Source organism: Dendrobates tinctorius, unplaced genomic scaffold, assembly GCF_039654945.1.
Source record: "Dendrobates tinctorius isolate UK_male_01 unplaced genomic scaffold, ASM3965494v1 ptg000069l, whole genome shotgun sequence".
Lineage (NCBI taxonomy): Eukaryota > Metazoa > Chordata > Amphibia > Anura > Dendrobatidae > Dendrobates > Dendrobates tinctorius.
In genome coordinates this window covers 26,640,486-26,784,664 of record NW_027361737.1, presented here as the reverse complement: position 1 = coordinate 26,784,664, position 144,179 = coordinate 26,640,486, and the positions used below count along the sequence as shown (strand labels likewise).

The 144,179-nt window shown below is 46.0% G+C and overlaps 2 protein-coding genes across 4 annotated transcripts in view; one reads left to right on the top strand and one right to left on the bottom strand.

The window, feature by feature from the left end:
- The window catches only part of YEATS2 (YEATS domain containing 2), a 112,221-nt gene extending 73,655 nt beyond the window's left edge, over window positions 1-38,566 (top strand). For all 3 annotated transcript variants that reach the window (XM_073581258.1, XM_073581257.1, XM_073581256.1), the window contains 12 exons: window positions 1,950-2,059; window positions 4,789-4,938; window positions 6,703-6,876; window positions 19,661-19,856; window positions 21,140-21,239; window positions 21,680-21,753; window positions 26,258-26,340; window positions 26,794-26,995; window positions 28,313-28,536; window positions 28,790-28,864; window positions 28,961-29,034; window positions 38,262-38,566. In XM_073581258.1, the coding sequence (XP_073437359.1) occupies window positions 1,950-2,059; window positions 4,789-4,938; window positions 6,703-6,876; window positions 19,661-19,856; window positions 21,140-21,239; window positions 21,680-21,753; window positions 26,258-26,340; window positions 26,794-26,995; window positions 28,313-28,536; window positions 28,790-28,864; window positions 28,961-29,034; window positions 38,262-38,385 (1,586 nt within the window). In that variant the 3' untranslated portion in view covers window positions 38,386-38,566. The remainder of the gene's footprint in view (window positions 1-1,949; window positions 2,060-4,788; window positions 4,939-6,702; window positions 6,877-19,660; window positions 19,857-21,139; window positions 21,240-21,679; window positions 21,754-26,257; window positions 26,341-26,793; window positions 26,996-28,312; window positions 28,537-28,789; window positions 28,865-28,960; window positions 29,035-38,261) is intronic.
- Window positions 38,567-57,962: 19,396 nt separating this feature from the next.
- SAG (S-antigen visual arrestin) lies at window positions 57,963-143,816 on the bottom strand. Its single transcript, XM_073581255.1, has 15 exons — window positions 143,757-143,816; window positions 127,357-127,417; window positions 111,241-111,285; window positions 107,563-107,756; window positions 107,358-107,417; window positions 101,314-101,381; window positions 87,065-87,200; window positions 86,036-86,120; window positions 84,991-85,063; window positions 84,606-84,743; window positions 74,450-74,527; window positions 73,085-73,108; window positions 67,096-67,151; window positions 63,416-63,425; window positions 57,963-58,363 (listed from the first exon to the last, which is right to left on the bottom strand). The coding sequence occupies exons 1-15, from the start codon at window positions 143,814-143,816 to the stop codon at window positions 58,261-58,263; spliced, it is 1,191 nt and encodes a 396-aa protein (XP_073437356.1). The 3' UTR covers window positions 57,963-58,260.
- Window positions 143,817-144,179: the final 363 nt, after the last annotated feature.

Below are 144,179 nucleotides of genomic sequence, written 5' to 3'. Positions count from 1 at the left end.
CCTCCGGTTGTAGATCTGATGGCGTCCAGACTGAATGCCAAAGTACTCGAGGTCCTAGCTTGTTCTTGAGATCCAAAAGCCATCGCAGTGCATGCTCTGGTTCTGGTTCCGTGGTACCAGTTCCTTTTCTTGTATGTTCTTTTTCATCTTCTGCTACTTCCGAGAGTCTTTAGGAAGCGGAAAGATTCCCAGTGATCCTGATCGATCTGGGCTGACCAGGCGTGGTTTGCGGAGCTAGTACAACTCGTCGCCGACGTTCTATGGCGATTGTCGGATCGTCTAGCTCTGCTCTTCAAGACCGATTTTCCACCAGAACCCAGGGGTCCCATGTTTCTCAACTTAGCCGTTGAATCCTGGGTTCTGACCCAGGCGGGATTCTCACAACAAGTTGTCAGTGACTAGTGCTTCTAAGTCTGCTTCAGTACGCATCTATTATCAGACCTGGATAATCTTTTTCAATTGGGGCAGGAATCATGGTCGCCTTGCCCATTTTAGACTTCCTTCAAAATGATCTGGACTCAGGCCAGCCACCCAGCTCTCTGAAAGTCCAGTTTTTTGGCCTTATCGGTCTTATTCCAGCGTAGCATTGCAACAAAACTGCAAGTAATTACTTTCATGCAGGGAGTTTCACGTGGTATTTCCATATCACATACCGTTAGATCCTTGGGACCTTAATTTGGTTCTGGGGGTCTTACAGGAGACTCCTTTTAATCTGCTTCATGATGTAGCTGACTTTACTGTCTTGGAAGGTCGCCTTGTTCTCTGCGGTCTTGTCAATCAGGCGAGTTTTCGGAGTTAGCTGCTCTGCACTTTCAGACGTCTTTCCTTATTTTCATCAAGGCAAGGTTGTCCTCAGGCCGTCCCCGTCCTCTTTGCCGAGGTGTTCTCTTACTCCCATCGTTAAGAGGACATCATCCTTTCCTCATCCTGTTCGACTCCAAAGTGGAATGGGTTCTCCACACTCTGGACAAAGTGAAAGCTCTGAGAAGGTACGTCTCGAGGACGGTGTCCTTCCGAAGGTCGGACGTTTTATTCCTGATTGTCACAGAAAGGGTTTAGCCGCTTCTTCTGCCACAATAGCCAGGTGGATTCGTTCCACCATCCAGAAGTCCTTCCACTTCAGGGGTCAGCCTATCCCAGCGGGGATCAGGGCACACTCCATTCGGTCAATAGAGGCTTCTTGGGCCTTTCGGCTCCAGGCGTCGGCAGAGCAGGCCTGCAAGGCTGCAGTTTCATCCAGTCCACACACATTCTTGAAGCACTATAATATTCAGTTCCGCTGGTGCGAGTCTGGGCAGGCGGATTCGACCGGCCACGGTAGCGCACTTTTAGGCAGCGGTTATGCAGGGCCTGATCTGTTGTGTTGTCCCCACCCAGGGACTGCTTTGGGACGTCCCATGGTCTGTGTCCCCCAATAAGGCGAAGGAGAAATAGGGATTTTTGTGTACACGCCGTAAAATCCTTTTCTCCAAGCCAATCATTGGGGGGGGGGGACAGCACCCTCCCTGTTAATGGCTTTGTGCTTATTCTGTAATTTCACATGTTCTACTGGTTCTCTGGGAGCCAGCATGAGGGTGTATACTGCAGAGGAGGAGCTAACTTTCTTTGTATTACTTAGTGTCAGCCTTTTGGTGTCCCCCAATGATTGGCTCAGAGAAAAGGATTTTACAGTGAGTATACAAAAATCCCTATTTCCACACTGTATATGCAAATTGTAGGTTATGGAGGATGTCAGCAGATACGATCTAAGGTCCTGGGCGTCTTTTTCTATTTAGTCATTATCTAATGTCATCGTTGATTAGACCATAATCATGTTTTCATGATGACACTGGTTAGTAATGGGGGTTCTTGCATGACTACCTAGTATTCTAAGAAGCAGAGTCTTCTCTGCAGGATTCTCCTATGTAGGTCTTGGCCCAGTGTCTTCAATTTCATAACCTGTTTTCCAGATCTCCAGTCGGGGGCATCTACAAGTGGCGGCTCGGGCACAGGAAATGCTACTTCTGGATTACCACAGCACCTCACATACACGTCCTACATCCTAAAACAAACTCCTCAGGTAGGTGTAAGACTGACCATTCTTAGAAAGAAGTCTTCTCAGCAGTGTGTTCCCCCGCACAATGACCCCCGCTGTGCAACGAGCAATAACAGTGCTCTATTAAGTTTTATTAGCTGGTGCTGCTGCTTCCTGCACATCAACTGGCCGGCATTGCCACTGTGTCAGGTCTAAGGGTATGGTGACAGTGAGGTGTTTTCAGGAGTTTGGGAACAGAAACTCTGCAGAATCCATGAGTTTTGTTTGGAGCGCGAGTTCTTGCTCCAAAGACTCAGTGTGAACACACCTTAAAATATATTGTTTACATTTTTATGCCATAAAGCTATAGTACACATGAAAAAAGTTATCTGATTAGAGAATATTTTTTTTTTTTTTTTTAATCCTCCAAGACTGATCATTAATTTTCAAAATTCTCAACTGACTGTACAATTTGTATTCAGTGAAGACAGACTTGGCCTCAGGTTGTCTACCGGGGTGCTAAAGACACTGTGGTCAACAGCTACTACTGCAAACAAGGTCCCATCCTCACACACTATACACACACGTGTGTTCTCTATCCGCAGGCAGTGCTTTATCCCATTGAGACTTGATAAGACCTTTACATGCCCAATTGTTCCTTTCCCCTTCACTTGCCGGGCAGAGTCAGGACACCTGTTTACACATTAATCGCCAAATCATCAGTTTCTCTAATGTGTGTGGCAGATGTTTGAAAGGACGGTGAACTGAAAAACGTTGGATTTGTTAAAGGGATTTTTCAAGATAATACATAATTTGGGAAATGGTATTAATGAAAGAATTTGTATTGACCAGTTAGGGTATGTGCACACGATCAGGAACGGCTCAGTATTTGCTTAGGATTTGACAAAGATGAAATCTGCACCAAATCTGCATCTGAGGTCACTGGCAGGTCACCTGTGTTTTTGATGCTTTTTTTTCCGCATGCGTTTTTGATGCATTTTTTCATTGCATGCATTTCTTATGTCACTTGAAATAAGCGAATTGAAAGTTGGCTTCTGAGAAGGAAAAAACAAGTGATTTCCTGTTCACAGATATATTGGGGTATGTTCCCATGGTCAGTAAACGCTGTGGGTTGGATGCTGAGTACATCCGCAATCTCCAACCTGCAGCGTCCAGCTGCTGCAGCATAGTGGATGGGATTTCTAGAAATGTCATGCCCACTATGTGTGCACTGATGCCCGCGACTCACCCGTAGAGACGGACATGCAGGCATCTTTCCAGACCACAGCATGTCAATTTATGTAGTAGAAACGCTCAGTCTCCGCTGCGTAAATTACCCATAGACTTTCATTAGCTGCTGTGAAACCACATTATCTTCCTAGTCACATGCGTATTAAGTGCGGGAACGCAGCTTACTACATGTGTACTAATTTAAATAATGGTAAATCTTGTGACACAGGCAGATGTACATGACACAGGAAGTGGAAGAAAGCACAGAGAGGTCCCCTCTTTTTTTAAATAATTTAAAAATAAATGGTGATGGGTCCCCCTATATTTGTTAACCAGCCAGAGTAAAGCAGACTACTGGGACTGGTATTTCAGGCTGGTAAGGAACAAATTTCTATGAACCTTACCAGCCTCATAATACTAGGCCACAGGAGTCTGTTTACTTTGGATGGTTAGCAAAAATAGTTGGATCCCCTCCAAAAAAATAGTGTGAGGTCCCCCTATTTTTGTTAACCAGCCAAGGAAAAAGCATACAGCTGTGACCTGATATTATCAGGCTGGTAAGGTCCAGGGATTTTGGCCCTCACCAACCTAAAAATAGCAACCCACAGCAGCCCACAATTGGCGCATCCAAAGATGCGGCGGTCACGTGCACGCAGTTTTCGCCGTCAGCTGACTGAGAGATCTTGGCTAGTGACCGGAGATATCCCCGTCCATGGTGGTCATGTGCAAGGCAGTTCTCGCGATCAGCTTAGCTCATCACGAGAACTGCAATGTATGCGAACTTCCAGCTGAAACAAGGTACATCTTTATTTAAATTAGCACACATGCGTAGTAAGCTGCGTTCCCGCACTGAGTACGCATGTGACTAGGAAGATAATGCGGTTTTACCGCATCTAATGATAATGAATGGGTAATTTGTGCAGCGGAGACGGAGCTACATAAATTGACATGCTGTGGTCTGGAAAGATGTCCGTCTCCACAGGGAAGCTGGAGGCGTCTCAGGATGCATAGTGGAGATGGGATTTCATGAAATCCCATCCACTATGCTGGAACATCTGGACGCTGCAGGTTTGACGCTGCGGATGTATGGAGCGTCCAATATGCAGCATTTACTGACCGTGGGAACAGACCCTTATACCCCTGCCACTCCAGCACTTCTGTGGTGCTTCCTGCCAGTGTTTGTTTACTTAGCTGCTGAGATAAAGTACTGTACACCCGTGACCGCTGCAGCCAGTCACTGGCCTCAGTGGTCTTGTGCCATACGCTGTTGGGGAAAGTGGTAGGCTTCAGCTCTCACATGAGAGCACTTTATTGCTGCAGGAAAGTACACAAACACTGGTGGGAGATAGAACCGGGGAGTATACATTCTTTTGTCTTGTACCAGTTTTTGGTAACTCAAAAATTACATTTAAAAACACTGCTATTATGTTTGATGTGTGACACCCTTGTATTTTAGAGGAATAAATGTTAGATGCAAAGTGAAAAATGTAATATATGTTTTAGCATCAATAATTGTTGGATATTTTATAATGTGTGTTTGGTAGGGAACATTTTTAGTTGGTCAGCCATCTGCACAGGCATCCGGAAAGCAAGCTGCCTCCAATGTGGCTGCTCAAGGAAGTGCCGGAGCCTCTGCACAGGGACAGCAAGCTCTAAAAATAACCTCCGGACAGAAAGGCACCATTATTACACAGGTAAGAAGTGCCTTTATTTAGCTTCTAGCCTCGTTCTACCTATGTATGGTCTGGTTCTTTAAAGATGATATATTATTTTCTATTTTAACTACTTCATGTCCTTTTGGATTTTTCTTTTTTGTGTTTCCATTTTTTGTTCCCCTTCTGCCCAGAGCCATGACTTTTTTTTTTAAATTTTTCTGTCAATATGGCCGTGTGAGGTCTTGTTTTTTGTGGGACGAGTTGTTCTTTTGAACGACACCATTGATTTTACCATATAATGTACTGGAGAATGGGAAAAAAATTCAAAGTGCTGTGAATTTGCAAAAAAGTGCAATTCCACAATTGTTTTTATTTACCATATTCACTAAATACTCAAGCTGACCTCCCAATATGATTCTCCAGGTCATTACAAGTTCACAGACACCAAACATGTCTAGGTTCTTTTTATTTAAATGGTGAAACAAAATTCCAAAGTTTGTGTACAGGATCTGGGGCTGGGTGAGGGTTTTTTTTTTTTTTGTTACGCCGATTATCAATTTGATTCTTTTTATAGGTTGATCGGGTATTTCCAAATACACGTGTATTTTTGGGGGTTTTATTTCGAATGGGGCAAAAGATGGTGATTTGAACTTTTTTTTATTTTTTTTGGGCGGAGTTTGACAGGCTTCTGGTAAGCATGGGTTTAAATGCTGCTGTCAGAGATTGACAGCTGCATTTAACTAGCTAACAGCCGCTGGAGAATATGATTATTTTCTAAAAATGCTCTAAAAAGAAATGCAAAAATCTGGAAACTTGCCCTTTAACACTTATACAATTTGCCCTTTAAATAGTTTCAAACATCTTTAAAAATGTTGGAGGCGTCCAAATCAAACGTCAGACATAATTATCTCCAAATCTCATTCTTGGCATTGAACTTTTATAATTGAGTAAGCCAACAATCAGTGAGAATCACTCACTATATACACAGATAGCATATATGAATATTCATAAAAGACAATAGAAACCTTCTTAATTAGATATGAATAAACCAAAATAAAGTCCAAATTGATAAAGACTTAAAAAGTTTTTATTTAATTACACAATAAAAGGAAAACCAAACAAGTTGGACATAACACAATACCATAAAATGTCATAGTACCTTGGATACCACATCCCAGCGTCTGCTTACAGCTCTGGGAGCTCGCTGATCATTGGTCTCCCGCTGCCACACGCAGCGATGCGCGCTGGCCAGCGGGAGGCCAACGATCAAAAAATGGCCCAGGACATTCCTGCACGATCAGCGATACCCGGCGGGGGGGCCGGTCGCTGATGCATGCCACACACAGCGAGATCGCTGATGCGTCACAAAATCAGCGATCTCGCTAGCGATCTCCGTGTGTGACGGGGCAGAGATGGGAAAAATTACTGCTGTAAAGCGCACGGCAATGATAAAGGTTTAGTCGAAACGCGTCTTGCCGTGCGCTTTACAGCAGTAATTTTTCCCATCTCTGCCTATATTCATAATATGCTGCTATGGATAAATATTTTTAATCTACGTTTGAAATAAAGAAAAAGATTTTTTTACGTACTTCAAACCTGGCTCGCTGGATTCATCTCCTTTTCGCATCTATTGTTGGCAAGAGCTCCTGTCATTTATCCGTTGCTGAGAGCCTATACAGTATAGCAGCTTATGGTTTGAACCAACTGGGTAAGCTGGCATTTTTTCCTTTTTAAGACATAAGGAGAGCCGTGATATGTGGCTACTTGTTTGTTGTCTTCTTATCTTTTTCAATCCCGTTTCAGACAAACAGTAACGCACCTGGATTGGTAAAAATATCTGAAAATGTCTTAAAGTCATTGCCAGTGACGTCTCAGACACAGAAGCCGGGCACTACACTGTTGAGGGTAGCAGGAGGTGTTATAACTGCAAGTGGCACATCATTGCCATCCGTGTCTGCAAATGGACCCACACTACAGGTAGGCTAGAGCCACGCGAGGGCTGGAACTAGCCGCTGCCGTCCTCTATGTACAGATATGGCACATCTGTGGCTGCTCGTCTCTAAGAAATGATTTCTCCTTCATTACAATTACTCAGTGCAAAATAACTGAATTCCAGGCAGAAAGCAAAGCTGAGAAACACATTTTTTTTTTTACATTTTATTAATGCTCGTAGCCTAGGTTATCGACCACCTCTGCATTCTAGCAGTGTGTCTGAGCAGGCACGTTGCTTAGTCTCTTTTCTATGGATCTCGTCAAGCACTGGCGGGAGTGAATGATGCAGCCAGCTTTAGTGTCCCTGCACTCCTCTGATTCTGCTGCGGCATCGGAGAGTGCACTTTTCGGGCCAGTGCTCAACTATGACACTGTTCCGTACTGTCAATCTTCAGGAGCGCACCGATCCCGGCAAATAGGGAGCTGCACGCTCCAGAAGATTAAATCTTCCAACATCCCTTTAACATGAAAACTCAGATGGTGCAGTAGGTTGTTTTTAGATGATACATTCCTTGTCAAATGTATTCTGGCGTGAAGGGCAGAAGTAAATAATTATTCATTAAAAGATATGGATACCTTCAGGGATTTTTTTTTTCTCCTTTTTAGATAATTGTTTTTTGGGAGGGCTAAACATAATTTTTGCAAATGTGGTTTAGTTGAATTATGACCACAGACCACATCAGACTTGAGCTGTACTTTGATGTGGTCATTAATTAGAAGAAAGGAGGTAAAAGGCAGATAAAATGATTACAGTCTCCTCATCAGACTGAGCTCCCTAAAGGATTCCCAATTAACTCCTTCTGCAGCCGGCAATGTGCAGAGAAAGAAAATGGAAAAGTCCAGGGTAAATGAGATTTTCTTTCAACCAAATCTTATAAGGGAACAGTAAAATAACTGGATGAGACAGCCACCAGCTGGGTACTCTGTACGTCTGCGCAGGGTTGTAGAAATCTCTTCCACTTAGATCCCCAATTGTCAGTCCAAACCCCGAGCAGAAAGCTATCGGCAGTTGTGTCTTTAGATCTTTAGATTTGTTTCTTTAGATCTTTAGAACTTTGTATTCCTCTGTTGTTACTCTTATAAATCTATTAATAAATTGACAACTGTACGTTATCCTTCCCCATTGCATATAGAGTGTGCCCCTACACAATGCACGACAGTCAGCAATGGTTTAACAATATCCGATTGTAGACACAGCCTTTTGCCAAGGGAAATGGTAACATCCAGTTTTTAATATAGTCATTAATTTCCAAGAAGAATGTTGTTGTAGGGGCACACTGTATAGGCAATGGAAATGATGATGTTGAATTGTCAGGTTTTTTTTTTTAAATATCTTCCCAGGAGGGGGAACAGAGCAAAGATTCAATGCAAAGATCAGAATTGTTGATATTTTTTTTATTTATTTATTTTTTTAGCTACATTGTAGCCTTCAAACTGGTATACAGCTAGGGATGACGTAAAATCCTTGAATTCTCCTTCGTCTCATTGGGGGACACAGAGACTGTGGGTGTATGCGACTGCCGTCTGGAGGCTGTCACTAGGTATACAAAAAACAAGTTAGCTCCTCCTCCGCCGCATACACCCTCGCCCTGATAGCGGGCGGAAACCAGTTTTTTTGCTTAGTGTCTTATGGAGGCACATGCAGTCTGGATTTCTCCAGGCTATTTTTTCTCTAGTTTACCATGAAGATGAGACAGGGGCGACGGATCCTATAGAAAGGGTCCGATCTCCCCAAACCAACAGGCGAGGACGCGTTGAGTATCGCCTCCGCGTATCCTTTCCCTCACCGAGGGACATCTCTGGGACTTTTCCCCAGACATCTATTTTTTCTTTGTTTTTTATTTTATGAAGATGAGGGGCAACGCATCCTATTGAAAGGATCCGATTTGCCCAAACCAGCAACGGGCGACCACGTGCGAGTGTCCCTCCATGTTTCCTTTCCCGCGACGTGGGACATTATGCCAGACTTAGCCCTGTCCACCCCTAGGTATTGAAACCATGGGCTTGCACAGAGGCACAAGACTAGTCTGTGCGGCCCCCACTGCTCCACCAACGCATGACAGCGGTGCTGCATGGCGGCGGACGGTCCCTCTCCTCGCCCCTGCAAGGCGGTCGGAGCTAGGGTGCCTGCACCGTCCTAAGCGGAAATACTTCAGGTATGAGCTGGAGAGGGCCCTGGGCAGCGTTTTTCGGAGGATAGTGGTCAGGCTTACCCCCGCGTGGAGAGGCCGCTGCTGGAGTCAGGCGGCCATCCGACAGGGGGGGGGACAGATTTACAATAGCCCGAGTAAATCCCCCCTTCCTTCCACTATTCCTCCCTCCCTCCGCTCCTCTAACCTTCCTCGCGCCGTCACTTCCCTCCCTCCTGGTACCGGTGCGGTCCGGGAGACTAAGTGGGCCGGGGAACCGCCAGCAGACGGAGGGCATGGCGGGGTAGCGCAAGCGGGCGGACCGTCTCTAATTTAGCCCGCGGCTTCGGCCTGGGCCGCGGGCGGAAGTTCCGCCCAGGCGCGACATCATATCTGGCGCCGCCCCCCATGACCAGGGCAGGCATGGGGAGTCGGATGGCCGGGGTAGCAGTCCGCCAGCAGACCAAGCGGGCGGACCATCTCCAATTTAGCCCGCGGCTTCGGCCTGGGCCGCGGGCGGAAGTTCCACCCTGGGCGCGACGTCATATCCGGCGCCGCCCCCCATGACCAGGGCGGGCGCCGGATAAAATTGAGGCCCCGGCTGCAAAGCAGGGTAGGCCACGATCAGGAGAAGATTCGCAGCTTACCCAGGAGAGAGGCAGCAGGCGGATTGCAGGACCACAGGGAGAGAGACGCAGGAGTGGGTAAGTGCGACCCCGTCCCGGAGCCGCCACACTAGGGCGCTACAGAATTACCCTCCTCCTCTCCCCTCGAACCTTAAAAGGATTTTTTTTAATTTTTTTTCCGGCCTACGCCAGCAGTATGTCTGGAAAAGGAAAAACGCACACGTTCCTTTATGCCGCATGCGTTTCCTGTGGGGTTATGTTCCCACGAGCGCAGACTGTTAAGTTATGTGAAGCCTGCGACTCCGAACGCGCCCAGGAGCCCTCCCCTGCGACAGAGCCCAGGGGTCTGGATCCCCCAGAATGGGCGTTATCACTCTCTCGGTCCATGGTTTCGCTCACGAAGGCGATTGAGACCCTTCAGGCCCCGGATAGGGGTAGAGACGACGGCTCGCCTGTTTGGGAGGGGTCATCCACCTCACAAGAGCCTCCGGCCTGCAGGGGCCGCACTCTCTCTAGGCAGACACATAGGAAAAGAGCCCATACTGCGTCTCCAGGCCCCTCTGGTGCCTCAGCATCCGCGAGTGCGGTGTCTCGCTCACATCACCATTTTCTGGGAGCGAGCAGAGTTCAGGTGATGACTGGGAGGAATCCTTGGACCTGGATACCCCGGGGTATCGGGAGACGGTAGACAGTCTTATTGAAGCGGTCAATCAGACTCTGGGTATTGAGGATGATGTCTCCCTAACCGCAGGTCATAAGGTATCCTTTAAGAAGGCCAGGAGACCACATAGAGTGTTTAGCACTCATCCTGAGTTCGAGGACATAGTGCAGCGGCACAGGGAACGTCCAGATAAACGTTTTTCAGGACAAAAAATGCTAGAAACGAGATATCCGTTCGCATCAGAGCTCTGTAAGAAATGGGCGGAATCTCTGGTAGTGGATCCCCCAGTGTCACGCCTGGCCTCAAGATCCTTGTTGTCAGTACCTAGTGGTTCTTCCATTAAGGACCCCACGGATCGACTCATAGAAGGTTTAGCTCGCTCGGTGTATGAGGCATCGGGATCAGTGCGCTTTCCTTCTTTTGCGGCAACGTGGGTAGCCAAAGCCATGATGTCATGGTCAGATTCTTTGAATAAGGTCCTACAGGATAGAGAATTGCCGACGGAAGTGGCTGAGGTAGCAAGTCAGATCGCGATGGCGGGTGAGTATTTAATTAATGCATCTTTGGATGCGGCTAATGGTGCGGCACTAGCGGCAGCAAATGCAATCGCCATTAGGAGAGCCTTGTCGGTCATATCGTCCATGGAGCACGGAGAATATTTGGCCTCGATCGATGTCCAGGATGCCTACCTGCACATCCCGATTTTTTTTTTTTTTTTTTTCCCCCGCATCAAAGGTTCCTTCGGTTTGCAATCGATGGTCGGCATTTCCAATTTGTGGCCCTACCTTTCGGGTTGGCCATGGCCCCCAGGATATTCACAAAGGTGATGGCTGTCGTCATGGCCATTCTACATTCTCGGGGCATAGTGGTTTTGCCGTACTTAGACGACCTCTTAGTAAAGGGGCCGTCCTTTCGGGCATGCGAGGAGAATGTCAGCATCACACTGGATACCCTATCTCGCCTAGAATGGTTGGTCAACGGAAAGAAGTCATCCCTTACCCCAGCTCAGAGGATCTTCTTCCTAGGGATGATTTTCGACACTTCCCGAGGGTTGGTAATTCTCCCTCAGGACAAGGCTCGGGCGCTCCGGCAGGGAGTTCGAAGCCTTCAACAACCGGGCCCTCACACTATCCGGTTCGGGATGAGGGTTCTAGGAAGGATGGTGGCGGCGATGGAAGCAATTCCGTTTGCTCAATTTCATCTCCGTCCCCTGCAGCATGCTCTCTTAGCAGCTTGGGACAGGAGTCCGTTCTCCCTCGATCATCAGTGCAGGTTGTCCTCTCAGGTTCGACGGGCACTTCAATGGTGGACGCGCGACTCCTCTCTTCGTCAGGGGAAGCCCTTTCCCTCAGATCAATGGTTGGTGATCACGACCAATGCGAGTCTTTTCGGTTGGGTGGCAATCTTCCGCCATCACATGGCCCAGGGGCAATGGTCGCCTCAGGAGGCTCGTCTCCCCATCAACCTGTTGGAGATTCGAGCGGTGCGGTTGGCACTGCAGCATTTTCAGCACTTGCTAGCAGGACGCCCAGTCCGGGTTCAGTCAGACAACGCCACGGCAGTGGCGTACGTGAATCACCAGGGTGGTACGCGCAGCAGGGCAACCATGCGCGAGATAGAGCATGTACTCCGTTGGGCCGAGAGGCACCACTCGGTAATCTCAGCAGTTCACATACCAGGCGTGGAAAATTGGGCAGCAGATTTCCTAAGCCGGCAAGGCGTCGCGGCCGGGGAATGGTCCCTTCACCCCGAGGTCTTCCAGCAGATTTGCCAACGGTGGGGGACTCCAGACGTTGATCTGATGGCGTCCAGGGAGAACGCCAAGGTGGGCACGTTTGTCGCTCGGTCTCAGGACCCGCGAGCAATCGCAGTGCATGCGTTGGTCCTACCGTGGAACCAGTTTCGCCTCCCATACCTGTTTCCCCCACTGCCACTTCTCCCGAGGGTCATCAGAAGGATCAAGACAGAGGGGGTCCCGGCAATTCTGCTGGCCTCAGACTGGCCCCGTCGAGTATGGTACGCGGATCTAGTGCAGCTCCTCGCAGACGTGCCTTGGCGTCTACCGGAACGACCAGACTTACTGTCTCACGGGCCGATCTGCCACCCGAACTTAGGGGCCCTGGCTTTGACGGCATGGCCATTGAATCTTGAATTCTGACCCAGTCGGGGTTTGGGCGTGAAGTGGTTGCTACAATGGTTAGCGCCCGGAAGCCGGCCTCGGCGAGAATTTATCATAACACTTGGAAAGTTTTCTTTCATTGGTGTCGAGAACACGGGGTGGCGCCATTATCCTTTTCGGTCCCCAACATCCTGGCTTTTCTGCAGTCCGGACTAGACGCAGGGTTGGCGCCGAGTTCCCTTAGGAGGCAGATATCGGCCTTGTCTGTCCTTTTTCAGCGAAAGATCGCTACCAATATGCAGGTCAAGACGTTCATTCAAGGGGTCTGTCATTTAGTTCCCCCCTATAGAGCACCCATAGACGCCTGGGACCTTAACCTGGTCCTGAGTGTCCTGCAGGAAGCTCCGTTTGAACCGTTACAGGAAATTTCATTGTCATATCTCTCCAGGAAGGTTGTATTCTTGGTAGCCATAACTTCCATTAGGCGGGTCTCGGAGTTAGGAGCATTATCTTGCAGCGCTCCTTTTCTGACTTTTTTTTTTTTTTTAAGGATAAAGTAGTCCTTAGACCACCGCCGCCTTTTCTGCCGAAGGTCGTGTCCTCTTTCCATATTAATGAGGACATTGTTCTGCCTTCGTTTTGTCAAGCGCCAGTACACAGAGTGGAAAGGGCGCTCCACTCTTTAGATCTGGTAAGAGCTCTCAGAAGGTACGTGTCAAGGGCAACACCTTTTCGCCAGACGGACTCGTTTGTGATTCCCGAAGGGCGCAGGAAGGGGCTCGCAGCCTCACGATCGACCATAGCCAGATGGATTCGCCTAACTATTCAGGAGGCTTGGGGGGCGTGGCCTAGCGCACGATGTGAGAGGGTGTGCAGAGGAGCTCTCCTGCCACAATCTCCCTGATTATGGTTATTTGCAGCGCCGCCGAACGCTGAAATTCCCCCACGGAGTGTGCAGAAACCTGGGGAGTAGCAGGGAGTAGAGTGCGGTCGGGTGGAGAAGAGCCCCGCAGCAGGATGACGCGCAGGAGACAGAAGGAGCTGGCAGCGTCTGGAAATGCTCAGGCCCAAGATGGCGCCGAGGCTGCAGAGGAGGCGGCAAGGGCGAGCGCGGCATATCAGAGGAAGATGGAGGTGATCGCTCGGCTGGAACGCTTTGCAAGGTCAGAGGAGGCTGCTAATGAGCGGTCAGAGGCTGAAGGGGAGAGACCTGACCCAGAACATGTCCCTGGGACACAGCAGGAAGGAGGGGGCCAGCCACAGAGTGGTGGGGAGGAATGGAGATCCCCTGAGGTGGCTGCATGTACTGGCCAGCTTGAGCAGCCGGACACACTGGATGTAGCAGAGCCGACGCTCAAGGACATATTCTCTGTGGTAATGTACAACAAATCTGCCCTTGCAGCTCTGAATGGTCGTGTGGATGATTTAAAGGGGGAGATGGCTGCGATTAACGCTGCAGTGCGCAAAGTTGAACAGAGAGTGGAGGTGGTGGAAGAACGTGTGGGAAGTGCGGAGGACCAGGTTAATGAACTGTTGAAAAGGGAAAAGAAGTATATGCAACGTATCAACGTATAGCTGAGCTGGAATTTAAAACTGATGATTTGGAGAACCGCTCCCGCAGGAGTAACTTGAGGATTGTGGGGGTGCCAGAAAAAGCAGAGGGCAATAATCCCACTGAGTACATTGAGTCATGGTTGAAGAATACTGTGGGAGGGGACAGCCTTACCAAAATGTTTTCTGTTGAAAGAGCGCATCAGGTGCCCACCAGACCCCGGATGACGTTTGGAGAAGTTAAAAGAAGACTACGAGACATAGATGTGCGCTACTCGATGATCTACCCAGCTAAACTGAGAGTCGCAGCTTTGGACCGGGTGCACTTTTTTCAGAACCCAGAGGAGGCGACACTCTGGCTTGACTCTAATATACAAAATATCAGAGCAGGACGGACCCGTTGAAGCATACTCTGAGTGATGTTGAAACAGTGACTAACTGTGATTTAGTTTGAAATTACTAAGTTAATGGTCATCTTTGAGATGAAGCAATGCCATGTTGGTTTAAGAAGGTTGTGTTCGGCGGCGCAACGCTTATTGCAGTTGGATTAATGTGGACGGGAGGGTAGTTGGAATACAGAGCTTGTATCGTTAGGCTGTTAAAACGCCCTACTGGTTCTCAAATAGAGAGGGAGAGAGAATTCTTATCAGCTTAAAGGCTGTGGGAGACAACTAATTTTTTGGGAGGGGGAGGAGGGAGGGGAGTTTATTCCAGTTGGGAAGTTGAGAAAGGGGGTAGAGGTGGGGAGGTGGGGGGGAGGATCGAGATTCTACCTATAACGTGTCTAATGTTTGGGATTGCAACATATTATGGGGGATAGAATTAAGATTCTAAGCTGGAACGTTAGGGGTCTCGCTAACGCTTCAAAACGGGTTGCAATTTTACAATATCTGCTGAAGCTGAGGCCCTCAGTGATTTGCCTCCAAGAGACACACCTGGTAGAGGATAAAGTCGCAATGCTACAAAAAAGATGGGTGAGGAAGGCTTATCACTCGACGTATTCGGCCTATGCAAGGGGAGTGTCGGTGTTAATCCACAATTCTACTCCATACGAAGAAGTGGAGGCTATAATAGATAGGGACGGGCAATACGTGTTTATTGTATGCAGAATTTTGAATAGATTATTATGTATTGTGTCCTTGTATATCCCTCCACCATTCTCTAGAAAAAAGATACAGGAAATTCTGGACTTATCTGGGAAATGGATGGGAGTCCCGCTGCTTGTAATCGGTGATGTAAATAATATTGCAAATGATCATTGGGATAAAGGTAAACATACGGGGGGTGGGAAGGGGGGGAAGGTGACACCTTTTGGAAACTACATGAGGGAGATTGGTTGGATAGATTTGTGGAGAGTTCGGAATATGGAGAAATATACTTATTCATGTTATTTGGTGACATACGGATCTTTATCTCGTATTGATGTGGCTTTAGGAAATGAGGGAATGGATGACTTGGTACAGGAAGTGGAATATCTGCCCAGGGTCCTATCGGATGATTGTCCACTGGAGGTGTCTCTACAATTGGGAGGGCAAGGGAGGTTGACAGGAATGGGATGGAAAATTCACCCCTTTTGGTTACGGTTGCTGGATATGGGAAAGGTGGGAGAAGAATTGGGAGAATTTTTTAGGATAAATGAAGGCAGTGCTGAGGGCCATATAGTCTGGGATACTATGAAGGCCTTTTTGAGAGGGATTTTATTCAGAGAAGTATCTCGATATAAGACTAAGTCTCAAAATCAAGACAAAGCAATGATGGAGGAACTAAGGGCAGCGGAGGAGGCATTGGGTGCGCAGTGTAATACAGATACGCAGACCCACATGAAAGTGGCCCAATAGGAAGTTAATAAACTTCATATCCGTAAGGCGGAGAGACGGCGGGCGTTTCAGAATGAGGCATTCTACGCGGAGGGTGAAAAAGTGGGGCACCTGCTCTCAGTGGTGGCGTCGGCACAACGGGAATCTTCCCATGTGTATGCAATTAAAAATAAGGAAGGTACCGTGGTTTCACAGGGGGATCAAATTTTGGAAGTATTTAAACAGTTTTACAGTGAGTTATACTCCTCACAGACACATAAAGGTCAAGAGGAGATGGACAGTTATTTGGGGACGATTGTGCTTCCTAGATTGGGGGATGAAGATAGAGAGTGGATGGATAGGCCGCTTACGGCAGAGGAGTTGAGGGTGGCATTGGCGGACATGGCGGGTAATAAGGCCCCGGGGGCAGATGGTATTCCAACGGAGGTCTATAAAATACTAAATGAAGAAGTAATAACTAAATTGGTGAAGGTATTTGATGAGTATTTGGAGAGGGGACAGCTGCCTACTTCTATGAGAGAGGCCATTGTTGTGGTCATTCCTAAAGCCGATAGAGACCCTTTGGATCCGGAGTCCTACAGACCGATTTCACTTCTTACGACAGATATTAAGATATTGGCAAAGGCCTTGGCCAACAGGTTGACCCGTGTGGTGGCTAAAATAATTCACCCAGATCAATCGGGTTTTATGCCCAATAAATCTACAGCAATCAATCTAAGAAGATTATATTTAAATATGCAAATTCTGGCCGATAATGCTGGAAAAAGAGTGGTAGTGTCTTTGGATGCCCATAAGGCTTTTGACTGTGTAGAATGGAAGTACTTGTGGTCGGTCCTGTTGGGCTTTGGGTTCGGGCCTAGGTTTATGTCTTGGGTGGGGTTGCTGTATTCCTCTCCGACGGCAAAAATCAGAGTAAACAATAAATTATCTGATAGTTTCTCACTACATAGGGGTACGAGACAGGGATGCCCATTATCTCCGTTGCTGTTTGCCCTCGCCGTGGAACCCCTAGCTATTAAAATAAGGGATACACAGGAGATAAAGGGATTTGTTTATGGAAGGAAGGAGGAGAAGTTGTCTCTGTACGCTGATGATATTCTGCTATACCTGGGGGACTCGGGGGAGAACTTGGATAATGCGATGGCATTAATTGAGGAATTCGGAGAATTTTCTGGACTCAAAATTAACTGGGATAAATCGTGCATCATGCCTATTGATACAGTAGATGGAGAGATTGGGGAGGTTGGAATATCACCGAAATTGAGAGTAGTTTCGAGATTTAAATATCTGGGGATACAGATCGCCCTCCCTTTGAGTAGTTTTGAAGAACTTAATTTAAGCCCTCTGCTACAAAAAGTTTGTTCCAAGATTTCGGCGTGGAATAAATTACATCTATCGGTGATTGGAAGGGTAAATCTTTTAAAAATGATTGTGATGCCGCAGCTGCTGTATGTACTGCATAATTCTCCAATTTGGATCCCACAGAGTAGGTTCTGTAAAATTAAATCGCTGTTCGGCGACCTAATATGGGGGGGGAAGCCCACGGTTTAAACAAGAAACGTTGCAGAGGCCGAAAGAGGACGGGGGGGTGGCGCTTCCTAATCCCTGGGTATATTTTTTAGCAGCACAATGTCAACATATGGGAGGATGGGGGGAGGAGACGGGACAGGAACAATCGCCCAGTAGTTTGAGAAAGCTGTTTGGGAAATGGCCTTTGGGAGAGAGCCTGGAAGGGGGGCAGTTTTTAAAATTTGGCTCTAGGTTTCCTACGGTTCTCCTTATTCATAAGGTATGGGAGAAAGTTAAACAGATTAGGGGTGTCACGGGCCTTACTAAATACTCTCCAGTGTGGGATAACATAAATTTACAAGAATTCCAGCGAATGGAGGGATTTGGGCTTTGGAGAGAGGCAGGAATCAGACGGATGGGTCAGCTTGTGGGTCAGGGGAGACTTAAATCATTCATGGAGCTACAATCAGAGTTCCAGCTTCCACACTCATATATGTATCATTATAAAAGAATTCAGCATGCGTATCGGTCGCAATGTCGGAGGAGGCCTGTTGAGGTCCAGATTGATGTCACGCTGGCCTCCATTTTGGGGAACAGTGAGACGAAGGGGGCAATCTCAGAAGTGTATAGAGATTTATTATTTACATTTCTAGTCAGTCATCCCATCAAGGCTAGAGTGAAATGGGAGGCTGAATTGGGAGAAATAAGTGATGATAGATGGGAATCTATTTTAGAATATGTGCCTAAGATTTCTATGAGCGAACCTGGGAGGATGTCTCAGCTGTACGTAATTCATAGAGCTTACAGAACTCCTGATAGATTGTTCAAGATGGGTTTGAGGTCTGATTCCGATTGTCCACGGTGTTCGCAGGAACGGGCAGATATGATGCACATGTTGTGGTGTTGCCCTAGATTGTCTACATACTGGACAGTTGTACTGAATCGGATCGAATGGATATATAAATGTGTAATCCCCAGAGACCCTTTGATCTGTATTTTAGGCTTTGTGGAAGAATTGGCAGCGGCGGCTATGGTCAAACTGGCGATTGCTAGACTGTTGTTCATAGCAAGGAAATTGATTGCCCGGTTTTGGATCAGAGAGGAGCCTCCGACTAGACGGGACTTTCTTGCGCAGGCGGAGCCTATAATTTCATTAGAAAAAAGTATTTACACTAAGAGAAATAAACTTGAGGTGTTTCACAAGATATGGCAGCCATGGGTAGAATGGAGTTAGAGGGGTGGGAGGGACGTATTGGGATATGGAAGATATTCACATTACATAACTATATATGGATGTTGGAAAGAGTACTGGACGAGGAACGGGGAAGGCACTGAAGGGATCTCGGAGGGGGGATAGGGGGGGAAAAGGGAGGGAGGAGTTTTGTTTTTGTTTATAAAAACATGTTTATATGTGAACAATTGCTTGATGTCATGTATATGATGTAATTGTTATCATAAATAAAAATTTATCTGATTAAAAAAAAACTATTCAGGAGGCTTACCGTATTAGAGGCGCACCAATTCCAACAGGGATAGGGGCGCACTCTACTCGGGCAGTGGGCGCCTCTTGGGCGCTTCGGCACCAGGCTTCGGCAGAGCAGGTAAGCAAAGCAGCAACCTGGTCCAGCCTGCACACTTTTTGTAAGCATTACAATGTGCATACTCGGGCCTCGTCGGATGCGAGCCTGGGTAGAAAAATTCTCCAAGCAGCAGTGGCACACCTTTAGACAGGAGGGCATGCGGCTTGGATCGGTGAGTTGTCCTCCCACCCAGGGACTGCTTTAGGACGTCCCACAGTCTCTGTGTCCCCCAATGAGACGAAGGAGAAACATGGATTTTTGTGAGTACTCACCGTAAAATCCTTTTCTCTGAGACGCTCATTGGGGGACACAGCACCCACCCTATTGGCCAGCTGGCTCTTGTTTATTTAATTACTATAAATTCCTTTTTTAATGTAGGGTGGTCCTTCTTCAGACATATGATTTTCCACGTTAAGGCTAATTTATTGTTATGTTCTCCTACTGCTTTTGCACTAAACTGGTTTCCGCCCGCTATCGGGGCGAGGGTGTATGCGGCGGCGGAGGAGCTAACTTGTTTTTTGTATACCTAGTGTCAGCCTCCAGACGGCAGTAGCATACACCCACAGTGTCTGTGTCCCCCAATGAGCGTCTCGGAGAAAAGGATTTTACGGTGAGTACTCACAAAAATCCATGTTTCCAGAAACCTTTAATGAGGAAGAACTAATTTGCACAGCTTAAACAACTACAGATATCTGCGGGGGGTGTTCATTGGCATGTCTTATTTATAAACTTTGTCTATTTCCTTGCTTCTTGATTTTGTCAACTTGTTTTCTTTAGATTACCGAAGGGTCAAGCAGCGCTGTGTCATCTGCAACGTCATCCAGTAAAACCCATGTACAGCAACCCACTGCAGCGCCAAACGCCGCCAGCCAAGTGAAGATAGTGGGGAGCAGTAGATCTGGTACATTATCGGTCCCTGTCCTCACATCGAGAGCTGCGCTTAGCCCAGTCCCCAACACTTCTCTACTTACAGGTATTTTATCTAGTGCATGCTCTGATCACTGCTCCGTATACCTTGAGCTGTATACTGTGTGTATATAAAATGTGTGTGTATGTGTTGTAGGGGGTTCACGCTCTAGGGTAGCCTCTTGGATACATGTGGCATGGAGTCTTTTATATTAAAACAGCATCTAGTTTATTGTCAGTCATGACATTCACAGCTCCAAAGCGAGAACAACCTTCCTTCATTATCAGTGGATAACATAAACAGTCCTTTTCTTCAGGCAGAATGAAATAACGTAAATGTAGCAGCCTCACAAATCTCGGTATTCCCAGCAGCAGCTCACTTAGATTAAAGGCGTTCACCAAACAAACATCTCTGTTTGGCTTCAGCACATTTCTCTTTGCTGAGCAAACTAAGCAGCAGCTCTGTCTTTCTCCAGTCTCCACACCCTCCACACTGCTGAGCTAACTCAGCTGCTGTTAATAGGCCTGTAAACCCAGGACTAGATCTTAGTATCAACTTTCCACAGCCAGGTCATAAAACTATATTATAATAATACATGGGAAACTAACGCCTTCACTTCCCCCACTGTCATGTCTATTTGTCAAGACTTGATTTGTGGTGAAAGTCTGGTGACCCTTTGGTCTGATCTTGGATCCGGCTTTATTTATGTTGTGATTTTTGTTATGACTAAAACTATGGCGCAAGTGGCGAATCTGTCACATATCGGAGCCCTGTGGTGCTGGACAAATGTATATTGGGATTTTTTTTGTGTATTGTTTTGATCAGAAGAATATTGATGCTTGTTGCTTGATTCTTCCCTGAAATCTGACGTAGCTGCTGACTGTGCCTTTGAACACCAATATAACCCCGTAGTGTGAATCTTTTTACCCTTTATCATGTTGTGTATCGCGTATCTTAAAGTGGCTGTCCAAGTTACACACAAAGTTGCTAAAATGATGAAACCATATATACTCTCCCACTGTTCCATCAATGCCCTTCTACTGCGCCCTGCCCATGTACCGCAACTAACCTTGGTGGTATACGGCAAGATAGCGCGAAGGCCAGTCAAAATAAACAGTAGTCCTAAAGGAATCGGTAAGGATGCAGTGCTGTAACAGAGGGTATATTGTTTTAACGTTTTGAGTAGTATTGCTGCCAGTCTGCATTTTTTTTTTTGTATAACTTGGACAAACCACTTTAATAACTGTGGGATTTATTTGTTTGCTCTCTTTAATTCCCTATGCTACCTTATAAATGAAGTTAAAATACTTTTTAGTCTCGTTACTAAACTGCAGTTTCTTGTTTTCCAGTAAAATCAGATCCAGACTCCAGTAACACGTTATCGTATCACACTACTGCTACGTCAGTGAAATTAGAAGACAACATGGAATCGGAATCCAGCTCCGTAAAGTAATTATCGTGATGCGCCCTCCTGCTATCATATTTTTCATTTGATTGTGTTCATGTTTGCACTTCGCATGATGCAAAATCTGAGTGTCCATGTTGTCTTCGGTTTACCGCCATAGGTTGAACATACTTAAAAAAAAAAAAAATCCATGTACCCATGACCATTGGTCGTACTCACAGGGGCCGTAAAAAACAAAATGTAAACTTCTCAAATATATTTTTCTTAATAGTTATGCTCTTCCACCACTGCCCGGGTTTTCTGCCACTCCTGCTTTACACGCTCATGACCTGACTGCAAGGACCCATTAATTCTGTGCCATCTGGCCCCATTTTTTTTTTTATTTTGTAAAGCTTTTTTTATTATTGGTTTACAGTACTCACATTTGATTAAACATTTTATAAAGTTTTGCTCTTCAAATCCATGTTTAATACTTTTTTTTCAGGACGGAGCATCTCCAGAATTTCAAGCAACTGCTAACGGCCATGGTAAAGAAGATTCCACTTATAGGGGAAAGAGGTAGGATTTGTCTTTTCCCTTCTATATTGTCTTTTAGTTCCTCTGTGACATTGACACATGTCCTTCAGAGAACATCATCACATTCATTGTGCCCTAGCTATGTAATGGTAAACTACACACAGCCTTCCTTATTACAAAGAGTCAGGCATCGGATCTGACACCTGGCTACTACCTGCCTGGCCGGCGACCTGTCTGGCTTTCCCCTATTTGCGGCTTCCCTTTTGAAAAATTTGTGAATTTGGTAGTATATGTGAACAGTGGACTGTTCATGACACTACAGAATTTCCAGAAGGTTGGGTCTTCGTGTGAAATGGAGAGGGCATATGATTTGTTGCATTCTGTATTGATGATTTATGTTTGGAGGACAGATATCTTAATTTTTTCATAAATCTCCCCAATAGTGATTCTTTTGCTCCAATATAAAGGCCCAAATCAACTGTATCCGTTACTACATCTGAGCCCTTGACAACACACAATATGTAATAATTGCTCCCTCCTGCTGATAGTCCTTCTGTAGCCGAGCAGTCTCTGATTTGTATTCAGAGCACATTGTTTTATTGTCGCTACAAAAGGCCTGGTGTCTTCAGATGTCTGTACATAATGATACTATATTGTCAAATGGTTTATGACCACAAAAGCAATGGCTGCTCCGGGCATGTGAAGAGCGCGACTTTGTGACTGGAGAATGGCGCAGAAAAAGAACTTTGATTGCTCAAATAAATGAGCTTGCACGTGTCCTGTGGGAGGTCCCAGGTCTGTAGGTGATGCATAGACCCTGCTGAAATGGTGAGCCAAGGGAAGTTTAGTATTTTTTAGAGTACTATTGTACAGGGTGGGCCATTTATATGGATTCACCTAAATAAAATGGGAATGGTTGGTGACATCCACTTCCTGTGTGTGACACATTACTATATGGGAGGGGGGAAACTTTTCAAGATGGGTGGTAAGTGACCATGACGGACATTTTGAAGTCTCATCTTTGGGGTCATCTGAAAGCAATTGCCTATGCTGTGAAGATAGGAGATGTGCAGCATCTGAACCAGATACTGGAAGCCTGTGCTAGTATTTCTTCTGCGGTGTTGCTATCAGTGTGTCAAGAGTGGGAGAAGAACATTGACAATCCAACACAATGGGCAGTACTTTGAACACATTTTATAAGTGGTCATTAATCTTGTAAATAACTAATGTAAGAATAAAGTTACATTAAAACCAAGCACACCATTGTTTTTCTTGTAAAATTCTCAATAAGTTTGATGTGACCCTCTTCCCGTTGGAAAAAATAAAGTTGGATCCAAAATGGCCGACTTCAAAATGGCTGCCATGGTCACCACCCATCTTGAAAAGTTTCCCTCCTCCCATATACTAATGTGCCAAAAACAGGAAGTTGATATCACCAGCCATTCCCATTTTATTTAGGTGTATCCATGTAAATGTCCCACCCTGTATCTATGGTGCTGTACATGAGAAGGGGATACATATTAAATATGTATATAAATTAAAATGAACAAGTTCACAAGTACAAACTGATACAGGGATGGAGAGGACCCTGCCCTCACTGGCTTACAATCTAGAGGTTAATGGGGAAGATTCCTTCACATGCAGTGAAATAGAACTGACCTGGGTTAACTACGGTTGCACGTCGCGGCCGCCCTCCCAACCTCCGTACCAATTTCACTGGTTTCTGCATGCAGATACAAGTGAATAATAATGGTGAGTAAGGGAGCCTTTGACGCCGTCTTCTACCATTCAGCCTGTGCAGACAAATTCTTCACCTGTTGTTGATTTGTTCTTTCTGCCTCTCAAAGGTTGCAGTAAGGCTCATCTCACATTTATCCTGCGCTCTGCCCTGAGCGCTTACACTTGGGTTTTCATGTAAATCTCTGAAATACGCAATTTAGACAGAACCCCAAGAGGAAGATTCCCTATAATGAGGCAAATGGAGGCACTGTTTATGCTGTTTAGCCTATGATCCGACAGTGTCCGTCTTTTTAAGTGTTCATAAACGTGCCTTCAGCCACAGTTTTGTGCACTGCTGAAAAGAGACCAAACTGAGTCCAGAGTAACTCTGCTGTCTCATTATAGTGAAAAGATCCCTCAGGGAGTTCATCTGAATCTTGTCACTCGGCAATTTAGATGGAAACCCTGATGTAAGTTCTCAGCAAAGAGCGCAGGATAAATGTGATCCCAAATGTTATGTTATGGATCATACTTTTGGAGGCTGTGGGGCGCTTTCATACTGTGGAGATTGTGTGAGCTAGTACTGTGGAGCTAATCATTATGTTTTTGGGGGTTGCGAGGGATCATACTGTGTTTGGGGTTCTGTTGGGGATTATCATTTTGTGTCTGAAGGACTGGTGGAGGAGTCATCATTTTGTTATTGGGGGAATGTGGGGGATCATACTGTGTTTGAGGGAATTGTGGGTGCCATCATGTTGTGTTGGGGAGCTGTAGCGGTCCTTCATTCCTTCATACTGTGTTTGAGGACTGTGGGGAATCATTCTGTGTGAGGGACCATGGGTTCCATAACTGTGTATAAGGGGTTGTGGTGGCCATCATAATGTCATCATAAGCTATGGATGATCATAATTTGAGGATCTTCATTCTGTATAGGTAGCTGTAAGGGATCATACCGCATGTGTGGGATCATACTTTATAGGGGGGCTGTAGGGGCATCATACTATGTAGTGGGGCTGTGGTGTCCAGTGTACTGAGAGGGGAACTGTGAACCATCATACTGTTTGGGTGTGTGGGAACATCATACTGTTTTGGGGGGAGCACTTGATGAAAGTGCAAGTGCTGAATAATAGATGCAGTATGATTTACTGTTCTTATAAACTATAAAAAAATCAGTAAATTATGGTTGTGATCTGTTCAATAATAAGCAATAAAATGATTATAAAATGTTAATTATAGTATTGAACAGAATCAACATATTGGTCATGTCATCCTCCAAAGTTCAGGTCTCTCATGCGGCCCCGTCGGGAAACTTAATTGCCCACCCGTGAAATAGATGATGACTTCCCACTTGTTTCTCCACTATAGATACTTATGTGAGGGTGATTTCTTAAAGTGAGATCTCAGCGATTGCCTGTCCCTGACCTAATAAATATGAGCCAAGTGCATGCTTACAGAAATTACATCGGACACAGAAGTCAGATATTTTCTCCTCTCTCAGCCAGAGCTGGCACAGAACTGACTTTATTTTTACAGATAAAAGATCATGTAACACAGGAAGAGGGCATCCCACATCTCCTGAGCAACCATGGTGTCAGTCTGTGATTGGTCCAAGTTAGGTCTGCTCTATATATGGTATTCAGTGTAACCACTTTAACATTCCAAGGATTCCTTCCTGGGCATTGTTCCAGGATGGAGACGCCATCTTGTCGCACCACATCTGAACTAGCTTATGTACGGTTAATAATTGATTTCGTTAGCTATTCTCTCCTTCACGCTTATGTCAGGAGCCGATTTTCCAGTGACCACTAGATAATGTTCCACAAACTAGTAAAAGATTATTCTGCACATACGCAGAAATTATATGAAATTTCTGCTTTATTTCTTAATCACAAAAAAACACACTTTTATAAACTCTCAAGATGACATAATAAATATTTTAAAGGGGTTCCAGTCTTCTGATGAAAGTCTGCAGTCACACTTTGTAACTGCAGACTTCTGAAACCTTTCAGTGCGCGCATTGCATGCGTTCAGGATTCTCTGGTGATGTCAGTGAGAGCAGGCGGTCACGTGACTGCAGGTATGCGATTTGCATTCTTCTGGCCACATTCCAACTCAATGTGCTTGCCTTGCTTTATTGACTTTTGAGCAAGAGAATGTTTGTCTAATCGGCACATTCCGGCATGTATGACGAGCTATTGTTTCACAGTTGGAAGACGCGTAGGCGGAAGTTGAAGCAGCATGCCAGCGCTGCACTCTCCTTTCCCACAGCTATTCTCACCATAGATCCAGGTCGTTTTCGGAGGGCGGTGATGTATGTACCTGCAGCACTGACACATGATTACATCCTGTTCCAGGAAGGGCAATAGACGCTGCAGGAAAGCGAGTGCAGCCCCAGCTTCCGGTGATGTCACGTTTGGAACTCCTCTCAAACGAAACGTCACAGGAAGTGAGGTAAAGAAAAAAACACATCTGGGAATCGGACAGGAAGAAATGTAGTGTATTTTGTAATAAAGTTAATTGCAAAAGTGGTTATGATGTAAAGATACATATTTAGAAAGGACATTTTAGGTATTGGATCACCCACTTCAATATTTTCATGTATAAATAGCGAGTTATTAACATTATGTATGCATACAATTTCTATTACAACTTTGGGCTATTGCAAGTTACATACTCCTCCTCTGGTAAGCAATACGTCTCAAAAATACTAAATTATTGTGATCAAGAATTAAGAAGCAATTTAAAATCTGGCGGAAGACTCCTTCTCCAAAGTAGTTCTTTAATTACAAACAATTATTAAAAGGTCTGCTGTGCTTTCTTTCCATAGATGAAGATGGAAGCAACACATTTTGTGCAAGGTCACTGGATCAATATTATAGTTGGAACATTGGAAAAAGGAGAGCGTCCGAGGTATTGTCTCAAGCTATTTTGCTTTTATCACTTAATTTCGTGAAGGTGGACCCTATTATCATTCATTCACATGGAGTCCTTGCAGTACCATACTGTGGACCGGTAGACCGTACTTGCCAAACCAAGGAATTTGTATGTTCCTCTCATGTTTGCATGGGTTTCCTCCCACTCTCCAAAGACATTCTGACAGGGAACGTAGATTGTGAGCCCCAATGGGGACAGTGATGTCTGTAAAGTGTGTAGACATTAATGGTGCTATATATGTAAGTAAAATAAATAAACCACATGGTGCTTTTTATGATGTATTCTCTTGTATGGTGCAGCTGATTTTACAGAAATATTACTCTGTGCTTCATTCGCTATCTGATTAAACATCGGAACATAGAAAAATGAAGTTCAGAAGTGAATTTCTGTCCTCTTATTTATTTCACACATTTATATCCTTGATTTTAGTGGCAACGAGCGATAGCTATGAAAAAAAAGCTACTTGAAATCATAGAAAAACAAGCAAAATTTGGTAATTTTGCCCCACTGAAGACAAAAGAAATTGTGCATTGGTGTCGAAATCATGGTTACACTCCGCCAGACCCTGAGACTGCCACTGATGAAAGGGAATCGTTTGAAGATGTGCTGACTCGTATAGATAATGAGGCAGGCAAGTGGGGCTTTTGTTAGCAGGGGCTGGGTTGTGTGGCTGTACATGTGATGCTAGAGCAGTGCCTGCCCAACTTCTCCATCATATAGAGCAGGGTTCCCCAACTCCAGTCCTCAAGGCCCACGAACAGGTCATGTTTTCAGGATTTCCTTAGTATTGCCCAGGTGATAATTGCATCACCCGTGCAATACAAAGGAAATCCTGAAAACATGACCTGTTGGTGAGCCTTGAGGACTGGAGTTGGGGAATCCTGATATAGAGAATGGTATAACTTGCTTACAAGTGTCGGAGTCCGATGGACAGGTCTGGTCACCTTCTCCTTCACAAGCAGCCTTTGTAGGCAGAGGTCCTGGTCAGTGTCAAGCTTCACTAATAAGTGTAGGTGGTCGACCTCGAAGTACATCTCCGTCAGGAAGTTCATTATGACAGTCTAATAGGAAAGGGTTTTTTTATCTGCCTTTGGGTGCATTCAGACATCCATTAAAATTGGTCAAAGACGGGACAGCGATTCACAGACTGGCCGCAGGCCTACTGACCCGAGCTTGACCGCTTCATAGAAGTATATGGAGCTGCCACGCTCTGGTCAGTAGACCTGTGGCCAGTCAGTGCATTGCGGTCTCATCTGACTAATTTGTGTGGACGTCTGAATGTGCCCTTTCTCTGGGCTCCTCTCGGGTGATTTATGACCTAATGCCACATTTAAGTTGAATGTACAGGGAAATAAAAGAGCATGTAAAAGCCAAAAGGGGCAAAATTTTAAATGAAACCCAATAGTAAAAGTAATTTTTAACCCAAAATGCATGCATTTAAATAAATTAAAAAAAAAAAAAAAATTCACAAAGGTGGCCAACCTTTTTCATTTTCAGTATTCATATATAGCCCCCCCTTTCCCTTAGGAAACTTGAGCCTGCAGTCATTTGATTGCCTTTGTGACGCTTTGCATATCTTCAGTACCTCGGAATAATGGGAATGTACAGATTTGTGACTGCTTCATAGGAGTGCAAAGAGTCGCACATCTGCCACCGTAACCTATTGGCACACTGCAGTCACTTCACAGGGGCAGTAGTGGGTAATTGCACCCGCCGCTCCTGTACCTATTTCATACTCATCCAACACCCATGTGACATATTTAGAAGTTAGAAAACATTTAGCTAAACTTGTACAGTGTGTTATACCAAGTGCAGCGCATGCAGAGACAACACTTCCTTTCTTGGAATCCCTGTGTCATTCGTGCCCCATATGGCCCTGCACTAGGCAGAGAATATAGGTTCATATATCTAGAATTCCAAGTATTTATGCCTGAACTTTACCTTTCAGCTTTACCCTCCTCCTACTCCTCTCCCAGCGCTCTCTGTAGAAAAATGGAGGAACTAGAGAAGGTTCTTCAAAAGGAGAAAGAAGTGGAAGAAGATGTTGATATCCTCAGCACAGAGGTAGAGCACAAACCTCAGATTAAGAAGGAAAAGGAGGAAGGAGAAGATATCAAATTTTACTTGACCCCCAGCCTATCGTGCGAGTTTATAAGGGACACCGCTCAAGAGGTACAGATTTATTGCTGCTGATTTAGGGAATTCAGAAACTGCTGTGATTATTCCCATGTTATACAGCATTTCAGCGAGAAAAAAATGTATAGAAATCACAGTGATGTCTGTTAAAGGGGTTATCTTACTCAAAATGGCTGTATTAGGGCATCATGCTGTTGGAGGCAGGATATATTGTTGATGCTAAACACACTATATCCGTGTATATCCAAGAAACTATTCAGCTGCAAAAGCTTCGTTCTTTTCATTTTAGATTGGGATTTCATTACAACCGGTGGAAGTCCACAAAAACATGTATGCCTCTCCAGTAGAAGAAATGATGTTGAAGGTAATTTTTATTCCAATTTTATGTTATGGTCGTCTTTTATACCTTTTTGGTCATTCTTGAATTTCTTAATTTATTTTTGTTACTTCATTCCCTCAGGCCACTCAGCAGTTTGTCAGCGACTTGCTAAGAGACGCTTTAGCTATGGGCTATCAGATGACCTCTCGCAAAAGGTACATTAGAAAATTTCTACAAACTGTGCCTTATCAACAAAGACATTGTCTTCATACATGACCGCTGTTCAAAAGTCTAAAAATCCCAACACCTTAAATTCCCATACCACCCCCCACAAACCAACCTCCCACCCTGCTTTTCTTGGTGGACGTCACATATATAAACCACAATGTATAACAATACTAACACTACTTATAGAAGAGCTTAAATCAATATCCTAGTATGTAGTTTAGGCTCATTCATTCCAACACTAATAAGTTGATGAACACATCCATCGCTAGCACCTCAGACACTACAGCAGGGAATCTTATCTAATCTACCCATTGTTTTCTGAATTTACCGGTTGCTCCCATTTTAATATGTACCTTTTTCTCCATTAGGATTGTATTATTTTAGCACTGAACTACTTCATCTATTGAGGGAGGACTACTTGCCAACCAGTGTTTGGTGATGGTCTTCCTGGTGTGATATAGTACTTTGGCTATAGCCAGGAGAGTTGGAGAAGAATCTCCACTATCTCCCACGAGACACAAGACACAGGTCGTGGAGCTGAGGAGAACCTGAATGTTAAGAACCTCCATAATTAGTCTGCCCACATTCTTCTACAGCCCACCCAGTTGAGAACATGACCAAAACATGTGGAGCAAATCCACTTCTTCCCTGCAATAGGGGCCGCGATTGCCCATTCTGACCCATCCTAAATAATGCATAGACTATTGATTTAAAAACAGTTGTGATCTCCTCCTATTAATCGATACCTGTCTTGTAGATTCCAAGATATCCCATTCTTTCATGGAAATACGACCCACATCTCACACCTTGTTTTGACTACAGCCATAGGAACATCAAGGATTCTTGTTAACAGAGCGCTATATAACAAGGCGATAATACCTTTAGTTGTTTTACCCCGCACCACATTGTCTAAGATCCCATTATCTGAGATGGAGAAGTCAGAAATGGTCTTTTTGGCTCTTACAGCTTATCTTGGTTGTAGATATCTGCAGAGTTCAGAATTACCCACGTTAAATTCCTGTTTTAGGTGGTCAAAGGAACAGAAGTGACATCTAAAAACCATTAATACACATGCCTCCCTCCCTGAATATTCCACTCCCCAAACCCTCCAGAAGTTGCTTTTCCCTCAAACAAGGGTTATTCCAAATAGGAGTATATTTCAAGCAATCCCTCCTTCTTTATGGTCTCTGAGTCCTGTAACTTTGTCCCTTCCCTCCTTAGGCCAAACCACAATTTTTGCCTCATTATTGCCTCTGAGGAGGTAATTTGTATGTTATTTTCCCAGAGGAGCATTGCACGGCAAATAAGCCTCCTTATCTTGACAGGCCAGAGCTGGTATGTCACTCTGCACAAGGAGAAACCTTACCCCTTAGACATCTAGCCAAATCAGTTCTTATACTTTGCACTGACGAGAGCCAATAGCTCGAAACACCGTGTCTGCAAATTGAGATTCTGATTTGGCTTTTATCCTAAGTCCTATTACAAGACTCGTTAAAGGGTTGATTGTGACTTGTAGGATCGCTACTACCAACAGGTGGCGCTATAGAGTTCAAGTCATCTTCCTCTCTGAGAGGCAATTTGCATATTGCCTCATACATAGACTTTGGCAGCTCTGTACAAGAAATCATTAATCCTTTCCTAGTAATGCTGCTTTAATTCCCCCTTGAACAGGTTATATATTTCTATTGGGAGACCATCTGACCCTTTGTCATTAGGCATTTTCCCGATTGCTTCTTGAATTTCCTCTACTGTGATCGGCATATCAAAAAAAAAATCCTTAGACAAGGGAGGCAAATCCCAGTTAAATGTTCCACTAACTGCTCTTGAGTGTATTTAACCCTGAATGAATAAAGGCCCGAATAAAAGCCATGTAAAATCTGTAATATTTTACTGCTTTGAGAACGGACATTCCCCTTATTGCCTCTCAACTTATATATAAATGCATTATCTCGTTGAGCCTGTGCGGCTAAGTTGTTTTCCCATATTCGTAAAGCTGTTTTTTGGAAGCTACTCTTTTTATCCACCTGTTTCCCATTGGAAAGCTCACAGTTGCTGCTAGGCCTCCTTCCACTCCTCCCAATTTTCTGAGTATATGGAGCTTCTTTCACTTGCACCCTAAGTCCTCTCCCTTCTTTCGCAATTTATCCTTCACCATCTTTTTTTCTCTTATTAGGATCCCCCCTCAGGAACGCCTTTTTGGCGTCATAAGCTATAATACTACATACTGAGCCTACAGTATGCTTAAAAAATTCTTACTGTTTCCCATTGACGTTATCATTGTTAATAAGTTTAAGCCAGAATGTGTTAAGTTTCAATCTCAAAGAAAATCTTGTCAAGAATAGGTCCACCTGTACCTGAAATAGGAGGGGAGAGTGATCTGATATCTGGAATATTCAATGTTGCTTAGAAAGTGTGCCATAAGGGAATTTGGACAACCATATCACTTTGTGAGAGGGACTGGTATGTTGCTAAAGCACAAGGGAAAACCTTTAAATTGGGAACCCTCCAAATATCTATCAGACGCAATTCATTAATCAGGCAACGAAAGGGAGATTCATTCCCTGACGGACACCTATTAGAAGGATTACACGTATTGAACTCACCCATAATTATATATCGTCACTCTGCAAACTAGTATTTTAAGTGAAACATTAGAGTATGAAGGGGGTACATATACCACAACAAAGGTGCATTCAAAGTGGAATATTGTGCATTGAACTCCGAAAAACCTGCCCTCATCACCTCTAAGGCTACTTTCACACATCCGTTTTTTTAAATCCGGCACGATGCGGCGAAAATTGTGAAATCCAGAATTGGATCTGGTTTTTTCACATAGAATGTAATGATCGCCGCATCGTGCCGGATGGACATGCGGCGCCTCTGGGTTTTGCCGGATACGGCAAACATGCGCCATCTGGCGTCTGCAAAAAATGTTGGCTGCAACTTTTTTTTGCAGCGCCGGACCGGCTTTTTCAACAGCGCATGCCCAGGCACTGAGAGTTTTAACCCCACAAGTGCCCAGCGCGCATCTCTCTCTCCCCCTCCCCTTCTCTCTCTCTCTCTCTCTCTCTTTCCATACCTTTCTTTGGCTGGCTCTCTCGTCCCCCGCTGTCTCTCTGGCTGCTCTCTCATCCCCCGCTGTCTCTCTGGCTGCTCTCTCGTCCCCCGCTCTCTTTGGCTGCTCTCTCGTCCCCCGCTGTCTCTATGGCTGCTCTCTCGCCTCCCGATCTCTCTCCGGCTGGCTCTCTCGACCCCCGATGCTGCGGCTCCTTTAAATGTCCTCCAAGCCGCATCAGGCGCCGCATGTACATCCGGTGCCGCACGCCGCCGGACCCCTGACACCGGATGTGTGAAGGAGGCCTAAAGGAAGCTTTGCTTTTAAAGGGGATACTATTATCTACTGAAAGGCTGACTCGTTTGGCATAGTTGGAGTACACAGAGTGGAAGCTAAATCCCAACCAGGACTTATTTAGCATCCTAGTGGATTCCATGGTCATGTGCGTTTCGTAAAATTGCTTGCCTTTTGGAGCTGTCTTTGCGGACACGAATATTCCATGATATGAACATCACTGTTAGACCCATATTTTGAGGACAGAGAGAACTTTTAGAATCCCATACAGTATACTATATTTCAGAATTATTTTCCTTACCAAGAACCAATAACTGATACATGTGCTTACCAAGAGAAACCCCATTTCCGTGTCCCCGCCCTAAACCCAATCCCTATCACTGACCAACATAAACCTACCCTTAAAGATAAGGGATGGGGTCCAGAAACATAGAGCCATCTGTTATGATTTCTTTCTGTAAGAACACAAGGAACTACTTTACAGTTGTAAGTCACTCCAGAGCAGAACCCTCTCCTCTACTGCAAAAAAAGAAACCTGCTCAAAACCTAGGCCACGGAACTAACACAAATGCTTGGGCTGTCCATGTAACCCGGGTTCCAGGCCGAATGTCTCCATAAACCTAAGTCTGCAGGCAAAATACATAGGATTCCTTCCTCCAAAAGCCTCTCCTCTTCACTCTCTTTCACCTCTCATTTCCTGTTGGATCTGTTGCTCATGATTGTTCAACCATCTGAGGGCATCCTTATTCTCAAAAAATGTGGTGGTATCAAGGGCAACCACTCTCAGCTTGGCAGGGTAAATAATAGATTATTGTAGGCCCAATTCTCTAATTCTCGTTTTGATGTCCAGTAACATGGATAGCAACTGAAAAGTGCCGGAAGAATGAGACTTTCTGCCCACCAAGCCTGATAGAACTATGTCCCAATCTTTTATAATGTAGGATTTTAATCAGAACTGGCAGAGGAGGTCTACTCACTGGTCCTGGCCTTCTAGGGATCCTATGAGCTCTTTGTACTGCAAGTAAATGGGTTAGGACTTCTTTGCCAAAAGTGTCAAGGAGCCATTTTTCAAAGAAGCTGTTCGGGTCCCTCCCCTCCACCTTCTCTGGAACCCCCACTTTTCTGATATTGTCTGGCAATTTTCTAGGTCTTCCTACCTTTGCCAACAGGTCTGCCATCGCTTGTGCATGACTTTGGATATCACTACAGACAGGGAGAAGGGCATTCTCCAGCTTGCTTACTCTGCCCTTGACAGCCACGGTGCGCTCCGCCTACTTCTACTGTGAGTGTATCAAGAGTGGTATTATACTTATTGACTGCATGAAGAACATTCAGTAAAGATAGAGAGTCTCCCAAGGCTGTCTTTGCAGAGGCACCCATTTTATTTTTCCCAGCCTCTGGTGACCCCCATGAAGTGGAGGCCATTTCCATCCTCTTCCTCCTCCATATTTAAGCCGGCATATTGGAACCCTGTTGGTGACTTAGTTGAGGAACCCTGCATGCTCCACTCCAGATTTTGACTCCTTGATGTTGTATTTTGCGCCTATTCCCTGCAAAAGCGAGTATGACTGCTCTAGGACCCGGGAACGTCACCTTTCCCGCCCGCACAGAAGACTGGAGAGCTTAGTATGCCGCTGCCGATTCAGAGACCGCAAGTGCTTCGGATCTCCTGGACACTCAGTAATGCGGATATTTGGTGGCGGAGTGACTTCTTGCGCATCACCACTAGGTCCTTGTCCTAAGATGGCTTCTGTCTTCGCCTCAGCAAGCGGTGAGCTGGAAGTTTTCAGCTGGCACCAAGACGGTCATCTTGCCCCATGCGCCGTTTCCCGGCTGATTATTGCAAATTTGCCTCCAGTATTAGCTGATAACGTGCTGCATCCATCTTTCCTTCAACTTTGACCAAGTATGCTGTGCCTTTGTAGCTCACACATCCCCAAAACATCAGCAATCCACCTCCGTGCTTTACAGCAGGAATGGTGTTCCTTTCATCATAGGCCTTGTTGACGTCTCTCCAAATGTAATGTTTATGGTTGTGGCCAAAAAGTTCAATTTTGGTCTTTGTCACTCCAAATTACCTTGTTAAAGAAGTTTTGAGGCTTGTCTTTGTGCTATTTTGCATATTGTAGGCGAGATTGTGGCATTTGTTCAGTAATGGCTTTCTTCTGGCAACTCGACCATGCTGCCCATTTTTCTTCAAGTGCCTCATTGTGCATCTTGAAATGGCCATACCGCTAGTTTACAGAGAGTCCAGTATTTCAGCTGATGTTGTTTGTGGGTTTTTCTTTGCATTCCGAACAATTTTCCTGGCAGTTGTATACGACATTTTTGTTGGTCTACCTGACCGTGGTTTAGCTTTTACGGAGCCCCTGATTTTCCATTTGTTAATCACAGTTTGAACGCTGCTGACTAGCATTATCAATTCCTTGGATATCTTTTTGTATCCCTTTCCTGTTTTATACAGTTCAACTACCTTTTCCGGAAGATCCGTTGACAGTTCTTTTGCTTTCCTCATGACTCACAATCCAGAAACGTCAGTTGCTGTATGAAAGATGCAAGAGTCTGTCTGGATCCCAGAAACTCACTCCGCTTTTATGCACACACACTGATTAGAAGCAAACAGGTCACAGGAGAGGATGTTACCTTCAGTAGCCATTCAAACCCATTTGTGTCAACTTCTGTGCATGTTATCAGTCCAAAATCACCAGGGTATGTGAACTTTTGATCAGGGTCATTTGGATGATTTGGGTTGTCATTATGATTTTAAAAAAAGAAAACACAGTAGTTTGACAATAAATGGCTTCACCCAACCACTAACCATGAGTGGGAAAAAAGGCTTTGGTGTTATCATTCATATTCTCCGGAAAAAAAAAGCAGAGAAAGCTAAAATTGTGGCGGGGTATGTAAACGTATGAGCACAACTGTATATGGCATTAAAAACAGCAAAGCTGCAGCCCAAAAACACCAAGGTTACTTACCGGTAGCCGGTGCCCATGACGGCACACCTGAGGGGATCCGCCCAGTCAGGACAGGAACCCTACTGAAGATAAAAGGGCGGTACCTCTCCCTCGCTTCAGTTGGTTTACAGAGCATGAGAGGCCCCCCAGGTTAGTACACATGGTAAAAACTCTCACCACATTATATTTAACAAAGCAAGCACCCAAACTATAGTGCACACCAAAGGAGTGATAAGTGGGGGAAAATACAGGTGCCGTCATGGGCTCCGGTAAACCGCCTACCGGTAAGTAACCTTGGTGGTCTCCCATGACGGCACACCTGAGAGACTTTTGTAGAATAAGACACCTTAGGGAGGGACCACCACTTGTAGCACTCTTCTACCAAAGGATAGGTCAGTAGAGGAAGATAGATCAAGTCGGTAGTGCTTAAAAAAGGTCGAAGGTGAGGACCAAGTAGCGGCTTTACAAATCTGCTCAATCGATACCTGAGCCTTCACTGCCCAGGAGGTAGCCACGGCTCTGGTGGAGTGAGCCTTGATGCCTTCTGGAACCGGAGCGCCACTTGCAGAGTAGGATAACATAATGGCCTCCCTGATCCATCTGACAATGGTACTCTTAGCTACCCCGTACCCTTTCCTACTACCCTGAAAGGCTACAAACAGGGACTGATCTTTCCTCCACTGACTAGTTATTGACATATATTGTAATATGGCCCTCCTTACATCCAGTGTATGGAACTTTTGCTCCCCCCCCCGGGTTTCTAGGATTATTACAGAATGATGGCAAGGAGATCTCCTGAGTCCATGAAACTTTTGGACCACCTTGGGGAGGTAAGCCGGGTCTGGTCTTAGAATCACTCAGTCATCCAAGATCTGCGTATATGGAGGTTATATAGATAGAGCTTGTAGGTCGCTCACTCTACGGGCCGATGTTAAGGCTACCAGTAATACAGTTTTAAGTGTGAATAGTTTTGGTGACAGCTCTTGCAGTGGTTCAAAGGGATCTTTGGTTAAAGCCTCTAAGACTAGATTCAGGTCCCAGGGTGGTATCTTTGGGATAATGACCGGCCTTGACCTACCACAGGACTTTATGAACCGGGACACCCACCTATTGGATGCTAGGTTGCAGTTTTATAGGGCCCCCAGAGCTGAGACTTGGACTTTTAGGGTGTTAGTGGCTAACCCGAGTTGCAGCCCCGACTGTAGGAATTCTAGGATAGGTCCCACTGGAGCATCCCCTAAAGGTTCCCCCCAGGAATTCTAGGAACTTTTTCCACTTTCTAACATAGATTTGAGATGTTATAGGTTTCCTACTCTTCAACAGGGTGGAGACTAACCCTGGTGAGAATCCCTGGCGACTGACAGAAGTTCCCACTGCAGTTGTCTTAAGTGGTACAGTGCCCACGCTACCGCGGGTATGCATGATGTCAATGAGCCTAAAAGGGACATTGCGTTCCTCAGTGTCATAGCTGGCCTTTGTATTGCTGTGCGAGCTAGGCCCCTTATCTTGGTCACTTTGTTCTCTGGTAGGAGGCAGCGCTGTCGCTCGGAGTCCAGTATTAACCCTAGGAAGGTTTGCACCTTTACTGGTGTTAATCTTTACTTGGGGACGTTTACTATCCATCCTAGCCCTATTAAAGTTGATATCACTTCCTTCATTTGCGCGTGACGTCAGAGGGGTGCGACCCGGAAGCGGACGCCCCTCCTGGAGCTCCTGGACATCGGCAGAGGGGGGAGGGTGGCGCAGCAGCCACGGAAGAGCCCCTGGACCCCTGACCGTGCTGCGATGACGCCCGCTCGGACGCTGAGCCCCCGGGGGACCCGCGGACGGCGCTTGCACCCGGGGGCTCAGCGTGGGCAGGTACTGACATCTTGACACACAGTCTTCAGCACACGGGTCCCTGTCAGGACAGGAAACCCAACTGAAGCGAGGGAGAGGTACTGCCTTTTTATCTTCAGTAGGGTTCCTGTCCTGACTGGGCGGATCCCCTCTCAGGTGTGCCATCATGGGAGACGGGAAAACATTAGTAAACAATCAGAGAAAACCCCACTCGTGATTTCTGGAAGCATCTTCTTACTCAAAAACAATGTAGGTACGCCATCTTATCAAAGACCCCATGTGCATTTATCCTAATTATATGGACATCATAAAGAGATGCCCATTTTCATTCATGCAAACTCCAGTCAGGTCCCAGATATGTCTCATCTGTAGAGTAAATGTCTAGCTGATCGCTTTCACTGGGTAAATTTAACGTTTTGTCTTTGGTTTGAAGAAGACAAGCCTGTGGCTATGGCTGCTACAGCTTAACTTTGAACGTAGCTCATTGTCAAGGTGTTGTCCATGAAAGGACATTTATCACCTATATGATACAACATCTAAGCAAAGGATTGATTGGTGGGAACTTCACAATCACTAAAACTTCACCACAAATTACTTTCTTTTGCATAACCACGGTGAGTAGAAGTGTGAGTGGTGCTTAGTAAGTAGTCACTGGCTCTCTATTTAATTGTTTTGGGGCTAGCAGACAGTCAGGATATGTCCCACACTGCCTCCACGCTGTGACCTCTGTTTCTGCGCTGTACCTCCCTGACATCGTGCTTTACCATGCGATCCCCACTAGTCGTTAGACTTTATAGCAGCACCGCACATGGCTGACCACCACTCTAGTCAATCTCCTCATTACTGTCGTTATGCAGGCGGACGGAGGAGGGCTCATTATTCCATTTTAGTGATCACTTGTCTTCCAGCAATCAGACGTTTATCTACAGATGATAAATGTTCTTTGTGGTAAACTCCGTCAGTCTATCTCTAAGCAATAATCGTGTACTGTTAAAATTAATTTTCTTCATTGTCTCGTGTCATTTGTCGATTGTGCTAATTGTTATTTTTTTGTTCTTGTCCTGAACAGAGCACCAAGAGAAATCAGCGTTGCCAATATTCATCAAGCAATTTGCAATATTCCTTTATTTGACTTCCTCACAAACCGTCACTTGGGGGCTTTTCATGCGGACGATGCATTGCCATTGAAATAGAGAATCACACAGTAACAAGCAATATTTTTCTATGGTAGAGGTATATGTTCCTATTTTTCGGTTTTGTGCTGTTGTGTTGCACAACATAACTGTGTACAACTCCTGTTTACATATGTATATATCTGAGCGCATCTAATCAAGAGGTAAAATAACGAATAAACTCCCTTCTCTGGTTTCATGACTACTGTTTGCTCTGATTGTGGTTTCCTCTGAGTGTCCTATGTAGACGTTTTCAGGGTATGTCATGGGTGTCTCTGAAACTATATCATTATGTGTAGGAGTCGCCCATGTAAGTATTTTGGAAAAACTAAAACAGTTAAAGCACCACTCTAGCGTTTCTTTTTATTTTTTCTCTGGAGTGGCGCCACTAATCTGAGTTTTCTGCACGTAGTCTAATACTTGCCAGGCGTCGCCATATTCTGTTATCGGCACTGTGACGAACAGCCCACCGCCGTTCGTCCACTTACGGAGGCGACTAACGGGGGTCCCGCTGCCACCAAAACGCGACGGACAGCGGACCCTGTGTCACCACTATGTCACAGTCCCACCACTGACACGGGTGTATCAGCGGACGGAGGGACGAGACACAATGCCGGCACACGGCTATCACAGGCACCGTTGGGGCTTATCTTAGTTATCCCACCACTGGCACCATGTGACAAAAATATCCAGCAAGCTAATCTCGCTCTACAATTTGCCGCAGGGGGAGTTTAATTTGGATGCCTCACCACTGCTATCAATCTTCCAAGTACTGCGGGGATTTATGTATATCCCACTTTCTCAGTTCCACTTTGGAACTCGCAGCTCTCCGGCGCCCCCCTTACCCTCAGGTCAGTCAGGGAACTGCACCTAGGATAATTGGTCGCCGGACGGGCTGCCTGTTGTGAACCGGCAATCAGGCTTCTGCAGAAAGGGAATTATTAATGCTGTGGCCGCAGCCCATCATTCAGCAATATAAGACCCTTCTAGACTGCCAGCAAGCCGCAATAGCCATACACAACGTGCTGCCACCAGTCACGGTTACTTAATTCACAGTGTTAAATTAAGAGGGTCCGTGGCAAACCCCTTGAATTAGTAGCGATTATCTAACAAAGGCGTATAGTTTGATTCTTAGAGCATGGAGACAGATCTAAATAATTTCATTTATTTTCCGAAAGAGGACAGTGATTACAGATAAAAGTTGCTATAAAATTGAGACATAAAATATGTACAGTACAGGTATAAAATAAAAGTGGAGAAAACAAAGAGATTACACTCACAGTTCCATATTGTTGTTAGGCATCCCATGTGGTTTTAAGGGGGGTGGAGGCGGAGCTGCACTTCTCCGCTCATCTGAGTTCTTGTCAGCCCGGACCCTGCAGCTTTTCTGAGCTGGTTTTGTCCAGGAAATGCTTTATAGACTTGCTATGTGACATCACGGAGAGATGCATGCTGGGTTAATCCCACCTCTCCCTTTTGGATTTAGAATTACACTAGAAAACTTATACTAATCATAACTCCGTGGGGGCAGCCCGCACAGACACATATAGGGCATCATTGGTTGTGATTTGTTGAGTACAATAATTCAAGACCAAATATGCAGTAGTTCTGATACACCGTTTAGCTGGAACACATATCTCAGGTTCTGAAAGGATTAGGCTTCGCAAGAACCACGGCAGCGACGCTGTGACCGCCCGGATTACAAAAATGTGATTTTCATATCTCTAGGGTATTTGGTTCTTATGGTATAGTCTCTCATAGTTTTATTCGTTTCAAACAAAGAAGTTTTTCCCGCTCTGAAGAGGAGAGAAGGAAACAAATGGTTGTAACAGCAGGGGGGTCTCCTATTACTAGTGCGAACACAGGCTGTAGAGGAGGGGGGGTGGCACTGCTCTGTGTGTGTGTGAAGGGAGGAGGGATGAAGCTGCAGAGCTAGCAGCCTGGATTGTCATATCTGCCGGATCTTTCTGGAAAGTTACAACAGAAAACATCATATTTTGTGGACAAAACCCCATACCTCACAGACATTGTACATCACACCTCCCCCCTTAAGAGGGCGCTAAGGAGGCATTACCTCTCGGTAATCGGCCATGCGCACCTCAGCGGGTTCGCCCCGGCGGGACAACCCATCGGCATTGCCGTTTTCACTGCCCTTCCTGTGTTTTACAGTGAAGTCGTACTGTTGAAGGGCAAGGCTCCAGCGGAGCAACCTTCCATTGGTTCCGGACACTGTGTGCAACCAGCTCAGAGGGTTGTGGTCAGTTACCACCGTGAAGGCGCGCCCGTACAGGTAGGGCTGCAAACGTTGCAGTGCCCACACCATGGCCAGACACTCCTTCTCGATGGTCGAGTATGCCACTTCCCTCGGCAAAAGTTTCCAGCTCAGGTACAACACGGGGTGTTCTTGGTCCCCCGAGTCGACCTGGCTAAGCACAGCACCGAGGCCAAACTCGCTGGCGTCGGTCTGTACCAGAAACGGGCGACTGCTGTCGACTGCTCTCAACACTGGAGAGTTGCACAGGGCTGCTTTCAAAGCTTGGAAAGCCACCTCACAGTCATCTGTCCAGTTGACTGTTTGGGGTAGCCTCTGCTTGGTGAGGTCAGTCAAGGGTTTGGCAAGGGCACTATAGTCCTGTACGAACCGCCTATAGTACCCTGCAGTGCCCAAGAAGGACTTCACCTGTTTCTTGGTCCTGGGGGTGGGCCAGGACACGATTGCGTCCACTTTTTCTGGCTCCGGACTCATGGAACCCCCGCCTACCCGGTGCCCCAGGTAGTGGACCTTGCACATGCCTATCTGGCACTTCCCTGGCTTGATGGTCAGGCCTGCCTGGTGAAGACGCTTGAGGACCTCCTGGAGGTGCTGAAGGTGTTCCTCCCAGGTGGAACTGAAGACGGCAATATCGTCTAAGTACGCCACAGCGTACTCCTCCAGTCCCCGAAGCAGGTGGTTGACCATCCGCTGGAAAGTGGCAGGGGCATTCTTCATGCCGAAGGGCATGACCGTGGACTCGTACAGTCCAAAGGGGGTGATAAAGGCGGATTTCTCCTGCGCCTCAGGGCTCAGGGGAATCTGCCAGTATCCCCGACTCAAATCCATGATGGATATGTAGTTGGCGTTTGTCAACCGCTCGAGCAGATCCTCGATGCGCGGCATCGGGTGGGCATCAGAGGTTGTGATGGCGTTGAGCCCCCTGTAGTCCACGCAGAACCTGGTGGTTCGATCCTTTTTTGGCACGAGGACTACAGGTGAAGCCCACGCGCTTTTTGACCGTCGAATCACCCCCAGCCTTAACATCTCATCGATCTCTTGGCGCATGACTTGTTGCACCGTTTCAGAGATCCGATAAGGTGTTCGCCGTAATGGGGCGTGATTCCCGGTGTCCACCTCATGAACCGCTAACTCCGTCCTCCCAGGACGGTTGGTGAACACGGGCCGGAAGAGTTCCAGGGTGGCCATCAGCTGCAACCGCTGGGACACGGTGAGCGAACCACTTATCTCCATGTCCTCAATGGACCCATTGGCCTTGGCCTGGTCCAGCATGTCCAGGAGGGGATCTTCCTCCCCATCCTCTGGCAGATTGCAGACCGGTAGGACGCAAGCTTCACGTTCGTAGTGCGCCTTCAGCATGTTGACGTGAAAGGCCTTGCGCCTACCCCGAGCATGGTCAAGCGTGACCACGTAGGTGACCGGGTTGAGCTGTTGGTGGACGACGTATGGGCCTTCCCAGGCTGCCTGAAGCTTATACGTTGGTACAGGGACCAGCGCCCACACCTTTTGACCCACCTGGTAGGTCCGCTCCCGGGCGTTCTGGTCGTACCAGCGCTTCTGGTCAGCCTGAGCCTGCGTCATGTTGTCATGCACCAACTGCGTCAAGGTCTGCATCTTGTCACGGAAGCGCATGACATAATCCACGATGGACACTTCTGTGGGGTTTGGCTCATCTTCCCAGGATTCTCTTATCAACCCAAGGGGTCCCCGGACTCGCCTGCCATACAGGAGCTCGAAGGGGGAGAACCCGGTCGAGGCCTGCGGAACTTCTCTGTAAGCGAACAGCAGGTGTGGGAGGTACCGCTCCCAGTCGCGCCCTTGGGTCTCAACCAGTATGCGGAGCATCTGTTTGAGGGTACCGTTGAAGCGTTCACACAAACCATTAGTCTGTGGGTGATACGGACTCGATACCAGGTGCGTCGCCTGCATTTTCTCACAGAGAGCCTCCATTAGACGAGACATGAATTGGGGCCCTTGATCGGTAAGCATCTCCCTGGGAAATCCTACCCTTGAAAAGATGGTCACCAGTGCGTCAGCCACCTTATCTGCCCTGGTTGAAGACAGAGCTACTGCCTCTGGGTACCGGGTAGCGTAGTCTACCACGGTGAGAATGTATCGCTTTCCGGAGCTGCTGGGGACGGACAGCGGTCCTACAATGTCCACCGCGATTCTCTGGAAAGGCTCCTCTATCACCGGCAAAGGAATAAGGGGAGCCTTAAGAGCAGGCCCCGCCTTACCCACTTTTTGACAGGTGGCGCAGGAGCGGCAGTAGTGTGTTACATCTGTCCCCATCTTGGGCCAATAGAAGTGTTGAGACAGCCGTGCCTTTGTTTTGCTGATCCCCAAGTGTCCAGCGAGTGGAATCTCATGGGCAATCCGCAACAACTCGGTTCTGAACTGATAGGGGACGACCAGCTGTCTTTCCCTCAACCACTCCTTTTTAGGATCTCCGGGTACTGTCTCCCGGTACAACCTTCCTCGTTCCCAGAACACCCTCTCCTTATCAGACTTGGAGGTGGGCGCCTCGGCGAGACCTCTCAATTTCTCCAGGCTGGCATCTGAGTGCAGAGCAGCCTGGAACTCCATGCTGGAGGCTGCCAGAAGTGACGTCAGGGACCCCTCTTTACTGGGACCCTCTGGAACCGGCTCTGGGTTCACCTCTGGTTCAGTGTCCTGTAGCAGCAGAGGGTCCAGAAGACAGTGCGTTACCTGCGATCTGGGCACTCTGACTGCGTGTGACAGCTGCTATGTATGCTGTCTCCCTGGGGATTTCTACAGACCCACCAGCCGGTGCTGGCTTGGGCTCTACCTCCCCATCCACCCCCAACACTTCAGGAGCAGTGCTACTTATGGGCCAGTTACCTTCCTCGGTGGCACTGGTCAGCTGCATGGCATTACCTTCCTCATGGTCCCCATGCACCTCCCCATTTCCTTGAGCACCGTTGCTTACTCCTGCCAGGGGTTCCTCAGCCGTCTCACTCCGCAGAGTGACGGGGCTGAGCACTTCGGTACCTGTGGACACATCTACCGCTTCAAAGAAAGGGTTAACGGGTTCAGTCGGCACAGATACATCAACATCATCATCATCCTTCCTAGGAGAAGAATGGTTATCAGTTTGCTTTGGTACATTCACATCATCAGCATCAGCATCATACCTGGGGAAGGAATGGTTGTTAGTTGCATCATTACTCATCAAGGCATTAGCAGGTAACACATTCAATTTCCCCTCAACAAACTCTTCATCAGGGTTAACGTTACCCTTATTATCAGTTTGGGGAAGGGTGTCAGGGACGTAGTATGCAACCATCCGCCCCAAGTCAGTCCCCAATAAAACATCAGTGGGCAGGTTTTCAGACACTCCCACCTCCCTCAACCCGCTCCCGGCACCCCAGTCAAGAAAAACTCGTGCCACTGGCAAGGGACAACGGGTGCCTCCAATCCCGGTGACAGTCAGGGTTTTCCCCTCAACAAACTCTTCAGGGGCCGCCAGTCCAGGACGGATGAGGGTTCGTTCAGCCCCGGTGTCCTTGAGGCCTGTAGCAAGACGGGCCCCCACCTGAACAGGTTGAACGTTGTCGTCAGCCCTCCCAACCACACCTCCCACCAAAAGAACAGAGGCGTTGGGCCCGGGGGCCTTGGCTGGGGGGTTCTTCGGCCTATTCGGACAGGCGTAAAAGAAGTGACCAGGCCGCTGGCAGTGGTGACACAGGCGACTGTCAGTAGCCGGCCTGTTGTTGGCAACAGGGACAGGGCCTCCGGAGGGACGGCTAGCTGGGGCATTGGGGTTGGTTGCTGGCTTACCCCCTTTCCAGCTGGTGGCGACTGGCCTCCGCGTCTCGGGCTTCCGGTTGGCCTCGTGGTTGTCGGCGATCTGCGCCGCTTTGTCCGCGTTCATTGGTTCGCGGTCCAGGATGAACTGTCGGACCTCAGCTGGGCAGAGATGCAGGAACTGGTCTTTGATCATCAGGTCCCGTAGCTGCTCAAAGGTTTCAACGGACAGTCCATGGATCCACTGGTCAAAGTGGGTCCTGAGTCCTTGCACCACATCACTGTAGCTATCATGTGGGCCACGTTGGAGGTGCCGGAACTTCTTTCGGTATACCTCAGGTGTCAGCCGGTATTTGGCGATCAGCGCCTGTTTTATGGCGACATAGTCGTCATCGGCTTCTGGCGGAAGAGAAGCAAATGCCTCCAGGGCTTTGCCTTTTAGCCCTGGGGTCAAGTACCTTGCCCATTGGTCTCTAGGCAGCTGGTACTGTCTGCAGGCTTTCTCAAAGGCTCGCAGGAACGTGTCCAAGTCCCCGTCCTTTTCCATCACTGGAAAATGCTCTGGCCGGGGTTTAGGAGTCTGGATGCTGCTGGGCTCACGGCTTCGGGCTGTGGGGGTATTCCCACCCCGCTGGAGTACCTCCAGTTCATGGGCCCTCTGCGCCTGGCGCTCGGCTCTCTCAGCCTCAGCTTGGTGCTCAGCTCTCTCCGCCTGGCGCTCGGCTCGCTGCTCTGCTCTCTCTCGAGCTTGCTGGATCAGCCTCACCCGCCCATCACTGTCTTCGGCGGGGAGTTCGTCCAAGGCCATTTGCAGATAGGGGTCCACCCCGTTCTGGTTGAATGTGGGGCCAGCGCTCAGGAGTGGAGCCTCTGCTGCAGCCCCATTGCCACTTGGGCCAACTTCTGCGCTCGCTGGATTCTGGTCGTTGTCCAGCTGCAGTAGAGCCACGATCATTTGATCTTTGGTTCCGCCTGCGGCGTCTATGCCTCGGTACGTGCATAACCCAGCAAGGGTGTCCTTTTTCTGCTTCTGATACCACTCCACTGTCATCGCCGCCATGGTTGCCAAATAAAAGATAGAAAAAGAAAAACGTAGAAACGGGAGGGGGATACTTGCATGTACACACTAATGTCTCAGGACTAGTAACCACTGAGTCTGTTCTCCAAAACCTATGATGCAGGATTCCCGCAGGAACCGTGCAGGTCTTTAGTGAGAGGAATGATTGCTCAAACCAAATCACTAATGCTCTAGGATGATCCCACCACTCTGCCACCAATATGTGACGAACAGCCCACCTCCGTTCGTCCACTTACGGAGGCGACTAACGGGGGTCCCGCTGCCACCAAAACGCGACGGACAGCGGACCCTGTGTCACCACTATGTCACAGTCCCACCACTGACACGGGTGTATCAGCGGACGGAGGGACGAGACACAATGCCGGCACACGGCTATCACTGGCACCGTTGGGGCTTATCTTAGTTATCCCACCACTGGCACCATGTGACAAAAATATCCAGCAAGCTAATCTCGCTCTACAATTTGCCGCAGGGGGAGTTTAATTTGGATGCCTCACCACTGCTATCAATCTTCCAAGTACTGCGGGGATTTATGTATATCCCACTTTCTCAGTTCCACTTTGGAACTCGCAGCTCTCCGGCGCCCCCCTTACCCTCAGGTCAGTCAGGGAACTGCACCTAGGATAATTGGTCGCCGGACGGGCTGCCTGTTGTGAACCGGCAATCAGGCTTCTGCAGAAAGGGAATTATTAATGCTGTGGCCGCAGCCCCTCATTCAGCAATATAAGACCCTTCTAGACTGCCAGCAAGCCGCAATAGCCATACACAACGTGCTGCCACCAGTCACGGTTACTTAATTCACAGTGTTAAATTAAGAGGGTCCGTGGCAAACCCCTTGAATTAGTAGCGATTATCTAACAAAGGCGTATAGTTCAATTCTTAGAGCATGGAGACAGATCTAAATAATTTCATTTATTTTCCGAAAGAGGACAGTGATTACAGATAAAAGTTGCTATAAAATTGAGACATAAAATATGTACAGTACAGGTATAAAATAAAAGTGGAGAAAACAAAGAGATTACACTCACAGTTCCATATTGTTGTTAGGCATCCCATGTGGTTTCAAGGGGGATGGAGGCGGAGCTGCACTTCTCCGCTCATCTGAGTTCTTGTCAGCCCGGACCCTGCAGCTGTTCTGAGCTGGTTTTGTCCAGGAAATGCTTTATAGACTTGCTATGTGACATCACGGAGAGATGCATGCTGGGTTAATCCCACCTCTCCCTTTTGGATTTAGAATTACACTAGAAAACTTATACTAATCATAACTCCGTGAGGGCAGCCCGCACAGACACATATAGGGCATCATTGGTTGTGATTTGTTGAGTGCAGTAGTTCTGATACACCGTTTAGCTGGAACACATATCTCAGGTTCTGAAAGGATTAGGCTTCGCAAGAACCACGGCAGCGACGCTGTGACCGCCCGGATTACAAAAATGTGATTTTCATATCTCTAGGGTATTTGGTTCTTATGGTATAGTCTCTCATAGTTTTATTCGTTTCAAACAAAGAAGTTTTTCCCGCTCTGAAGAGGAGAGAAGGAAACAAATGGTTGTAACAGCAGGGGGGTCTCCTATTACTAGTGCGAACACAGGCTGTAGAGGAGGGGGGGTGGCACTGCTCTGTGTGTGTGTGAAGGGAGGAGGGATGAAGCTGCAGAGCTAGCAGCCTGGATTGTCATATCTGCCGGATCTTTCTGGAAAGTTACAACAGAAAACATCATATTTTGTGGAGAAAACCCCATACCTCACAGACATTGTACATCACAGGCACCGCTGTGGTCATCTTCAGCAGATTGTGCCCTGCAGAACGCTCCAGTAATTGCTTGGGATCCGGAAGACACTACTTTGTGTAAGTCAATGTAAGCAAGTATGAGCCGTCAGAAGTTGTGGTCACAGGATGGCCGCTCTGGACTGTAGCAGTGGCACCACTCCAGCTCGGGTGTGTTTCTTTAACCCCTTGGTGACAGAGCCAATTTTGTCCTTAATGACCAAGCCAATTTTTACAATTGTGCCTACTGTCACGTTATGAGGTTATAGCTCTGGAACGCTTCAACATATCCCACTGATATTGAGAGAGTTTTTTTTTTTCATGACATATTATACTTCATGTTAGTGGTAAAATTTATTCTATATGACTTGCGTTTATTTATGGAAAAAAAGGGAACTTTGGAAAAAATTTAGAAAATTTTACAATTTTTTTTAAATTTTAATATTTGTGCCCTTAAATCAGAGAGTTATGTCACGCAAAATAGTTAATAAAGTTTCCCACATGTCTACTTTACATCAGCACAATTTTTGAAACTTTTTTTTTTGTTAAAAAGTTATAAGGATTAAAAGTTGACCAGCGATTTCTCATTTTTCCAACAAAATTTACAAAACCATTTTTGTAAGGACCACATTACATTTGAAGTGAGTTTCTATGACAGAAAATACCCAAAACGGCACCCCTCAAGGTGCTCAAAAACATATTCAAGAAGTTTATTAACCCTTCAGGGGCCTCACGAGAACTAAAGCAATGTGGAAGGAAAAATGAACATTTTTACTTTTTTCAGAAAAAATTTGCTTTACACCCAAACTTTTTATTTAAAGGGTACTAGGAGAAAATGGACCATATAGTTTTTTTGTGCAATTTCTCCTGAGTACGCCGATATCTCGTATGTGAGGGAAAGCCACTGTTTGTCCGCATGGCAGGGCTCAGAAGGGAGGGAGCACCGTTTGACTTTTTGAACACAAAATTGGCTGGAATCAATGGCTTGTAGTGTTGGAGACCCCCTGATGTACCTAAACAGTGAAAACTCCCCAATTCTAACTCCAACCCTAACACAACCTAACCCCAACCATAGCCCCAACCTTAGACTCAACCCTAACGGAAAAAAATATGTTTTTTCTTCTGTTATTTTTACCTAACTAAGGGGGTGATAAAGGGTGGTTTGATTTACTCTTTTTTTTTTTATGTTGATCACTGTGATAGGGTCTATCACAGTGATCTAAATGAACCAATAGGAAAAATCTATTGGTGCTGGCCAGCAGATCTCGGCGGGTGCACTGTGCATGCGCATGCCTGCCCTTTTCTTCCAGGAAGATGATGTGGAGGGCCAGAGGGTCTGGGGAAGGTGAAGATACCGGGGTGAGGGGGGCTCAGTGGACCCCCATTTCTCTCTCTTCTGGTATACTAATATACACGAATACAACAACTGCTGTATGATACCCAAACACTTGCAGGATTCAGATCTTTGACAAGTCATGATCCCATTGGTTGGAGTGTGGTACTCTTTATTTTTTGCTCATCATTATATAGCATAAAACATGACTTTATACATATATGCAATCTGTTGCGTACATACATGTAAAGCCCTGTTGTCACTGGAGTTAGGCGTCTCTCAGGGATTCACACAGAACCTCTGACAGCCAGAGACTGCACTTTGGCATAAATACGTAAAGGCCCCGTCACACTAAGCGACTCACCAGCGATCCCGACACCGATATGAAGGTGTCAGGATCGCTGGTAAGTTGCTATGTGATCGCTGGTGAGCTGTCACACAGACAGCTTCACCAGCGATCAGCACAGCGATGCCGAGCGCCCGGCATCGCTGGCTTTCTCTGTAGAAAATAGTATCAAAATAAAAAATATAGTTATTCTCACCTTCCGACGTCCCGTTCAGCCATCCTGCCTCTCTCCACGCTCCGGTCCCAGTGATCCTTTGCATGAATGACCGCGAGATGTCACGGTCTCGAGGGATAACAAAGTCTCGCGGTAATTCGTGCAAAGGATCACTGGGACCGGAGCGTGGAGAGAGGCGGGATGGCTGAACGGGACATCGGAAGGTGAGAATAACTATATTTTTTATTTTTTTTTATTATTTTTTTACACCTGAGCGCTGGTCTCCCGCCTGTCACACACAGCGATGCGTGCTGGCCAGCGGGAGACCAGCGACCAAAGAAATGTCCAGAGGTTTCTTCCAGCGATCAGCGATACCGGCAGGGGGGCCGCTCGCTGATCGCTGTCACACACAGCGATCTCGCTGGTGAGATCGCTGTTACGTCACAAAAGTTGTGACTCAGCAGCGATCTCGCTACCGAGATCGCTTAGGCTACTTTCACACATCAGGTTTTCGGCGTCAGGCGCGATCCGGCGTCGTGCCGGAACGCCGGATCCGGCAAATGTTTAGTAAAACCGGATGTGACGGATCCGGTTTTCTGCCGGATCCGTCTTTTTCTTGACAGACAAAACCGGATCCGTCTCATCCGGTTCATCCGTTTTTCTATCCGTTTTTCGACGGATTACGCCGGATCCGGTTTTTAAAATTGACCCTTGTGGCCTTCCGAACGGGATTGGCTACTGGAAAACTATATATAGCATGTTCCTACAGCCCTTCTTTGACAGGTTGTAGAGGAGAAAGTGCAGGTTGGAGAGAAGAGCAAGTTTACTGGCGAAGATGGATGTTGTCATTGGAAATATTTTGAAGAATTTGGCGGATTTTACAGCGGAGGCAAATCGTTTGAGGGTGATTGTTCTGGAGAAGGAGAGAGCGAGACAGCAGCGCATCAGGCATCGTAGACGACGTTTGTGGATCCACCCCATCACAGCCAAGAGAATGACGCGTGGGGTCTATTCTACACTATGCATGGACCTTCGACGAAACCCGGATAAATTTTTTGGATATGTTAGGATGAAAATGGAGAATTTTGATTACTTGGTGGAGCGCATTGCACACCTCATAAGAAAAGCGGACACCTATTGCCGCTTCTCCGTTTCACCCGCAGAGCGTCTGATGGTGACTTTAAGGTAAGCCACATTTATTGGATATGATCGCATCAGAGCACACTTTCACTGCAATCTTGTTGGTGGTAATTTGTGTCTCCAAGTGTTAGGTCAGTTTTGGTATGTAATGCTGTGATTTAAAACTAATTTATTGTTTGTTAATTCCCCACAGATTTCTTGCAACTGGAGAATCCCTTTCGTCACTGCATTTCCAGTACAGACTCGGGATTTCCACCATATCTGGAATTGTGAAGTACACATGCCGTGCACTGTGGGACTCCTTAGCTGAAGAGTTTTTACCAGAGCCCACAACAGAGAGGTGGATTGAAATTGCTGACAAGTTTCAACAGATATGTCAGTTTCCAAACTGCTTGGGCGCTGTGGACGGGAAACATATCCGCATTGTAAAGCCAGCTGGATCTGGATCGGAATATTTCAATTACAAGAAATATTTTTCAATTGTCCTCATGGCCATCGCTGACGCGGAATACAAATTTATTGCGGTTGATATTGGGGCCTATGGCCGCTCCAATGACTCTCAAGTTTTCAAACTGTCTGCCATGGGGCGTAAACTGTATGGAAACACCTTCCAGTTCCCACCACCTAGACCGCTGCCGCAAACATCTGGTCCACCTATGCCATTTGTCTGTGTAGGGGATGAAGCCTTCCAGCTGTCAGAACACCTTTTGAAACCGTACTCTAGCAGAGGATTGACAAGACCAAAACGCATTTTTAATTACCGCCTCACAAGAGCAAGAAGAATGGTTGAATGTACCTTTGGTATTCTGACAGCCAAATGGCGGGTCCTATTGACTGCGATCAACCTCAAGACAGAAACTGTGGACGAGGTGATCAAAGCGTGCGTGGTACTCCACAATTTTGTTATATGCAAGGAACCCATTTCCATTGAGGACACCTCTGAAGAAACCACCTTGCAAGATTACCATGACATTACCACTAGAAGTTCTGTGACGGTTTCAGTAATGAGGGACAATTTTGCACTATACTTTATGTCACCTCAAGGCAGAGTACACTGGCAGGATGACAGAGTGTGAAAGATTTGTGCCCTAACCAAACTTGTGTACTTTCTGTACCAACAGTATATACCTTTGCCAACCAAAGTTGGCTATCTTGTCATGGTCTCTATTTTTAGCTTTAGGCCACAGGTGTGTACCTGGTTGTGTTTTATGCAAAGTATTTCACCTTTTAACAAAAGTTGTGTACATTGTTCGGAAATCACCAACAATAAACACAACTTTTTAGGTGAAATACTTTGCTTCAAACACAACCAGGAACACAACTGTGGCAAAAAGCTAAAATTTACCCACAGTTATATACCTAGTTTTGAATACCATTTCACCTTTTAAATACCCTGTATTTAACCTTTTTCGCCGCAGAAAGAAATGACAGACAACCAGTGTAAAATAATTTAACTTTTATTGAAAAATGTTTTTTTTAGTAAACTTTTTTAAAATTTTAATAAACATGTTTAATAAAAATTTGAAACTATAAAACTGAAACCATAAAACTGGTCATTTTTATTTAAATACACACATTATAATTCTGTGTAGTGTGTGGTGGAAATACTGCTGTAGGGGCTGCGGGACACTTCGACACTAGGAGTGTGGAGAGAGGACTGGGATCGTTGTGGGGAAGGAACAGTTAGAGGTGAAGGTGTGGAAAAAACTACTGAATGGGTGGACATGTGGGAAGCAGAAGAGGTGGTGGGTGGTGGAGTGGAGGGTTGGGCAGGGACTGTAGGAGCAGATGATGTTGATGGCAAGTTGTATGGGGAAGGAGTTTGGTACGGGGCAGGTTGCTGGAAGTGGGGAGATGTCTGGTACGGGACAGGTTGCTGGAAGTGGGGAGATGTCTGGTACGGGGCAGGTTGCTGGAAGTGGGGAGTTTGCAGGTACTGGGGAGGTTGCTGGTACTGGGGAGTTTGCAGGTACTGGGGAGGTTGCTGGTACTGGGGAGGTTGCTGGTACTGGGGAGGTTGCTGGTGCTGGGGAGGTGGCTGGTGCTGGGGAGGTGGATGGTGCTGGGGAGGTGGATGGTGCTGGGGAGGTGGATGGTGCTGGGGAGGTGGATGGTATGTAATAGGAGGGGGAGGATGGAAAGTGGCTGGAGGTGGATGGTATGTAATAGGAGGGGGAGGATGGAAAGTGGCTGGAGGGGGTGTAGATGTAATAGGAGGGGGAGGATGGAAAGTGGCTGGAGGGGGTGCAGGTGGAGGAACTACTGTGGTGGGAGGAGGAGGAGGAGGTTGGGAGGTAACTTGCTGGAGAGCAGCGTGGCATGAATGCATTACATGCATCTGCTGGGCAGGAGAGAGCGTTTCCATGCGCTCCACAACAGACCTGAAAAAGGTGTGGTTTGGCGAAGATCTTGCTTCTGAATGCATGGTTTGCAGAAGTGTCTTCACCTCAAGAATGCTGGAGTTGATCTGCTGATAGCCTGCGGAGATTTGCTCTGACAAGACTTTTAGACAGTTCTGGAAAGATGCATTCAGATGCAAGAACTCTGGCGCATAAGTCTTTTCCTGACCCCTCTGCCGCTGCCGCCCAGTACCCGCAGGTGTACTAGAGGTGGCAGGGGCAGAAGGGTGGGGTAAAGGGAAAGCGATCTCCTCACCAGCAGCTTCATGTAATGTAGGCGGCCACGATGCTCCTGTGCTGGTGGATGGGACAGATGGGTCGAATGTGTTGGAAGGCTGGGAAGGTGCAGATGTACCAGGGCGGTCGAAGTGTCCCTCGGTGCCGGTCTCCTCAGGGATCGCCTCAGAAGGGTCCAATCGTGCCGGCTCCCGAGTGCTGCTCACCGTGCTGTGGAATAAAGAGAAAAAAAAACAATTAAAATACTGACATGGTATGGCCCTGGCTGAAAAAAAAATTTACATCTAACATTTTTTTTCACATGTGGTGTGTAATATTTACCTTCTGGTGACCATTGTTTCCCGGAGGAACGACAGGGCTTCTGCGTACTTGTACTTGCTCCTGCGTCCTCCAGATCCACTCGGGGCCCGCATCTCTTTATTGAACTCCTTCTTGAAACGATCTCTCACAGACCGCCACCGATTCACAATTCTGTTCCCTGAAACGAGAAAGGAGTGGTTAGTATACAACATCAGTGTTTCCCAAACTCCAGTCCTCATGGTCCCCAGGGGTCATGTTTTCAGGATTTCCATAGTAAATAGAAATCCTGAACACATGATCCGTGGGGACCACGAGGACTGGAGTTCGGGAAACACTGGTTTAAATCAAGCAACCGGTACTGTATATACTTACGCTCTGTAATCTGGGCCCGAACATCGAGGTCCTCCCAGCGGCCCACAAGGAGCGAACAGATTTCCTCCCAGAGTCGTCGGGTAACGATCAGGTCAGCGTGGCGGCGGTCAGCCATATTCCAGAGCGGCTCCCTTTCTCTGACGAGATCGATGAGGCGGTCCACATCAATCCCTCCATCCTCAACGTCAGAGTCGGGAGCACGCTGTGAAGGCTGTTAAAGAAAAAGACAAAAATAACATAATTAGCCTCCACAAAAGAAATGAAATAAAAAGTGCAAAAAAACAAAGCAAAAATATTTATACTTACACGCTGGTGACCGCCGCGTTGCTGTCGCCGACGACCCTGGGAGGCACTGCGAGCACCTCTTGGCCAAGCACCAGATTGGGAAGACTAGAGAAGAAAACAAAAAAAGTTATGTCTTTGGATGTAGGCATTTGTTTGCTGTGTGTGGTCTGCAGAACATTGTTTTCTATGTGTTGTGTGTAGTGTGATGTTGTGTTTCTGCGTTTGATGCAAAAAACTTACCAATTGTGAGCCCACTCCAGGTGTCTGTCCACCCCTTCCTTCTTCTTCTGGGAGCTCCTCTTCATCTTGTGATTCCTGTTTTGAAATAAAAGGCCATGAATAGACATATATTACAGAGAAGATGGATTTTGGAAATAAAAACTTACCGTCAAACGCTGACGATGCGAGGGAGGGCTCCCAGAAGATGATGTGCTGTCTTCCTGGTGGCCACACTCCATGCCTGTGGGTGGTGTTACAGCTGCTGCCATTGCTGCTGCTGCTGCTGCTGCATCTATTGGGCGGCTGTTGAATAAAGAGAAACAAAGGGCCAATGAATATCTTGATATTCAATAGCCCTAGTTTGGAGGAATGGGTGATTTGATAATTACCGTCTCTCATCTGCTGCTGGACTCCCCTCCCGTTGTTCAGCATGCTGCTCCAATTGGGGTGGTGCTGATGGTGCTGCTGCAGATGTCTCCTGCCTTCTCCTGCGCCTGGTTGCTGTCTTGGGTGGCATGTTGAGTGTGGCTGTAGGTCCCACTGTCTTGCTTTTATATATGTCTTGTGGGCAGAGCTACTGAGCATGCTCAGACCAAAAAACCGGATCCGGCCGCCGGATCTGGCTTTCGCCGGATCCGGCGCATTGCGGCGCTCATAGGCTTTCATTGTGTGAAAAAGCCGGACGCGCCGGATCCGGCGTGTCCGGCTTTTTCGCCGGAGACAAAAAACATTACAATAGACGTTTTTTCCAGACGCCGGATCGCGACACATTGCGACACATTGCCGGATCCGGCGAAAACCGGATGAAACGCATGGCCATCCGGCGCGATCCGGCGCAAATGCAAGTCAATGGGGGGGAAACCGGATCCGGCATTGCATTTCGCCGGATCCGGTTTCTGTCAAAAGCGCCGGATCGCGCCTGAAGGCGAAAACCTGATGTGTGAAAGAGGCCTTAGTGAGACGGGGCCTTACATGCCATGTTTACAGGGCTTAATTAAATTCAAAAAGTTTGAGGCAGTAAAGTCCTCCTATATCTATAAACTAAACATTAACCCCTTAGTGACGGAGCAAAATTTTAAAAATCTGACCAGTGTCACTTTATGTGGTAATAACTCTGCAATGCTTCAACAAATTCCAGTGATTTTGAGAATGTTTTTTCGTGGCACATTATACTTTGATAATGGTAAATTTAGGTTGATATGTTTTGTGTTTATTTATAAAAAATATCAGAAATTTGACAAAATGTAAAAAAATAGCAATTTTCAAACTTTGGATGATTATCCCTTTAATTCAGACAGTCATACTATAGCAAAAAATTAATAAATAATAATTCCCACATGTCTGCTCTACATCAGCGCCATTTGTAAAATTGTATTTTATTTTGTTAGCATTTTAGGAGGTTTAAAAATGTAGCAGCAATTTTTCATTTTTTCAAGGAAATTAACAAAATTATTTTTTTAGGGACCTATCCAGGTTTGAAGTGACTTTAGGGGTCCTATATATTGGGAATCACCCCAAAGTTATACCATTTTAAAAACAACACCTCGTAACATACTGAAAACTGCTATCAGACAGTTTATTAACCCTTCAGGTGCTTTTCATGAATTAATACAAAGTGGCATGATAGGAATGAAAAAGTTGATTTTCACCACCTAATTTTCACTGACTTTTGAACATGTTACTATAGCCGGCAGACTCTAAGGCAGCTATTTGCTAGTGAATTGCCATGGCAAGCATCAGGACCACACAGTCATGATCTCAGGGTGCCAATAGGGATAAAGAGGGAGAAGCCACACACTTTTAAACATTTATATGAAGCAGTCAGTATTGGCAGCAGCATCTAAGGGGTTAAACAGATATGGACGGTGACAACACTGATCGTGGCTGATGCAGCAAGTTGACAGCTATAGTGTACAGCCGACAGCTGCTGGATTGTTACTTGTATGTGGATGCTAGTCTCTTATATCTCAGGTCAGTTAAAAGACGTATTGGCAGTCATTAAGGGGTTAAAATATGCTCTACAAAATCCCTGGTGAGAGGTGCAGTCGTGTCAGACCCTCGTTGGTATTTAGCTTCTTTTTATTCTACAGGTTTGATTAATGCAAATAAAAATTTATTAGGTGACGCAATGTGAGAATGAATAAAAACAATGCATTAGACTAGAAGCAATGGTGTCCCTGCTTATCCTTGTGCTCCTGAGTAATGGGATTGCTATATAGTGACCATGCAACTGCTATGAGACTTGTGGAAAACCACCCACCCATATATCCTATCGTATCTGTTTCTACCCATCAGAGACCCTTTCTTGCTATTCTGTGTAGATGCAAAAGTTAGATAGTTTTAGAGCAAGGCATAGCTCCTTACAAGTTGTTCTTGGCACTTTTCTTTTGTGAAATTAAAGGAGTTGTCCACTAGGACAACCCCTATATCTAAATGTTTGGCCCTGATAAAATAAAAGTTTCTTCTCCTCTCCCCTGCAGACGCCGTTTCAGCGGTGTCGGCACTCGAGGTCCCTGGGCTCTCGTGTGGCCGGTGTGACGCCAGTACTGATTGGGCGTCGGGCTCACATCCCACACCAACCGAACGAGAGCTCTGGGACTGCGAGTGCCGACAGCGATGGAACAGCGTCTGCAGGGGAGGTGAGTATAAGCTAAGGGCACACTAATCGCGCCAGAAACGCGTCAGGTGTGTTTAAATCACTGTTTTAAACATTTCTTAATCATGCCCGAATGAAGGGGCTTTTTTTTCATATTACCCAGTTGGTGTGCCGGCAAGAATCCTTTTCCTTTGATTGTTACAGCTGCACTCACCAGCGGGATCAGCACCCACATGTGGTTTCACCAGGTTCAGCCTCAGTTGGACGCAATCATTGCTACGTGGACGCTCCCTGATCCTTTTTTTTGTTTTATCAGGGTCAAACATTTAGATCAAGAAGGGGTTGTTTTAGTAGTGGACAACCCTTTTAATAAATGTTGATAGTTCGGAAGTAACAGAAGGTCAGATCATTACATAAAGATTAGCTCATTCTACAGGAAGATTGTTAAAGGTGTATTCACATCTCCAATGTGTAGTAAGTAGTGATGAGCGAGTATACTCATTGCTCGGGTTTTCCTGAGCATGCACGGGTGGCCTCCGAGTATTGTAGCGTGCTCGGAGAGTTAGTTCTGTCGATGCAGCTGCATGACTTGTGGCTGCTGGACAGGCTGAATACATGTGGGAATTCCCTAACAAACAGGCATTCCTCACAGGTATTCAGGCTGTCCAGCAGCTGCAAATTATGCAGCTACGGTGACAGAAACTAACTCTCCGAGCACGCTACAATACTCGGAGGCCACCCGTGCATGCTCAGGAAAACCCGAACGAGTATACTCGCTCATCACTAGTAGTAAGTGTAGTAATAATAATCATAGCAAATACCTACATTACAAATGTAGTAAAGTTCTTCTGATTTACTGCGTTACTTAACCCATGTGCAGGGCATTGCAGTAGCTTTGATATCCATGGTTATGACCACTCATAGTGACAGTTAATTAGTTGTTAATGGCAGTAACCTTGGATGCCTTGCAAATGGGGTGAGCGTCATAGTGAATCAGGAGAACTATACTACATTTCTAACTGGAGTTATTTGCTAATATTATTTTTACAGCTTTGGGAATAACCTTTAGAATGAAGTCATGTCCAGAAACTTTTGATTTGTTGGGTTGTAACTAGTGTTTAGCGAATGTGCTTGGATAAGGTGTTATCCGAGCATGCTCTTGTGCTGAGTGTCTTCGGCGTGCTCGAATACTATGTTTGCGTCAGCATGTCACTCAGGTTGTTCGACAGCCACAACACATGCAGGGATTGCTTATCAGACAGGCAATCCCTGCATGTGTTGTGGCTGTTGAACAACCTGAGACATGCAGCCACGGGGACTCGGACATTTTATTCGAGCACGTCGAAGACACTCAGCACAAGAGCATGCCACCTTATCCAAGCACATTCGCTTAACACTAGTTCAAACATATCAATGTGCCTTTTCACTGTATTCTGTGAATCCAATTTCTGCATATTTGGATGAAAATCGGGTGGACTTCTGTCCCATAACCACAGATACAAATGTAGGTTGATCTGGTTCTATAAATATAATTTAAGTGCGCCTGTTCCTAATCCTCTAGAACATCACAGCACCTAATGTTCTTCTCTTATTTGCAGGGCATGATCTCAAACAATAATCCCGATAGACTTTATTTCTCATCGTCCTCTTCTTCCTCCTTCTCTTCAGGTTGCAGTTCATCTTTAAGCTGGTCTCGTGCAAAATCTTCAAATACCATATCCTCGTCTTGCTCTCTGTATAACAATAGTAAAAGGAATATTAAGTGACCTGCAATTGCTTTTCATATATATGCAGTATATTATTCATTTAAAGGGTAACGCCACTAGAATCTTACTTGTGATCTTCCAAAACTGGGAGTCGGTGAGCTGTCATTAACACGATTTGTGAAATTGGAGGGATCTGCAGTGTTCTTTGATTTTTTTTTTCCCAATGTTTTAATTGGATGATTCACTTTACAGACTAAAGTGGTCAAATGTATTAAACTGGGACAATGAGGAGGGAAAAGCAGAACTATCGGAGGATGGCAGTCCCTCTCTGACAATAGAGGCCCCTGATTTCTGGGTAAACAATGGATGTCACAATCGCTGCAGCCATATGATAAAGATAGATGTGGTCATGTGAATATACCCAAGGCTGTGGAGTCGGTAACCCAAACCTCTGACTCCTCAATTTCCATGACACCAACTCCACCAAAATGGGCTCCAACTCCACTGCCCTGAATATACCCCATATTGACCTCCTCACCTGCCTCTACTTACGAGCAAGTTCCAGCCATGCATTGTGCCTGATTAGAAATGGGACTAGCAGAGGGGGAAACGGTCACATGGTATAATCATGTAACTGCTGCTATCTTCAGCTTATGGTATGGACGACCACCCCCCAACATATGAGAGAGATCATTGTGCACCAGCGCCAGCGTATGGGACAAACCATCGCCCCTCCCCCAACATATGAGATAAACCATCGCCCCTCAGCGTATGGGATAAACCATCACCCCTCACCCTCAGCGTATGAGGTAAGCCATCACCCCTCCCCCTCAGCGTATGGGATAAACCATCGCCCCTCCCCCTCAGCATATGGGATAAACCATCTCCCCTCCCCCAACATATGAGCTAAACCATCGCCCTCAGCGTATGGGATAAACCCCCTCCCCCTTAGCATATGGGATAAACCATCGCCCCTCCCCCTCAGCATATGGGATAAACCATCGCCCCTCCCCCTCAGCATATGGGATAAACCATCGCCCCTCCCCCTCAGCATATGGGATAAACCATCGCCCCTCCCCCTCAGCATATGGGATAAACCATCGCCCCTCCCCCTCAGCATATGGGATAAACCATCGCCCCTCCCCCTCAGCATATGGGATAAACCATCTCCCCTCCCCCAACATATGAGATAAACCATCGCCCCTCAGCGTATGGGATAAACCATCACCCCTCACCCTCAGCGTATGAGGTAAGCCATCACCCCTCCCCCTCAGCGTATGGGATAAACCATCGCCCCTCCCCCTCAGCATATGGGATAAACCATCTCCCCTCCCCCAACATATGAGCTAAACCATCGCCCTCAGCGTATGGGATAAACCCCCTCCCCCTTAGCATATGGGATAAACCATCGCCCCTCCCCCTCAGCATATGGGATAAACCATCGCCCCTCCCCCTCAGCATATGGGATAAACCATCGCCCCTCCCCCTCAGCATATGGGATAAACCATCGCCCCTCCCCCTCAGCATATGGGATAAACCATCGCCCCTCCCCCTCAGCATATGGGATAAACCATCGCCCCTCCCCCTCAGCATATGGGATAAACCATCGCCCCTCCCCCTCAGCGTATGGGGTAAGCCATCACCCCCCCCTCAGCGTATGGGATAAACCATCGCCCCTCCCCCAACATATGAGAGAAAGCATCGCCCTCAGCGTATGGGATAAACCATCGCCCCTCCCCCTCAGCATATGGGATAAACCATCACCCCTCCCCCTCAGCGTATGGGGTAAGCCATCACCCCCCCCTCAGCGTATGGGATAAACCATCGCCCCTCCCCCAACATATGAGAGAAAGCATCGCCCTCAGTGTATGGGATAAACCATCGCCCCTCCCCCTCAGCATATGGGATAAACCATCACCCCTCCCCCTCAGCGTATGGGGTAAGCCATCACCCCCCCCCTCAGCTTATGGGATAAACCATCGCCCCTCCCCCAACATGAGATAAACCCCCTCCCCCTTAGCATATGGGATAAACCATCGCCCCTCCCCCTCAGCATATGGGATAAACCATCGCCCCTCCCCCTCAGCATATGGGATAAACCATCACCCCTCCCCCTCAGCGTATGGGGTAAGCCATCACCCCCCCCTCAGCGTATGGGATAAACCATCGCCCCTCCCCCAACATATGAGATAAACCATCGCCCCTCAGCGTATGGGATAAACCATCACCCCTCACCCTCAGCGTATGAGGTAAGCCATCACCCCTCCCCCTCAGCGTATGGGATAAACCATCGCCCCTCCCCCTCAGCATATGGGATAAACCATCTCCCCTCCCCCAACATATGAGCTAAACCATCGCCCTCAGCGTATGGGATAAACCCCCTCCCCCTTAGCATATGGGATAAACCATCGCCCCTCCCCCTCAGCATATGGGATAAACCATCGCCCCTCCCCCTCAGCATATGGGATAAACCATCACCCCTCCCCCTCAGCATATGGGATAAACCATCGCCCCTCCCCCTCAGCATATGGGATAAACCATCGCCCCTCCCCCTCAGCATATGGGATAAACCATCGCCCCTCCCCCTCAGCATATGGGATAAACCATCGCCCCTCCCCCTCAGCATATGGGATAAACCATCGCCCCTCCCCCTCAGCATATGGGATAAACCATCACCCCTCCCCCTCAGCGTATGGGGTAAGCCATCACCCCCCCCCCTCAGCGTATGGGATAAACCATCGCCCCTCCCCCAACATATGAGAGAAAGCATCGCCCTCAGCGTATGGGATAAACCATCGCCCCTCCCCCTCAGCATATGGGATAAACCATCACCCCTCCCCCTCAGCGTATGGGGTAAGCCATCACCCCCCCCTCAGCGTATGGGATAAACCATCGCCCCTCCCCCAACATATGAGAGAAAGCATCGCCCTCAGTGTATGGGATAAACCATCGCCCCTCCCCCTCAGCATATGGGATAAACCATCACCCCTCCCCCTCAGCGTATGGGGTAAGCCATCACCCCCCCCCTCAGCGTATGGGATAAACCATCGCCCCTCCCCCAACATGAGATAAACCATCGCCCTCAGCGTATGGGATAAACCATCGCCCCTCCCCCTCAGCGTATGGGATAAACCATCGCCCCTCCCCCTCAGCGTATGGGATAAACCATCGCCCCTCCCCCTCAGCGTATGGGATAAACCATCGCCCCTCCCCCCAACATATGAGAGAAAGCATCGCCCCTCAGCGTATGGGATAAACCATCGCCCCTCCCCCTCAGCATATGGGATAAACCATCACCCCTCCCCCTCAGCATATGGGGTAAGCCATCACCCCCCCCTCAGCGTATGGGATAAACCATCGCCCCTCCCCCAACATATGAGAGAAAGCATCGCCCTCAGTGTATGGGATAAACCATCGCCCCTCCCCCTCAGCATATGGGATAAACCATCACCCCTCCCCCTCAGCGTATGGGGTAAGCCATCACCCCCCCCCTCAGCGTATGGGATAAACCATCGCCCCTCCCCCAACATGAGATAAACCATCGCCCTCAGCGTATGGGATAAACCCCCTCCCCCTTAGCATATGGGATAAACCATCGCCCCTCCCCCTCAGCATATGGGATAAACCATCACCCCTCCCCCTCAGCGTATGGGGTAAGCCATCACCCCCCCCCCTCAGCGTATGGGATAAACCATCGCCCCTCCCCCAACATGAGATAAACCATCGCCCTCAGCGTATGGGATAAACCCCCTCCCCCTTAGCATATGGGATAAACCATCGCCCCTCCCCCTCAGCATATGGGATAAACCATCGCCCCTCCCCCTCAGCATATGGGATAAACCATCACCCCTCCCCCTCAGCGTATGGGGTAAGCCATCACCCCCCCCTCAGCGTATGGGATAAACCATCGCCCCTCCCCCAACATATGAGATAAACCATCGCCCCTCAGCGTATGGGATAAACCATCACCCCTCCCCCTCAGCATATGGGATAAACCATCACCCCTCACCCTCAGCGTATGAGGTAAGCCATCACCCCTCCCCCTCAGCGTATGGGATAAACCATCGCCCCTCCCCCTCAGCATATGGGATAAACCATCTCCCCTCCCCCAACATATGAGCTAAACCATCGCCCTCAGCGTATGGGATAAACCCCCTCCCCCTTAGCATATGGGATAAACCATCGCCCCTCCCCCTCAGCATATGGGATAAACCATCACCCCTCCCCCTCAGCATATGGGATAAACCATCGCCCCTCCCCCTCAGCATATGGGATAAACTATCGCCCCTCCCCCTCAGCATATGGATAAACCATCGCCCCTCCCCCTCAGCATATGGGATAAACCATCGCCCCTCCCCCTCAGCATATGGGATAAACCATCGCCCCTCCCCCTCAGCATATGGGATAAACCATCGCCCCTCCCCCTCAGCATATGGGATAAACCATCACCCCTCCCCCTCAGCGTATGGGGTAAGCCATCACCCCCCCCCTCAGCGTATGGGATAAACCATCGCCCCTCCCCCAACATATGAGAGAAAGCATCGCCCTCAGCGTATGGGATAAACCATCGCCCCTCCCCCTCAGCATATGGGATAAACCATCACCCCTCCCCCTCAGCGTATGGGGTAAGCCATCACCCCCCCCCTCAGCGTATGGGATAAACCATCGCCCCTCCCCCAACATATGAGAGAAAGCATCGCCCTCAGTGTATGGGATAAACCATCGCCCCTCCCCCTCATCAAATGGGATAAACCATCACCCCTCCCCCTCAGCGTATGGGGTAAGCCATCACCCCCCCCCCCTCAGCGTATGGGATAAACCATCGCCCCTCCCCCAACATGAGATAAACCATCGCCCTCAGCGTATGGGATAAACCATCGCCCCTCCCCCTCAGCGTATGGGATAAACCATCGCCCCTCCCCCTCAGCGTATGGGATAAACCATCGCCCCTCCCCCCAACATATGAGAGAAAGCATCGCCCCTCAGCGTATGGGATAAATCACCGCCCCTGAGGTCGACAACTACATACTGTATACCTCATTTTTCCTCAAGTGTTTAAAACTTATTTTTATTTCTTACCCTTCTTTAGCTGCCATGGGTGAGAAGGCATAAAAAGAGGAAAATGTAGTTATGCTGGAAGTATCAAGGCAGAGAGTTGTCATCAACACAATGAAAGAAGAATTTGTTGTCTATATCTCATATTTCACAACATTTTCATGAAGATATGAATAATGCATGCACCAACAGAAGGAAAGACTTATGAAACCCAGCCGTTTAAGGCGACGTTCCCACAGTGCGTTTTTGATGTTGCAGATTTTCTGTAGTATTTCTGCACTGATTGTGTAAATTTGGTCACTTGCATTTTGTCTTCTATTGTATTCTTTTACACACACTTATATCGCACTTGTATTGCTGCGGCTATTTTCTCTTGTTGGTGTCTCATGCTTCAAATAAAGTTGCTTTGTTTTTTATACTTCCTAGTATTTGGCTTTGTGAAAACTTTGATACAGTTTTGTGCAGATGGGATTTCATTTTTACCTGCACATTTCCCTCCTGTAATACAATTTTAACTGGAAAATCTACGCATAAAACCTCAGTACTCGCAGGAGAAATTGAGAGGTGGATTTGAAAATTGTCTATTCAGAGAGGAGGAGTAGAACTCTAGCGCCACCTATAGGAAGCAGCAATCCTAAAAGTCGACCCTTTGACGAGCCGTGTCATATGACTTGGGATAAAAGCCAAAACCAAAATCTCAATGTGCAGACACTGTTTCTGCCCCTTGTCAGTGCCAAGTGGTTTGGCTGTGTGAGAGGCGTCTGAATGGGATCTGGACTGTGGATTTGAAATGCTCATCACAGATCAATTTACGCTGCATAAAAAAAGGAGCATAGTTGCCATGAGATTTCTATAAATCCACTGTAGGACGCTGCATTTTTGACAAAGTGAAAATTATAACCAAAAAAAGAAGAAAAAACGATCATCAAGTCCATAGTAATGCAAATATACAAATATTTTATTAATTACAAAAAATACAGCAGATACAGGGTGATATACAATAAACTGCACATAGCACTTTGGTGTATATCACTCTGTATCTGCTGTATTTTTTGTAATTAATAAAATATTTGTATATTTGCATTACTATGGACTTGATGATCATTTTTTCTTTTTTTGGTTGTGGTTGTACTATATAGCGATTAGTCCTTTATTTTCTGTCCGTTATATGGGGTATTACATTTTGATTATATATGTTATACTTTTTGATGAGTTATGTTACCCACTTGTTTGCTGAGTTATTTTCTCAAAGTGAAAATTATATAGAGTTCAGAACTCATCATGGGAACGTAACCTTAGAGTCTGCCTACAATCTGCGCTAGTTAGTTCACTATTATGACGATTAGGATAATCAATAAGAATGCACCGTTTCAGAGTTATAACACTATAATGTGGCTCTATGGTTGCAATTTCACTTCTCAGCTGCAGCCTGTTTTAAAGGGAATAACCAGAACTTTAACACTGATGGCCTGCCCTTAGGGGGGTGCGACACCTGGCACACGTACGGTTCCTGGTGTTGACGGGGATCCGAACTGCACAGTGACGGAGTTGCACAACACCGCTCTGTCGACTGAATAGAGGCCGCAGCTGGATATTGCACATCCACCCACTGTTGATTTGAATAGAGATGGATGTGCAGTACCCGGCAGCTATACAGTCAACAAAACTGTGCAGTAAGGCTAAGTTCACACTTGCGTTTGGGTAGAGTGCGTAGGGCTGCGAATTTCCTCCTTTAAGCCCCACCTACTTACGCACTTCTTCCCTTAAGCTACCCTTACTGCTGTATGCGTCCTGAGTACCTATCTTTAACATTGGGTACGCAGGGACATGCGTTGTATGCGGATGCGTCCGCGTGCGTCATTTTGACGTGCCCGTCGAACTCAACATGTTGCATTTGTGCAGTCGGCGGGCACATCAAAGCGATGCATGCGGCGCATCCACATCCAACGCTTGTCCCTGCATGTCCAATGTTAAAGATAGGTACTCAGGACGCATGCGTAAGTAGGCGGAGCTTAGGGGAAGATGTGCGGAAGTAGGCGGAGCTTAAGGGAGGAAGTACGCAGCCCAAGTGATAATAATTCACAGGGTTTTGGTTATGATGACCAAGAGAAGAAACCTGATGGGTCATGCTAGATAACATTTACTATCAAGAACGTCAAGCCTATTCTGTCCTGGCATAGTTCACCTAAGTTTGGTAGCGCACTATGCAGACACAAGAATTCTGGGAATTGTATACAAGTATTGTGGTCACGGTCACACTAGGTCCACGGGGTAGATATTTATCAATAAAAGTGAAGGGAAACAACCAGAAAACAAGTAATTTAATTACTGATATCTATATATAATATCATAGACTTACATAGGCATTATGGTATTAGAAACAAGAAACAACCCCTTTAAAGGGAAAATGCATCATGAAAATGTCATCCTGCTGTCATAGTGTTAGGGCCCCGTCACACATAGCGATCTCGCTAGCGAGATCGCTGCTGAGTCACAAATTTTGTGACACAACAGCGATCTCGCCAGCGAGATCGCTGTGTGTGACAGCGATCAGCGACCGGATCCCCTGCCGGGATCGCTGTAGGAAAGCCCAGTACTTTTCTTTGGTCGCTGGTCTCCCGCTGGCCAGCACGCATCGCTGCGTGTGACAGGCGGGAGACCAGCGATCAGCTGGTAAATAACGTACACATCGGGTATCCAAGGGACGTGCCTCCCTTAGATACCCGATGTGTACGTTAGTTACCAGCTCCCTGCATCAGCGCGCTGATAACTAATGTACACAGCGACGCCGCGCGCTCGTCGTCGCTGTGCTGATCGCTGGTGAAGCTGGCTGTTTGACAGCTCACCAGCGATGACATAGCGATTCACCAGCGATCCTGACACGTTGATATCGTTGTCGGGATCGCTGGTGAGTCGTTATGTGTGACGGGGCCCTTAGAGTGGGGGTAGCTGAGCAGACTGATATATCGTTTTATGAGATACAATTCAGTATATTCTGTTTTATTAATTTAGTCTTCTACTCTTTCTGAGATTTTTTTTTTCCCAGTGAGCGGTCCTATCAGTGACTGACAGCTATTTCTGTGTGCACACTTCTACAAAGAAGGCTGTCAGTCACTAATGGGACCGCCCACTGGGAAAAAAAAAAATCTCAGCAGAATATGAAATAAACACAAATTATACTGAATCATATCTCCTAAAACTATAACAAAAACTCTGCTCCCCCTACAATATGGTGACCACAGATTGGACTGCATTTTCATTGATAGAAGGTTATCTTTAAAAGGTTTTTGCTACGTAATCTGAGGACAACAGGCAGCGGTTAAAACACAGATTTCAGGAATGCCTCTAAGGTTCAGTGCTGTTGATTATTTATAATGATTGTTTTAGCACCAGGAGCTTATTGTTGCTCTGATACAGCACCTTGTGCCTGGCAGTTGGACTCCACCCCCTCCTGGCTTAAGCAGCTCACTGTCTTTAGGCATTGTGTATACAAAGCCTGGTGGGGGCGGGGTTAGCTTCCTCAGCTCTGCTGTATTGCAAAATCTAAACTTTCTGTTGCACCCAGTGATCTAAGTGATACATTGTTGGATTCAGCTTCTCTGTGCCTACATCATGCTGCTCTCAGATGAGGTAGCAAAAACCTGATGACCGATTCCCTTTAACATTTCTCTGTTACACTTTAATGATTCTCAGTCATCGCTTACCTCCGCCTTCTGGCTTAGGATGCATAAGAATGAAAGGAATTTCTGTAGAGACTTCACTGCAGGGAAAAAGGGAGATGGACTGAAAATGCTTGTTGTGCTACAACAAAAACAACCTGGGAAACGCTCATCATTCTGGATTTAGTCAAAAACCTATATGAGACCCATAATACAGTAGAGGCACTCATAAAAATATCTGAGAATCCAAAAGAAGGGAAGCAATAAAGCCCAAGTAATAAAAATTAAACAATGTTTATTGAAGAAATATATAAAACATGATCATAAAAAAGGGTAAAATGTGTAAAGAAACCTGCGCAGTGGCAATCGCCACATAAACATACAGTTGTGGCCAAAAGTATTGACACCCCTGCAATTCTGTCAGATAATAACTCTGTTTCTTCCTGATAATGATTGCAAACGCAAATTCTTTGGTATTATTATCTTCATTTTATTTGTCTTAAATGAAAAAACACAAAAGAGAATGAAGCAAAAAGCAAAACATTGATCATTTCACACAAAACTCCAAAAATGGGCCAGACAAAAGTATTGGCACCCTCAGCCTAATACTTGGTTGCACAACCTTTAGCCAAAATAACTGCGACCAACCGCTTCCGGTAACCATCAATGAGTTTCTTACAATGCTCTGCTGGAATTTTAGACCATTCTTCTTTGGCAAACTGCTCCAGGTCCCTGATATTTGAAGGGTGCCTTCTCCAAACTGCCATTTTTAGATCTCTCCATAGGTGTTCTATGGGATTCAGGTCTGGACTCATTGCTGTCCACCTTAGAAGTCTCCAGTGCTTTCTCTCAAACCATTTTCTAGTGCTTTTTGAAGTGTGTTTTGGGTCATTGTCCTGCTGGAAGACCCATGACCTCTGAGGGAGACCCAGCTTTCTCACACTGGGCCCTACATTATGCTGCAAAATTTGTTGGTAGTCTTCAGACTTCATAATGCCATGCACACGGTCAAGCAGTCCAGTGCCAGAGGCAGCAAAGCAACCCCAAAACATCAGGGAACCTCCACCATGTTTGACTGTAGGGACCGTGTTCTTTTCTTTGAATGCCTCTTTTTTTCTCCTGTAAACTTTATGTTGATGCCTTTGCCCAAAAAGCTCTACTTTTGTCTCATCTGACCAGAGAACATTCTTCCAAAACGTTTTAGGCTTTTTCAGGTAAGTTTTGGCAAACTCCAGCCTGGCTTTTTTATGTCTCGGGGTAAGAAGTGGGGTCTTCCTGGGTCTCCTACGATACAGTCCCTTTTCATTCAGAAGCCGATGGATACTACGGGTTGACACTGTTGTACCCTCGGACTGCAGGGCAGCTTGAACTTGTTTGGATGTTAGTCGAGGTTCTTTATCCAACATCCGCACAATCTTGCGTTGAAATCTCTTGTCAATTTTTCTTTTCCGTCCACATCTAGGGAGGTTAGCCACAGTGCCATGGGCTTTAAACTTCTTGATGACACTGCGCACGGTAGACACAGGAACATTCAGGTCTTTGGAGATGGACTTGTAGCCTTGAGATTGCTCATGCTTCCTCACAATTTGGTTTCTCAAGTCCTCAGACAGTTCTTTGGTCTTCTTTCTTTTCTCCATGCTCAATGTGGTACACACAAGGACACAGGACAGAGGTTGAGTCAACTTTAATCCATGTCAACTGGCTGCAAGTGTGATTTAGTTATTGCCAACACCTGTTAGGTGCCACAGGTAAGTTACAGGTGCTGTTAATTACACAAATTAGAGAAGCATCACATGATTTTTTGAACAGTGCCAATACTTTTGTCCACCCTCTTTTTATGATTGGTGTGGAATTATATCCAATTTGGCTTTAGGACAATTCTTTTTGTGTTTTTTTTCATTTAAGACAAATTAAATGAAGATAATAATACCAAAGAATTTGTGTTTGCAATCATTTTCAGGAAGAAACTGAGTATTATCTGACAGAATTGCAGGGGTGTCAATACTTTTGGCCACAACTGTATGTAAGGTATCAACAAGTAAGTCCCAAAAATAGGTTGAAAATGCAAAGGGAGAGTAGTGACCCCAAGTAGTCAATGAAAATGATATTAGTTAAGCATGAACTCCGTTTGTAAGAAAACTGAATCAATGGTGGAAACCATAAAATAGCTAGTGCAATTCAATATAATAGAGCAACACTGAAATATATATAAAAGATAGTGATTTTTATATATATCCAAACAAAGATGTATAAAATAAAGTGCTAGTGCATTAGAATAACACGGCATATAAATGTATTGCACATACAGTAAAGACTACTAGTGTATGGTAAGACAGTATATGCCTCTACTGAAAGCATAGACAATAGTATTGTTATCCATGAAGTTATTTCATATGTACGCACCAGTAAGAATCAGAGACAAAATGAAATATATTTCATGAACTACCTTAGTGGGATTGATGTACTGGACAAGGAACATGGGTCATGCAGGGGTTAAAGAGATTATAAAGGTTTTTGTTTTTTTAATCCAGCAAGGCGATTTAAAAGAAAAAAACTATAGGCCATGTGCACATGTTGAGTATTTGGATAGTTTTTACCTCAGTATTCAAGTCCTCTTTTTCACTGAAGAGGCAATTTGCATATTATTTTCCCAGAGGAGCATTGCACGGCGAATAAGCCTCCTTACCTTGACAAGCCAGAGCTGGCATGTCACTCTCCACAAGGAGAAACCTTACCCCTTATACCTCAGTATTTGGTCAGTAGTTTACCTCAGTATGTATAAGCCAAAACCAGGAGTGGGTGATATATACAGAAGTGGTGACGTGTTTCTATTATACTTTTCCTCTGATCGTTCCACTCCAGCTTTTGGCTTACAAATACTGATGTAAAATACTGACCAAATACTGACCGTGTGAACATGACCTTATTGTGACTTCATTAAAATAGTCTTTTCCTATACTCAAGCCACTAACGCATTTCCAGTTTGGTTGAGGGTTAAGAGGTAGCCAGACTTGAAAAGAGTCAGTATTTTTCTATTTTAATGCTACTATTTTAATTAAGTCACACTAAAGAATTGGTGGCTTTCAATTTGCTTTGCTGGACTGAAAAACTTTTATCATCTTTTGGAACAAAGGGGCTTGATGCCTTACAAGCCTTATCTGTGCACAGGGGAGTGGATTGCCCCAAAACCAGATTGAACAGCATATATAGGATGGGGTGAGCTGTATCCACAAACTTTCCTTATATTACTGCTATATTATAGGGGTTCTATAAACCTCTGGCATATTATAGAATGGGCATGCCACCATTGTGGGATTATCCATACGCGGATCATTTTAGACATGGCGTCACTCGCCTTTATGCGCTTTATCTGTGTATTCCAGTGTAACAAGCGGACCTGCAAGTGTGTTGCTTGAAAGGGAGTCTGGTAGCACAAAATGACTGTTGAAACCAAGCACAGGCTCTTGGTGAACCTTTGGCATGGCCGATCAGTTTAGTTCACCTTCCCTTACTTGTTTTCCATCTATCTCTGCCCTCCTCCGACTCCTGTAAACTCAGAAGATGACTGTGCGGTTACTGAAAATAAATCTATACACAAAGATCAACACTGATATCACCGCCATATGGTGACCATATTGTGGTAGATAACAGACCTGTAGACAATACAAATAATTACAGTACAGTTATATATTGTAACTTAAAGCTGCCGGTCTTTCTGGTGGACTAGTTCAGTTTTCCGTCTTTTCCATCTGGCCCAGACCCAGATGACAACTTCTTCCAGTCACGACTTGTCAGCAGAGATTATTTACAACATAAACACATTTGACTTCCCACATTTCCAGCACTGTCCCCTTCTATGCCCAACCTGCACAAAATCCTCATCCTGCTGATACCCCTTTTAGCTGAGCCGCTGCTGCTGTGTCACTATTACTGCACCTGCTATGTGGTACAAAAACAGAGCTACTTTTACTGCCCCACATAATACTGCCAGTCTGCCACCACTGTGCCCTTTACAAAGTAATAATGCCTCATTTGTGGCCTCTAGATGGTAAAATTGCTCAGTTGAAAAGATTAAGAACTTGTGAAAATGCCGTAGAAAAGTTTCCACGTTTTGCCCCTTGATGGTTACAATACTCTGAGTGCCCCTATAAAAATAATACTTCTTAAGGGCCCACTTAACATTTAATAATGTCCACTGGGTCCCCCAATATACAGCTCCTCTATATAGAGTATAGTGGACCCACAACTCTCTTATACAGAGCTTGATATCCCCACAGCTCTCCTATTACAGTATGATGGGCCCACAGCTCCCCTATACACAGAACCACTGACAGTATATAAATGCAGCATTAGAACCACCATTTATAAATGAGTGCCGTGCCAGATTCACCATCAGTAGATGAATATAGCACTAGAACCACACTTTTCCTCCTCTGCATACTGCCCACACAATTCTGTACCTTCACATTAACATCCCCCATATACAATAAAAGTCCCTATAACCTTTGGCTCTATAAGGCGCTTACCTTTCCCACTTCGGCAGCAGGGTGACAGCCATAGTAGGGAACCAGTGACAGAAAGGTGACCGCCTCAGCTGGGTGACATCTGATCAATTATGGATTGGTACATTACATTTGTACACAATAAGGACCACTGTGAGTACACTACTCCATTAGCATATCCACTGTCAGTACGCAAATCCAACTTCTTCATACTGCGCCCCCACAGCTCTCACCTCTCCATACTGTCCCCCCACGCTCCCATTTCTATTTACTGTTCCCGGACTTCTCTATACTTTCCCCACTTCTCAATATTGTCCCCACTCTCTCACTTCTCCATTTTGTCCTCCCATCCTCTCACCTCTCATACTGTTCCTCTATATCTCCATACAATCCTCTCACACTTCCATTTCTCCATATGGTCCCCCCACGCTCCCAATTCTCAATCCTGTACCCCTATTTCTCAATATTGTCCCCTAAGATCCATCTTGTTTTCCCACTTCTCCATATTGTCCCCTATGCTCCCACGTCTCCATATTGTCCCTTTGCTTCTTCATATTGTATACCCACTTCTCCATATGGTCCATCCACACTCCCATTTCGCCACACGGTCCCCTCACCTCTCTATAATGTCCCCCACTTCTCCATATGGTTCCTCATGCTCCCACTTCTCCATACTCTGCCCCCACTTCTCCATACAATCCCACCACATTCCGACATATAAATATAGACGCTCCCAATTTTTCATCATGTTCCCTCATAATGTCCTCTACACTCCCACGTCTCCATACTGTCCCCCAATTATTCATATTGAACACCAACTTTTTGATATTGTTCCCCATGCTCCCTGATCTTTATACTGTCCCAACTCTTCTCCATATGGTCCACCCACCCCCACGCTGCTCCCTCTCACAATTTTACCCACTGAACCATAATATGTAAGCACGAAGCAAAAGCTCTGTGATCACATCAGCAGAGTGATGAGGTCAGCAGTGTGGGAACTCATCACTCCACTGCACATCGAGGCGGAGAGATGACGAGTGCTCCCCTACCTCCCAGCACAGCAGTGTTACTCAGATGTATTCAAGTCTAAGAGACATGAATACATCTCAGCACAGGGAAAAGGGAGCTGGCGGCAATGCGCATGTTGTGCAGCTCTGGCTTATCTACATCGGCGCGCTGTGCTTTCCAATAGTTAAGGGTAGCGAAGCTCTGGGTGGGCGCCCCGTATTGGACCCCCTCTGAGCATGGGGCGACTGCGCCCTTGGCCCCCAGTAGCTATGCTACTGAAGAGAAAGGTAGAAATACTTGAAAAATAAGTAGCTGAGAAGGTGAACTGAATGGTTTGGTTACACCAAAGTTGCACCGAGTGCCTCTGATTGAATAGAAAAGTAATTTTTTGCTGACAGACTCCTTTTAACTCTACTGTGACTTGTGGGCAACAGTGTGGAGCCGTAGCCCAAGTTTGTAATTCCTTATGATCAACATGCTGTTAGATACCTATTTATGCAGTAATATAAAGACAAATGAAGTACCTTGAAGTCATGTCTCCCAATAATCTGTCAATGGAAAACAAAAAAGGGTCATTTTATACATTGGGTATAATCAGTGTCAGAATTTGCAAGAAATCCTGGATTGATAGAACTTGATGCCTGCTCTTTTTTTTCCTCTACTGTGTGAATAGTTTTAAAGATTCTGCTCTTTTGCATTGTATTGTACTGTAAATATTACCTAATACCATACATTTTTACGAGAATTTATGATGCTGTCAAAATTGTGCAGGGAATGTGCACTATATGGCCAAAAATATATAGCCCCAACCCTTAATTATATTTGGTGGTTTCAGATTTCACCCATTGCAAAAAGATGCATAAAAATCACAAGTCTCCTCTTACTTAGTCTTCATTTTTGCAAGCTAAACATTCCCAGATGCTTTAACTGTTCCTCATAGGACATAGTTTGCTGTCCGCTCACCATCCTGGTAGCTTTTCTTTGTCATTTTCAACTTTTTGACCACAGTTTGGTTAATTCTCTTCCCTGTCCAACGATGACTTTGTATACAAAGTGAGGTACATAAAGACATGGTTTGATAAGTGGCTGCGCAGAGCCCTGGCTCCAGCCTGTTAGGGCTCACTCAGACATCTGGTTTATGCATGTGAGTACTGTCCGTCTTTTTCACAGCTAGCACTCGTACCTGTGATAGTCTATGCGGCCATTCACCTGTCCATAATTTTTCCAATTTTCACAGACTGTCAGAATGGAGAAGGTGGAGAAACCTATTTTTTCTTTAATTTCTCCACAGACGAGAAAAACGGATGACACTCTGATCAAACTGTGATCAAAGTCTGATCAGATTAGTAGGTCCGTTTTTCTTGTACATGGAGAAATCAGATGTGTGAACGAGCCCTTATTGTGAGCCAGACCGTCTCCATCCAATATCGGTGTCTAGCTCCCGGGAGATTGACAAAAATTCCTACAGGCGTATTCCAACATCTTATGGAAAGGCTTCCCCAAACAGGGAAGCCCAACCCAATATTAATGCCCATGTTTTAGTGTTGCATCTGCAGCTAGCTCATTGACGTGATGGGTAGATGCATACATACTTTTGACCACAGTGTTCTGTATACAGTTTTCTCAGTGAAGGAAAGTGGTGGACACGGTTTGTGTCAATCCTGAGAACGGATTTTTTACCAAACAAAAAAATCCAACCCCCCACGTGAGGCCGACACAGCTGCACTGACCTAAGCATACATACCAAAATATACCAATAAAAGTGTGAAATGAGCTGAAATCAACAAGCTATACAAGGGCATAATGGTGGAATAATTGTATAAATGTAGTGTGGTTTTATTTTACATGAAAAAATATTAGACCATGTAAACCAAAAATCAATCACTTACCCAGAGACAGTGAGCGTCACCTTAATCTTGTAATCCACTAGGATTCCCATGACAGTGCGATCAATACCTTCCTTCAGCCTGCGGAAAGCAGAGATGTGTTGATAATCTGTTTTTTTGCAGAAGCTATAAATCGGGGCGGTACACAACTTTTTTTTCGGTCTGAGGGCCACATTGTCAGATCAATCCAACTTTTTGGGCTGCAATATTACTACAGTATTAATGTTTGAGTCATTTACTGAATATTGAAAAAACGTCCCACAAATATGTAATAGGTGCTGTCTCAGAAGACGGAGCAGCTCCACAGTTGGGCATTTTCTGCCGCCGATGACTCCGAGAACAGGGTGCCTGGTGTGGGACCCTGACTGATCAGACATTGATGACCTATCCTAAGGATAGGTCATAGTGATAAAGTAGTTGACGACCTCTTTAATTCGGGCACAAAAGACCCCATCAGGGTATTGCATAATATATCTTTCTTCCGGTGTCAGAACTGCCTAGTTTCTCTATCTGATGCTGCTTCAGTAGAAACACTGTTGGTCTTTTTCCTGAGATGACTTTGTAGTCGTTTTTCCCCGGCGTATTTTCTCTGTATTTTCCATTCCAGTAGGACGCCACCTGAAGAAAGAGCATGCTGCTTCTTATAACGGATTCATGGTTTTAGAACCCTGAAGCAGTTAAACAAGTAGCAAAAGACTGAACATGTGCAGAGCAATGCGTTTTTTACATTGCTGTGCACTATGTTCACTTTTCAGGCAGATTCCAGGCAGAATAAAACAAAGGTTTTTTGAGGCTGTCAAAAAACGTTTTCTAGTGGAAAATGCTTCATGAAATATTTCTTCTTTAAGGTATGCGCACACTATGTGTTTTAAACTGAGTCGAGCTTTTCAAAAAGGAGACTCTTCAGGAAACCTTGGAGGATTTTTTTTCCTGAAACGTGTTGTTTTTTTGTTTCACACCATTTACCATAAAAAAGACAGGAGAATGGCTTTATTGTATGGGTCGGTACAAGTAATGAGCAAACATGCTCAGATAAGGTCCTATCCAAGCATGCTCGAGTGCTAACAGATTGTCTTCGACGTTCTCAAAAAATATGTTCGAGTCCCCGCGGCTGCATGTCTCACAGCTATTCGACAGCTTCAACACATGGTGGGATTGCCTGTTTGTTAAGCAATCCCTGCATGTGTTGCAGTTATCGAACAGCCGCGAGACATGCAGCCGCGGTCTCAAACGTATTTTTTGAGAACGTCGAAGACACTCGGTTAGCACCAGAGGATGCTCGGATAACACTTTATCTTTCTTGCAGAAAAATCTGGACAACGTTAATTCCCAGATATGTGCTATAGAGAGTCAGCTTTCCAGCACCATGACTCAGGAGGAGTTCCAGGAGATCAAGAAGAAGAATCAGGAGAATTTGCTTACACACAGAGCGGATCTAGAGAAGAGGAAAAGATCAAAATTCTTACGGGATACCGAGGACTATTTGCAGAACCGGGTATACGGTTGGCGGGACACACAGCGTTTCCCCAGACGTCGCACCTCACAAAGTTCCTCTGGATCAGCAGACAGCAGGTCTGGTACAAACAACAGAGCTACCTCGAGCACTTTTTTAGGCTACAACCGGGGCCGCCAAAGAGGAAGACGAGGTAGGGCGGCCAGTGCAACCGAGGAAGCCAGAACCAACGTAACGACCAGATCTCAGGTAATATGCCCCTAGTAATCAACATTTCTTTTAAAATCCTGAATACTAACCAGTTGGTACTGATCCAAAAGGGGTTATCATTTTGTCCATCATACAGGTTTAATTTCTTTGAACTCAATATGGATTTGCAGAGGTTTTTTAGGAATCTTAGACTTAAGGTACATTTCTCAAAACAGCCTACTATACCTACAGTTGTGGCCAAAAGTATTGACACCCCTGCAATTCTGTTAGATAATACTCAGTTTCTTCCTGAAAATGATTGCAAACACAAATTCTTTGGTATTTTTATCTTCATTTAATTTGTGTTAAATGAAAAAACACAAAAGAGAATGAAGCAAAAAGCAAAACATTGATCATTTCACACAAAACTCCAAAAATGGGCCAGACAAAAGTATTGGCACCCTCAGCCTAATACTTGGATGCACAACCTTTAGCCAAAATAACTGCGACCAACCGCTTCCGGTAACCATCAATGAGTTTCTTACAATGCTCTGCTGGAATTTTAGACCATTCTTCTTTGGCAAACTGCTCCAGGTCCCTGATATTTGAAGGGTGCCTTCTCCAAACTGCCATTTTTAGATCTCTCCATAGGTGTTCTATGGGATTCAGGTCTGGGCTCATTGCTGGCCACCTTAGAAGTCTCCAGTGCTTTCTCTCAAACCATTTTCTAGTGCTTTTTGAAGTGTGTTTTGGGTCATTGTCCTGCTGGAAGACCCATGACCTCTGAGGGAGACCCAGCTTTCTCACACAGGGCCCTACATTATGCTGCAAAATTTGTTGGTAGTCTTCTGACTTCATAAAGCCATGCACACGGTCAAGCAGTCCAGTGCCAGAGGCAGCAAAGCAACCCCAAAACATCAGGGAACCTCCGCCATGTTTGACTGTAGGGACCATGTTCTTTTCTTTGAATGCCTCTTTTTTTCTCATGTAAACTCTATGTTGATGCCTTTGCCCAAAAAGCTCTACTTTTGTCTCATCTGACCAGAGAACATTCTTCCAAAACGTTTTAGGTTTTTTCAGGTAAGTTTTGGCAAACTCCAGCCTGGCTTTTTTATGTCTCGGGGTAAGAAGTGGGGTCTTCCTGGGTCTCCTACCGTACAGTCCCTTTTCATTCAGACGCCGACGGATAGTACAGGCTGACACTGTTGTACCCTCGGACTGTAGGGCAGCTTGAACTTGTTTGGATGTTAGTCGAGGTTCTTTATCCAACATCCGCACAATCTTGCATTGAAATCTCTTGTCAATTTTTCTTTTCCATCCACATCTAGGGAGGTTAGCCACAGTGCCATGGGCTTTAAACTTCTTGATGACACTGCGCACGGTAGACACAGGAACATTCAGGTCTTTGGAGATGGCCTTGTAGCCTTGAGATTGCTCATGCTTCCTCACAATTTGGTTTCTCAAGTCCTCAGACAGTTCTTTGGTCTTCTTTCTTTTCTCCATGCTCAATGTGGTACACACAAGGACACAGGACAGAGGCTGAGTCAACTTTAATCCATGTCAACTGGCTGCAAGTGTGATTTAGTTATTGCCAACACCTGTTAGGTGACACAGGTAAGTTACAGGTGCTCTTAATTACACAAATTAGAGAAGCATCACATGATTTTTCGAACAGTGCCAATACTTTTGTCCACCCTCTTTTTTATGTTTGGTGTGGAATTATATCCAATTTGACTTTAGGACAATTCTTTTTGTGTTTTTTCATTTAAGACAAATTAAATGAAGATAATAATACCAAAGAATTTGTATTTGCAATCATTTTCAGGAAGAAACTGAGTATTATCTGACAGAATTGCAGGGGTGTCAATACTTTTGGCCACAACTGTATGGGTCAGACTACTTCGTCATTATTACAGTTTAAGGAGTTGGGTCTCAGATCACACAGCACATACATGCCCCCGAAGGGTAACCCACCGGTTGAAACCTTTATTTCCCTAGTAGAAAGAGATGTACACCATTTCAGTAGAGAAGTCAGTCAAGGGAAATTTCATTATCATAATAATTTATCGGTACAAGAAAAAGAAGCCCTTGACAGTCTATCCTCTGACAAATCACTGGTCATAAAACTGGCTGATAAAGGAGGCGCCATACTGATCATAGACAGATCAGACTACCTTTCTGAAATTCATAGACAATTAAATGACATAGAGGTATACACGGCCATTCCACTTAATCCTCTTAACTCCATTATCAACAAGATACAACCCATTATAGATCATCACATAGGGGTGGGCACAATTGATAAAAAACTGGGGGAATTTCTCTTAAAATCTGATCCTATTACACCGGTTTTTTACACTCTTCCAAAGATCCACAAGAGGTTGGACAAACCACCGGGGCGCCCTATTGTATCTTCCACTGACTCCATCTCATCACCACCTTCTATGCTATTGGAGAAGATCTTGACACCATTAGTTAAAATAACAAAGTCCTTTCTGAAAGATACCAATGATTTTTTCACCCTCATCAAAACCTTGTGCCCACTCCCTCCTTCATCCATCCTTGTTAGGCCTGTTTCACACTTCCGTTTTTGATCATCAGTCAAAATCTGCCGTTTTGCCAAAAAAACGGATCCGCCTTTTTTTTGGCGGATCCGTTTTTTTCCCCATTGATTTGCATTACTGGCAGATCTTGATGGATGGCCATCCGTTGGATCCGTTTTTTTGCGGATCCGTCAAATTTTTTGCGTCCGCCGACATGCCCGGACGTACCATGCAACTTTTTTTGCTGCAGGATCCGCATTTTATAGTGCGCATACCCGGAGGAATGAAGTCAGCCGGAAATTTATCCCTGAAATCATTTCTGGCGGACAGAAAAAATTCTCTCTCTCTCTGGGCTACGTTTCCTTTAAAATTCTTCATTCATCGGATCCGTTAAAAAAACGGTCCGGTGCCATCCGTTCACGTCAGTTTTGCAACGGATCCGCTTTCCGCCATTTTGGCGGATTTTAACTGACACAAAAAACTGAAGTGTGAAACAGGCCTTACATGGGACGTGAACAGTTTGTACACGTCGATAACGCAGGAAAAGGGCATGAGGGCCGTAAAAATACTTCTGGAGAAAGCAGGGGTTGACACTAGAATTAATGACCTCTGTTCTGACCTCTTGGGGTTGGTTCTAAAAGAAAATTATTTCCTTTTTCAGGATACATTTTACATCCAGCGGCAAGGCACCGCAATGGGGTCTCATGTAGCGCCCCCGTATGCCATTGCTTATATAGCGTATTTTGAGGACAATTTTGTATATACCCACCCATTATTCAAACAGCACTCAAGTGTTTGGATTAGATTCATTGATAACATCTTTTGTGTGTGGGATAGCCCTCTGGATACACTATTACAGTTTGATTACTACATAACAAAATCTGGCCAGAACTTAGGTTTAGTTTACAACAAAGCAACGAGAGGATGAGCTTCCTGGACACGTTGGTCTGTAAGAATAAGGAAGGAGAATTATCAAAAGACTTATATGTTAAACCAACGGACAGAAATAGCATTTTACATTTCAATAGCTTTCATCCCCCGGCCATCCCTAGATCCCAATACTGTAGGGTCAATAGAATTGTCACTGATGTGGAGACAAAAGAACGGAGGTTGGAAGAAATGACGAATAAGTTCACTGAGAGGGGATATCCCAGTGGACTTCTATCAGAATCCAGATCCAATAGAAATTCCAGGACTTCTAATCGTGTTAAACGGATACCATTTGTGAATACATTCCATCCCTATTCCAAGAAGATTCAGGCCACTATTAATAAACACTGGAACATTCTGTCAAATAGCTACCCCAAAAATACCGGAGTTTCAACAATCCATCCTTCCATGTTATCGGAGACCAAAAAATTTGAGGGACAGATTAGTAAAGGCAGATGCAGGTTCAAACACCATGGTATCGAGACAAACTTTTCTCCGGACACAAAAACAAGGAACTTTTCCATGTCTAGCGTGTTTGCAGTGTAATAATATACAGAAGGGGCACCAAATTTTTCACCCACAGACCGGATTGGCTATTCCGGTCAAAGGATTCTATAGGTGTGAATCCACATATGTCATGTATTTAGTCAAATGTCCGTGTGGCCTAGCCTATGTAGGTGAAATGACCCAAATGGTAAGGGATAGACTATCCCAGCATAAATCTAATATATAAAGCTCAAGTGTGTGTATGTATGTATGTGTGTATGTGTGTGTGTATGTCCGGGATAGGCATCCGCACCGTCGCAGCTACAGCCACAAAATTTGGCACAGTCATACGTCTGGACCCCGAGAGTGTCCTAAGCTATGTTGTGAGGTGAAATTTTAACCCTGCGCTTTCCAATTCACCAAACAATTTTGCCCCTATATACATAATTGGGAAAAAGTGTGTGTGCATCATGCCCCGCCCATCATTATGATGTCATAATGGTTGCCATGGCGACGCTGGTTCATCATAGGTTGCAAGCCCCGAAGCTCATTTTGATGTCATAATGGTTGACTATGGGATCGAGGATGTGTGATGGGTATATGGGCACTGGACTATGGGATGGAGGATATGTATGACGAGTATATGGGCACGGGACTATGGGATGGCGGATATGTATGATGGGTATATGGGCACGGGACTATGGGATGGAGGATATGTATGACGGGTATATGGGCACGGGACTATGGGATGGAGGATATGTATGACGGGTATATGGGCACGGGACTATGGGATGGCGGATATGTATGATGGGTATATGGGCATGGGAATATGGGATGGAGGATGTGTGATGGGTATATGGGCACTCTACTATGGGATGGAGGATATGTATGATGGGTATATGGGCACCCGACTATGGGATAGAGGATATGTATGATGGGTATATGGGCACGAGCCTATGGGATGGTGGATATGTATTATGGGTATATGGGCACGGGACTATGGGATGGAGGATAATTATAATTTGTTATAACTAACCACAGTTAGTTACTATGCCCGGGCAGCACTGGGCTCTTCACCTAGTCCAATATAAGATGCAAGAGGACCCATCTCCCTCTACCATTCCATTTTCTCGACAAAGGACACAGCATTTCTCAACTAAAGTTCCAGGTTCTGGAACAGATTGAACCCAATAGGAGGGGTCAAGATAGAACCCGGATCCTCAAAAGGAGAGAGGCCTATTGGATCTTCACCCTCCAAACTTTGGAGCCTAAAGGACTCAATAGAGACTATGATATACAAAGCTTTCTATGAGACATAGATTGTTTCTTATTTATTATATACATATTGTATATGACATAACAATATCATGCTATTGATTGCTTAACATATAAACCTGTTCATTGATTATATTTTACTTATGTTTTTTCTCTTTATCCAAAATAGAATCGTTAGATCCACTCTTCGTTGTCCCACTGGGCACCTCTGTCTACTCGGTAATTTATGCACCTCACCGAACGTATTTTAACTTACTTTAACAGGGAATGTTCTTTCTCTGGTTTAATTAATGCTTTCTTTGCTTTAGACAATCTTTAGGCCCACATAATACGCATATTAGTAATGGTTTTTCATTCTAGCAGCAGCCAGACTTTTATATCCTATGTGATATACCCTATTTTTCCTATAGGATTTATCCCAGTGAGACACGATTCCATTGTAAGTCACAATCAGCGCCTTGCTCACATAATGCAGGCGCAGCTACCCCGGTCACATGACCACTATGACACACTCTAGCATCCACATCCCCCAGTGACATGCGCAATAGCTGGAATACAGCAGCTCTGTCCCAATCACACAGCACAAGCACGAACTGTGGCAACATGTGACCGCTATGACGCGGTTTAATGGGCGGTCCCACCGGGTCTTATACCCGGAAGTGCACGCTGGCACTCGGCGTCCTCTGCTCACAGCGAGACATATCGCACACCGGACGAGACCGCACCTCAGGCACAGTCACGGACATAAGCCACACACCGCAGTCCTGTAATATATCCTAGACATACTCAACATGGTTGTCTCCTTCCCTTTCTTTTAGCGCCATTCCACAGCGATATAAATCGCTATACTATAGTGCTATCTACCTACAACATTCAGATAACCATAGGATATCCCTCCTGGTTCCCAGATAGGGAATTTTTTTTGCTGCACATATTATCATAGCACTAATGTGGATTATATAATGTAGCACTATATAGAATGTGGTCTAACTTCACTCTTCCCTTTTTTCCTCCTAGGAGGACCAGCATATTCAGACCACATATAGCACAAGCACTACCGTTTACTTCGTTTACTTCATTGAAATGGGCACTAATTGCACTTAGCACTGTGGAGCACTTACAGTTGTGGCCAAAAGTATTGCAATTCTGTCAGATAGTACTCAGTTTCTTCCTGAAAATGATTGCAAACACAAATTCTTTGGTATTATCTTCTTCATTTAATTTGTCTTAAATGAAAAAACACAAAAAGAATTGTCCTAAAGCCAAATTGGATATAATTCCACACCAAACATAAAAAAGAGGGTGGACAAAAGTATTGGCACTGTTCGAAAAATCATGTGATGCTTCTCTAATTTGTGTAATTACCAGCACCTGTAACTTACCTGTGGCACCTAACAGGTGTTGGCAATAACTAAATCACACTTGCAGCCAGTTGACATGGATTAAAGTCAACCTCTGTCCTGTGTCCTTGTGTGTACCACATTGAGCATGGAGAAAAGAAAGAAGACCAAAGAACTGTCTGAGGACTTGAGAAACCAAATTGTGAGGAAGCATGAGCAATCTCAAGGCTACAAGTCCATCTCCAAAGACCTGAATGTTCCTGTGTCTACCGTGCGCAGTGTCATCAAGAAGTTTAAAGCCCATGGCACTGTCGCTAACCTCCCTAGATGTGGACGGAAAAGAAAAATTGAGAGATTTCAACGCAAGATTGTGCGGATGTTGGATAAAGAACCTCGACTAACATCCAAACAAGTTCAAGCTGCTCTGCAGTCCGAGGGTACAACAGTGTCAGCCTGTACTATCCGTCGGCATCTGAATGAAAAGGGACTGTATGGTAGGAGACCCAGGAAGACCCCACTTCTTACCCCGAGACATAAAAAAGCCAGGCTGGAGTTTGCCAAAACTTACCTGAAAAAGCCTAAAATGTTTTGGATATATGTTCTCTGGTCAGATGAGACAAAAGTAGAGCTTTTTGGGCAAAGGCATCAACATAGAGTTTACAGGAGAAAAAAAGAGGCATTCAAAGAAAAGAACACGGTCCCTACAGTCAAACATGGCGGAGGTTCCCTGATGTTTTTGGGGTTGCTTTGCTGCCTCTCACACTGGACTGCTTGACCGTGTGCATGGCATTATGAAGTCTGAAGACTACCAACAAATTTTGCAGCATAATGTAGGGCCCAGTGTGAGAAAGCTGGGTCTCCCTCCAAGGTCATGGGTCTTCCACCAGGACAATGACCCAAAACACACTTCAAAAAGCACTAGAAAATGGTTTGAGAGAAAGCACTGGAGACTTCTAAGGTGGCCAGCAATGAGTCCAGACCTGAATCCCATAGAACACCTGTGGAGAGATCTAAAAATAGCAGTTTGGAGAAGGCACCCTTCAAATATCAGGGACCTGGAGCAGTTTGCCAAAGAAGAATGGTCTAAAATTCCAGCAGAGCATTGTAAGAAACTCATTGATGGTTACCGGAAGCGGTTGGTCAAAGTTATTTTGGCTAAAGGTTGTGCAACCAAGTATTAGGCTGAGGGTGCCAATACTTTTGTCTGGCCCATTTTTGGAGTTTTGTGTGAAATGATCAATGTTTTGCTTTTTGCTTCATTCTCTTTTGTGTTGTTTCATTTAAGACAAATTAAATGAAGATAATAATACCAAAGAATTTGTGATTGCAATCATTTTCAGGAAGAAACTGAGTATTATCTGACAGAATTGCAGGGGTGTCAATACTTTTGGCCACGACTGTATATCCTTTACTACCTGTGAGAAGTTTCACTTGTAATTTCACCTGTGTCCGAACTTGTACAACATGTGTTGTTTTTTCCTTAACGCCGAGTACTACATATAATTGCACGGATTGACTATAAGATATGCGTACCTTCACGGACCAGTCTCTACTATCCGAAACTGAAAGTATATGTAATTGTCATATGATGTTATAACTGACTTTGCTTTTCCATTCATGTGCATCTTATCATATTTAATTCTGTTTCTGTTATATCTTATGAGCTGCAGATCTCGATACAATCTCTGATGAAGGTCCTATGTTGGGACCGAAAACGTTTAGAGTATATATTATCTGGATGCCAATAAATATGGAACAATTTTTTTCACGATTTTGAGTGCCAAGTTGTTTATCACCTTATCCGAGCACGTTCGCTTATCACTAGTCGGTATGTGATATTTTTCTCATATATCCTATTTATTTTCTACTGTTTTGTATATCACTTAAGGCACAGCTAAAGTATAAACCAGTAGACTCCATGTATACAATGGAGCTTCACTCACAGAGTGCTAGATGCCAGATTAGTGTCCTCGTGCTTCAGTTTTCCATCTAAAGCGATTTCCCGTTTCTCTCGGTTGTACGCCAGGAGAGGCAGCAGAGTGAAGGTGTGACTGTAAGTGCCCTTGGACGGGACCTTTTGCCTGGCAAAGGAAAAAGTTTCTCTTACTATTTTGGCATGTCCATATAGTGATGTGGGTAAGCAATGGTTTTATTATGTACGGTGTTGGTCAGCTGCAGTAACAATTAGTACAATGCATCTCATTACAAAATCCATAAAATACGTGGACAATGGTAATAAAACAAATTCATCAGAAAACAGGAGTTGCCACGAAGCATTGCCTATTCTATGGTAATCTACTAGACTCCCATTAATGCAGCTTTACTTACTCAGACTCATCAAAAGCCACAGTTTTGGTGTAATAGTCACTAGAATACAACACCACATTGGCGACCTGTTCCACTGTAGGAAGAAAAAAAAACAAACAGTTACAATCCCTTTAAAGCACCGTTCCAGCATTTTGTTTTAATTTCAGCTCTGGAGTGGTAGTCGTAATCCATGTTTCTTGCCCCTAGTATTACTCACCAACTGCTGTCTTTGCTCTTAAGTACTATGGATGTACGGCATTCCTACAAAAGTGGTGCTCAAGAATGTCCCACTCCATAGGTAATGTATAAAAGTACTTGGCACTCCAAAGAGAATAATGCAGATGTATGATTTTATTATAGGCAATCCAGAAAATCTTAACGTTTCGGTCCCTAGGTGGGAGAAGCGCCTTTTCTTCCAGTGACTACAGTCACATTCGTTTTGTGCCTTATACTGCAGCTTGCACATATATTCATTGGCAATCCTTATCTGAGGAAGGTCCAGCCTAGGGGTCGAAACGTTATGATTTTTTTCTGGATTGCCTATAATAAAATTATAAATCGGTATTATTCTCTTTTGAAGTGCCAAATAATTTGATACATTCTTAAGTGCTATGTCACACCCAGAGCAGTTCACACCTCATTTACATATAAATTAAAATGCTAGTTACTCAGGAATTTAGCAACAGATAGAACATATATATATAAAAGTGGCGATGGATTAATATTCCATAGACTTGCCTGCTCATATATGTGATTTTGTGGGTTTATCTTTGATTGTTTCCCTTTTAAGAGAGCTGCATGCTAAGCCACCTTCCCTTTGATGCCGATACAGCTGGTGGCTGCTTTTTACTTGCAAGTAGTGATGAGCGAATGTACTCGGATAACGTGTTAAGAGACCATGCTCGTGCGTTATCCGAGTAACTTGCCGGTTTGTTAGGCAGTCCCCCATGTATTGAGGGTGTCTAAGACGCTCAAATCATGCAGCAGCAGGGACTCGAACATAGTATTCGAGCATTTAGTGATTGTTTTACGGTGAATGGTTATTAACATTATTATTACATCTTACCTGACGTTGATATTTTTTTTACTGTTTTTTCTGAATTATTGGTCACAGTAACAGCAACTGAAATAGGTTCTCCATGATAATACACCTGCAAGTAATGATTTACATTGATAAGTGTAATACTTCTAACTGCACCTGCAAGACAAGGGTTACGTTCCAATGTGGCTTTTTCTTTTTTGCGGTGTTGTTTTTGCCACAATGTTTGGCATTGCTATAATACTGCATTGTTTTGGCTGCAATTTCACTAATGTGATTTTATAATGATATGGAAAAAAAATCACATCAAAAACAATATTTTTTCCTGTACCCTCATAAAGCTGCAGAAAAGAAAAACACACTGCAACTACAATGTAGTAGAAGTATAGAATCATTATTTGATTACTATAGTTGGGGTCCTAGAGGTGTGCCAAAAAGCCACTTTACCAACTCTACAAGGCCAGGGGATCACACTGAATCTTTGACAGTCTGACGCATTTTATATGATGAAACAGGCACAGTAAGGCTAGTTTCACACTAGCGTATTTTACATGCAGCGCACGGCCCCGCCCCCTGCCCGCCCCGTCCGGTCATCTCCTCCTACTATCGCACATGGCCGCATGCGATCTGTGCAGCCTATCTTTAGCATAGGGTGCGCAGACCGTGCGCTGGCCATGCGCTAGTAGGATTTGTGCGTGCGCTGCGCACTTTTGAAGGTGCGCCGGTGTGCGCCGAACGCAGCATGTTGCATTTTGGCGCGCTCGGCGCACCTTCAAAAGTGCGCAGGGCACGCACAAATCCTACTAGCACACGGCCAGCGCACGGTCTGCACACCCTATGCTAAAGATAGGCTGCACAGATCGCAATCGCATGCGGCCGTGTGCGATAGTGGGAGGTGATGACCGGGCAGGGCGGGCAGGGGGCGGGGCTTAGCTGCACCGTGCGCTGCATGTAAAATACGCTAGTGTGAAACTAGCCTAAGCAATGTGACCATACAAGCAGGTGCCATGTCTGCTGACTGTTAATAGTACATCACTTGTGTATGTTCTACTTTACCTCTTTGGAAAGGGAAGCTCTCAGGTGCAAGGGTTTGTCCGACATGAAGAACTGCCAGGACGTTTCTGCCCGGGGCGTGGGTCCAGGTTGGTCAGGAGCAAATTGAATTTTCCGAATCAACAAACGCACAGAGTTTCTGCAGAAAGGGAAATTATACTTTATCAATTAATTCATGGATGACCCAATACAGGGCCGGCCCAAGAGATTACGGCGCCCTAGGCGAAACTATTTTGTTGCGCCCCTACTATTCTTGGCAGTAGATGAAAACTTGGGATATAAATTTAGGAGCAAAATAAACCACAACAATAATGATTAATTAACTCTCTCCTAACTCTTTAATATTCTGAGAAGTTGTATAGGACAAATTAGCTTAGTTACTCACCGATAACGGTGTTTCTCGGAACCCATGACAGCACCACGGAGAGAGGGGATCCGCCCTTCAGGGACAGGAACCTACAGAAAAAGGGCGGTACCTCTCCTCCGCCTTCAGTTGGTTACAGAGCATCAGAGGGTCTCCAGGTTAGTTAGACAACAGAAATACATACACAATATTATAATACTGCTTACTTATCAAAGCACCGTGCCTAAACGGAAACACTCTACTAACAATAAAATGTGCTCACCATACTCGTGAAGGGGAGGGGAATAAGCGGGTGCTGTCATGGGTTCCGAGAAACACCGTTATCGGTGAGTAACTAAGCTATTCTCTCTCACCCATGAGAGCACCACGGAGAGAATTTCAGAGATTGGTAGCTTAGGGAGGGACCACCGCCTGAAGGACCCTTCTCCCGAAGGTCAGGTCAGATGTAGAGGCTAGATCTAATCTATAGTGCCTAAAAAAAGGTTGAAGGTGATGACCAGGTGGCCGCCTTACAGATTTGTTCTATTGATACCTCAGATCTTTCAGCCCATGAGGTCGCCATTGCCCTTGTGGAATGAGCTCTCAGCCCTTCTGGGATGGTATTCCCGCTGGATGAATATGCCAGGGCAATCGCATCCCTTATCCACCTTGCCAGGGTACTCTTGGATGCTTTGAGCCCCTTCCGAGGACCCTGGAAACATACAAAGAGAGAGCCTTCCTTCCTACACTTTTTGGTGGCCTCTAAGTACTGTACTAGGCACCTTTTAACATCTAAAGTGTGGAACTTTTCTTCCCCCTTATTTTTTGGATTTGGGCAGAAGGAAGGAAGGACTACCTCCTGGGACCTGTGAAAATGTGATGACACTTTAGGTAAATAGGCTGGGTCAGGTTTTAAGATGACTCTATCCTCTAGAATTTTTGTAAAAGGAGGCCCCGCTGACAAGGCTTGAATATCGCTCACTCTTCGGGCTGATGTTAGTGCCACCAGAAGCACCGTTTTAAGAGATAGGATTTTTAGGGGTGCTGAGTGAATTGGTTCAAACGGAGGGCCTGTCAGTGTTGAAAGTACAAGATTCAGGTCCCATGATGGTAATCTTTGACTGGCTATTGGCCTCGATCTGGTTGCGGCTTTAATAAACCGTGCTACCCAGGGGTCACCTGCCACATCATGGTTATAGAGGGCGCCTAATGCCGCTATTTGTACTTTTAATGTGTTGACCGCCAGACCCTGTTCTAGGCCCTCTTGTAGAAATTCTAGGATCTTATCAATCTGAACCCTGTCCTGAACCTTTGCCCTAGAGGTGGATAGAAATTTTTTCCATATTCTGCCATAAGCTCTCATTGTAACCGGTTTCCTACTCTTTTGTAGTGTAGTTATCAGGTTTTCTGAAAAACCCCTGTCCCTCATCAGTGCCCTTTCAAATTCCATGCTGTTAAATGGAGGTTCGGTGCCTGAGGATGTAGCACTGGGCCCTGCGATAGCAGGTCCGGGAGATCTGGTAGGACCCATGGGTCGGTTACTGAGAGCATTCTTAGCCAGGAAAACCAGGTTCTTTTGGGCCAGAAGGGGGCTATCAGTATCATTCTTGCCCTGTCCTCCCTGACTTTCTTTAGGACTGCTGGAATGAGCATGATTGGGGGAAAGGCATATGTTAGATTCGGTGTCCATGGGAGCATAAATGCGTCCAGAGTTAGAGGATTCCCCCTGGGATCTAGGGTCAGAAGGCGTCTACTTTTTTGTTTTTGAAGTCGGCGAACAGATCCACGTCTGGGGTCCCCCACATTTTTACAATCTGCCGAAAAATGGACTGCTTTAGTACCCATTCCCCCTGTCGTAATTGGGTGCGGCTCAGAAAGTCTGCCCTTTGATTCTCTGTACCGCGGATGTGTAGGGCTGTCAGAGATAACAGGTTTGCCTCCGCTAGTTTGAGGATTTTGGCGGATGTGTCCATTAGGGCTCGGGACCTGGTTCCCCCCTGGTGATTTATATAGGCCACTGTGACCCGATTGTCCGAAAGGATACGGACATGGTGGTTCTGGAGTAGGGGTAGGAAGTGTGTTAGGGCATAGCCTACTGCTAGAAGCTCCTTTTGATTTGAGGAGGCTCTTAGTTCTTGATTTCCCCATACGCTCTGAGTCACCTCGTTGTTCATGTGCGCTCCCCATCCTGTGGGACTGGCATCTGTTGTCACTATGTGTGTTATCTTTGGTGCCCAGGGGATCCCTTTGGACAGGTTCTCCTGGTTTCCCCACCAAGCTAGGGAATGAATAGTGCTTGAATTTAGGGTAATGCGACCCTCTAGGTGTCCCCCTATTACTGCCTGGTTGGCCAATACGTCCCACTGGAGATTTCTCGTGTGTAACTGAGCCCACTGAACTGCTGGTAGGCAGGCAGATAGTGAACCCAACAGTGACATGGCCTTCCTTAGTGTCATGGAGGGATTTTGGATTGCTCTTGCTGTAATTTGAGCGATCTTCTCCTTTTTGTGGTTTGGGAGGCAAGACTCCTGAATGTTTGAGTCTAGTGTTAGGCCCAAGAATTCTTGTACCCTGCTGGGCTCCAATCTTGATTTTTTTAGATTTAGAAGCCAGCCCAGGTCTTGTAGAGTGTTCATCACCCTGTCTCTCTGTTCCCTGCATTTTTGAGCCGAGCTGCCTGCTATTAGGAAATCGTCTAGATACGGGATTATTATTATATCTTGTTCCCTTATATGAGCCATCATTTCCGCTACTATTTTGGTGAATACTCGCGGGGCTATCGATATTCCGAACAGCAGGGCTCTGTACTGAAATTCTTTCACCTTGCCTTTTATTGAGACGGCTAACCTCAGATACTTCCTGGAGTCTTTGTGGATAGGGACGTGATAATAAGCGTCGCTGAGGTCCAACACCGTCATGTAGCAGTTTGGGAACAGGACTTTGGTGGTAGATTTGATCGACTCCATTTTGAAGCTCTGGTTCTTGACGTATTTGTTTAGCTTTCTCAGATTTATAATTGTACGAAAGGTGCCGTCTGGTTTGGTCACTAGAAAAAGAGGGGAGTAGAACCCTCTGCCCATATCCTGCAGGGGGACCTCCTGGAGGACTCCTTTTTTTACTAGGCCTAGAACCTCGCTTTCTAGCGCTTCCTGTTCTCGCATGCTGGATCTCAGCGGCGTTGTTACATATTTTTGAGGCGGGAGAGAGAAAAAGTTTATCCTTAGGCCCTCCTGGATTAGGTTTATTATCCATGGGTTTGTTGAAATTCTCCTCCAGGCTGGAAGGAAAACGGATAACCTTCCCCCCACCCTTGGCGTACTGTCACTTGGAGGGCTTTTTGTCCCGGGGAGAGTTATTAAAGAAGAAGCCTCTATCTCTTCTTTTATCATCCCACTTTTGTTCCCTTGGTGGTCTTCTCTGAAAAAACCTCCTATTCCGAAAGGGTCTTTTAAATGCCGCTGGCCCTAAATTTGGGAATCCTTTTTTCTTGTCCCCTGCTTTCTGGAGGATGTCATCTAACGTTTCCCCAAAAAGGAATTTTCCTTCACAGGGGATGGAGCATAATTTCATTTTGGTCTGAAGGTCCCCTGGCCAACTTTTAAGCCATAGTATCCTTCGGGCCGCGTTTGAAAGTGCTGCTGTTTTGGACGATAGTCTGACTGAATCGGCCGATGAGTCTGCTAGGAATGCAGCCGCTCCCCTTATTACTGGGATAGAATCTAAAATTTTATCTCTAGGTGTCCCTTCCCTCAGCTGTTTCTCAAGTTGGTCCACCCATACCATTAGGGCTCTGGAGGTACATGTCGCCGCTATCGCTGGCCTGAGGTTACTGCCTGCAGACTCCCAAGCCCCCTTTAGAAAGGTATCCGCCTTCTTATCTAGGGGGTCCCTGAGGGTGCCCATGTCCTCAAAGGGAAGGGCGAATTTCTTTGAGGCTTTAGCAACTGCTACATCGAGTTTCGGGGCTCTATCCCAAGATGTGGATGCCTCCTCCTCAAAGGGATATTTCCTTTTAAGGGAAGGGACCGTAGTATTTTTCCTATCTGGCTTATCCCATTCCCTTTTGATTAGACCCTTGACGATTTTGTTTAGCGGAAATACTCTCCGTTTTTTCTGGCCTAGCCCCCCGAACATTATGTCCTGGACTGTCTTATCCAGCCTCGGGTCCAATACCCCCATGGTAGACCTTACAGCTTTCACCAGTTTGTCTACCTCTTCTAGGGGAAAACAATGGCGCCCTCCTGTTTCCTCGTCTGAGGATGAGGAGCCGTATTCTGAGGATTTAGACGAGATTTCCCCTGATGTGGAAGAATCTGACTGGGAGGTTTCTACCGTGTCTTTTTTCCTCGTTTTATCCTTATGTTTAAGGGATTCGAGGGCACTCTGGACCTCTGATTTAATTGCGGCCCTTAGGTCAGATGCGAAATCCGGAGTCTCCTGACAAACAATTTCTTTTGTACAGGACTCGCATAGTTTTTTCTCCCATGATACCGGTAGGGGTTTAGCGCAAGTGGGACATTCCCTGTTCTTCTTTTTAGCCTTCTTCTTTCCCTAATAAGGGAGAGGGATTGCATTACAAGGGTGACATTCACGAAGATCACTTACCCCCAAAAAAAAGGCGCGCGGCTGCAGGTACCGGTTCGGGAGACGGAGTCAGGTCCTGTATAGGCTGATCTCCTGGTGGCGTTTTGCTCCTCGCTGCTGACGTGCTACGCCGCGTGGAGTGACTGCTGGAACGGCACTCTGTGTTTCATTCCTTTTGTCGGTGGTGGTGTTGGTGGTGCTGCTGCTGTTTCAGCTGCTGCCTCTGCTCCTGTTGCTGGTCGCTATCCTCCATTATTAGGATCGCTTCCAGCCAGGAGTTTCTGCACCTCACCTTTTTTAAACTTAGCGCCGCGTGACGTCACCGCTCCCCCTGCACGCGCTGGTCGGGAAGCACGCTCCTGCGCATGCGCCCGGTTCCGGGACCCGGAAGTCGCTGGTCTACTTCCGGGGCAGCGGCCATCTTGGTACTCTCCGTACCATGGCGCTGCCCACGCTCCACCGGGTCCCGCTGAGCCCCAATCTCCTTTCCGGAGCGGCGACTCCGGCGGCGTCTCTCCCCCCCGCTCACTCGGCAGCCCGCATCGGCCCCGGCGGTGGCGGCTTCGGGCACCGCACCTGCCGCGACAGGGGCCTCCCCGCTGCCGATAACCGGACAGACCGGCCCCGGACTCCTTGGATACGCAGGTACGCCGTACTGTGGGTCCCTCCGTCAGGGACAGGAACCCAACTGAAGGCGGAGGAGAGGTACCGCCCTTTTTCTGTAGGTTCCTGTCCCTGAAGGGCGGATCCCCTCTCTCCGTGGTGCTGTCATGGGTGAGAGAGAAGTATACAAAGTAATCAATAACACAAAACAAAAACGACCATAGGTAATTAACATTTTTGTTTCCTTGCCTTTTTTTTTTAAAAGGATGACACTAAGTCACCGAGATTAATTTGTTTAGCAACTTCAGATTCTATCGAAATTGTTGCCAACCCAACCAACCTTTCTTGTGTCATATTTGCCCTTAAATATGTACACTTTTCTTTCCATCCCTAAAATTTTTTGCCTTTTGAAAAGATTTTTTTTTTTTTTTGTAATTCTTTATTTTATTAATAAAGAGAGATTACAGCAATACAGAAGCAAGACATGTTCAAATTTTGAGGTACATTCGAAGACCTCCCTCGCTTCCATCCGATATAGCTAGAGACGTTATTGTTACGTTCTACCCAAACTGGATAAGGAATGTTCTCCTTGATATATCGAAGGATTCTAATTTCTGTGCCTCTCCATACAGTCATTTATTTTTTTTCAAAGATCTGTCTAAAGAAACTCTAAATAAAAGGAAAATTTTTCAACATATTACTCGTGAACTCCGACGCGCTGACATTCCTTACAATTGGTCTCAGTACTCCACTCTACAAGTAAAATTTGCAGCGAAAATAATCAACATATCCTCTCCGGAGGGAGGAATAGATTTTCTGAGATCTGCTGGACTTGGACTAGAACTTTCAACGGCTGCTCCCGGACTCTGGCCATCAAAATCAGACCTTCTCCCAAATTGACAGGCTTAAAACAGAGCAGTGAATTCTCTTATGGATTCTTCGCAATAGCAATATAATTGTTTCCTGGTGGATAAAGACATTCAGTCTCTTTCCTATTACTTAAGCTTAAAGGATATATGTTCCATTTGATTTGCATTTAAAGAAACCGGACATTCCCTCCACTCGGTCTTAGGGTCACATATAGTGCACCCGGACGGGATGGGCTCACATATAATAATAATAATACTAACTGTTTTTTTATTTTAAGGTGTGGAACCTTGACGTATTAGTTGATGCATACAAAATGTATAGATTTTATGTTATAAAGTTACTGAAATCTTGCTTTTCCTATTAAGCAACGTCTTACTTGATCCTGTAATAGGCTATATTTGCTTTATTTCAACAGTATTTGTATGTATATGTCTGCCTGTCTATTCCCTCACTTCGTGGGGGCATTCCCTGTCTTCACAGGGAATTTTCTTTCCTATCACTTTTCCCCTGTTTAATTTACCTTCCCTCCCAACAGTTTTTCTACCCTACCTGTTGTTCCTCACCCTTGATCTATAACCTTTAAAAAATGTTTAAAATACCAATAAAAATTACTGAAAAACAAATTTTGAGGTACAAGTCTGTATGTAGAATTACAGAGCATTAATTATACAGTTTTACTCTTTTCAAACAATATAACACTTAACGAGGTAAATAACCTAACTAAAACTAACTCATTACATAGGCAGGTATCCTTGATGCTCTAGGGCATACTTTACAAAGAAAAACAAGCTCTTGAGGTTCTCCGATAAAAACATTAGTGAAGAGGCCCGATGAACCGCCCTCACCAGAATGTCGCCTCAGCCGATACAACGCTCTCTCATGCACATCTGTTGTAATTATGACCTTAGATAGTTTGGAGAAATTGGCTCAGTGGCCCCCAGGGCTCAGTCCCTCCTCGTTACTTACTCGGCCGCCGTGGCACCCCCCAGCCTCCCTGCAGTGTCCTGGAAATGTATCCAAGGTGCCCAGGTTTTCTTAAATTTCTCATGAGATGACAAGTCATAGAATCATAGAATCATAGAATCGTAGAGTTGGAAGGGACCTCCTGGGCCATCTGGTCCAACCCCCTGCTCAAAGCAGGATTCGCTAAATCATCCCAGTCAGATGTCTGTCCAGCCTCTGTTTGAAGACTTCCATTGAAGGAGAACTCACCACTTCTCGTGACAGCCTGTTCCACTCATTGATCACTCTAACTGTCAAAAAGTTTTTTCTAATATCTAATCTGTGTCTCCTCCCATTCAGTTTCATCCCATTGCTTCTAGTCTTTCCTTGTGCAAATGAGAATAAAGTTGATCCTTCTACAATGTGACAGCCCTTGAGATATTGGTAGACAGCTATTAAGTCTCCTCTCAGTCTTCTCTTTTGCAAACTAAACATTCCCAAATCCTGCAACCTTTCCTCATAAGACAGGGTTTGCAGACCGGTCACCATTCTGGTCGCTCTTTTCTGAACTTGCTCCAGTTTGTTGATGTCTTTTTTAAAATGTGGTGCCCAAAACTGGACACAATATTCCTGATGAGGTCTGACCAAAGAGGAGTAGAGGGAAATAATGACTTCACGTGATCTAGACTGTATGCTTCTGTTAATACATCCTAGAATTGCATTTGCCTTTTTTGCTGCTGCATCACACTGTTGACTCATATTCAGTCTGTGATCTATTAGTATACCCAAGTCTTTTTCACATGTGCTGTCACTTAGCCCTATTCCTCCCATTCTATATATGCTTTTTTCATTTTTATTGCCCAGATGTAGTACTTTGCATTTCTCCCTGTTAAAAACCATTCTGTTAGTTGCTGCCCACTTCTCCAGTTTATTTAAATCTTTTTGAATCCTCTCTCTCTCTTCTCTAGTATTAGCTATCCCTCCTAGCTTTGTGTCATCAGCAAATTTAATCAGTTTACCCTCAATTCCTTCATCTAAATCGTTGATAAAGATGTTGAACAATACAGGGCCCAGGACAGAGCCCTGTGGTACCCCACTTGAGACATTCTTCCAACTGGATGTGCAGCCATTTACGACCACTCTTTGGGTCCGATCACTAAGCCAGTTATGAATCCACCTAACAGTTGCCTTGTCCATTCCATACTTAGTCATTTTTTCAATAAGGATTGTATGAGAGACTTTGTCAAATGCTTTGCTGAAGTCAAGATATACTATATCTACAGCATTTCCTTGATCCACCCAATCAGTGATTCCGTCATAGAAGGAAATTAAGTTAGTCTGACATGACTTATTAGTTACAAACCCATGCTGACTCTGTTTAATCACTTCATTCTTATCCAGGTATTGACATACATGTTGTTTAATAATTTGTTCAAAGATCTTTCCTGGTATAGAAGTCAGACTCACCGGCCTATAGTTGCCTGGGTCCACCTTCTTCCCCTTTTTGAAGATAGGAACAACATTTGCTCTTCTCCAGTCTTCTGGCACTTCTCCTGTTCTCCAAGAATTTTCAAAGATTAAGGAGAGGGGTTCAAAAATTTCTTCTGCTATCTCCTTCAGTACTCTGGGGTGTAATTCATCTGGACCTGGAGACTTGAATTCATTTAGGTTAGCTAAGTGTTTCCTCACTATCTTTCTGTTTATAGATATCCTGGATTCTTCTATTCCCTTAATAGGACAGTGAATAACAGTTGATGTTACATTTCCTTTCTGAGAGAAAACAGATGCAAAATAGGAATTTAAAAGTTCAGCCTTCTCAACATCCTGTCTTACCATTTCATCATTTTCATCCTGTAAAAACCCTATAGCATCTTTGACTTTTCTTTTACTTTTGACATATCCCCAAAATCCTTTATTATTGCTTTTGACATCTCTTGCAAGCCTCAATTCATTTTCAGCTTTAGCTAATCTGATTTGTGCCCTGCAGGTTCTGCAGACAGCATTATATTCTTCTTTAGATATGCCTCCCTCTTTCCATTTTATAAACATTTTTTTCTTCCTTTTTAGCATGTGCTTAAGTTCTGTGTTCATCCATCCTGGTTTCTTTAAATGCTTCCTATTCTTCCCTCTTTTCGGAATTGTTAACAACTGTGCTTTGAGAATTTCATTTTTCAAGATTTCCCATCCTTCCTGGACATTTTTGTCTTTAAGGATATCCAGCCATTGGATCCCTCCAGTTCTCTTTCTGAATCCCTTAAAATCTGCCTTTCTGAAATCTAACCTTGACGTCTGAGTCTTCACAGGTCTTCCGCCTCTAGTTATCCAAAATTCTAAAATAGCATGGTCGCTACCTCCTAGGGTCCCAGCCACTTTTACCTCCTCAACCATTTCCTCCCTGTTTATAAGGATTAGATCCAAGGTAGCAGTTCCCCTTGTTTTCTCCCTTACCTTTTGGAAGATAAAGTTGTCAGCAAGAGAGGATAAGAATTTCCTTGACCTGTTAATTTTGCCTGAGAGAGATTCCCAACAAATGTCTGGATAGTTGAAATTTCCAGTTCCTCGAGTCTAAACAAATCTCTTATTTTACGTTTCCACTCTGTCAGAGTCGGGGGGGGTTTGCTGTTTCCACCTAAGGGCGATCAATTGTTTTGCCGCTCCCAGCATCAATGGCGCTAGCTCATGCTTCTTAGGTTGGAAATTCTCTGAGGGTATGGATAAGAGTGCCTCCATCGCAGTCAGGTCTGCCTTAAGAATGCTAAGGTTCTTCATAAACCCCATGACATCTGACCAGAATTGGGCGAGAGTAGGACAGAACCAAAAAATGTGAGACAGGTTACCCCGCGACTCCCCACACCTCCAACACAGAGGGGAGCTAATCAGTCCCAAATGATGCAGTTTTTCTGGTGTGTAGTACCATCGCGATAGTAACTTATAAGCCGACTCTTGAAATAGAACACAACGGGAGAAGCCATGAGAAGCAGCACAGATCTTTTGTTTGTCCAGTGGGGATAAAGAAATATTTAGTTCCACTTCCCACGAATGTAGGAAAGGTGGCTGGGAGGAGTTTTCCTCATCTGAGATTGGAATAGAATTTTGATACCACTTTCGGGACATAATGGTTAACCTTCGTCAATATTTCCAACCAAAGCCATTTAGTGGGCAACTGAGGAAGTGTTTTGATTTGACTCATAAAGTAAGTTACGTGTGAGAGTTGTAAATGGTTTATGGGATGTCTCCCCGCAGTCACTGGCCAGCCATTTGCGCATAGAATTTTCCCCTGTAATAGGTGAGAAATAGGTTTGTTTGGTAATGAGGACCAGAGTCCATATGGGTCTGTGAAATCTGGTATAAATATGTAAGGTATGAGCCCAATTGGAATTTTATCTAGGAAGTTGCAGTGGGGTGCTCTTATCGGTATCAATGTGCGCCTGGAGCGTAGGATGGCTAGAAGGATATCTCCCAGACCAGTTTTAGGTAGTGGGCAATCTGTCCACAAGAATTTTAGCGCATTCCTACCCATGAGCTGTATCTCTATGTGTGCATCCTGTCCTTTTTCTGCCCATTTTATTAATTTCAACCAGTTTTCCAATAAGATAGCCTGATGATAAGCCGTGAAATTAGGTAGGCCAACTCCCCCTCTTCGCTTTGGGCACGATAGGAGTCGCAAGGGCAACCTGGCTCTTTTGTGTCTCCAAACAAATTTCGCCATCAGGCGATCTAAAGCGCGTAAGAATGACTCAGGGAGTTCGATTGGGATCATACTCATCACATAGAATATTTTAGGGAACACGTATGACTTCATCACATTTACCCTACCCAACCAGGACAAGAGAGGAACGTCGTATGTCTTTAAAAGAGTTTGAACGTGTTTTAACAGGGGGGGGGGGGGGAAGTTATACTGGAACAGCGTATAGGGGTCGTTCGAGATATATATCCCAAGGTACTTGAGTGTATTGCGTTACCATGTAAAAGGGGCCAGGCTTTTCAGAATCTGAACATCCCTCTCCGTTGCCGTGATATTCAAAGCCTCAGATTTATCTAAGTTTATTTTAAAATTTGAGAGTTCTCCGAATAGGGAGAAGAGTTCCAGGACCCTAGGAACTGCAGTTCTCGGATTAGATAAAAGTAATAAAAGGTCATCTGCGAAGGCAACCGCTTTCAATTCCAGCTGATTAATTTTAAACCCTTCAATCCCGGGTTCCTGCCTGATGGCTTGGATGAATGACTCCATCACTAAGACAAATAAAGTAGGGGAGAGAGGGCAACCCTGCCTAGTGCCATTATTGATGGCAAAAGGCGCCGACAATATCCCATTCACCCTGACCCTGGCTGTAGGGAAGGCATACAGTGACATGATTGCGTCTATGAAAGGATGAGGGAAGGCAAACCTCTGCAAAACACAAGCCATATATCTCCAGCCAATACGGTCAATAGCCTTTTCGGCATCTGTAGAGAGCAGGATAAGTGGTTGACGTGACTGCTTAGCGTAAGAGATGGCCTGTAGGACCTTCCTAGAGTTGTCCCTCCCCTCCCTTCCACGCACGAAACCAGCCTGGTCAGGGAGAACTAGATCAGCTAGAACTAGGTGTATCCTGTTAGCCAATATTTTGGCCCAAAGTTTGAGATCCGCGTTCAGTAGAGAAATCGGACGGTTATTACGGCACAGGGTCCCCTCCCTCCCCTCCTTAGGTAGCACCGTGATATGTGCCTCCAGGGCCTGCGGAGGAGGAGTTGAGCCCGAAAGGAACAGGTTGAACAGTTCAACCAAGTGCGGGACGAGAGTTTCTGCAAATGTCTTATAGTAAATGATGGGAAAGCCATCTGGGCCCAGTGTTTTTCCTCCCGGGGTCAAGGCAATTGCCTCCTCTACCTCCTGGGTGGAAATTGGTGCAAGTAAAGTCGAATACTCAGAGGTGGGGATTACAGGTAATGTGAGGGTGGAGAGGAAGTCTTGTATGCGTTGAGTCGCACTGGGGGGGTCTCTCATATCCACATGGGGATCTAAGTTGTATAGTGAGTAATAATATGAGCAAAATGCTTCAGCTATACCATCGGAGTCTGTCACAGTCTGTCCCCCCTCCGTATGTATTTGTCGGATGAAACATTTTTCCCTCTGTGCCTTTAACATTTTTGAGGTAAGCTTGCTTCCTCTATTCCCATGGATATATATTTTTTGCTTACAACGAGCATACATTTTGGCAGAACGCACGTTGAGTAAATCTTTAAGTTTTTCCCTTAATGACATCAGGTCTGCACGGACATTGTCTGACGTCCTCCGTTTGTGTAAGCGTTCCATGGTGGCAATTTGATGTAAGAGGGAGAGGATTTCCCTGTCTCTTCTCCTTTTAATGTGGGTCCCCAGGGAGATCAACTCCCCCCTCAAGACGGCTTTATGTGTTTCCCATATAATTGGGGTTAACCTCCCATCCACCATGTTCTCCCTGAAAAACCTCTTTAAAGAAAAATCAATCTGAGAAACATTATCCTTATTATCTAGAAGTGTTTCGTTCAGTCGCCATGTGAGAGGGGAGCGCGAGAGGGAGTCTAATTTTAATGCTAAGAAAACCGGGGCATGATCCGATAGCGTTATGGGGCCTATAGAGGTAGAAGTGACCGATTTGATGGATGAGGCTTGAACCAATATATAGTCGAGCCTATGATATGTGTCATGTGTGGGGGAATAAAATGTGTAGTCTTCGTCGGTGGGATGTACTAATCTCCAGGGGTCCACCAAGTGAAGGGACAAAAGTTTTTCCAAGAGCACCTTTCTCTCCTTTTTAGAGATTGACGATCTCCCCGAGGACGAGTCCACATTTGGCTGCATTGTCAGGTTAAAGTCACCCCCCCTTTTGAAAAGATTTTTTATAATTTTTTCTATTTTTTCTCTGGCGCCCCCTTTGGGTCGGCGCCCTAGGCGGCCGCCTAGTTCGCCTATACGTTCGGGCCGGCCCTGACCCAATACCATGTGCAAATATGCAAAAGTTCTATGTTGTTTATTGTGCAGTAAAAATCCCCGGCAACATGATTTTCCAGGTTAGTGTGAATATAGTGAAACCAAACATGTAAAGCTTCTTTTGATTTCAATTTATTTCTATGTCTCCATTTTTCGAGCAGCATTACATTTTCCCCATTGATGGGGCTTGTTTTTGGTGTGCTGAACTGAATTTTTTATCGATACCAACTTGTGACACAATGATGATGATGATTTCCCCGCTGATCAGAAGCGGTGTTTGCCACACTGTTATGCATACGACAACGTGTCAAACACTGTATTGTCGGACCCTCCCCATTCAAGTGAATGGGGTTCAGGTCCGCTCTGCTGGATGACAGGCTGTATGGAATCATCATTCAGCCTGCCATCTAGATGTAGCAGAGACGAGTGAGGTCACATCCGGCTGTTCTTGACTTGTAGCGTTTTTTCACCATCCATTCAAGTCAATGGATGAAAAACGCTGCAAAGCACAAAATCCTGATGACAAAAAAAACAACAAGTGTGTATGAGATTTCTGAAATCTCATAGGCTTTGCTGGTAGTGGAAAAAGCAGGTGAAAATTAGCATAAAAAACGCAGCAAAAACGCCCAGTGTGAACATACCCTTAATGGACTTTTAACTTGATTCAAAAAACTTACAGTTTGATCCAGTGCCGAAAATAACCCTCATTTTTTTTCTGGGTGCAAAAATGCTGCAGAAAATCTCCAACATTAAAACTCACCAAATAGATCCTCGAGGGAACGAAGCCTAAGAACTAACGGCCACTATCTTCCCCCACGCTCCTCTTGCAGTTCTCAATGTCACTTTTTTCAACAGCTTTTTAATACAGTGTTATATCTGGCTACAAAAGGTGCCCTGATACATTTCACAGGACACTTAGAAAAGCTGAACGGTTTATTGAAATATTTAACATCTTACTTTTTGTGAATCCTGTCTTCTAAATTGCTTGTAGAAAATCCTTTAATTTCAAAATCCACACCACAAGCCTTAAAAAAAGGTGAAAATAAAAAAAGAGGAAATGATTAGAAAATATAAATATTAAACAAAGCCTATTGTAATCGTAAATTATCAAATTTGTTTACTGATTTCAAATAATGCCGACTGGTAAAAAGGCAGTTTTCTAAAACTGTTGTTTGCCTAACAAACAGGCAATCCCTGCATGTGTTGCAGCTGTCTAACAGCCACGATACATGCAGTCGCGAGGACTCGAACATATTTTACGAGCACGCCGAAGGCACTAGGTTAGCACACGAGCATGCTTGGATAACACCTTATCAGAGCACGTTCGCTCATCACTATCAATTTCTTAACACAGGAAAGTGTACTTGGTATTGTAATTTTTATTGCTTATGTATAAAAACAGATGCCATACCAACAAAGAATTGTCTGTTTCGTGTCAGGTTGAACATCATACATTATTTTTATATGCTGTGATTTAAGGTTTTTCTACCCAAAATGCTATTGTGGCTTCTTTTTTTTAATACATCTACATTTTCCCAGTTAATATTTTATCCTACACAATTAAAGGCTAAGTTTTAACTACACTGCTCAAAAAAAATAAAGGGAACGCTTAAACAACTGAATATAACCCCAAGTAACTCAAACTTCTGTGAAATCAAACTGTTAACTTAGGAAGCGACACTGATTGACAATCAATTTCACATGCTGGTGTGCAAATGGAATAGACAGCAGATGGAAATTATTGTCATTGTAGATTGTTAGCTCTCACGAGCAGGGTCGTCTTATTTTGCTTTAATTATTGTATTGTTAATGTTGCTACTTATGACTTGTGGTTTGAAACTGTTAAACTGTAAAGCGCTGCGGAATATGTTGGTGCTATATAAATAAAGATTATTATTATAAGGCTATGTGCACACACTGCAGATTTATCTGCGGTTTTTTTCTGACCCAAAACCGCAGCTGTTGGCATAAACCGCAGGTCTCTCCCTTCTGCGGTTTTGCTGCGGTTTTGCTGCAGTTTTGCTGCGGTTTTTGCTGTGGTTTTTACCTGCAGTTTTGTCTGCGTTTTTTGAGGGAATGATACCCATAAAGTTTATACAAACAACACTGGAGAAAGAAAAAATGATGTCACTTCCTTGTCCAGCCCCTTGTCCATGTCCCCTTTCCCAGGCTACGAATATGAGCCCGCAGCTGTCTGCGTAGCCTCTCTGGCTCTAAAAAAAAGGGAGACCCCCAAAAAAATGACGTGGGGGTCCCCCATATTTTAGGGCCAGAAAGGCTATGCAAACAGCTGCGGGCTCATATTCATAGCCTAGCAAGGGGTCATGGACATTTTCCCCCCCTGGCTACAAATATGAGCCCGCAGCCGCCCCAGAAATGGCGCATCTATAAGATGCGCCAATTCCGGCTCTTAGCCCCTCTCTTCCCACTCCCGCTCCGCGGCGGTGGGATGTGGGGTAATAAAGGGGTTAATGCCACCTTTGATTGACAGGTGACATTAACTCCGGTTAATAATGGAGAGGTGTCAATAAGACGCCGATCCATTATTAAGCCCATAGAAACCATTTTTTTAAAAAAAAACACAGACACAAACAAAAACATTTTTATTGAAATAAAAAAACATTGTTTTTGACTAATTTTTTTATTGTACCCTCAATCCTATGCGACGCCCTCGATCACCTAAAAAAAACCAAAATAAAACAAACCAATTCTATACCTACCGTTCCATCACAGTCCATTCAACGAGTGTCCCACGACGATCTGACATGGAGAACAGTCACATCAGGTGATGTGACCATTCTCCATGCCTGCAGAAACACACTGACAGGAGCTCTGCTTCTGCAGTGTGTTACTGCGCATGTGCCAAGAGTTTACCTGAGTTCAGTGACTCAGGTAACCTCCTTTACGGCACTGCTGCGTGGGAAAGGTCAAACGCAGCAGAAGAGCCATAAAGCGAGGTCCCGGAGCGGCCGAACACCGGAAAACTCGGCGATACACTGCAGGAGCACCGCTCCTGCTAGTGTATCGCCCGAGGACTGCTGAGATCGCCGCGGGACACTCTATTTTTGGATTTCTGCGGACAGGGAGTATTTTGTGGTTTTTTATTTTATTTTTTTCCCTAGGTGATCAAGGGCTTCGGGGAACAAAATGTGCTGTATGTGGTGAGTATGTATTCTATGTTGTATGTTGTATGTCATGTCTGTCATGTATACATGTATTCTATGATGTATGTCATGTTTGTGTTTTTTGTTACATGTTTTAACACTTTGTGCTCGGTCGCCCCAGGGACTACTCTCCCATCCTATAGGCGGATGGGAGCAGCAGTCCCATGCGGCGATCGAGCACAATAGGGGGCCTACCGCCGCATGGACACTCTCCGGACACACACAGACTGACACACAGACAGACACACACACAAACATACAAACATACATACCAGATCTATCAGACGCCCCACATCAATGTCCATGTGACGGTAGGCCATGGCGATGTCTTCTTCCCTCCTCCCACACACTTCCTGACCGCCCCCTCACTTCCTTATCCTGCGGTTTTTACACCCCAAACCGCAGCAAAAACCGCAGATCTTTTTACATCTGCGGTTTTTGCTGCGGAATACAGTGACTCAATGCAAGTCTATGGGTGCAAAACCGCTGCAGAACCGCAGAAATAATTGACATGCTGCGGAAAAAAAAAAGGTGCTTTTCCGCACGTTTTTTTCCGCAGCGTGTGCACAGCGGCTTTGCAAACCCATAGAGTAACATGGCAATGTACACTGTCTGCGGAACTGCTGCGGTTCCGCAGGACTAATACCGCTGCGGAACCGCAGCAAAAACCACAGCGTGTGCACATACCCTTACAGTGGCATGCAAAAGTTTAGGCACCCCTGGTCAAAATTACTGTTATTGTGAACAGTTAAGCAACTTGAAGATAAAATGATCGCTAAAAGGCCTAAAGTTAAAGATGACACATTTGTTTTGTATTTTAGGCTAAAAAGTAATACACATTGTAATTTTTTCACATTTTAAATTTTTTTTTAAAAATTACAAAAAGAAAAATGGTCCGATGCTAAAGTTTGGGCACCTTTGGAGATTTGTGTGCTCAGATAACTTTGATCAAGGTTTCAGACCTTAATTAGCCTGTAAGGGATATGGCTTGTTCACCCTCAATGTTAGGAAAGGCCAGCTGTGCAGATTCCACAGGTTTAGAAACACATAGCCTCCTCTAACCTTGTGCAAAAAAACAGTCACCATGGGTTCTTTTAAGCAGCTGCCTAGCACTCTGAAAATGAAAATGGTGGAGGCCCACAAAGCAGGAGAAGGCTATAAGAAGATAGCAAAGTGTTTTCAAGTTGTCCTTTCCTCAGTTCAATATGTAATTCAGAAATAGCAGTTTACAGGAACAGTGGAGGTCAAGATAAGGTCTGGAAGGCCAAGCAAAATTTCAGAGAGAGCTGCTTGTAGGATTGCTAGAAAGGCATATCAGAACCCCCACTTGACTGCAAAAGACCTTCAGAAAGAGTTTGCAGATTCTGGAGTTGTGGTAATTGTTCTACTGTTCAGAGACACCTTATCAAATATGGCCTTCATGGAAGAGTCATCAGAAGAAAACCTCTCCTGCACCCTCACCATAAAATTTAGCATCTAAGGTATGCAAAAGAACATCTAAACAAGCCCAATGCATTTTAGAAACAAGTCCTGTGAATCGTTGAAGTTAAAATAAAACTCTTTGGTCGCAATGATCAAAGGTATGTGCAGAGAACAAATTGCATAGAATTTCAGGAAAAGAACATCTCTCCAACCATTAAGCATGGGGATGGATCAATCATGCTTTGGAGTTGTGTTGCAGACAATGGCACAGGGAACATTTCACAGGTAGAGGGAAGAATGGAGTCAATGAAATTTCAACAAATTCTTGATGCAAACATAACACCATGTGTAAAAAAGCTGAATTTGAAAACAGGATGGCTTCTACAAATGGATAATGATCACACACATCAAAATCCACAATAGACTACCTCAAAAGGCGATAGCTAGAGGTTTTTCAATGGCCCTCACAGTCCCCCGATTCGATCATCATTGAAAATCTGTGGCTAGTCCTCAAAATAGCAGTGCATGCAAGACGACCTAGGAATCTCACAGAAATGGAAGAATTTTCCAAGGAAGAATGGATGAAAATCCATCAAACAAGAATTGAAAGACTCTTGGCTGGCTACTAAAAGCGTTTACAAGCTGTGATATTTTAAAAGGGAGTGCTAATAGGTACTAACTATGCAGGGTGCCCAAACTTTTGCATTGGCCTATTTTCCTTATTGTAATTTTTAAAATGTAAAAAATGACAATATATAATTTTTTTGGCCTAAAATACAGAGAAAATGTGTCATCTTTAACTTTAGCCCTTTTAGAGATCATTCCATCTTCAACTTTCTTAACTGGTCACAATAACAGTAATTTTAACCAGGGGTGCCCAAACTTTTAAATGCCACTGTATTATTGGCAATTATCCAGGATGGCACATCAATGCGAGCTGTGGCAAGAAGGTTTTCTGTGTCTGTCAGCATAGTGTCCAGAGGCTGAAGGCGCTACCAGGAGACAGGCCAGTACACCAGGAGACATGGAGGGGGCCGAAGGAGGGCAACAACCCAGCAGCAGGACCGCTACCTCAGCCTTTGTGCAAGGAGGAACAGGAGGAGCACTGCCAGACCCCTGCAAAATGACCTCCAGCAGGCCACAAATGTGCATATGTCTGCACAAACGGTTAGAAACCGACTCCATGAGGATGGTCTGAGTGCCCGACGTCCACAGATGGGGGTTGTGCTCACAGCCCAACACTGTGCAGGATGCTTGGCATTTGCCACAGAACACCAAGATTGGCAAATTCGCCATTGGCGCCCTGTGCTCTTCACAGGTGAAAGCAGGTTCAGACCTGAGCTCATGTGACAGACGTGACAGAGTCTGGAGACGCCGAGGAGAGCGATCTGCTGCCTGCAACATCCTTCAGCATGACCGGTTTGGCAGTGGGTCAGTAATGGTGTGGGGTGGCATTTCTTTGGAGGGCCGCACAGCCCTCCATGTGCTCGCCAGAGGTAGCCTGACTGCCATTAAGTACCGAGATGAGATCCTCAGACCCCTTGTGAGACCATATGCTGGTGCGGTTGGCCCTGGGTTCCTCCTAATGCAGGACAATGCCAGACCTCATGTGGCTGGAATGTGTCAGCAGTTCCTGCAAGATTAAGGCATTAAAGCTATGGACTGGCTTTAGTGCAGGTCTGGGAGGAGATCTCTCATGACAACATCTGCTGACTCGTCAGGAGCATGCCCAGGTGTCGTAGGAAGGTCAAACAGGCACGTGGAGGCCACATACACTACTGAGCATCATTTCCTTGTCTTGAGGCATTTTCACTGAAGTTGGATCAGCCTGTAATTTTATTTTCCACTTTGATTTTGAGTATCCTTCCAAATCCAGACCGCCATGGGATATTAATTTTGATTTACATTGATCATTTTTATGTTTTTTTGTTCTCAACGCATGCCACTACAGTATGTAATGAATAAAGATTTGCAGCTGCGATATTTCATTCAGTGATATCTACGATGTGTTATCTTAATGTTCCCTTTATTTTTTTGAGCAGTGTACTTTCTTTTGGTTCAGGAGAACATCCCCTTTTGGGCCATCAAGACCTATTTTACCTGGAAGCCCGACCAGTGCATACTCCGTGCACCACCCCCAGACCACACACTGTCTACCCTCCATATCTCCTGGGATACTTATCTCTAACACATAAGTGGTCAGCTGAATTGACACTTTTTTTTATTTTTTGGTTATTTTTATACACTCGTGTGAATTTGGCCTTCTATGTAGATCTCTAGCAGGTTCTTAGAATATTTTCTGTACTCTACAGATCACACGATCCTCTTTTCTGATTACCATATATTATTTCTTGTCTGTACAAAAATTCTCATTATGTTAAGATAAATTGCTGAAAGCATGAAAAATCTACTCACTTTCCCCACATCCGATGGAGGTGGCTGAAGACACACTGAGCACGGCAAGTAGTCAGGAAACTGTCAGTGAGAAAATAAGGAATTAGAAAAAATCATAATCACCGGCATTACTGTGACACACTCCACATGGGTAAAGACAATGTATTTCTAGTGGGTAGATACTCAAGCCACAGGACACCATTGAGCAGGACAAATAAGTGATTACCGCCATCAGGAAGGGATAGGCGTTGTTCCCCAATTTTTTCATTAGCCTTTCTTGGACTTTGGTAAGACATTTCACATCTTCCACAGGAGGATAAACCTGGGTCCGTGCAAAGTATAAATCTTTCCGAAAGGTAAGGCCGATCACATCAATATCTTCTTGACCATAGCGGAATGCACAAGTCAGAGTGACATACACTGTGAAAAAGATAATCAAAAGTGTACAGCACATGGGTGAGAGAGCAACCAATACTATACCATCTGTGCCAGTTTCTGCTTTGCCTGCTAGGTGGCGCCGGGCCTTTGATGCGGGTGATGCTTGACAGCGTCAGTACTATTTTATTCCTGAGACTTATGGCTCTGCTAGTTCAGAAGCTATAAGGTTAATCCTGTTTGGGTTTCTTCCTGTTGTCAGCAGGTGTGAGGCTGTTCACTATCTAGGTACTGTCACACTTAAGGTACTGTCACACTTAGCGATGTACCAGCGATCCCAACCAGCGATATGACGCGGTCAGGATCGCTGGTACATCGCTAAGTGGTCGCTAGTGAGCTGCCACACAGGAAGATCTCACCAGCGACATAGCAGGGGTCGGGGGTCGCTACTTACCTGTCAGACAAGGCGATCCAGACGTCCTCCCGCCCGCGTCCACGCGTCGCTCGTCTCCACAGCAGGAAGACCAGCAGGAAGCTGACGACGAGAAACAGTCCAGGACGTTCTCGCGCGATCAGCGATAACCAGCGGGGGAGAGGTCGGAGGTAAGTATCAGACATAGCGATATCGCTAGCGATATTGCTATAACGTCACAAAAACCAGTGACGTTATAGCGATATTGCTAGCGATATCGCTTAGGCTAGTTTCACACTAGCGTTTATTCGACGCAGCGCACAGCGCCGCTAAGCCCCGCCCCCTGCCGGCTCCCTGCCCGCCCCATCCGGTCATCGCCGCCTACTATCGCACATTGATGCTTGCGATCTGCGCACCCTATCTTTAGCATAGGGTGCGCAGATCGTGCGCTGGCCGTGCACTAGTAGGATTTTGGCGTGCGCTGCGCACTTTTGAAGGTGCGCAGTGCGCGCCGAAATGCAAGATGCTGCGTTCGGCGCGCACGGGTGCACCTTCAAAAGTGCGCAGCGCACGCCAAAATCCTACTAGCGCACGGCCAGCGCACGATCTGCGCACCCTATGCTAAAGATAGGGTGCGCAGATCACAAGCGTCCATGTGCGATAGTAGGCAGTGATGACCGGATGAGGCGGGCAGGGAGCCGGCAGGGGGCGGGGCTTAGCGGCGCCGTGCGCTGCGTCGAATAAACGCTAGTGTGAAACTAGCCTAAGTGTGACATGCCCTTAAATCCCTGAGAGCCAGCTCCCACTGCCAGTCAATGTTTGTCCTTCCTGGCTTTATCTGTGTATCGTCCTGATTTATTCTGTTCCCTGACCTCAGCTAGTTTATTGTTGGTTCTCCTGCTTGATGATTTTGTACCTCCTGGATTTCACACAGCTACCTGACTATCCTTCTTGCCAGCTTGCTCCACCGAACAGCAGCTGACTTTGTCCCTAGCCCAGGGATTCCTGTTTAAGTCCATATTCCTATAGAGGGTGTAAGGTGGCAGCTGGACAGATCGTGGACGGGAGGTATGTGTCACCGAGGTGCTAAGCCTCAGTAATGTAGGACCTGGAGAAGCAGGCTCCAGCACACATAGTGCTGAGAGGTGTTTTAATGGGCCCGGATTAGGTGTCCAGGTTTTACAAGCAGCTGAAAGTTGGGTGGGATCAGCTGCTCACTGACCTCCAGTCCAGGTCTCGAAATGTCTGATTTAAGGCAGCTGATGCTGTCTCACTTGGTCTGTCTGTGTGCAGGGGAGGAGGCCTTGCATGTGCTGCTCAGACCCTGCAGGAGTCAGAGTAAAGGACTGACATTTCAGTGGGTGATCCCATGCCTTATGTAGACAGGTTATTATTTATCTTTGTTCTGTAATGCCTTTTTATACCTGGAAGAAGCTATTTTGTTAAACCACACCGTTTATGATCTTTTAATAAACCGCCTATTTGTTTTGAATTGACAAACTGAATCCTGTGTGTGAACCAGCGTCTACCACTGAGCTGATCTCTCACAATGGGTTAAAGGGTGAAGGCCAGGGCAACCCCTGGGGTCTGGGAAATGAAGTAGCTTGCGCCAAGCCTGTTCATGTTAGCCATTTTGAAACTGGCCACGTACAGTGCCTGCGTGACACGTACTTAGTAAAGACTGTCAAAACGTCAGAATAATATCCCAGCAGAGATGCAATCAGAAGGTACCATGGGTCTTGCTAAATAGCGACTGCCTCCCAGTGGCCGAAATAAACTTGCAGCAGGCCCTGTATTCAATGTGAAGTCCCAATGGGCCCTATTTTGAGGTGTGTCACATGTGGCAGCATCATTGCAGACCTGAGCAGGCACTGGGTGGAGGAATAGCAGAGAAGCAGGAGAACTGCAAGTGTATCGCCCGCCACACTGCACTTCTAACTCGTTAGCATACAACTTCAACCATAGATTTCAATGGACATTTTAATGAATAGATCTTAGAGCACTTTCATGCAATTCATGCACACACATATCCCAAAAGCCAGGAAATTGCATCACCTTTCAGCAGGAGGTTTGTCCCAAATATTGATGAACTGTAGAAAAAGACATGGACAGCACATCCAAAAATCATATGTTTGATCTAATTCTGCTAGGCAAAAATTGAATGGAGAGCAAAAATAGGCAGGACCCCACTTGCAGTTTCCTGATAATTAATTGAGAGGTTCGCAATGACGTAGCAACAATGGTTCCATTTATTTTTACTTTCAGATCACAGGTGAATTTCATGGCTCCTTTTACTTGGTGTTGGTGCTGTGTGGCGGCCATTGTTGTTGTGGTTTTGTGCTTGTGGAGTGGGGTGGCCTGGAGTCATGGGGACTCAGTCTTGCAGCATGGGTGCTGTGAGGCACCAGGCCATCCGCCCTGCTTGGGCACTCGCTGTGGCGGTGGTTAGCACATGGCGCTGCTTCTTTAAGGCCATGAAAAGTTAGAGACCCACTGAGAGGTTCGCCGTGACGTGGCAGTGGGCTTCATACTGTTTGATCAGAATGTTAAACTAAGACCCTCATGTTCAGTGTTATAAATTTTTGCGTAGCGGCATTAGATCAACGTATGATCTTTGGATGTCTCAGCTCATCATAAATCGGTCAGTGTCATAAGTGCTAAACAGTCGGAGCTCCTGCCTCACTAACATGCTTTATGATAAGCTCTGGGTACTGGAGACGTTGCAGAAACACTCGCTCATGTAATAAAATAGACAGGGAAATGTTTTACCTCACAGAAAGAGTCAGCGTTGATCCTCTGCTGTAATGTCTGTATACTTTTTTTCTCCCCACCAACCCAGGAGCTGTGGTATGATAAGACCATGTTCCTGTACGGTCAGACACGACCATTGCAGTACACAGCAGGGCACATTTATAAGATTCTCAGCACAGGAACATTTTTTTTTCACACATCCAGTTGTGGAACTTATTACTATTCCAAGATGTATTGATTAAAATGTTGTGGGACCAGTTAAAGCTAAAAGTATAACAAGTCAGGCCATCTTTATAACTATGGTCACCATATTGAGCCATGATGTCGCCATATAAAAGCAGTATTTCAAACTTCCACATTACTTACCTTTCTTCCCTTTCAAGAGGTCAGGATCAACTAAGACTACTCCATCTAAGATTAAAAAAAGGAAATCACTCACATTAGTAAAGATGTAGCACAACCATTAATCTAGCTGTTGAGTAGCTGTTTCTTTTTTTTCATACGCAAATGTGGCGCCCCCAGGAGTATGGCCGCCACAATGGCATTGCCTTCCTCCAGGGAGGGTGATGTCATGCTTGGAAGCAAGGAAGGGTCTCTCTAACAGTTAACCATGTCATGCAACACAGTTCCCACTCCAGGCCAGCAGAGGGAGCTCTGAACCAGGATTGGGGAGGAGCGCGCTCTGAGGGCCAGGAAGGGAAATAGTCAGTTAGTGTGAGGAGGGCAACGTGTTATGAGTTCATTTTCCCCTTCACCATTGAGGTCTGATGAACTCCCTCTTCTGGTGAAGAAAGGTAGTGAGGCTGATTACCAAGCACCTGAGCTGGGAGAGGATGACTGGGCGACGGGGATCTCTGACTGGATATAAGGCAGCCGACACCCTTCCTCCTCACTGGTGATTTCTCTGTGGAATTCTAGGAGACCAGTCTGATTCCTGCTCCTCAAAAGCTAAGTTTTCTGCTTTGCCTTTTTGCATTTGTGTTTTGGTTTTAGTTTGCCTTGCTTTTCTGGATTCTGCCATTCCCTGCTGGGGTGAGCTGAATTCCTTTTTTGTCGGTTGCTCTGTCTTCAGAAAATACCTGAGTACTGACATAGTCTTTTTGAAGCCTAGCGTCTTCAGGGCCTTTTTCCCTGTCAGTCTGTTGGCTCTTATTTTCATAGGGTTTTTCGCGGATTGCAGACAGCAGCTTTCCTATCCTGTCCTATCTAGTTAGCTTGGGCCCCATCATTTGCTCAGTCTATCTTTCTATCTGTGTTAGTGTTTTCTCTTCTTGCTTCACCGTCATTATATGTTGGGGCCTGCCTATTGCTTTGGGGTCTGCTCTGGGGCAGTTTAGATTTCCCTGTCTTTAGGCTAGGCAGTTCTCCGGCTGTGATCGAGGGGTCTAGGGCATCCTAGGAACCCCCCACGGCTACTGCTAGTTGTTGTTGATAGGTTCAGGGGTCTGCAATTCGATAGCTGCCAACTTCTCTGGTTTTCTGGACTTAGCTAGCATTTCTGTTTTTGCCTCCTACGGTGACTCATTCATAACAGAATCATCAGCCATACCGCAGATCCTAGGGTACTCAATAGCAGGAAAGAATTAAAAAAAAAAAAAAAGTGTGTATATTTTTTCCTCTATATCTCTGAGGCCGTAGGGGGAATTTTTTTCTCTCTCAATGGAGATAAAGCAATTGTCTGATGGTGTGGAGCAGCTGGCTGCGGAAGTGCAGGGAATTTCCACCTACCTTGCTCATTCACATGCTGCTGAACCAAAGATCCTTACTTTACTCCTGATGTGTTTTTTGGGGATCGGTCTAAATTTTTGAATTTCAAAAATAATTGTAAATTATTTTTTGCCTTGAGGCCTAACTCGTCAGGGAGCTCCGCGCAGCAGGTTAAAATTGTCATCTCTTTGCTGCGTGGCGATCCCCAGGATTGGGCGTTTTCTTTCAAACCTGATGATCCTAGTCTGACTAATGTGAACGCATTTTTTCAAGCCTTGGGGTTGTTGTATGACGAACCTAATGCTATTGATCAGGCTGAAAAGACCCTGTTGGCATTGAGCCAGGGTCGAGATTCTGCAGAATTGTACTGTCAAAAATTCCGAAAGTGGGCGGTCCTTACTGCCTGGAATGATAATACCTTGGCAGCTCTCTTTCAGAAGGGTTTGTCAGAAGCCGTAAAAGATACTATGGTGGGATTTCCTGTTCCCTCTGGTCTGGACGATTCTATGTCATTAGCCATTCAGGTTGATCGGCGTTTACGTGAACGCAGGACTGCACGAGAGGTGTTGCCACCTGTTGAACAAGTGTTTGAACCTATGCAATGTGATAGAGTTTTGTCCAGGGAGCATCGTCAGGAGGTCAGAAAACGTAATAAGCTGTGTTTTTTTTGTGGAGATGCCTCGCATATTATTTCTGTCTGTCCTAAACGAGAGAAACGTTTTGCACACACGTTTTCTGTGGGTGGTGTTCAACCTAAGTTTCTTCTGGCAATTACTCTGATCTGCTCCCTGTCCACATTTTCCGCCAAGGCTTTTGTGGATTCGGGAGCAGCCCTGTACCTAATGGACTTGGATTTTGCTAAACGTTGTGGATTTCCTATGACACCTCTGCGGACGCCTATCCCTTTGAGGGGGATTGATGCTACTCCTTTGGCAAAAAATAAACCTCAGTTTTGAACCCAGGTGGTAATGCGGTGTTGCATAATTTGCATGATACCATTGTTCTGGGGTTTCCCTGGTTGCAAATTCATAATCCAGTTTTGGACTGGAAATCTGTGTCTGTGGTGAGTTGGGGTTGTCGGTGAGCCCTTAGTGAGGCTCCGTTTTTTTCCACCTCTCCTCAGTCGCTTGATGTTCCTGACTATTTGGCGGACTTTTATGATGTATTTAGTGAGAATGAGTCTGCGTCTTTGCCTCCTCATAGGAGTTATGACTGTGCAATTGAACTGAGCCCGGGGTGTAAATTTCCCAAGGGTCGGCTCTTCAATTTATCTGTACCAGAGCACGAGGCTATGCGATCTTATATTAAGGAGGCATTGGAGAAGGGTCATATTAGGCCATCCTCTTCACCATTAGGTGCTGGGTTTTTTTTCGTGGCCAAAAAGGATGGTTCATTAAGGCCTTGTATTGATTATCGTGCCCTCAACAAAATTACTATTAAATATCAGTATCCGTTACCCCTGATTTCGGATCTATTCTCCAGAGTTAAAGGTGCTTGCTGGTTTACCAAGCTTGACCTCAGGGGGGCGTATAATCTTATCCGCATTAAGCATGGGGATGAATGGAAGACGGCGTTTAATACTCCAGAGGGACATTTTGAGTACTTGGTGATGCCTTTTGGGCTCACTAATGCCCCTTCTGTCTTCCAGTGCTTCATGAACGACATTTTCCGAGACTTTGTGGATAAATTTTTGATTATCTATCTGGATGATATTTTGATCTTCTCCAAGGATTGGGATTCTCATGTGGAACATGTTCGGACGGTGTTCCGGATCTTGAGGGAGAATTCCCTGTATGTCAAAGGATCGAAATGCCTTTTGGGGTACAGAGGATTTCATTTTTGGGATTTATTTTGTCTCCGTCAACTATTGAAATGGATCCGGCCAAGGTACAGGCCATTTATGATTGGGTTCAGCCCACTTCTTTGAAGGCCCTTCTGAAGTTTTTGGGTTTTGCTAATTTTTATCGGAAATTTATAGCAAAATTTTCTAGTATTGCCAAGCCATTGACTGATCTGAGTAAGAAGGGTGCTGATGTGTTGAATTGGTCTCCGGAGGCCGTTTCTTCCTTTCAGGAGCTGAAGTGAAGATTCACTTCTGCCCCGGTTTTGCGGCAACCTGATGTCGCACTCCCGTTCCAGGTAGAGGTGGACGCTTCTGAGATTGGTGCAGGAGCTGTTTTGTCCCAAAAGGATCCTGTAACATCTAAAATGAATCCCTGTGCTTTCTTTTCCCGAAAGTTTTCCCCATCTGAACGTAACTATGATGTGGGGAATCGGGAACTGTTGGCCATAAAATGGGCATTTGAGGAGTGGAGACATTGGTTGGAGGGAGCTAAACATCAAGTCGTGGTCATCACTGACCACAAGAATTTGATTTACCTGGAGTCGGCCAAACGCTTGAACCCTAGAAAGGCTAGATGGGCCTTGTTTTTTACACGTTTTGATTTTGTGGTCTCTTTTCTTCCTGGCACTAAGAATGTCAAGGCTGACGCTCTTTCTAGGAGCTTCTTTGCTGATTCTCCTGTGGTGACCAAGCCTGCTACCATCTTAGGCGAAGGGGTAGTTCTTTCTGCCATCTCGCCCGATTTGAGACGTGCTCTGGAAGAGTTCCAGGAGGACAAACCTGAGCGTTGTCCCAGTGGAAAGTTGTATGTTCCTGACCAGTGGAAGAAGAGAGTGATGTCTGAAGTTCATTGCTCTGCATTGGCTGGTCATCCAGGTATTTTTGGTACTAGAGATCTTGTGAGTCTGTCTTTTTGGTGGCCCGCCTTGTCTCGTGATGTCAGGAATTTTGTGCAGTCCTGTGGGACTTGCTCCCGGTCTAAACCTTGTTCTCGCTCTAGTGGCTTGTTGATGCCTTTGCCGGTCCCCAGGAGGCCATGGACCCATATTTCAATGGATTTCATCTCTGATATGCCTGTCTCTCAGAGAATGACTGTTATTTGGGTGATTTGTGATAGGTTCTCTAAGATGGTTCATCTTGTACCACTCCCTAAGTTGCCATCTTCCTCTGAGTTGGTGCCCCTGTTTTTGCAACAGGTGGTTCGCTTGCACGGGATTCCTGAGAACATTGTATCTGACAGAGGAGTTCAGTTTGTGTCTAGATTTTGGAGGACGTTCTGTTCCAAGCTGGGAATTCAGTTGTCCTTCTCCTCTGCGTTTCACCCTCAGACCAATGGGCAGACGGAGAGAACAAACCAGACCTTGGAGTTGTATTTGAGATGTTTTATTTCCGCTGATCAGGATGATTGGGTTTAATTTTTGCCCTTGGCCGAATTTGCTTTAAATAATAGAGCTAGTTCTGCCACTTTGATGTCACCTTTTTTTTGTAACTTTGGGTTTCATCCTCGATTTTCTTCAGGGCAGGTGGAGCCTTCTGCCTGCCCAGGTGTTGACACTGTGGTGGAGAGAATGCACCAGATCTGGGACCAAGTGGTGGATAAGTTATCTCTCTCCCAGGAAAAGGCCCAGCGGTTTTCCACCCGACATAGGACCGTTGGTCCCCAGTTTAAGGTGGGTGATATGGTTTGGTTATCATCAAAAAATATCGCTCTGAAGGTAGCTTCTCCTAAGTTTAAGCCTAGATTTATTGGGCCTTACAAGATTTTGGAGATCATTAATCCGGTCTCTTTTCGGTTGGCTCTTCCTGTCACATTTAAAATCCATAATGTGTTTCATAAGTCCTTGTTGTTCCTGGGGTGGCACCTCCGGACCCTGTATTGGTTGAAGGTAACATGGAATATGAGGTAGAGAAGATACTGGATTCCCATCTGGCTAGACGGAGACTCCAGTGTTTGGTTAAGTGGAAGGGTTATGGTCAGGAAGATAATTCCTGGGTCTCTGCCTCTGATATTCATGCCAAAAGATTGGTGCGTGCCTTCCATCGGGCTCACCCTGATCGCCCTGGTGGCGTGGATGAGGGTTCGGTGACCCCTCCTCAAGGGGGAGGTACTGTTATGAGTTCATTTTCCCCTTCACCATTGAGGTCTGATGAACTCCCTCTTCTGGTGAAGGAAGGTAGTGAGGCTGATTACCAAGCACCTGAGCTGAGAGAGGATGACTGGGCGACGGGGATCTCTGACTGGATATAAGGCAGATGACGCCCTTCCTCCTCGCTGGTGATTTCTCTGTGGAATTCTAGGAGACCAGTCTGATTCCTGCTCCTCAAAAGCTAAGTTTTCTGCTTTGCCTTTTTGCATTTGTGTTTTGGTTTTAGTTTGCCTTGCTTTTCTGGATTCTGCCATTCCCTGCTGGGGTGAGCTGAATTCCTTTTATGTCGGTTGCTCTGTCTTCAGAAAATGCCTGAGTACTGACATAGCCTTTTTGAAGCCTAGCGTCTTCAGGGCCTTTTTCCCTGTCAGTCTGTTGGCTCTTATTTTCATAGGGTTTTTCACGGATTGCAGACAGCAGCTTTCCTATCCTGTCCTACCTAGTTAGCTTGGGCCCCATCATTTGCTCAGTCTATCTTTCTATCTGTGTTAGTGTTTTTTCTTCTTGCTTCACCGTTATTATATGTTGGGGGCTGCCTATTGCTTTGGGGTCTGCTCTGGGGCAGTTTAGATTTCCCTTTCTGTCTTTAGGCTAGGCAATTCTCCGGCTGTGATCGAGGGGTCTAGGGCATCGTAGGAACCCCCCACGGCTACTGCTAGTTGTTGTTGTTCAGGGGTCTGAAATCCGATAGCTGCCAACTTCTCTGGTTTTCTGGACTTAGCTAGCATTTCTGTTTTTGCCTCCTACGGTGACTCATTCATAACAGCAACGTGTGTAGACGCGTGGAGAGAATCTGGAGGTTGAGGTGAGAATGGAGAGCTCCCTCCCTGAGAGCGCATGATCTGGAGCCTGGTCTCCACGGTTGTATGGATATTGAATGTCATGCAACAGAAACCAGAGGAATAGGAAGCTGTAAATGCTCTATTCCCACCTAAGACTCGGAGGCACAACAGCGACCGGTGAGCCAAGAGAGATAAAGGGCTACAGCTGTCTGCCATACGAGGTAGTTCTAAGAGAAGATAAGGAGGAACTTCAGCTTAACACGGTACTGTATGTATCAAGCCAGCGCTAGGAAGGAGACTACACAACCCATCTGATAGAGAGATACCTGAGTTGCTTCCAGGCTAGCCTGCTCCTGTGCCATCTGTAATCAGGACCCTGGACTGCGTTTGCCAAGTAAAGGTAAAGAAACTGCACCCTGTTGTGTCCTTGCCTCCTTCCTGCAATATCCTCAGCACTGCTACATCTCTGTGCCAAACACTGCACCCTCTTCCTAAACATCCCGCTACACTGCCCTGGGACCAACAGCCCTGCCTGTGGAGGGCTATAACATCACTGCTGCACCACACCATCTGTCCCAGAGGATCTGTCTGCAGCGTCGGCTTAACACCTCCCTTGCCGAACACCACAGGTGGAGTCACGAATCACTTATAAACTTTATTCCCAACTCAATCCCTTTTACATGGGCGCCTAGGGCCACGGACCGGGTCACCGCTGCTGTGACAATCCCCTCTGAGAGACCGGCCCGGTACCGAGTACCCCACAGCCCTGGGAGGGCTACCCATTTTGGCGTCACGAACAGGATTACGGAGCCCGGTACCCCCAGGTCCTGTGTGCCAGAGACTGTTGTGTGCTATAGACTGTGTGTGAAATTGGCACCATTGCCGCCATTATCCTGCTGATTGGCGCGCGGTAAGAAAAAGGGCAGGCCCTCGTGGGAGGAGCCTGCTGGAGAGCGCGAAGCAGTGAAGTCCCATGCGGGAAGAGGAAAAAGCACGTGAGAAGTGGGAGGAGCTGAGGCCTAGAGCCCGGAGCATCGGGCCTGCGAAGCGGCCGCCGGTAAGCTTACGCAACCCCCGGCCCTGGCTAACGTTAACTATGGGGGAAGAGAATGTCTGCGCCACGCAGCAATGCAGCGGCGGACGCCGCCGCCAACCCGCACGTCTTTCAGACCCGCGTACAATTGAAGCCCTGCCCACTGGCACTTTTGATTCAGGGCCACATCATCAGTCTGATCAGATCAGCTGATCATGCTGCGGATGTCAGTTGCCGGCACTGCAGAGGAGCGTACAATGTTGGTGATAAGTCATCGAGTGGAACTGAAGACACCGAAGATTCAATGTAATAGGGAAAGGATTTGAGGACGTAGTATGGGGAGCGAGCGAAGGGATGGGTGCAGACAAAGTATTGGGAGCGAGTAAAGAGATGGGTGCAGACACCTGTATGAAGGAACCCGGCATTTTCTGCGGGGGCATTGACTAGCCAAGTATTGTGAAGGTGGTGGCGGTCTTTGCCTTCTCTTTTTCCTTGGGGTGAGTAGGAAGGGTTAATAAGTGTTCTCTGACCTACAGGGGATGCTTTATGATTGGTTTATGGGGACCCCTTCCGGTTCCGGGGGCTGGCCGAGCATGGGTATAAATTGAGGGGCTGAAGGTCCCTCAGCCTCTTTGACCCCGGGATCAAGAGCGGAAGGTGCCACGGCACAGCGGTGAGGTGTGCAGGGATGGCGACATGGAAGGCAGAGATTCAGGAGAGGATTGGGGTGGATAGCGGCGATGATGCAGGGGCCGGCAGAAGTTTCACTACGGGCTGAGGCAACTCCGGGCGGCCGGTGGTCGGGGCGTGGGCCCCGCCCCCTGGAGTGGTGGAACCCTCTGTCTGCTAAGGGGGGTCGCGCGCGCGGCACGGCCGCGTCTGTCAGTGCAATGCAGGCAAACATCGAGGGGAGGGGAGGTTTGCCTGTGGCCCCGCCCCTTGTGAGTGAGGGAAAGAGAAGGGGCGGGAAAAGCACAAAGCGCGGCCGCCCTGCGTCTCGCCGCGCAGGTCTGAAGGGCTGTTTGAACACACAGCAGCCCTCAGCTATTATCACGTGTAGTGAGGGAGCGGGGGTAACGGCAAGTCAAGCCACAATATCCGGAGGGCTTATAGCCGCTGAAATGGGGAGCAGCCATAGTGCTAATTCCTCCACTGGGGATGAAGGGAGGCGTAATAGGGAGGATGAGGTGCAGAATAGTGCTGCGCAGCAGCAAAGGGGGGAACATTTACCAGAAAACGCGGGTAATAAAAAGAACCAAGTAGCAAATAACCAGCAGCTGGTTCCCATGTCGCCCTTGCTGGACACTAACTGTGCAGGCTGCTCAGCCACAAATGCTGCTAAATGTACAGCCGCAGATGTTGCCCACTATGTGCATTACCTCACAGGCCGCCACCCTCCCGCCAACAATGGTGGCACCTTCAATTGCGGCAGGTTCCGGCATTACCTAACAGGCAGCTGGGGCGAGTTTATCCCCGACCCAAAACCAGGCACAAGCGGGATTATCGGTTGCGGGTATAGAAGTTAATTCAGCTTTTGTCAGCAGTTTGGGAGCATGGGGCTTCCCACAACAACAGGGTATACTGGGCCCACCCTCGGTGGGTTTGGTCTCAGCAGGTGTTGCCGCTAGGGAAAATAAGGGTGAAACATTGAGCCGAAGGGGTGGGTTAAGAAGAAAAGGTAGAAGGTCTTCGTCAGCTTCATCTGACTCATGGAAAGGGTCGCCTAGAAGTCATAGTCGGCGCAGACTTTGTAGGAGGAGGAGATCTGGGTCCAGGTGCAGTCGGAGGTCAAGATCCTCGCATCATTCATCATCTTCATCGAGTTCTAGAGGACGGAGTCGGGCATCGACTCGGCGGTCAGAGCGGTGCCAGCAGGAGCAGCAGAGGGTGCACGAAACAGAAGAAGTTGCAGGTCAATTGATGACTCCTGTTCCTGAAGCGACGAGTGGTGAGTTTACTTATGCGGAGCCTGGGGGGGCTCGGAGGATAGATTTGTAACCATGGAGAATCTGAGGAGTATTTTGGAAGGAAAAAATTGGTACTGAATCTGAAATTGCTGGCAGAGACCAGAGTGGCCAAGCAGCCTGCTCCATCTTTGAGAGCAGATGTTCATAAGGATGATTTTATTGCGGTGTAGCTCCATTAGGTTCCCATTTAGAACAAGAGACCGTTGAAAAAATTTGGGCGAATGATTATGTAGATATTTGGTCATTGTTATCTCCAGAGCAAAGCACAGCTGACCGCGAGCATCGGCAGACCGACAGGCCGTATGAGAGGCGACTGAAAGTCGCAAAAACAATAATTGGCTTCAAGCCTTTTTTTGTATTGGGTTGCGTCATGGGTAAGAAGCATCCCGAGCGTTGTTCGGAGTTTCTCAACATGGATACTATTTATAACTCATATAAGACGCATGGTGGGTCAGCGTGGTGGAGGTATGATGAAGATTTTCGGCGGCGCTTAGCCATCAACCTGCAGCTGGGTTGGGGAGTTAAGGCTACGGATTCTTGGTTGAGGCTCATGTTGTCTCAGAAGAGCAGTCAGTCCTTTCATTCCGGGGCCCCTAGCCAACAGACTGGTTCGGGGCCAGCCGTCATCCGTAGGCCAGGAACGTGTTGGTTGTTCAACGATGGTCACTGCAGATTTTATGGCCTATGCAAGTATAAACACGAGTGCTCATCATGCGGTGGGTTCGCATGCAGCCACAAAATGCCCACGGGTTAACACAAAAGGTGCATTTGCCAGGACAACACCACAACAAGATAACAAAGACGCCGGTGAAAATCACCGCGATGGAGCCATGGCTAAGCAGGTACCCCAATGAAGGGGCTGCAGCGCAGTTGAGAGTGGGTTTCATGTATGGGTTTTTCATACCATTCAAGCTCTCCAAACTAGCAACGTTTTCGTCAAATTTAAAATCAGCCAGGGAGCTTCCACTGGTTTTGGTAAACAAAATAGATAAGGAGGTGTCATTAGGTCGGATGAAGGGACCGTTTGTTTTGCCCCCTTTTCCAAATATTAGGGTCTCCCCATTAGGAATTGTTTTCAAAAGGAACCGGGAGAATTCAGGCTTATTCATCATTTAACGCACCCAAAAGGTTCGTCGGTAAATGACAGAATTAGTGCTGAAGAGTCTTTAGTGGCTTATGCGTCTTTTGATCAAGCGGTAGTGTTGGTACGCCAGGTAGGGCGTGGGGCTTTATTGGCCAAGTCGGACATTGCGTCTGCTTTTCGTCTGTTACCTGTTCACCCGGACTGCCACCATTTATTGGGTTGTTTTGTTGATGGTGCCTATTATTATGATACTTGTCTTCCCATGGGCTGTGCTATTTCATGCAGGTATTTTGAGCTATTTAGCAGTTTTTTGGAATGGGTTATGAAGGTTGAAGCTGAGTAGCGCTGGATTACGCATTATTTGGATGATTTTTTGTTTTAAAATACAATTGTGGTACACATAGTATATGTGGAAACCATGAAAAAATAACTATTTAGAAGATTATATTATCATGAAACATGGACCACATATTGGTATTGATACTAGGACTAATAGAGACAACTGCAATCTATATAGAGCAAACCAACGAACAGGCAGTCAAAAAGTCCCATAAAAGTAAATTTTGTTGAGTAATACATTTAAATCTTGCACCACTCGGTACGTGATATGCCATGCCACGTGCCCTTGTGGACTGATATACGTTGTTATGACTACGAGGCAATTGAAGGTTCGCACGAGGGAGCATGTTTTGGGGATACAGGCGGCATCTGCCTACACGGACATTTCCACCCTGAAGACCCTGCCTAGGCATTTTAAGGAATTCCATCAATGTAATGCTGCACTGCTTAGGATCCGAGGTATAGACGCCCTTAATATAAATATAAGGGGTGGTAAACTTTCAAGTGTGGTAGGCCGGTTATCCTTGCTCCCAGAGCACCCAGGTAATGTCATATGCCGCAGACTTTCAGCCGTCGGCTTTGTTATGAGCACTTGCCCTATGACTGTCCATATTGTGCCACGCTGGTGTCTTTACAGCCATTGGCATTGATATGTAGATTTGCCCTGTGACTGTTTCTATGTTATATATGACTGCCTGCATGCTACATGTTCCTTAAATTTTTTTATCGGCTTTTGATATATTTGCCCTTTGAATATATATTAGATTTTGTACTCTGGCCATTCCTAGGACTGTGTGGGTAGTCTAACCAGCTTTTTCATGCCATGTGTGCACGCTTTCATCCCCCTGCATCCCATGTTCCGATGATTTTTTGTTTGTAGGTCCAGCGGAGTTGGATGACTGCGGCAGAGTGTTGGCTAAGTTCCGAGAGCTTATGATCTCTTTTCGAGTTCCGCTAAGTGAGGAGAAAACAGTAGGTCCAGTCACCTGCCTTTCGTTTTTAGGCATTGAGATCGACACGGTGGAGATGGTTTTTCGTCTACCTATTGAAAAGATTAAAAAATTATTGGATTTGATTGATGGCTTCGAATCTCCGAAAAGAGTGACGCTGGTTCAGATGCAATCGCTTCTGGGTTTGTTGGCTTTTGCATGTAGGGTGATGCCAATGGGAAGAATTTTTTCTCGACGTTTGGCGATGGCTACCCGGGGTGTGAAGCTTCCTCACCATAGATTTCATTTGGTTCTTCCTTTGTTAGAAGATTTACGGGTCTGGAGGAGTTTTTTGTTGCAATATAATGGTTGCCCCTGTTTTCAAGAGGAATAGAAGCCATGTCAAGAGATATCATTATTTGCGGATGCGGCTGGTTCTATAGGCTTCGGTGTCATATTTCGTAACCAGTGGTGCGCTGAAAGATGGCCAAAAAGATGGGTAAAAAATGAGTGGACAAAAAATCTTACTCTGCTGGAGCTTTTTCCATTGATTGTGGCTGTGGATATATGGGGTGAGCAGTTGCAGAACTCACGCATTTGCTTTTGGAAGGACAATGAAAGTGTGGTTCATGCGGTTAATCACTTGTCGTCATCTTCCATTCCGGTTATAACGCTAATTCGGTTCCTTGTATTAAAATGTCTACATTGGAATATTTGGTTCCGATGTCGGCATGTTCCAGGGATTGATAACGCTATGGCTGATTCATTGTCACGTTTTGATTTTCAGAAGTTTCGGGAGCTCGCTCCAATCACCGAGCAGATAGGAATGCGGTGCCCAGGACACCTTTGGAAAATTCCAGAAACCTCCTAATGCGATTGGTACGGGCGTTGGTAGCTCCATCAACGTGGAATTCATATGGTAAGGCATGGCATGAGTGGTGGGAATTCGTGGGAAATCTTCTGGTGGGCGATCTTAGCGAGGCAAGATTGGAGGCAACTTTGGCTTACATTCAACATTTGCATGCCAATGGTTCTTCGGCGGCGTTAGCAAAAAATAGGTTGTCAGGTTTGGCTTTTCATTTTAAGCTTCGGGGTTGGGAGGATATTACAAAGTGTTTTATCTTGAGACAAGCTTTAAAAGGTTGGAAGAAATTGGGTATACCGAATCAAGCCAGGGGTCCAATTTCTTTTTCCCTGTTAGTCAGAATTATTGACGGCACAAATGCATTATGTAGCTCTTCTTTTGAATCAACACTTTTTTCAGCAGCATTTGGTGTGGCCTTTTTTGGGGCTTTGCGTGTTAGTGAACTAGTGGCCCCGTCGTCGAGTGCGGGGTGGTTTGCAACACAACGATGTATCCTTGTGCAATGGGGGAGAAGGCATTCAAATTCGGCTGTCAAAAACGGATCCCATGGGCAGCGGGTTATGGTTTTCGCTGTCTTCCATTCCTGGCCCGGTATGCCCCATTGCTTTGGTATCATGGTATTTGGAGGTAAGACCTAATAGTTCTTTGCGAACGCTGACGGCTCTCCTTTAACTAGATTTCAGTTTTCAGCATTGCTGCGTCGTATTTTAATTTTTTTGGGCCTCCCTCCGGGTGAATTCGGCACGCATTCATTTAGAATTGGCACAGCAACGGAAGCAGCTTGCGCGGGCTTTAGAGATGAGGAAATAATGAGGATAGGCAGGTGGCGTTCTGCGTGTTTTTTCCGTTATATTAGGCCTGAGCTGTTAACAGTATAGATAGCTAAGTGTTATGTAATTCTAACTCTCTTTTCGTTTTAGGTCATGCCAGGCCATGTGTTTGGATACTGGGACATTCATACGTCTTTTGGGCGGAGCGGCAAGCTGAGTTGCGCCCCGGTGGGAGGTCTCTGGGTCTTTACAATGTGGAAGTAAATTGGAGAGTTATTTGGGGATTGATGTGGTCGCAGGTGCTTCTAGAAGTGGTTCAAATATCGAGAGTAGTGGCCTCGCCCATCATTTTGGTAGTGCATGCAGGAGGAAATGATTTGGGGTCGACACAATTAACAGAACTTCTAACGTTAATGCGGGCAGATATAGATAAGTTTTCTGGGCTTTTTCGCAGTTGGTTATGGTTTGGTCTGAGATAATTCCTAGACTGGGGTGGCGTGGGGCGCGAGATTGGGCTGGTTTTGTGCGCTTTAAGGGTGGTATTGTTGTGAGGCACATGCAGTTAGAGGGAAATAATGCTAGGCTCTTGCGTTCGGATGGGGTGCACCAATCAGATGCTGGATTGGATATTTTCCTGTCAGGAATACAGGATGGTATTGAAGAGGTGATTTTTGCTTTGGGTGGAGGGTCGTAGCTCCTTGAAGTTGTCGCTACTCCGTGGCGGAGGAGCAAGACTGGATAACATGTGCCGGGAGTCCGGTGGCATATCCCCACAATCTTCGGATGGTTAATGTGAGAGCTGCAACCATACCCCTCCAACAATGGGTGTTATTTAAAATATGAGAGTGGTTTACAAATGGTTACTCTCCAATAAAGGTGTTTTCCTTTGAATTGGTTTGAAAGTGTGTTTATTTGCGCCGGGGAAAAAGAGAAGGGTAAGTGTTATAAGGTTTGGACAGTCTTGAAAGCGAGGGGGAGACTGGTGCAGACATAGTATGAGGACAAAGGGAGGGGTGGAGACACAGTATTGGGAGAGAGGGAGGGGGAATGGGTGCAAACACAAGTATTGGGAAGGGAATGGGTGCGGACACAATATGAGGGTGCAGATGGCCGTATTTCACGTATGAGGATCTCATCGCAATCCTTGGACTGGCCGCCAACTCTCCTGACCTGAACGTGACAGCTGCATCAAAGTACATTACACTGTTACACTCAGGTCAGGACAGGAGAGGAGCTGGGTTAGTCGATGCAATGCTCTCATGAGGGATACGGACATCTGTCTGCGCCCTGAGGAGCGAAGTAGGATGATTGAACAAAGTATAGGGAGCGAGGGGGGAATGGGTATGGACACAGTATGGGGAGCGGGGGGGAGATGTGTGAGGAGACAGAATGGAGGGCTGAAAAGCGTGAGGGGGCACAGAATAGAGACTGGGTAGTGTGTGTGTGGGCGTACGGTATAGAGAGGGGACAGCTTGTGATGACAGTATGCCGTGGATGGGAAATGTGATGAGGACGCAAAGTATAGGGACATAGTGTGAGAAGGCAATATGAAGAGAGGGCCCAGTATGGAAAGAGGGCAAGTGTGGAGGGCATTAGCCATAAGAGGAGGGACAATGTGAGGAGGTCATATTTTGTGCAGGGAGCACAATGAGCGGCAATTATTTATTCAGAGTCTTTAGCGTCGTAACACTGCTGTTTTTAAGAGTATCCTATGGGAATGTGCTGTAGAAGACTAGAGGAGAAAGCCTACAAAAATACCCCCATTGAAAGCATTTATTTCTAAATCAATACATTTTTATTTCCACAAAAGTATGACAAAAGAGAATATAAAAACAGTTAAAAAGGCGCTATCCTGCAGAATATGATGTCTGGAACATAAGCAGAATACATGCATTTGTGTGAAATGTTCAGTACGTTATAAGACGTTATTCATTCCTCACCCAAGAATCTGCAAAAACCCTAGTCCATGCCCTCATCATCTCTCGCCTTGACTACTGCAACCTCATGCTCTGCGGCCTCCCCTCAAACACTCTCGCACCCCTCCAATCTATTCTAAACTCTGCTGCCCGACTAATCCACCTGTCCCCCCGCTATTCCCCAGCTTCTCCCCTCTGTCAATCCCTTCACTGGCTCCCAATTGCCCAGAGACTCCATTACAAAACCCTAACCATGACATACAAAGCCATCCACAACTTGTCTCCTCCATACATCTGTGACCTCGTCTCCCGGTACTTTCCTGCACGCAACCTCCGATCCTCACAAGATCTCCTTCTCTACTCCCCTCTTATCTCCTCTTCCCACAATCGCATACAAGATTTCTCTCGCGCATCACCCCTACTCTGGAACTCTCTACCACAACATATCAGACTCTCACCTACCATCGAAACCTTCAAAAAGAGCCTGAAGACCCACCTCTTCCGACAAGCCTATAACCTGCAGTAACCACCGATCGACCAAACCGCTGCACGACCAGCTCTACCCTCGCCTACTGTATTATCACCCATCCCTTGAAGATTGTGAGCCCTCGCGGGCAGGGTCCTCTCTCCTCCTGTACCAGTTATGACTTGTATTGTTTAAGATTATTGTACTTGTTTTTATGTATACCCCCCTCACATGTAAAGCGCCATGGAATAAATGGCGCTATAACAATAAATAATAATAATAATAATAATAATAATAAGACAATTACATTGATCCATGTGGAGAGCAGACACATCTATATATCAAATTATCTTCTATACGAAAAAGGTACAATATCGCCACCTAGTGATGTCTGGGAAGTATAAATCTCCATACAAAGATGTTAGAAAATCTAGAGTTTTGTCCATATGTCAGGGAAAGTGCCAGTGCTCACATAACTCAATTCTTGCCCCAGGTACCGAAATGCCTAGATACATATTTGATGGGAATTGTAGTTTTTCAAAAGCTAATGAGCAACAAGTTTGAGAACATGGCTGTGTGGCTGGGCTTTGTAGTACATCGTTAGTTTTCTCCAGTGTCCCATTCATCTACTTACCTACTGGATCCACAGATTCCACATGATCAATGTAATCTCTTTTACCTAGGTATACACTCACCTATGGAAGAAAATAAGGGCGGTTTATTGCATATTTGTTAACTCCATATTCAATTAGTTTCTAATGGACCTCTGTTATGTGAATGAAGATGATGATTAATGGGGATTTGTCACCAGATTTTACTATACAAACTACACGTTACTAAATAGGCCCCTGTACACATTAGATAAAAGTTGCCAAAGATTGAGGATTTGGACTAATGGTTGACTAACGGACGTTTTTGAGACTGTTCCTGTTGACTGATGCCCGAATGTCAACCTTTGCTCAAAGCACAGAGCGGCATATTGAACTTTTTCGCCCGATAGCCGAATGATCGGCAAATGACATCCAAGATGGTTTTTTTCGCCAACAAATGACTATCTGCCCAATTTTTCTTTAATGTGTTCAGGGGGCCTGTTGAGGCTGGTGTACTTATGTTAAAAAAAAATCCATGTCAAAATGGCTGCATAATCCAATATATATACTGTGTGTGTATATGTATATATATATATATACACATATATACGCAGCCATTTTGAAATGGATTTCAAAGTAAATATACTAGTCTCATAAAATCTTTTTAGAATTCTATGCACTTAATATTGTGAAATCTACTAACAGATCCACTTTCCTCATGTAGATCTGTTTTTCAAGTACATGTTCTATGCATTTTGATTTTGTTTTTACAGAAATAACACAAACCCATTATAGTATGTGGTGCTGTTTGCATGTTCCTTTTATTTTTTTTTAACAGACTGTGTGTCTGGAAACATTCCCTGAGACATTTTTAGTCACGAAACACAATGACCTATAGAAGTCTATGGGTCTGAGTATATCCCAGACAGCACATAGATGCCACCCGTGTGCAATGTGCGTGCTGTCCAATCCATTTTTAACACCATAACGCTACGTGCACACATTAGCTATTAATTATTGTGAGCATTAAAATATTAATGATTCATAGTAGTCCTATGCCTTACCAAAGGTTATCCTTGGATAGAACTATTTTACTTATGAATTAATTATTAATACTTTAATGATCATAATAAAAGTTAAATTTTAATTATTATTCACATGTCTTTTCTTCTCTTCCTTCTTTTGCTCTATAATGATACTATTGGGTGGTATAGACATCATGTGAATATAAATAAGGGAGGGAGCGACATTTATCGATGTATAAAACAATGGATGCTATACCGATGAAAAACTGTCCATTTTGTTTCAGGCTGAAAATCAAAAGATATTTAAGATGCTTGTCTGAATTTAACCTAAGGGCTTATACCCATCACCATAAAAAACCAGTCCAATATCGGTCCAGACAAGTGTCCTGCGATTTTTATCACCTAACATCAGAGTGACATCCGATTTACGTGTGAATGCCAGGGGCGGACATACCGCATTTGCAGCCGGGCCCGGAGGTGGAGGGGGGCCCCTGCAGGGTGGCTAACACTGAGGGCAATCTAGCCTGTTTATCCGGGCCCGAGGCTCCGTGGGGGCCCTGGCCAGATTGCCCTCATGTGCGGCGGGCAGGGAGCGATGCCTGCAACTCCCCTGCCTACAGGGAAAAATGGCAGCGGAGCAGAGCTGCAGGGATCCGTCCTTTCTGCCAGCGCTTCCTATCTGAAACTGTAGCATGGCTGGATGACATGATTCAGCGCACAGCTGTGTCAGAGAGAAAGCTGCCGGCGACGAAGATGCTGGAGGACATGCTGCCGCTGCGGGGAATGTGCGGAGAGGTGAGTGATGTGTCTGTGTGTGTGTGTGTCTGCCTGTCTGCGGGGGAATGTGCAGATGTGTGTGTAGGTGTGGAGAGGGCAATGATGGGGTGGTGGGGGAGAACGCAGTGATGGTGGTGGTGGAAAGGACAACGATGGGGTGGTGGGGGAGAAGGCAATGATGGGGGTGGTGGGGGAGAAAGCAAGGATGGAGGTGGTGGGGGAGAAGGCAATGATGGAGGTGGTGGAAAGGGCAATGATGGGGAGGAAAGGGTGATAATGGGGTGGTGGGGGAGGAGGCAATGATGTAGGTGAAGGAATGGGCAATACTGGGGGTGGTGGACGAGAAAGCAATGATAGAGGTTGTGGAAAGGGTAATGATGGGAGTGGTGGAGAAGGCATTGATGGATAGGGCAATGATGGAGGTGGTGGAGAAGGCATTGATGGACGTGGGAGAGAGGACAATGATGGGATGCAAGGGGGACAATGGAGGATGTGGGGGGATTGTAATGGGAGGAAGGGGGACGTATAGTGGACTTACGAACAGGTGGAGGTGGAGGAAGACGTTAGATATGGATGTAAAATGAATTGGTTGGTGGAGGAGGGTGCCAAGCCCCTGATAGTGTCCTCCTCCTTCTAACAATTCATTGTGATGCTATAGGGGACTTAAAATTTATTGGGGATTGGAAGTGGAGGCGATAAGATGCATAGGACAATTTATATGAAATGAAAGGTGGGAGAAGATGCTGTCAGGGACTTGTAATGAATTTGGAGGTGGCAGATGATCCTCAGTACCTGACAGCGTCTTCCCCACCCCCAGATTCATTATGATAATAATAATAATTTTATTTCTATAGCGCCAACATATTCCACAGCACTTTACATTAGAGGACTATCAAGGACTTATAATGAATGATGGGGACGCAGGACAGGGACTAAGGCTATGTGCACATGTTCAGGATTTGCAGGAGAAAATTCTGCTGCATATTCTAATGTGTTGGCAGGAAAAAAGTTGCGTAAAATACATTTTTTTCCCCACATTTTTCTCATGCTTTTGTTATGTATTTTCCCCATTAGTACGAGTGAAATACGCTGCAAGAATTGACAATATGCGGATTTTAATCTGCTGCAAATCTGCAAGGAAAAAATAAGCAGTGTGTGCATGAGACTTCAGGGATCTCAATCACTTTTCCTGCAGTGTAAAACCTTGTATATATTCCGTGTGCACATAGTCTTAGGCTGGAGTCACACACAACCATTAAAAAATTGGTTCGATTTTTACTGTACGAAATCGCACAAAGATTTCTTGTCCAGGGATCCGTCTGTCATCCGAATTTCTGGCGATGAACCGATTTTATTCGCATCTAAGCATCCAATTGACATCCAATGCCAATGCCTGATGCTCTTTCCTGTTGACCTGGAGAAGTCTTGCGATTTTATCGCAAGTCACACTTGTGGTCCGTTTGTAATCCGATTTTTAATCGCACCCATAGACTTGCGATTGTCTCGGTCCGAGGAAACGTTTCGAAAAAAAAAATCAGATGATGGAAGCTGCACCATAGAATAACATTGGGACAAATGCAATGCAATTTTTTATCGCATTGCATTCGTCCGATTTTTTCGCTAGTGTGACTCCAGCCTTACAGTTAATTAGGGAGAGTCACAGACCATATCTAATATATAAAGTTGAATAAGTTGAATGTGTGTGTGTATGTATGTATGTGTGTATGTCCGTGATTGGCATCTGCACCGTCGCAGCTACAGCCACAAAATTTTGCACAGTCACACGTCTGGACCCTGAGAGCATCATAGGCTATGTTGTGAGGCAAAATTTTAACCCTGCGTGTTCCAACTCACCAAACAATTTTGCCCCTAGGTAAATAATGGGGAAAAAGTGTATGTATGTATGTGTGTGTGTGTGTGTATGTCCGGGATTGGCATCTGCAACGTCGTAGCTACAGCCACAAAATTTTTCACAGTCACACATCTGGACCCCGAGAGCGTCATAGGCTATGTTGTGAGGCGAAATTTTAACCCTGCGCGTTCCAATTCACCAAACAATTTTGCCTCTATCTACATAATGGGTAAAAAGTGAAAGGAAAAGTGTTGGAGGCAAATTGACAGCTGCCAGATGTGAACAAGGGGGACTTAAAGAATGAGAGTGATGACGCCAAAGAGTATATACCGTACAGTTGATAAGGTGGGGCCCTGACATGAGATACTCACCACAAACGGGGATATGAACACACACAAAATGCGCCACACACTACCACGTGCTTCAACACATATACCACCCTCAGCACACATTTCACCACACATACACCAACCTCGCCACATAAAAGTGGAAACACAAAAGTCGCCACTCAAAACTCACCACGCTGTCCCAGAGCTGTTTAAAAGATGAAAAATGAGCTGTGATTGGTTGTTATCAGCAACAGTTTTCTTTGTAGACAGTTGTGGTAACTGAGGCCTATTATTCTTATCATTTCTATGTTATTATCGTCCTTCTGTAAAGCTGGAAATAGCACAATTTATTACCGTACCCATACAGACCACACTCTGACACAGACTGCAGGGGGAGCCCAGTATCACACAGGATAGGATTAGATACACGGCTCAGCAGTCAGTATCACACAGGAGAGGATTAGATACACAGCTCAGCAGTCAGTATCACACAGGATAGGATTAGATACACCGCTCAGCAGTCAGTATCACACAGGATAGGAATAGATACACGGCTCAGCAGACAGTATCACACAGGATAGGATTAGATACACGGCTCAGCAGTCAGTATCTCACAGGATAGGATTAGATACACTGCTCAGCAGTCAGTATCACACAGGATAGGATTAGATACACGGCTGAGCAGTCAGTAACACACGATAGGATTAGATACACAGCTCATCAGAAAGTATCACACAGGAGAGGATTAGGTACACAGCTCAGCAGACATTATCACACAGGATAGGGTTAGATACACAGCTCAGAAACAGGATGTGCCAAAGGAGAAGACATTTTCATTCCAAGAATTCCACTCATTCCATCTGATTTGTTTTTTGATTTTAAACGCCTTCAGTTTCCAGTTCAACTGCTATTTGCAATGTCCATTAACAATGCTCATGGCAGTCCTTGAAAGTAGTAGGGATCGATTTGCAATCTCCATGCTTTTCTCATGGTCAACTTTACGTGATCTGTTCAAGAGTTGGAACTGCCAAAAATCTGTTCATCTTTGCACCGAAAGGAAAAACCAAAAATGTTGTTTATCAAAAGGCTCTTGAATGAGTTGAAAATAAAATACTATCAATACTTGGGTAATCATTTAATTAATTTGTGTTGCAAGTCTGTAGTGTTGAATATATGATGTGAAATGTTTTTATATGCAATATTATCAATATAATTTGTTATAACTAACCACAGTTGGTTGCTATGCCCAGGCAACGCCGGGCTCTTCAGCTAGTAATTTATAATATTGGAAGTCAGAGATTATAGTTAATGGGGGACACAGTGCTGCTTATCACTTTATATTTTTAATGGAGCGTGGCTAAGGCTATGTGCACACGTTGCGGATTTTGCTGCGGATCCGCAGCGTTTCTGGCCCTGCGGGTCTGCAGCAGAATCTGCTGCGTTGTACAGTACCATTTTATTCTATGTAAAATGGAAACCGCAGGAAAACCGCGCGGAAACATGGATTTTTGTGAGTACTCACCGTAAAATCCTTTTCTCCGAGACGCTCATTGGGGGACACAGAGACTGTGGGGTGTGTGCTTCTGCCGCCTGGAGGCCGACACTAAGTGTACAAAAAAAGAGTTAGCTCCTCCTCCGCCGCATACACCCTCGCCCCTAGGCCGGGCGTAACTCAGTTTAGTGCATAAGCAGTAGGAGAACGCGCCTTAAACTCAGGCAAGAAACTATATGTCTGAAAAAGGGGCCACCCTAAACCTTGTACAAGGAATTGTAAAACTCAAAATAAGTAAAAGCCAACTGGCTAGTAGGGTGGGTGCTGTGTCCCCCAATGAGCGTCTCGGAGAAAAGGATTTTACAGTGAGTACTCACAAAAATCCATGTTTCTCCTTCGTCTCATTGGGGGACACAGAGACTGTGGGACGTCCTAAAGCAGTCCTCTGGGCGGGATCTTAGCTCACCCAATCCATGCTAATTTGCGCCCCTGACTAGAGGTGCGCAACCGCTGCCTGGAGAATCTTTCTTCCCAGGCTTGCATCCGAGGATGCCTGGGTATGTACGTTATAATGTTTGACAAACGTATGTAAACTGGACCAGGTAGCTGCTTTGCATACCTGCTCCGCTGAAGCCTGGTGTCGTAGTGCCCATGAGGCACCCACTGCCCGTGCCGAGTGAGCCTTGATCCCTGCCGGAACCGGCGTGCCACTGATTTGATAAGCTTCTTGGACCGTCAGGCGAACCCATCTGGCCAAAGTCGCTCTGGACGCAGCGAGCCCCTTCCGCCGTCCCTCTGGAACCACGAATAGAGAATCTGTCTGGCGGAATGGCGCCGTCCTTGTCACATACCTCCTAAGAGCTCTTACCAGATCCAGGGTGTGCAAAGCCTTCTCTACCCTGTGCACCGGTGCCGGGCAAAACGAAGGTAAGACGATGTCCTCGTTGATATGAAATGCAGACACAACCTTCGGCAAGAAGGGGGGAGCTGGCCTTAAAACTACCTTATCCTTATAAAAGGTTAGGAACGGTGGTTTACAAGATAAGGCCGCCAATTCCGAAACCCGCCTAATAGACGTTATGGCTACTAGAAAAACGACCTTTCTGGACAGGTAAGGCAAGGATACCTCTTGCAATGGTTCGAAAGGGGCCTCCTGAAGGGCTCTGAGCACCAAGTTCAGGTCCCATGATTCCGTCGGCGCCTTATAGGGGGGTACTAAATGTGCGACCCCTTGCATAAACGTCCTAACCTGCCAGACGGAAGCGACTTTTCGTTGGAAAAGTACCGACAGGGCCGAGATTTGCGTTCTGAGGGAACTCGGGGCCAACCCTGCGTCCAGCCCTGCCTGTAGAAAAGCCAGTACGTTGGGGATCGAAAAAACCAGAGGAGCCACTTCACGATCCCTACACCAACGGAAGAAAACTTCCCAAGTTCGATGATACACCCTCGCCGAGGAAGGCTTTCGGGCACTCACCATCGTGGCCGCCACATCGCGTCTGAATCCTGCCTGTGTTAACAGCAAAGATTCAATGGCCACGCCGTCAAACACAGGGCCCCTAAGTTCGGATGGCAGATCGGCCCTTGGGACAGTAAGTCCGGCCGATCTGGAAGACGCCAGGGTACGTCCACCACTAGTTGGACCAGATCTGCGTACCAGGCCCGCCGGGGCCAGTCCGGGGCCAGCAGAATTGCTGGAACCTTCTCTCTCCTTATTTTCCTGATAACTCTTGGAAGCAGCGGCAGCGGGGGGAACAAGTACGGGAGACGAAACTGGCTCCACGGGAGCACCAGCGCGTCTGCTGCGATTGCCTGCGGATCGAGGGATCGAGCAACAAACCTTAGTACTTTGGCATTCTCTCTGGATGCCATAAGGTCCACGTCTGGTGTCCCCCACCGTTGGCAGATCTGCTGAAAGACCTCGGGGTGCAGGGACCATTCCCCTGCCGCGACCCCCTGTCGGCTGAGAAAATCTGCCGCCCAGTTTTCGACTCCTGGGATGTGCACCGCTGAAATTACCACGCGGTTCTTCTCCGCCCAACGTAGTACCAGTCCGACCTCGCGCATGGCTGCCTGGCTGCGCGTGCCCCCTTGATGGTTGACATATGCTACTGCTGTAGCATTGTCCGTCTGGACGCGCACCGGCTGGTGTCTCAGGAAACACTGAAAATGTTGTAGGGCCAATCGTATTGCCCGTATCTCCAGAATGTTGATCGGGAGAATTATCTCCTGAACGGACCACCGCCCCTGGGCTATGTGACTCTGGAAAACTGCTCCCCAACCTTGCAGGCTTGCATCGGTCGTCACCACCAACCATTGTTCCGGGGGAAAGGGTTTCCCCTGGACCAGAGACGAGTCGCGAGTCCACCACCGGAGAGAACTCCGTACCAGCGGAGACAACTTGCACCGATGACTGAGAGACAGCAGCCTCCGGTCCCATGCTGTCAAGAGCGCATGCTGAAGCGGACGGAGATGGAACTGGGCAAACGGGATTGCTTCTATCGCCGCCACCATTCTGCCCAAAACACTCATGCCATACCGGATGGACCTGGAGCCCGGCTGTAGAAGGTTCCGTATCCCTTGCTTGATTTTTTGCGCCTTGTCCTGAGGGAGGATCACCAGCCCCCGGGAGGTGTCGAAAATCATGCCTAGGAACACAATTTTTTGGGCTGGAACCAAGGACGACTTGCTCCAATTGATCAGCCAGCCCAGACGGGCCAGGGTATCCAGAGTAATCCTGACATTGTCCTGGCACTCCTGAAACGACGGCCCCTTTACCAAAAGGTCGTCCAGGTAAGGTAACACCGTTATGCCCCGTGCATGCAGGACGGCCATAACCACCGCCATTATCTTTGTAAAGACTCTGGGGGCAGTGGCCAGACCGAAGGGCAGAGCCACGAATTGGAAGTGACGTCCTCCGATCGCAAATCGCAGGAACCTCTGGTGTGGGGGGAATATCGGAATATGCAGATATGCATCCTGCACATCGATTGAGGCCAGGAATTCCCCTGGATCCATGGCTGCAATGACCGAGCGGAGGGATTCCATCCGGAATCGCCTGACCCTGATGAATCTGTTTAGGATCTTTAGATCCAGAACCGGCCTCACAGTCCCGTCTTTTTTGGGGACCGAAAAAAGATTGGAGTAAAACCCCTGCGACTCTTCGCTCTGCGGCACTGGGGCGATGACCCCTTTGTGCTGTAGCGACGCTACAGCCTGTAACAAACTCTTCGCCTGCGAATCTGTTATGGAAAGTCGCGAACGGAAGAATCGCTGAGGTGGCCGTCCGACAAACTCTATCTTGTACCCGGACGATACAAGTTCTGCCACCCAAGAGTCGCGTGTCACTGCGACCCAAACGTGGCTGAACCTTAGTAGGCGTCCGCCCACTCTGTCGTCCGTAGGTACGGAGTGCCTCCAGTCATTTAGCTGGAGGTTTTTGGGGCTTGGCCCCCTTCGCTCTGGGTAAATGGCCTCGGCCTCTACCCAGCGGATTGGCCCTGTAAGAGACTTGTCTTTCCCTACTCTGGCCATCGTTTGCGGAGGAGTATGCCCTGGCCGAAGTCCCCCCCCCAGGGGCTACGAAAGGGTCGAAAACGCCTTTGCGTTTGCCTGAATGCCGGGCGACTTCTCTGCTGCGGAAGGAAACTACTCTTCCCCCCTGTGGCTTCTGAGATAAGCCTATCCAGCTTCTCACCGAACAGTCGATTGCCCTGAAACGGCAATGAGGTTAAGGATTTTTTAGAGATAGAATCCGCTTTCCACAGTCTCAGCCATAATGCACGCCTAATGGCGATCGCATTCGCCGCCGCCACCGCCGAACACTCGGCCGCGTCCAGTGAGGCGCTGACAAGATAATCACTTGCTCCTGACATCTGATTTGCCACCTCTAAGACCTCCGCGGGGAGATCCCTGTCCTGGAGGGCCTTATACAGAGCGTCCCCCCACGAAACCATGGCCTTAGCCACCCAAGTCGCCGCAAAGGAGGGGGCCAGAGCCGACCCTGCTGCCTCATATACCGAGCGGGCAAGCCCGTCCATGAGGCGATCAGTTGGGTCCTTTATAGAGGAAACACTGGGTATCGACAATAGCGATCTTGATGCTAAACGTGACACCGGAGGATCCACTACTGGCGACTCTACCCAAGCCTTATGGAGCTCAGGAGGAAACGGATACTTTGCCTGCAGCGCTTTTTGCATTGCAAAACGCTTATCCGGGTGATCTCTATGTTTCTGGACTAGCTCCTCAAACTCCGGATGCGTGGCAAATCTTCTATGTGGTCGCCTGGATTTCTTAAAAGAGACCTTGTGACCTGAGGCTGTGGGCAAATCGTCCTCGATCTCTAAAGTCTGGTTGACTGCCTCAATGAGACTGTCCACCGAATCCTGGAACCCCAGACTCTCTAGATTCCAGGCCTCTTCCTCCTCTCCTTCATCCTGATCGCTCCCAGAGCTTAGTGACGGGGAACGGGATGCCCTAATACCCGCCGCCGAAGCCCCGGAGGGTCCGGCCGACGGGGAACGAACCCTCTTGATATGAGCTTGCCTGGTACTGGAGCGACCTCTAATGGTTGGAGGGTCCTGAGACGAGGACGAGCTCTCTTCCGCTGGCAGACCCCCCTCCCTGTTCCTGCCCGGGCCCTGAAGGGATTCAATTGCCCTTGTAAGGGACAGCATAGACTGCGATAAGGACACCGCCCATTCCGGGGGGTCCTGACCCCGGGGTTCAGAAACAGTGGGGGGCTCCTGGGCGCGCTCCGACTCACAGGCTTCACAATATTTACCCGCCTGTGCCCTTGGCAGCCTGACCCCACAGGACACGCAAACCGCGTAAAGGAAAGAGTGAGCTTTCCCTTTGGCAGACATACTTGCACAGGCTGAAGGCAGAGTAGAAGGAGGAGGAGGGTAACCTCTTCCTTGACAAGCAGCGTGGTTCTCCACACGGAGTTACACTCACCCACCGGCTCCTGTCCGCAGTACCCCTGCGTGGATGCGAGGTGTTAGGGCGGAAGTCTCTGGGATCTGTGCGCCCGCCGCTTCTCTGACCTCCTGCCCTATATCGCACGTCCATTCGCCGCCGCCACCGCCGCGTCAGCGGGCGGGATTTCCGGCTACCACCGGAAGTCAGCGGGCGGGACTTCCGGCTACCACCGGAAGTCGGCGCGCGGCCTCGCGCGATACTCGCGGCTCCTCTTGCAGCGGGGCCGCGGCCCGCTCCGATACACGCGGCGTGCGGAGCCCGGGTGCAACGCCCTGGCTACCGCTACTCACCAGCGCCAATTTGCGGTGCGCTCCCGGAGCAGACCCATATATTAAATAGGTGAGCAGGACTATTCGCCGTGCAGGGGGGGGGGGGGAGGGGGGTCTGGCTCTGTCGGTTTTACTCGCGGCCTCTTCCCCTGTACCGGAACCCCCGCTCCTGGGCGCTCTTACCTGCGCCTCCGATTCAACCCCCTGGACTCACAACCAAGGGGTGGACGGGGCCTCCATACACTGCTGCTGTAGGAGAGGAACAACGTGGAGGCTGACCACTGGTTCTGCTCACACGCGCCTGATGAAGTTTGTGGGGAAACCGAGTCCTCTAATCAGGACGCGTTGCCCCTCTTTCGTTAAAAAAATAGATGTCTGGAAAAAAGTCCCAGATGTGTCCCTCGGTGCGGGAGAGGACACGTGGAGGGTTACGGACACGTGGAGGGTTACTCACACGTGGTCGCCCGTTGGTGATTTGGGGAGATCGGATCCTCTCTATAGGATCCGTCGCCCCTATCTTATCTTCATAGAAAAGAAGGAAGGGAAAAAAAAAAAAAAAAAAAATCTAGTCTGGAACTCCAGACTGCGTGTGCCTCCATCAGACACTAAGCAAAAACTGAGTTACGCCCGGCCTAGGGGCGAGGGTGTATGCGGCGGAGGAGGAGCTAACTCTTTTTTTGTACACTTAGTGTCGGCCTCCAGGCGGCAGAAGCACACACCCCACAGTCTCTGTGTCCCCCAATGAGACGAAGGAGAAAATTCCGCAGCATGTGCACATGTAGCGGATCCCTACTACTTTCAAGGACTGCCATGAGCATTGTTAATGGACATTGCAAATAGCAGTTGAACTGGAAACTGGAGGTGTTTAAAATGAAAAAACAAATCAGATGGAATGAGTGGAATTCTTGGAATGAAAATCCGCAGAAAGAAATGACACGTCACTTCTTTTCTGCGGATTCCGCTGCGGTTTCCCATCTCCTCCATTGTAGAGGTGATAAACCGCAGGGCTAAACCGCAGCCTAATCTGCAGGTAAACCGCAGGTCTTTTGACCTGAAATTTACCTGCAGATTTTACAAAATCCGCAGGGAGAAATCCGCAGCACCTAAAAACTATGTGTGCACATAGCCTAATAGTATATTAATGGTGGGTACATATCTTTATTCAGGGGGAAGACACATGTATGTATACAATTTATGTGCCCATGTTATTTTCAGGGCTGCGATTATCCTAGTGACAAGACGAGTTGCGGCTGGGAGATGTCGACATGAAGGTTTGACCAGATGGAGAAGAAACAGGAGACGCGGCTCTAATCAGACGAGACGTCAGCAGTAAGTGCCTGGATGTAGATATTATTGTATGTCTGCACTGTGTGACGTGGAGTGATAATGTTATCTGTAAAATCTCTTACTCTACGTTCTCACATTTGTGTGAAATGTTCATGTGCTTCCAGGTTTTTTTATCGGAAAGCACACAGACTCACAGTTTTAGGCCGGGGTCACACTAGTGATTAAATCGGACGAATGCAATGCGATAAAAAAAATCGCATTGCATTCGTCCCAATGATATTTTATGGTGCTGCTCCCATCATGCTTTTTTTATCGGATCCGTTCCTCGGACAGAGACAATCGCAGCATGCTGCGATTGTCACCGATTTTCGGATCGGATTCGACAATGCAAGTCTATGGATGCGATTAAAAATCGCATTGAAAATGCACCACACGTGTGACTTGTGATAAAATCGCAAGACTTCTCCAGGTCATCATGAAAGAGCATCAGGCATTGGCATTGAATGTCAATTTGATTCTTAGATGCGAATAAAATCGGTTCATCGCCGGAAAATGGGATGACAGACGGATCCCTGGACAAGAAATCTTTGTGCGATTTCGTATTGTTAAAATCGGACCGATTTTTTATTCGTTGAGTGTGACTCCAGCCTTATAGTTCCATTCACACATACGTGAAAATCACGGATCTGAGAATGGGATCCGTGAGGGTCAGAGAACGTTCTGTTCTGATGCGATTTTGAGGATCAGAATAGGACATGCTCCATGCGTCTGTAAAAGCGGGCAGCACACTGACATTATTATTGGTGAAAATCTCATTCGAAACACTGATGGAAATCGGTCTTTTTTTCATGTATGAGAGAAAGACGGACGACTGAATAAAACCTTAATATCAGAAAAATTCAGAATATTGTAATTTTTATCGTACGTTAAAACACCATCTGTTGTTCATCAGTATTTTCTATTTGAGTTTCATCAGTAAAGTACCTAGGCAGTGTTAGGCTGGTTTCACATTTGCGTTAAAACAACGCTGCGCCCTGCGTCGTTAAGCCCCGCCCCGAGCCGGCTCCCTGCCCGCCCCATCCGGGATCACCGCCTACTTTCGCATTTGCACGCATGCGATCGGCGCACCCTATCTTTAGCATAGGGTGCGCAGATCATGCGCTGCCAGTGTGAAAGTAGCGTGCTGCGCACTTTTGACGGTGCGCCGTGCGCGCCGAAATGCAGCATGTTGCATTTCGGCGCGCACGGCGCACCGTCAAAAGTGCGCAGCACGCTACTTTCACACTGTCAGCGCATGATCTGCGCACCCTATGCTAAAGATAAGGTGCGCCGATCACATGCGTGCAAATGCGAAAGTAGGCGGTGATCCCGGATGGGGCGGGCAGGGAGCCGGCTCGGGGCGGGGCTTAACGACGCAGGGCGCAGCGTTGTTTTAACGCAAATGTGAAACCAGCCTTAGTTTTACCATCAGTGTTTCAACGGTTATTTTCACTTATGAAAAAAAAATGACAGCAACTCATGTACACTGTAATGTGCATCACGGATAGCACACATATTACACACTGATGCCTTGCGCGTGCCATCTGTAATTTTGATCCATGTCTTGGAATGGAAATGGACATGTCTCCGTGATCTCTTTGCGGATATACAGTCTGCAAATAAGCACAGACATGTGAAGAACCCCATAGACTATGATGGGTACATATTCCATTAGTGAAAATCAAGAACAGAACACACACGTGAAAAACAGATGTCTGAATGAGGCTCTAGACAAAGAACTGGTATTTACACACATGGTCAAAATTGTTGGTACCCCTCGTTTAATGACAGAAAAACCCACAATGGTGACAGAAATAACTTGAGTCTGACAAAAATAGTAATAAATCAAAAATCTATGAAAATGAACAAATGAAAGTCAGACGTTGTTTTTCAACCATGCTTTCACAGAATTTAAAAAAAATAATAAAACTCATGAAATAGGCTTAGACAGAAATGATGGTAGCCTTAACTTAATATTTTGTTGTACAACCTTTTGGGGCGATCACTGCAATCAAACGATTCCTGTAACTGTCAGTTAGACTTCTGCACCTCTCAACAGGTATTTTGGCCCACTCCTCAAGAGCAAACTGCTCCAGCTGTCTTGTGTTTGAAGGTTTCCTTTTCCAGACAGCATGTTTCAGCTCTTTCCAAAGATGCTCAATAGGATTTAGGTCAGGTCTCATAGAAGGCCACTTCAGAATAGTCCAATGTTTTCCTTTTAGCTATTCTTGGGTGTTTTTAGCTGTGTGTTTTTAGCCATTTTCCTATTGTAAGACTCATGACCTGCGACTGAGACCATGCTTTCTGACACTGGGCAGCACATATCTCTCTAGAATCCCTTGATAGTCTTGAGATTTCATTGTACCCTGCACAGATTCTATACACCCTGTGCCATATGCAGCAAAGCAGCCCCATAACATCACAGAGCCTCCTCCATGTTTCACAGTAGGGACAGTGTTCTTTTCTTGATATGCTTCATTTTTTCATCTGTTAACATAGAGCTGATGTGCCTTGCCAAAAAGTTCCATTTTTTGTCTCATCTGTCCATAGGACATTCTCCTAGAAGCTTTGTGGCTTGTCAACATGTAGTTTTGCAAATTCCAGTCTGGCTATTTTATGATTTTTTTTTTCAACAATGGTGTCCTCCTTGTACTTGGTCATCTGCCATGAAGTCCACTTTGGAACATAAAACAACGGATGGTGCGATCTGACACTGATGTTCGTTGAGCTTGAAGTTCACCTTCAATCTGTTTAGACGCTTTTCTGGGCTCTTTTGTTACCATTTGTATTATCTGTCTCTTTGATTTGTCATCAATTTTCCTCCTGCGGCCACGTCCAGGGAGGTTGGCTACAGTCCCATGGAGCTTAAATTTCTGAATAATGTGTGCAACTGTAGTCACAGGAAGATCAAGCTGCTTGAAGATGGTCTTATAACTTTTACCTTTAACATGTTTGTCTATAATTTTCTTTCTAATCTCCTGAGACAACTCTTTCCTTCGCTTCCTCTGGTCATGTTGAGTGTGATACACGCCATGACACCAAACAGCACAGTGAGTATCTGTAGCCCTCTACACAGGCCCGCTCACTGATTCCAAGATTGTAAACACCTGTGATGCTAATTAGTGGACACACCTTGATTTAACATGTCCCTTTTGTCACATTATTTTCAGGGGTACCATCATTTCTGTCCAGGCCTATTTCATGAGTTTTATTTTTTTTTTTATAAATTCTGTGGAATCATGGTTGAAAATCAATGTCTGACTTTCATTTGTTCATTTTCATAGATTTTTTTATTTATTATTACTTTTGTCAGATTCAAGTTATTTCTGTGACCAATGTGGGTTTTTCTGTCATTAACGAGGGGTACCAACAATTTTGACCACTTGTGTACTCAATTTATCATGGCATATATATTTAGCTTAGATAAAAACATTGATGCAATTTTTGCTGATGGGTATAGTTTATTATATTTGTATATATAAGTAAATTGTTTTACATACACAAAGTGTACCTCCACCTTCAAAAGAAAAACTATCATGGTGAAGGACTTTGCACTATAATCATTTTCCTAAATCACTCTATAAGGCTAGTTTCACACTAGCGTTTATGAGCGCAGCGACGGCCTGCGCACGGCCGCCGCTAAGCCCCGCCCCTGCCACGGCCCCGCCGTTAGCTCCGCCCACCGGCGCTTGACGCTGCATGCGCCCTGCGTCCCCTATCTTTATCACAGGGCGCAGGCCGTGCGCAGTATGCGTTTGGCGGCGCATGCGTCCTTTTGACGGTGCGCCGACCTGCGCCAAACGCAACCTGCTGCAGTTTGGTTGCGTCGGCGCACCGTCAAAAAGGCGCATGCGCCGCCAAACGCATACTGCGCATGGCCTGCACCCCCAGTGATAAAGATAGGGGACGCAGGGCGCATGCAGCGTCATGCGCCGGTGGGCGGAGCAACCGGCGGGGGCGCGGCAGGGGGCGGGGCTTAGCGGCGGCCGTGCGCAGGCCGTCGCTGCGCTCATAAACGCTAGTGTGAAACTAGCCTTACATGTTTTTTTTGTTAAGCTGCAGCACAGACCACCTGAGATCTGTACGGCGGGATGCAATAAACTAGGTAGCGTCCTGCTTACCACACTTAGTTACTGTCTTCAGTGCAGGATAGAGTGCTCTAAGATCTTATGGCGCTCACTCCCACCCTAAAGCCTAGCGGAGGGATGCTGTCTGGTGCAGTGCAGTTGCAGCACAGACCATGGGCGGTCCGTGCTGCGCATTAACAGCACAAAATTCTAATAAAGTGGTTTTGAAAAGTCCTGTACTCTAACCAATTTCCCTTTGAAAGTGAAGATGCGCTTTAAAGAACATAGAAGACAAAACATTGCTTATGTTGCATATAGAGGAATACTAACCGCTTTGTCACGGGAGGTTTTCTTAAAGATGGTATGTCTGGATTTCTTGTCTCCACTCATGTTGCTGTGAGTCTTGTACAAGGATTTGCAGCCTGCTGATATAGACAGATAAGTCATTATATATTGGATTGTCATATGCTTGTACTTTCTTTGACTTTCATAAAAAATGTAAAAATGCGTATATATATGTATGTAGGCGTGTGTACAGTGGCATGTAAAAGTTTGGGCACATCTGGGCAAAATTACAGTTATTGTGAACAGTTAAGCAAGTTGAAGATGAAATGGTGTCTAAAAGGGCTAAAGCTAAAGATGACACATTTCCTTTGTATTTTAGGTCCAAAAAAATATATTCACAATAACAGTGATTTTGACCAGGGATGCAGAAACTTTTTTATGCCACTGTATCTGCATGTGTAACTGTAT

Coding starts and splice junctions, on each gene's coding strand:
- SAG (XM_073581255.1), bottom strand. CDS start 143,816: ATGAGTGGAGACAAGAAATCCAGACATACCATCTTTAAGAAAACCTCC. Junction 107,418..107,562: donor CCTATCCCTTCCTGATGGCG/GTAATCACTTAT, acceptor TCTCACTGACAG/TTTCCTGACTACTTGCCGTG. Junction 101,382..107,357: donor CTCCATCGGATGTGGGGAAA/GTGAGTAGATTT, acceptor CCTTTTTTTAAG/GCTTGTGGTGTGGATTTTGA.